Genomic DNA, 144179 nt, shown 5'->3' with positions numbered 1-144179 from the left:
GGCCCAAACATCAGACACCATCTTTCTCGCAGCTTCCCTCCAGTATGGATTTAGAGATAAGCTCCCCATCTTGGAAAGCCAAGGGGACCAATGAGTTATAGATTGTGAAAGTACCTTGCCAGTTCTCCTCACTCCAAAGATTCCACTGCTCTATTGCATTTTCGAGCGAGCTCGCCTGTTGCCCCCCCCGAGCTTTAGCCAAGCCCATCGAGGGGCCAACATTTTGTCGTGTACCTCGAGTCCATTCCGTCGATCACCTTGCAAGTATATCTTGGACTTGTCCATCATGGCGTGGGTCATCACAACCCAAGATTGGTCATGCTCTGTGAGTGCAGTCACAAACTCACACTAGACCTCGGCATGGATACTAGGATCAAGAATCCCAAGACCACCTTGATCAAGAGGTCTCGAAACTCTTTCCCAGCTAGCCCACTACCACGGTTTTTGTATTGTTCTTCCAAAAAAATCTTTTCACCTGTTTAAGGAACTCTTTCCAATTACTTTTGGCAAGCTTGAGTAGCGGACCATTGAAAGCTATGTATGGGAGTAGGAATGAGTTGATCACTTTCACTCTACTCGAGAAGGGAAGGAGGACCTACTCCCATCTACGCATCTTGCTTCTTATCTTCTCCATGACCCATGTGAATTTTTTCTTGTGTGTTACGTCTATTCCCATTGGGGCTCCCAAGTGACGGAAGATTTTCCATTTCGATACAAATTCCCTAGACCACATAGAGGGGAATGAGTCACACTCTGTAAGAGAGATCAATCTTGATTTTTCAATATTGCACTTCGACCCTGATTCTATTGCATACATATGCACTATCTCCAAATCCTTTCTAATAACCAAAGGGAAAGCTTTAAGAAAGAGTAATGAGTCATCCGCAAACTGCTCAGCAAGAAGTTAGTTGTTTTCAGGTAGAGAGAGTCCTTGATTCTCCCCTCTCATAGCACTATCCTCAAGCATTGTCACCAAGGGATGAGACCCCTCGGCGAACATCAGAGGGGCAAGAGGGAACCCTTGTTTGATGGACCTCTTGACCTCAAACTCTCCCACGATTCTTTCATTGAAGAGGAGGTCCGAATGACTACGTGCACCTAGAGTGCTCATTAGCCGACACATCCAAGGCCCAAAGCCTAGAGATTTCATGACATCTTCAATGAATGACCGCATAATCCGATTGTGGGCTTTTTCAAGATCTAGTTGGAGCAAGAAACACTCTTGCTTGGTGAAATCATCTTACTCAATGCCAACCATTGCTACCAAAATAATGTCTTATATTGACCTTCCCTTGATAAATCCATGCTGGTGGGGAGTGACCACTTGGTCCAGGACGGGAGAGAGCCTGATGGCAACTATTTTTTCAATGATCTTGTAGGCCACCAACATCATGGTTATGGGGCACCAATGTGTCAATTGAGAGCAACACACTTGCTTTGGGATAGGTTTGATGAGGCCCCTTTTAATGCTTGAGTCTAACACACCCTCAACGAGGTCTTGGTTAGCCATGAATTTGATTGAAGATTTTAAGTCATCCAAGTATTCTTTAAAGAACTTAGCCATCATCCCATCGCACCCAGGGACACATGTTCAAATGATCCTCCACATGTGTCCCTCATGATGTGTTTGAATGCTATTGGATAGGTTTTAAAGGGGTCCAATGAGAATTTAGATACATGAAGATAAATAATTAAGTTCTTTCTCTCAAAGAGGAAAAAGAGGACACATGTCCAAATGAAATAATAAAATAATACAAGAGAGAGAGAGAGGTGTGGACCAAGCATGAGAGGGGGGTATTCTCTCCCACACACACACACACACATTCTCTCATTGTGTAGAGTGCAAAGTGCAAGAGCTCCATCTCCTTCTCCAAGATTGTTGAGAAGTGGAGAGCCTACACCAACACTCTTGGCTGTGGAATGCAAATCCAACCAAGAGTCATGCTTCAATGCTTAAGCTTGTCATCTTCTTCATCTTCATTACTATGCTATTATGATATGCTAAGTAAAAAGAGTGATGATAAGTGAGGAACTATTTATTTCTCCTATGAATGATTCTTCTTCCTCTTCCCTACCCTCATTCCCCGCTAGCTCACTCCACCTTCGAAGGTGTTTGAGGCCTTGGGACTGAGACTTGGGATAGTTAATGCTTTTTACAAATTTTATGTTAAGCTCGTGATGCATGAAGCTTTCCATCTTCATAGCATCACCAAGTGTTGAGATGTAAAGCTCTACATCTTGAGCTGGCATCCACTACGGGTTTTGGCTGCTTACGACATTTACTCACTGGCGCGTTAGGTGACCGACACGGAGGATCTCTGCCAGTGATTCTACAGTTGGACTACACTTATAGTGCCAGCCTAGTATGCTTCTAGTGAGTTCACACTTAGTGACCGCATGTACATATGTGCTACTTTTCAGTTTTAGCACTAAGTCATTTTGTACTCTCTTTTATGTGAGAAGAAGAAGAACCTTTCCATCTCTGTGTGGTGTGTGCTTGTTTTGTGTAGCTCTCTTGCATCCTCGTTATTTACATGGTATCAGAGCCTGGTGCAGGCAAGAGAAGCTAAGAGATCAAGAGCATCACAATCCCTTCATTTGCAATGCACGACCAGATATCGAAGGCGCCCCGTGTAGCGAAAAAAATTTTAGGGGTTTTTCTTACAAGTTTCTGAACAGGTCTCCAAAGTGCAGTACACAGAGATTTACTGTACAAGTACAGTGGTTGTATGTACGCTTGATTGTGGACACTCGTTGAGTGTAGAAAGCGTTACAGGTACCACGATAGCAGGTTCAACAGATTTGCAGGTTTTTGCAGATTGCAGCTATTTTGTCTTAGTGCTTCAAGATGTCTAACAGTTTCAGTCAGATTGTTACTAAGAAGCTTGAGAAAAATAACTACCCTACATGGAAGTTCAGAATAACAAATTTCCTAAAAGGAAAAGGTTATTGGGACTATGTAGAAGGAGACAATGAAAGGAACCAGAGATTCCCGAGGCAAATGCTACAGCAGAACAAAGGAAAGCTTTGAGGGACTGGCAACAAGGCTAGAGCAAAGTGATGTATTGGCTTTCTATGAGCATCACAGATGGCATGATGGGCTATCTACAGGATGCTGAAACCCCCGCCATTGCATGGAAAAACTTAGGCAGAGTGTTCGATGTGAACACCAAGGCCAGGAAGCTTCAACTAAAGTCGGAGCTAAATCAGGTTAAGAGGAACAACCTCTCCATCAATGATTATGCTTTGAAGATCAAGAGTATCATTGAGGCTCTTGGATCTATTAAAGTCTCAGTGGAAGACGATGACATTGTCCGTGCATGCTTGGATGGTCTAGGAGATGAGTATGTACATTTCAGGTCTTCCATGAATACAAGAGATGACATCCCCGTGTTCCAAGATTTGATTTCTATGCTTATTCTTGAGGAGAAGAACCTTGACACATCTTCTTCTCATGGCAGAAATAATTCTGAACAGGCCTTCTATTCTAACTCCAACAAAGGTAGAGGTAGAGGTCGTGGTCGAGGCCCAAGGGGTTGCAGGGGCCAATTTCAAGAAGGTCAATCAAATCAAAAAAATACAGGTGGCAGGGGAAACCAGTCTCAAGGCAGGGGGAGTCAAAGAGGTCGTGGTGCAGGATCAAGCAGGCAGCAACATACTGCAGATAACAGAGAATGTTGGACTTGTGGTGAAAGAGGTCACATGTCACGTGACTGTCCAAAGGGAAAAGCAAGTGGAAAGAGAGAACAGGGCAACTATGCATCTACTAGCAGAGATGCAGATGACAGCAAAAACGAGCGCATGTTTGTTATGCAGCATGTAATGAATACAATGACTACAGAGAATTCCACCCAAGATGATGTTTGGTATGTGGATTCGGGCGCCTCTAATCACATGACGTCTCGTGGAAAGTGGTTTAGAGATATGCGCAAACCAGATGTGTCAGGCTATGTGCAGACAAGAGATGACACATCTCACCCCATTGCTCATGTAGGGGACATACCTCTAAATACGAAGAGTGGCAAATCAAAGTACTTAGGAGATGTACTTCATGTCCCAAACATTACAAAAAATCTTGTTTCTGTTGGACAAATGGTTGAGCAAGGTTTGCAAGTTCGCTTCAATCCAAATGGCTGTTATGTAGAAGATTTCCAGAATGGCTGTAAGCTGATCACAGAGGGCAAATGTGTGGGCAGAATGTTTAAGCTGAATGTAGACATGCCTGAGGTAAAAGCTGCATTATTTGCATAGGGCACAGGTGTTGTGGCTGATGTTGACATTTGGCACAAACGCATTGGCCATGTCAATGAGCAGAGATTGTGCAGCATGCAATCAAAACAGATTGTAAAAAGTTTGCCCAAATTCAAGGTGGATGGTATGCATAAAGTGTGTGCAGCATGCCAGTTTGGAAAACAGTCAAAGGGCTCATTTCCACATGAGCGCAATGTATGTAAAAATCCACTTGAGGTGGTGCACAGAGATGTTTGGGGTCCAACCGATACTGCAAGTATACATGGTTGCAGGTATTATGTCTCTTTCATTGATGACCATACAAGGAAAGTATGGGTCTACTTCATGCGTAATAAAAGTGAAGTGTTTGGTCACTTTCAAGACTTTAAAGTCATGATTGAGAAGGACACAGATATGCAAATCAAGACATTGAGGTCAGATGGAGGGGGAGAGTACTTCTCCAATGATTTTTCAGATTTTCTGCCAATGCATGGTATACGCAGGCAGTTTACATGCAGATATACTCCACAGAAAAATGGGGTCGCAGAAAGGAAAAACGGGCACATTGCTGAGGTTGCACGTGCATTGATGAATGAGAATAACATGCCTCATCATTTCTGGGATGAAGCTGTAAATACAGTTGTGTACATTATGAACAGGACACCTACAGCTGCGGTGCATGATGTAACACCTGAGGAAAAGTTTACAGGTACAAAGCCTGATTTGGCACACTTGAAAGTGTTTGGCTGCATAGCTTACGTGCATGTACCAGATGAGTTGCGTAGGAAATTGGATCCTAAAGGAAAGAAATGTATTCTTGTGGGATATTCCCTTGAACAAAAGGGGTACATGTGCTACAATCCTACTACACGAGAATTACGAGTGAGCAGAGATGTAGTCTTTGATGAGATGAGCACCTGGTACAGTAATGCACATGGAACTATTGGGGCTAATGTAAAAGATGATGTGGTTGTACAAAATGTGAGGCCACAGTCACAGGTTTTGAGTGGACCACAAGAGTCGTCTTCTCGTGGCTCTGTTGAGAAGCCATGGAATGGTAGACTACGTACGCAGGTTACTCCGCCAACCGGTACAAGGAATGTATCACGAAAAGGAAAGGAAAAGGTTGATGAACCTCCCTTTATGGCTGATGCATCATCAGGGTTTTCACATGTAGACATGGATTCAGATGGTTCTGAACAAAGTCTTGATGAGGAATTTCGAATTCCGGCCATCATGACACCTGGTGTAAGGAAAGTACAAGAAGATGCTAGAGGGCAAAGGAGTGACCTAGGACCGCGGAGATCTAACAGAGTCACAAATCCAGTTCAGAAATTGACTTATGATGGGTATCTAGCTCATCACCAAGACTACATGGCTAAGGTGATACAGGATGTGGAGCCCACATGTTTTGAGGATGCAGTTGGAAATGTGCATTGGGATGATGCAATGAATGAATGGTTGCATTGGAAGCAAACGACACATGGGACTTGGTGCCATTGCCAAGTGGCAAGAAAGCTATTGGCTGTAAATGGGTGTATAAAACCAAGCATAAGGATGATGGTAACATTGAGCGTCACGAGGCAAGGTTGGTCTCAAAGGGTTATGCACAGACATATGGCATAGACTATGAGGAGACATTTGCTCCAGTGGCAAAGATGATGACTGTGAGAGCTGTCATAGCAGTGGCTGCATCTAGAGGGTGGATTATGCATCAAATGGATGTAAAGAATGCCTTCTTGAATAGTGAGTTGCAAGAGGAAGTGTATATGGATCAGCCACCTGGTTATGTCGATCCAGGTTACCCAGATTATGTATGCAAACTTGTCAAAGCTTTGTATGGTTTGAAGTAGGGATCTAGAGCATGGTATGACAGGATTTCCAAGTATCTTGTCAGTATTGGGTTTAGGAGATCTCATGCTGATCATTCACTCTATGTACGTGAGAGTGATGTGGGGATTGTGGTCATTACCATATATGTAGATGACCTTATTATTGTGGGTGACAATGCTATGGAGATTGACCATGTGAGGGGTCTTCTCAAACAGGAGTTTGAACTGAAAGATTTGGGCGAGTTGCGCTACTTTCTTGGCATTGAGGTGATCAGGACTCCAGAGGGTGTATGGCTGTCACAGAGACAGTATGCTTTAGACATGTTGTCAAAGTATGGTATGGCTGATTATAAGCCAATTTCTATTCCCTTGGATGTGAATGCAAAGATGAGTGCAGAGAAGAGTGATGTTGTTGAGGATGTCAAGATGTACAGGAAGATTGTGGGTAGTCTAATCTACTTGACTATCACGAGGCCAGACTTGAGCTACACAGTAGGCTTGGAGAGTCAGTTCATGCAACTTCCAAGGAAGCCACATTTGGATGGAGTACGACGCACACTTCGTTATGTGCAAGGGACTCTTGACTACGCATTGTTCTATGCAATAGATGCGCCATTAGCATTGTATGGGTATACAGATGCAGATTGGGTAGGTAGCATTGTTGATAGGAGATCTATGAGTGGCTTCATGTTCTCTTTTGGGAGTGCTACTGTTACTTGGAGCAGCAAAAAGCAGCCTACGGTTGCTTTATCGAGCACAGAGGTCGAGTACAGAGGTGCAGCAGTTGCGGCGTGCGAGGTAGCTTGGCTACGCACATTTCTTGAGGACTTGGGAGTGCAGGTGGACCAACAGATTGTCATCCATTGTGACAACCTCAGCAGCATGCAGTTGGCTAGGAACCCAGTGTTCCATGCTAGGACCAAGCACATAGAGGTCCATTACCACTACGTTCGAGAGCGAGTGTTGGCGGGCGACATCGACTTGGTCTACATCAACACAAAGGAGCAGATAGCGGATATCTTTACCAAGGCCCTCGGAGCTGAGAAGCTTCGATGTTTCCGGACTATGCTTGGACTCTACAACATACAGAGCTCGAGGGGGAGTGTTGAGATGTCGAACTCTACATCTTGAGCTGGCATCCACTACGGGTCTTGGCCGCTTACAACATTTACTCACTGGCGCGTTAGGTGACTGACACGGAGGATCTCTGCCAGTGATTCTACAGCTGGCCAGCCTAGTACGCTTCTAGCGAGTTCACACTTAGTGACCGCATGTACATATGTGCTACTTTTCAGTTTTAGCACTAAGTCATTTTGTACTCTCTTTTCTGTGAGAAGAAGAAGAAGCTTTCCATCTCTGTGTGGTGTGTGCTTGTCTTGTGTAGCTCTCTTGCATCCTCTTTCTTTACACCAAGGTCACAAGGAACACAAAGATTGTATTGCAACAAGTCTCTCTTGATGGGAGAATCTATAATACAAACGCCTTTTGGAGGGGGACCAGCTCCAAGAAAATCCGGTCCTCAACTATTGTCACGTTCTCTAATACTCTCTCTCTCTCTCTCTCTCTCTCTCTCTCTCTCTCTCTCTCTCTCTTGCTTGCAAAAGTGTTTTTCATGCCAAGTGAATTAAGTACTATGTTCATGTTGCTACCATCAAGTAAGTTCACCCTTCGATGTTCTCAAAGTAATGCTTAAGCTTGCCATCTTCTTTTTCTTCATTACTATATGTTATTATGCTATGCTAAGCAAGAAGAGTGATGATAAGTGAGGAACTATTTCTTTCTCCTATGGATGATTCTTCTTCCTCTTCTCTACCCTCATTCCCCGCTAGCTCTCTCCACCTTCGAAGGTGTTTGAGGCCTTGGGACTGAAGCTTGGGATAGATAATGCTTTTTGCAAAGTTTATATTAAGCTCGTGATGCATGAAGCTTTCCATCTTCATAGCATCACCAAGGTCACAAGGAACACAAAGATTGTGTTGTAACAAGTCTTTGTTGATGGGAGAATCTATAATACAAACGCCTTTTGGAGGGGGGAACGGCTCCAAGTAAATCCGGTCCTCAACTATTGTCATGTTCTCTAGTACTCGCTCTCTTGCAAAAGTATTATTCATGCCATGTTAATTAAGTACTATGTTCATGTTGCTACCATCAATTAAGTTCACCCTCTATGCTCTCAAAGTAATCTCACAAAAATGCTCACTCTTAATTCCGCTATTCTCAAAGTTTATAGGCCATTTCCATTACAAGATGAAATCCCTACCTTTCCTAACTTCCTCCCGGAATAAACAGATCTTCTTTTGAGTCTTGAGCCCTTTCACATTCCAAGATTGGAGAACAAACTCTTCCATTATTATTGCGAGAGGGGTACAAATTCCTCAACATCCGACGCCCGCCCAGGCTCCGCGACTCTGGATCCATGAGAATCTAGCGGATCATCAAAGTCTATTGCCTTTTTTTGCAGCAGCACTTCAAAGGGGTTACAAAGAGGAATGCCAGGGGTCCCTCCCTTTAGTGGGGCAGGGGGTGAGGAAGTGCCTTTCCCTTTCAAGGAACTAGTACCTCCTAGCGTCGTGGATTCTCTTGCCACCACCTTTACCCTCTTAACCCTTTTTAGCCCTGGAACTTGTACAACCGACAAAGTTGTGAATGTTAGTAGATTAGGTTTAGGAGATGGAAATACAAAAAAAAAATCATTTCTTGGGCTCTCAGGAATGCGCAATACTACACTCTACTTCTCCACAATATTCTCCTGCTTTTGCCTAGCTTCTTTGTTACCCAACCTGGCCTCTTTTTCTCCCCACTTGCTCCAGTCTCATCCTTTTTCTCTGTCTATTTCTCACTCTCTTTCATAGTTGCTTCTCCACCACAAACTTGATTACCATCCCCCATAACAACATCTTGCATTTCAGGATTAATGCTAGCTTTAGCCTTCATGGGACAATCCTTGGCAAAGTGACCAAATTTGTTACACTCCGAGCATGCCCCAAAATAGGTTCCAAAATTGAGAGGGATTGTTATAAGCCCATCTCCCACATTGATCACCATGCTCTTCGGTGGTTTCCTAGCAACATTCTAGCCTATGCACACCCGGTTGGAGGTCCTATCAATACCCCTCTTGTTAGGGATAAACAACGAGGTTCTCAGTTGATTGGCTAGCATCCTGATGTTATCTAGTAGCCAACATGGTGAATCCCTTGGAGAGACTCCACCGAGTCAAAGATCGGCTCCCATGACACCATACATACAGTTGTCCTGTTAAAACTAAGGGGGCCTGTCTCCAGGACCTTTGATGCATCGGAGTTCTCCTCGAATCTTACTGAGAATAAGCCCTTTGCGAGATAAGTCGTATTTTTTATAGTCCCTCCATGCTTAAGAACTTGTGATCCCTGAATCCATTGAGTCAACTCATATCTGTTTGGGACTTGCCCACTAAATCCAAATACAAGCGTGAGAACATTGATAGCCTCTGATACCTCCACATGTTACGTGAGAGATTTCTTAAGCGCATTGTAGGCACGATCTGCGAGCCCTTCTTCAAACACCTCATTGCATTCGGCCTGTGAGCTAGATCTTTTGTTACCATTTAAACCTATCTCCATCTGTCTGATTACCTCTTTCAGCTCTTGTTCGAGACGAACCTTTTTATTCTTGAGTGTCTCATGTCCCCCTTCACTTGGCATCTTAGTTGTTGTGACTTGAGCAGAGCTCTTCGAGCAGGGACCCTTCACTATACTAGCGAATAAATGCCTGGTTTAAGAGCCGAGGTGCCGTATGTTTCTTTGCTTGCATTTGTACATATCGCCCCTTGAGGCACACCTGCTTTCAAGGTCTTTACCTTAAACTTGAAGCTTTGAGATTTTTCTTTGTCTTTTCCACCATAAGAGTTGTCAATCGACAAGGTTTTAACTTTACTTTGATTCCTTGTCCAAGTTTCGCTCGAGGCTTGGATTGCCGCCGACAGGAGGTGAGGACGATCTTGCACCCTCGTCCATTTGCACGTCTTCCTTTGATAGCTGGTTTTCAAACATCTTGATGTCCTCCGCCATGGGGACGATCCCAAGCTCCATGCCAAGGTTCTAAAAGGCAGAGATGACCAACGCTTAAGATTCTCAAACAATCCCGCAAAAACATGCTTAGCGTAGTGCAAAACAGCTCTTAATAAGTCAAACACAAAAGGTGGCAAAGTTGGGACCTGCGAGCACGCGAAGGGTGAGACCTAAGGAAACCAAACGGTGGAAAACGCACCGAGTTGACGCCGACGCAAGCAGGGAAAAAAAGCGCTCTCTCAGAAGCGATCGAGACCAAGAACACAGAGGACGATGGGGCGGACGGTTGAGAGGGCCACAGCCAGCCGCCCTATGTCCAAGCTCCAGGTTGGTGAATACCTTCAAGCCTGAGGACCCGATCTTCGCTCCCGTATAAGCACAAGAAGAACTTGCCATCTCACCTCACACCACCTGCTGTGCACACCCGCCTCACATACTGCGCGCTTGGGCTATAGTTGAAAAAGCATCTTAAGCCTCAAATTTGTAGGAGAAGAGAGTTAAGCGGACAACTGAAATTTTATTGGCTTTCTACGCAGGCCTTTGAGAAAGAGAGACTAAGGTGTACATTTACGAGAGCCTTACACAATTACATGCTTTTTCCCTATAAAATTGCAACTTTTGTGGTTAAAAATTGGAATTCAAATACATTTGGAGTCCGGCCTTGAGACTTGTTCGTTGTGTGCAATGCGTTGTGTGGATGCGTTGGGCTCACATGGTGGCTTAAAGCTCGCACGAGGACTCAAGTCCTGATGGGGTTGATGGCAGATGCTCCGAGGGCCCATGATGTGTGGTCTAAATGAGGTGCAAGATTGTGTTATGGCAATTGAAAAGCTACTATCTATGTATTGTGTGCCAACTGATGGTAAGCAACTAAAGAGAAAGAAAGAAGTTGATCACAACAAATTCACAAGAAGATTTAGAAATATTCTCATGTAGGAAAACGGAGTCTTTTTCAATGTTTTTCATACAATGCATAACATCATGAGCTTTTGTGAGAGAGGCACCGCATACCTAGCTAGGTACGATTGCGGGCAGGGACCGCCAGTCACAATGTGGGAATTATTGTGAGAATGTGTCCAAAACTTCCGGTGAAAGGGCTTAAACACGTGCAATGCAAAATGCATGGCATATATGTGTGCGTAGGAATGTGTGAAAGATAAGACGTTTCCTTTTCTTGTGCATGGCATCGGTCATGTTTGTGGGGAAGTATTGGAAGCCACTAGAAGGTTTCTCTTCTCTTGGCTTATAGTAGTTGGGTTTGGAAATATGAGCTATGTTTGTACATGGAGCACGAGGGTGGATATAGGCAGTTGAGCGGGCCCCTTTGCTAGACTAACCTATAGTATAAGAAAATTTCAAGTATTAGCTTTAACCACATCCATGGATGTTGGACGATCTCATAAACAAATGGCAATTGTTAACAAGTGGTTAGCGAGTTTGAGGCTTAGAGATGTGGCATGGCCTCAAAAACCTTGAAATGGTCAACTAAGTTAGGTGTGACAAAGTTCTTGCATCCTTGAACAAAATCTAGTCATAAAGACCCCTCGTATCTACATCTCCATCTTCCGTCGAGGTCGGGAATCGGCGGGTTGAGTATCTCAGGCATCCATCCCCACTCCATTCCCTGTCTTAATAATCTGGATGCACACCAGATCAGTAGTCATAATTCAGCTGCAATCATCCAATCACAACAGCGTGCAAATTCATGCTACTTCTGACGTGTCAGCACACGAAATAAGCAAACAAAACTCTGGGTCAGCACACGGAATGGTTGAGAGAAATTGGTGCATGTGCGACAAGCCTCCACATCAGCCCTCGAAATGGTTGAGAGCAACTAGCGCATGCGCGACAAGCCTCGACATCAACTCTCGGAATGGTTGATGGCGACCTCTGAATGTGCAGAGGATCTCCACGTAGCCTGCAATCAAAGTATAGTGCAATGATCAGTTGAACCACTGTAGCCCCCTTCGCCCGTGCACAGACCTCGTCTGTGCGTCATCTACTCTCAGTGGACTTGGAATATTTCATTGTGGGCCCCCCTTCCCCCAACACTTGACAATCAGGAATGGTCCGTTAGTGACCATTCCCTCCGTAATTTGTGCTCCCCCCATTGGCTCCCAGCCTCCACTGGTCATGAAAGGGTCTCACAAATTACGAGGAATGGTCACTGACGAACCATTCCCTAGCCCATAATATAAAATTTAGTTAATAAAACCTTGTATGCTCCCCTTCGGTAGAACCACACACCTCTAAGTGTTAGGAAAGAAAAGAGTTTTCGAGAGCTCCACTGTTTTCGGTTGAGCAAGAGGCGCATCACGCATGAGCAAGACGCTCCGGGGCGGGTTCTGCGCTCCACTCAGACTAGCGCGGGCGAGTTGCTGATCCTGGCGGAAGATGGTCCTACGGCATGGGGGATCTTCCGGGGGTGGGGGGCGCCTTGCTACCTCTCCTCTTTTTCCTGCAGCATCCGTGCTCGACCCTGATTTTTGGGCTCAGGGAGGTAGTCACATGCTCCCTCCCTTCTTGGCAAGGGGAAGCGGTGGTCTATGCTTTGCCTGTGGACTATGGCGTAGTCAGGAGCTCGTAGCAGGGGCTGTTGCGCATGGTGGCACTACAGTCGTACAGAGGTGGGGTGGGCTCCCCTCAAGCCCGGGACTGTTTGGCGGTGATGGTGTTTCCTTGGGATGGTTGGTTTTCTTTTGGTGGAGGCTCCTGAGTGGCCGGTGATGGAGCGATGGGCTCCCCCCGTGATGCGGCCTATAGAGTTGTTTTTGATGCATCGTCTCGATAAAAGCTCCTTCGCGCTAGCAACAAACAGTGATGACAAGCAATTGGGATTCTATCCCCACCGTGCGTGCGAATGCACCCATAGACACCTCTCTCTCAGCTCTTTGAAATTAACCCTATGTTACATCAGCCACTAATCCTAGTAAGCCAATCCCTCTTTGAAAGGCTCTCTATGTTGCATTAGCATTTGACCCAATCGGCCACTCCCTTTAAAATTATAGCTTGCATCTAGTATACGTGATTCCTCACCTTGTTATTTCTAGCACTGATTGGACCGACCTTTTCATGTGAACGATTGGAATCTCCTTTTGTTTAGTTTTTCAATGGGTCTTTTCACGTCACAGCTTTAGATTGTGAATAATTAAAATACTTTTTTGTTTAGTTTCTATTACATTTAATTCTCATATCATTTGGTCTATATATTTCCAAGCCTTCTTCTTGTATATGATGGCGATAATGCGGCATTTTTTCTAAGATGTTTAAAGTTTACATTCACACAAACTGTAGCTACTATTACTCATTCTTGTCAACTGCAACAGGGTAGGGGGCCTTGCCGTGCATCGTGTGCGAGTCACAAAGGTTACACGCACACAATTTGTTGCAGACAAGCTTAACAAGTGTGGACGATGTGTCACTCACCTCTCTGTGTTATCATCAAAGAGGGAGTCTTGTGTTGCAAAGAAGAAAGAGCTCGCCTCTATTGATGAACTACCTTGCCATTGCCATATCGCCGTTGATGCTCGATTGCACACCCTCTCTCTCTCTCTCTCTCTCTCTCTCTCTCTCTCTCTCTCTCTCTCTCTCTCTCTCTCTCTCTCTCTGTCTCTCTCTCTCACACACACACACACATATGCACGTGTACACATACTCTCTCTCTCTCTCTCTCTCTCTCTCTCTCTCTCTCTCTCTCTCTCACACACACACACACACACACACACACACACAACAAGAGGATAAGGGGAGAGATAAGGAGAGTACAAGAACTTTCATTAGTACCATTGAGAATGACCCACAAACTGGCCTTACAATGGCTTTTATGTGGGTCATTCTCTTCACATATGGGCACCCACACTTAGTTAGTCAAAATACTAAATCCTTATCTGCTAAAGTCTATGGTGCACCTCTCATCGGAGATTACCCAATTAATGATCATGCACATACAGGGCCAACAATCCTAGCCCTCGCCCAACCCATGACTAGAAATACTAAAAATAATAAGAATGACATCATGGGTTAACATGCCCCCCCTTCCTGATGTAGATTCCATCCTCAAAATCTATGAGTAGGCAAATTGGAGTAGGTACCGAGGATGGTAAGCGACAATAAACATCTTGATGAGAGTAGTGTCCCATGGACGTGCTCACAATCTAGATGTTTAAGTTGAACGACAATGCACCCATCCTCTGCAATATTGCGACTCCTCAACTTTACTTGGACACTGCAAAATCAATAAGAAAATGACACAATAACTACATTCACATAGGAACATGGCTAATCAAAAACTATATACAGTGAATAAGCTTAAAGAGTAATCAATGATAAAATATTAAACAAATGTATTTGAGAATTACACATTAAAACGCGACATAATTAAACTCACTTGCACTTTTAGAGGTCAACCAATCAAGCACTCTAACTTCACTAGTTTTACTGTCAATAGGGCAATAAAGGTCAATTGTTAATCCCATAGTCAATCCTCCTATTTCTTCATAGTCAATTTAGAGTTGTTTAATCGCAATAGCAAATTGTTTCACGTCCTAGGGCTGTCTAGAGGCTATACCTAGAAGATCCTCAAGTTAAGATACGATAACTAAAATCACACATAGATTCATCGCCTACATAAATTCCCTTTGGTTGATCCCCCAAAGTATCTTCGCTATAGACTTTGTTTCCATGTAGAGCATTAAGTGACTTTTGGACTTGTTTTTTCCTTTTTCTTTGTTCTTTAATTTTTGAGTGAGCTTGCTGCTTGTTGATTTATAGTTGTGCATCATTGGGGGATCATCTGACATTGCTACCCTCCTTGTTATCCTCCTTGGGCTCATTACAATAGGAAAACCCCTTTATAATACTTAAGCTAAAGGGCAAGAGAGATTGAGCTCATTAGAAAGCACTAACATACTGTGCACACGTCGCTTCATAATATCATATTAAGAGCCTAAAGTAACTACTAAGAATTATGAAATCATCTTCCTAGATTATTAAACAAAGATATCTAACACTCTACCTTGTTTAAACTAGCTAAGCCAGGATCCTTGATTGATAAACCTACACAAGGGACTATGAGGTAAAATTATATTATTAGTCTAAAGAAGAATACTAGGCAAGTATGGTAGATATCAAGAATGTATGTTAAATACTTTTGTTATCGATTACTCTTGAAACATGCAAGCATGAATGCTTGAAAAAACAACAAAGCAACAAGAATGGACAAGAAACACCTATTTTGTCCTAGCATCCTCCTCAATGTGTTTAGATGTGGACATGACAAGGACCTCATGGTACTAAAGAGTCAAGTTACTGCAATGTCATCATATATACATTACCAAATAATGCAATATAGCTACATGAGACACATCAGTGGGATAAGGCACCAACCAATTATTGAACACGATTAAAACAAAATATAGAAGCATAACCTATCTATCTCCAAGACACTACATGATCAAGGTAAGAGGATATTATATAGATTAGCTAACAGTTCTAAGGCTAAGTCCCTATCCTCCTTATCTAGGTAAACAAAATCATCCTCAGTGTGAGACCGTAGGCTTTCTCACTGTCATCTATTGATTCTTCTTCATCTTCTTGTACATATATGCTAATCAAGAATGTCACCATGCATGGATAGTCATTTTTTGCAAAGGGGTAAGCATGTGCAAGTATCCCCTATTGTATAGGGATCACTCATGGTCAATCACCCTAGGTTGGTAATAATATCCCACTCAATGAATAGAAGAGGAAAACACAGTCATCATACTTGACAAAAGTCAAGAGGATATCTCTCACCAAGTGTAGAAGTTGATGACTCTTGTGAATCAGCCATATTCGTGAGCACAAATAGATTTTGATTAGGTTCCTCATAACTCTAGGGTTGTTCAATGTGCATGATGTGACATTGTGAGTCTTGTGGATTTTTTATGTCTTGCTTTGTTGCTAGATGGCTCTCGCTTTTTTTGCGAGTCTAAGTATAAGGATATATATATATATATACATTCCTTTAGATTTGGAGGTTAAAAGTTTAGGGAAGGAATGTTGAGAGGGAATTCATAGAAAAGTATATGCATAGTTGCATTCCCTCCCAGATGTCATTACCCTTTGAAACTAGTTATTCTAGTCAGTAATAGGTAAGGACATTAGCCAATAGTTTTTGACCATCTAAGGTGCCTCATTGAGTTTCAAGGGTAGTAAGGTACTCTCCCATGAATGAAATTGAAGTGTTTCATCAGGCAATAACTTTGCAATGAGAGGCATAGACTCTTTTGTATCTTTGTGGGGATTGGTAGTGGTAGGTGGAGGTTGTGTGGAAGATTCTACATTGATGGATGAATTACACGAAGAGCTAGAAGTTGCATGTGACTCCCTCCTTCCTGAGCTAGGTGGAATAAAGGAATCTCGCCTAGGAACCCAAAATATCTCCATAATAGGTGGGGAGTACTTTGTGGTTTTCCCCTTTCCACGATCTGCAATCAACTTTGAAGTTACAAGATTTGACTTAGATGGCTTTGTAGATGATAAGAAAGAACAAAACTTATGTTTAGGTACCTAGACTTTGATCATTTCTATCATAGTAGCCTTGAGCTTCTAATAGTTGTTTAGGAACCCAATGCAATGCAACCTTGCATTTCTTAGGTTGGGTGGACAATTTCCTACAAAGTTTCTTTCTTGAATGAGATTGTAGAGTAGGAGGGGTTGCTATTAATGCCTTTGCGACCCATTGCTAAGTACCTTTTTTCAAATCAAGTTAAGACCGTGGTGTAATGCTATCTATCTTAGCCATGGAAGTTGAATCCTTAGAGGGTTGTGCCACAAGAAAGGATGTTTTAACTTCTTTGGATATGTGATGCTTCATTGTCTTGCATTTCCTCAAGGTGATAGCTCAGGTGTTGTTGCTTAAGTAGTAGGACTAAGAGTTGATTTCTATGTTGTGATACCCCCTTCATGATTCACGGTGGAGTAAATTGATCTCACCTAGGAGCCCAAACTAGCTCTAGAATAGGTGGGAAAAACTTCATGATCTTTCCCTTTCCATGGCATTCAATCGACTTTGGAGCTATAGGATTTGAATTAGATGGTTTTGTAGGTGACATGAAAGAACAAAACTTACATTTAGGTACCCAAATTTAATCATTTATGTCATAGTAGCCTTGGGCTTCTAATAGGTGTTTAGGAACCCAATGCAACGTAACCTTTCATTTCTTAGGTCGGGTGGAAAATTTCCTATGGGGTATCTTTTTTGAATGAGATTACAGAGTAGGAGGGATACTATAGAGGCCTTTAGGACCCATTGATATGTACCCTTTTTCAAATCATGCTGAGTCCTTGGTGTAATATTGTGTGTCTTAGCCAGAGAAGTTAAAGCCTTAGAGGTTGTGCCACAGGAAAGGATGTTTTAACTTCTCAAATCTACAATGTTTTGTTATCTTGCGTTTCCTCAAGAGGTGATAGCTCAAGTGTAATTTCTTGAGTGGTAGGGTTGAGAGTTTGTTTCTATTTTGTGATACTCTTAGTTCCCCAATCGATAGTACAATTAGTTGTAGATATCCATTTGCACCCTAGGTTTATGTTACCCTCCGTAGTGCCAATAGGCAAGACCACAAATCTTTGAACCATGGAATATTGTCATAGATGACAAGAGTGTGAAAGATCTCAAAGACAATAGTTTTCTTCTTATTAATACCATGGATAAGGGTGTCTTTCCTAGCTGACACCACACTCCATAGGATAGCAACTTATGTTGAGCTCTTGTGTCTAATAATGCATTATATACTACTTTCCCATATAGGAGCTATTTAACTCAAATGGGTATAATAGAGACGCGGTTAGTGTCTATAGAATTTTTATCTGTTTCAACTTAGAATGCATGGGTAACTTGAATATTAGCCTCTTGTCGGTGCCTAATACGTTGTTGTTGGTCTTCGATTTGGGCTTGTATATTTTTCAACTCTGCTTGTGCCATGGCTACCTTATTTTAATGGATGTTACATAGATCTTCTTGGCTTAACATATTGTAATATCTTTTGAATTTTCTCCCATCAAAGAATCCAAATGTTTCAACCCCATTAAGAGTTTCCACACAAATGGTACCTTGTTAGGTAATTTCACATACTCTATATGGTCTTTTTTTTCAACTTTTTTTTTTGTTACACACTCATACATAAGGACTTTATCGCCAACTTTGATATCCTTCTTCTTTAAATGGTGGTTACACCACTTCTTTCTCCAATCCTTCTCCACAAGGGCATTCTAACAGCCAATTTCCTCTCTTCTTCTAGCCTCTCAAGGATATATAAACACTTGACTAATGATTTACCATCACAACCTTCTTGAGAAGCTACTTGAATACTAGTAATGAAAAACTCTCATGGCATAACTACTTGTTGTATATACCATCTTAAACCGTGTGCAATTAATAGCCACTTTACAAGCAATTCAACAAGCCCATAGAGTTGATGTATGCTTCCAATCCCAATCTATAGAGTAAGTCTCTACCATCTTAGTCAAAATAGAAATTAAAATCTTGTTGGTACTCTCTGCTTGGCCATTTTCTTGTGGATAATAAGGTGTAGACTTGTGGTGGGATATCATGAAATTTGATGTGAGTTCTCTTTTACTTAGTTGTAAGGTTGGTGATGATGCCTAGTCTAGGTGTGCAGTACCCAAGTAAGATCAAAATCAGCGAGATCAATTGAGGAGGTCGGTATTTGAGAAAATTGATTTTATTTTGTGTATGACCTCTTTTGTCCCAGTAGTAGATGAAAATCAACAGAAGGGTTTGTAACCATTTTTAGGTTGAGAAGGTCACTATTTGAGAAAATTTGATTTTTTTATGTGTGACCTCCCTTGTCCTAGTATTATAAGGAAATCGACAGAAGGGTTTGTAGCCATTGTAGAATCTGAAAATTCTATTGTTGATGCAAAATGGGCTTTTAGTGCACAGTGTCAATGTGATCCTACTATCCAGGATGCAGGCATGACTGAGGCTACAAATTCACATATCTGGTATTTTGTAGTGGTGCTACAAAGCACATTACATCTCATTGTGACTTGTTCACTTCTCTTTATGTTGTCCCCAATGAGAATGTTCTCACTTGTGCCAACAATGCCTCTTATTCAGTTTAGGGAGTTGAAAATATTTTAATTAATATAGTTAATGGCAATTCCTTCACAATTTGTGGTATAAGTTTTGTGTGCGGAATCAAGAAGAATTTGCTATATGTTTTTGCATTAGCAAGAGTAGGCCTTGTTGTAAAGTTTGTGGATGACAGATCATGCAATGTTCATGATCTTAGCTAAGATGAGACTATTGTGGCATCATGTACCTTGTTTCATGGGCTATACAAGCTCAATTATTATGAAAAGTGTGTGGAAAACTTTGCAAATAGTTACAGATTCTAAAGGTATTTCAGATGCTAAACTATGTCATACACATTTTGGGCATTTGAATTTTTCTCGTTTGGTGTCTTTGCAAGAAATGATATGGTTTTCTCATTGTCCCCCTTTGGAAACACCATCTAAGCAAAAGGTCTGCGATTAGGGAGTATGGTAGCGAGAAGGATTCATGGCGGGATGGCATGAACAGAGAGAGAGAGAGAGAGAGAGAGAGAGAGAGAGAGAGAGAGAGAGAGAGAGAGAGAGATATATCTTGATACAAAAATAGATAATGATTGTTATGATTATTCAAAGCCTTTACAATATATAAAGTGAAAGTTTCCATGCAAGCTCCATGCAAAACTGGAGGCATACTACATGCTATAGGGGAATATTCCCACGGGTACCATTTGGGCTTGAAAACCCAACAATCCTCCCCTCAAGCCCAAACTAGATTAACCATTCTCATGAAATAAGAGTTTACGTTTATCCAAGACCATGAGTTTTAGGTATACTCATAAACAATGAGTTTTAAGTGTGCTCACAACCAAGGGTTTTATAACCTAGTGCTACGACAATGAACCCCCCTCAAACACATAGGGTGTAGGTCAAAATAGCTACCATCATATGGAGTTTTTGGTTTATTGCCAAACCTTGGGTTTAGGTTTACCCAATTGCCTCATGAGAGGTGGTTTACAACAAGGACTTGAACCAAACAGATGGGAGGTCTTACCACTTTGTATGTGGTAGTGTATATAGCCCATACAATTTATGTCAATTACTGACAATTTATAGGCTAAAACAAAGCTTTGACAGAAAATACGTAATTATGTTGACAATAGACAAACCCATAAATCTATGACACTGAATAAGGAAAAAACTAATTTTTTGAAGTCTTGTATTATGTTCTTGAAAAAAGTCATTGTGCATGATAGCCAGTGCTCCATATAGAAAAACATGGCTCCAGAATCTCCTCTTCTTCATGTGCCTCAAGCACAACTCATGTATGTAAACCAATGAATTTCTAGAACAACCTTTAGTACACACAAGGCATGTTGTTTTTGCCAATCTTTGAAATCTTTCGGGATATTTGGAATCCCCAAATCCTCCTTTACATCCATGCCATAGCAAATTTTTGAGATGCCAAAGGTAATTGGTAGAACTTGTGAGGTGGTACACATAAGCTTCTTGAGGAAATGGTCCTCTATTGCTTGCCTTTTGAGATGATTGAAAATACTTACTTTGCTACACCTCCAAGAGGGTGTTCTGAAATGCACCCTTGATAGCTCAACCATTTATAGCTGCCTTTTGATATACTACCTAAAAAGAAACTCTTTCTACATTGGCGTTTTGATATGCTAGTCAAAGAGACGCTTGCCTATACTACTTTTTTGGTTGGTCGTGGGATAAAAAACCACTGTAAAATGGATTATACACCACAACAAAATGGTATTTCGAATAGGAAAAATAATTCACTTATGGAGATGGCACGATGTATGGTCACAAGCCAAGCTTTATGTATTTTTAACGCCTATGTCTATGCAATGTTGAGACCCATGAGATTTTGATATTTTGGATATTTTTTGTAGGTAGCCATCATAATGACCCATGCAAGTAGCCAAAAAAACGGAAGAGAGTACCTATTTCAAGTTCCAAACCCAAGTCAAAGAGGGCTATGAAAGCTCAAAGAAAGAGGCTCAGGTTGAGGAAGTGGCACCTACGGAGTTGGAAGGTGATACCCAAGTCCACGAACTTGAACAGGGAGATGGTGATACTAAAGTACAAAATTTGGAGTATGACATGGAGCAAGAAATGGATGAACTTGTGCATGCTATCATTGATAAAGCCTAGCCAATTCTGGAGATACATTTGTGTTGTTGTTATAATAACACAAGGGTCTGAGATTTGAGACTAGACATCTCCAATTTGAAGAGGGATTTCACTCCATGAAGGGCATGTTTGCATTAAAGGTTTTTTCATTCTATATTTACATCTTTGTGTTGAGGCACAACTAAACCCATGGATGCTGACATTATGCCCACATATGGAACAAGCATTGGCTTTCTGTCAATGAGGAGTTTGAGAAAGATCCGATTTGTTCTTGTTTACATGGAAAGATGTTCTTCGTTTGGGAAGGAAGTCACAGAATGGCATCTTGGATGGAAGTTACAAAATAAGTATGGTCTAGAGATAAAGGAAGGTCATAAAGTTTGGTATCCTCTTACATAATCCTTGACTACTTGAATGGTGTTTTTGGTGAGTATCTTGACTTGGTCTAGTGTTCTTATAACCTCAATTGATTTCATCTTATTCTATTGATACATGTTTCTAGAATTTTAGGCAAGCTACAAAAAGAGCGTGGAGGAAGAGGAAAGGAAGATCCCAAGTGGACTGCCAAAAGAAGAGCTAGAGCACAAGCTAGTGTTGATTAGAAAGGTTGTGACCAAACATTTGTGCAAAAGATTCATAGAGAAAAATTATAGAAGTTATTTTCAATTCTAGCATGATTGACATTTGTAATATGATATTAATAATTAAAATTACACATGTCTAGTTGCAGATGTTGTGTATTATCAATCCAAGCTTGGGATAGTCTTGGTTTGATGTTTTTTGGGGTTTTCCAATGTTCACATTGGATAAATTGAACCTGTTGGAAATAGGATTGCAAGGAAACACACACAACTGGGAGAAGATAAATAAGCTCAAGGCACACAACAAAGATTCAATATCTTAGTGCACAAATAAAAGATAAGTTAGCCCTAGAATGATGGGTGTATATACAATGCACGGGGAAAAAACTCCTATTGAGGGGAAAAATGCCCTGGTAGTCCTAAGTATGTTCACACACATCACTACCACATATGTATGGTAACAAATCCCCCCTGGGAGTGATGTGATGAATGAGGGATGGCACCTAGTGTAAAGGGACATTTCATGCCCACGGGACGTGATCAATCCACATAAGGCAGTTATCCCAAATCTGTGCAGAAAGCTTCAAATTTCTCTTGTGAAAAGATTTTCAAGGTTGTCCTCGATCAACACATATGCCAAGTTTCTCTCTCCTATTGAGAGTCTCTCTCTGACATAGTGGTAATGCACTTCAATGTGCTTTATGCGAGCATAAAAATCTAGGTTCCTTGCAACTTCCAATGCTCTCTGACTGTCGGTGTAGATGATGTTGGCAGTGTCGTATCCAACACCCAAATCAACCGTAAGGACTTTGAGCCATACTCACTCAACCATAGCTGTGAAGACTGCCATGTACTCAGCCTCACAACTAGAAGTGGCCACAGTAAAGTTTCTTCTTGCTCAACCATGATATGCATGAGTTGTCGAGCATGAAACAAAAACCACTCGTGGACACTCATGTGTCATAACAATGAGCCCAATTTGAGTCTCAAAAAGCATGTAAATTTGGCATTCCCCTTGGGATAAACAACCCAAGATGCCACTCAAGTAGCAAAAGATCCCCTTGATTGTCAAAGTTGATGATGCAGAAGCGTAGAGACCAGGGGGAGTGAGAAAAAACGAGAGAGAGAACGAGAGAGAGAGAGAGAGAGAGAGAGAGAGAGAGTCTCCTGAACCAAGCAACCTTGGCAATGAATAATTAAATTATGTATACAATGGAGGCAAGGGGTTGCTTATATAGAAAACTCAATAAATTGCCCTACCCAAGACTTTGACAAATAAGTAAAATAAATACCTAAAAGACAAACTAAATAATGGGATCACATTGGGCAATTCAGTTGAGATGCCAAAACTCTTAACACCCTCTTTGCAACTCATAGTGGACATCAATAGTGAGACCGAGTCAATGTAGAAGCTACCATGGACACCCTAGCACCGGTCAAGATACTGGATACACCTCGATTTTTCTACCCTCAACTTTGTACCTGAAAATAATGCCATCTTGAGCATCGGTTGCCGTTGTAGAAACTTTGAACAGTAGACCACACTACGTCCAATAATCCCCATTCGTAAACTTTGAACACATCGCATCCAAAATATATAACTCCAAGATAATGAACTATTGGTACACATCCTGTCCATAATCTGACCAACAACAATGAACTAGCTAGCCCATCTATAGTGTTTTTAGATGTGTGATTGGTTCCCTGCCAGATGCATGTGCATTGAACTCCCACCTACGGGTCCAAACAACAATAACTTGAATTCCAACACAAGGGTCCAAATTAATTATAGGGAGCATCACTTGCCCCTCTCTGGTTAAAGCTAGTGGTGACACCTGTCATTTGACTAGAAATCTAACATCTAGGCCACTATGGCCGCCGCCACGTGTGCCATGCTGATCCTCTATCAAATCTTTATTACCATAATCTATGTCTAGCTTGCCTTTATCCTCGTCTATCTGTGAGTTCCTGCTTTTGCCTTTGGTTTCAAACTCCCGAGCCAAACAAAGTGTCAAATCACATTCATGACAATTGTGATTGTACCTCGTGGGTACCAAGGCAGCTAACTGAGCACTGGTATTGCCATCCTTGTCCAACTGACCTTTGACGATGTCCTCTAGCGAACAATTCTTCGGGTTCATTGTTGAGAACTATATTGGTGCATAGGCCGCTAAATGGATGGTTGACGATCTGTTATCCATAGCTTTTGGTTGGTTTTGGTTGATGTCGTCGGCAGCGTTCAAGCAAGGGGAGTCCATTTTGAAGTTGCAAACAAAGCGGGCTTCTTGCACTCCAATGGGCCGCACAAGCACCAAATTGATCCGCCAAACAAAGCACTTGATTCTCCACCACAACTCCACAAAGTGTGTCAAAATCCCGCTCCAAAGCTCCATCCCAGCCTCTCTCCAAGATTCCTTTGAAGCGCCTTTGAGCTGATGTCCAAGATCATTGTTGTGCTGGCAACTCAACTATACACTCCTCAAACCCGTGTGATCAATCTCTCCACCAAGCTCCTCCAAAGGCTTGCCCTTGAATCCCCTTGGAGACTCCTAATCTCCCCAAGAGCTGCTGACTGTTGCCCACCAAGGCCAACTTGAACTGTGGAATTACCCTCTCTACCACCCCAAGCTTGCCCTTCGCCAAACAAACTCCCTATACTTGGCAGTATTTCAAAACGCTGGCCAAGGAGGGCTTCAAGTTGTCTCCAAAGGGGGGAAGGGGGATCGTTTCAAAACCAAAAGGCAGGAGAGGCTTCTCTCTCACAGTAGGCAATGAAAAGCCCCCTCTCAAAACGCTATCGAGGAGGGGGGTCGGATCCAGGCTCTCTGGCAACAGACAGTACGGATAGCATTTTGAAATGCTGTCGCGAGGGAGAGAGAGAGGTGGGCAACAGATATGGGACAAGCAAGGCACCAGTAGGTAGCCCCTCTTAAAACGCAAGGGAAAGGGGTTGTTTCCTCTGCACCAAGGGCAGTGATAGCGGTGGGAGAGGATGACAACGACGAGATGGGATGTGTTCAATTGCTCACCGTCATAGCTCTGGTACCATGTCAAAGTAGACGATGCGGAAGCGTAGAGACTAGGGAGAGTGAGCACGGAGAGAGAGAGAGAGAGAGAGAGAGAGAGAGAGAGAGAGAGAGAGAGAGAGAGAGAGAGAGAGAGAGAGAGAGAGAGAGAGAGAGTCTCTTGAACCAATCAACCTTGGCAATGAATAACTGAATTGTGTATACAATGGAAGCAAGGGGTTGCTTATATAGAAACCTCAATAAATTGCCCTACCCAAGACATTGACAAATAAGTAAAATAAACTAATTAATGGGATCACATTGGGCAATTCACTTGAGATGCCAAAACTCTAACATGACATCCTACTTATGCTTAGACCCTAGGCTATGCATAAATCTAATGACTTGTGAGAGTGCAAATTGAATATCTGGCCTCATATTGCATACATAAATAAGGCATCCAATAGTAATCTGAAGACTCAATTTCCATGGGAGTAGCAAAAGGTTTGCAGTCCTCAAGTCCAAACTTACATTAAAGTGTCTCTATGTAGCTTGTTTGACACAAGGCAATACCACCATCACACTACTTAAATTGTATGCCCAAGTAATAATTCAACATCCCCAAGTCTTTCATCTTGAAATTAGCATTCAAATCAGCCTTAAATTCAGCAATATGTATCTCATTTGGGCCAGTAATCAGTAAATCATCTACATATAGAACAACGATGAGAAGTATATCACGCTCACGCTTTACATACAAAGTGCTTTTTGCTGGGCTATTATGAAAGTTTTGTTTAACCAAATGAGTGTCAGATTTCTCATACCAAGCACGAGGAGACAGCTTCAACCCATACAAAGCTTTCTTACGTTTTCACACTTTATCTTCTTGTCCTTCTATGACAAAACAGAGAGGCTACGTTACATAAACTTCCTCAATTATATCATCGTCCAAGAACGTAGTAACAATGTCTAAATTGATGTACATCCCATCCAAAATGATATGCCAACGCACATAGAAAAAAAACAGTAGTCATACAGCAAGTGGGAGCAAAAGTCTCTTCATAATCATGCCTTTCTACTATGCATAACCTTTTGCAACAAGTTAAGCCTTAAAGTGATCAATCTCCCCATCTAACTTACACTTCAACTTGTAAACCCACTTCGTACCAATGACCTTTTTGCTGGGACGAAAATCACATAAAGTCCATCTATCATTTTCTATAACTGCATTATATTTTGATTGCATGGCAGCCATCCAATTTTTGGAATTCTCTGATGCTTCATCAAAAGAAAGAGTTTCCTCCATATCACATAAACTAGAAACAGCCAAAGCATAAAAATCTAGCGTATAAGATGCATGGAAAGAGCCTGAACAAGTACGGCTATACAAAGGTGCATCCAATTTACTATCATGCAAAGTATGCACCAGCCATTTTGGCAAACCTCTAGCCTCCTCATTCTCATCCCTTTCCACGTCAAGTACATCATGTATATTTACATCAGTAATAGGTTGATCCGTAGCATTTTTAGAAACTTCCATAGGTTGTACATTTGTCTCATTGGAATTTACATTCAAGTTTCCACCAGTAAAAAGAGGCAACAGACTGTCATAAATGTCATGTGAGCTTACATTATTGTCTCCAGTACATGACAATAAAGACTGAACAGAATCTTCCACAAACACAACATCTCGTGAAAAGAAGATACATATTTTCTTACAAATGGTATAACCTGTAACCCTTGCTTTCAGTATTGTAGCCAACAAAAATGCATTCAACAACCTTATCATCCAATTTTCTACGCTACATTTGTAGCACCAAAGCATAAGCTAAACAACCAAAAACGCACATGTGATCAATAGATGACTTCTTATCATGCCATGCTTCATAAGGAGTCATAGACTCCAAAGCTTTTGCTTTTGGGTCTCGTTTGGGCTTCTGCACTACAGTTTTTCTATCTTGAATAGTGTACTTTTTGTAGTGGGAAGGTGCATCAAACTTATCATCGTTTGATTCATCATCATTTTCCAACTTTGTTGTCCAAACTTCATTCAAAGTTTGTTTCAATTCATTGTATTTGTGTTTGCGCTCAATTTTGGATAACTTTGTTGCCTTTTCATAAATACTTTCCATATGTGGCTTTTGTTTGTTCTTCTTCTTCAAGTTTGTTTTGGTTGAGTTTGGGTTCATATACCTCTTCAATATCCCATCTTTAAGGCAATCAATTGCTTCAACCAGCCTTAAATACTACATTTTGTCAATTAATAGAGGTACTGAATATTCTTTTGTTTTGTTTTGTTTCGTTTGTTCATGCGTTTCTTCATATATCTACGTTGTCTTCGAGGATTTTGGTTTGGAAAATCATAGTAGATCACCTGTCGATTCTCCCATTTGATGTCCTGATATGAACTATTAGAAAGCTCGTCATCCGCGTTGTCTTCTAAAGGAAATTCCGTGGAGTCCTCGAATGTTTCCTCATCAGTTTGGTCAAGGTCCAATATTGAGACCTCATCCACTATGCGTCGGCAATCTACAACCCCTTCCCTGTAAGGGACTTCCAATTTTGATTTTGGACTTAGGCAAGCACTCATCATCTGGAATGGAATGATATCATATCCTTCCTCATCACAGAATTTGGTCAGGGTTACCTTATTCACGCACACATCAAGAGTGTCCAGTATCTGTTCCCATCCAAAAGGTTCGAACATCTCTTTCAAAAAAATCTCTAATATGCCTCGTCTTGTATTGACCTATCATGAATGCAATCCTCTTTTTTCAAACTACCACCCTTAGAAGCTCCACATGTCCAATTGTGAGCTTTGTTTTTCAGCCAAGCAGGTATTTCTCCTTCTTGGTCAGTTGTGGAGTTTAAATCCTCTCCAAGGGTTTGTTCCACATCTCTATAACTATGGTTTATGACACTGATCTTTGTAGCGACATCCTTGTGTCTTAGGTAGATATAGTCATAACCCCAATCTTGTACCATTTTGAGCTGACGCATAAACGGTCTACCCAATATGATATCAAAATTGCTGCTCTCATTGAAATTCATAATAGCGAATGTGTGTTCATATGCAATTTCACAAGAGGTTACTACAATTTTCTCCAAAATGTCAATAGGTCTCTCCGGGTACCCATCCGCTAATTGAAGTTTCATTCTAGTTTTCCTTAGAGCAGACTTTTCCCATTTTTTCCACATTGCTTTGGCGGCTATGGAAATTCTAATTCCACCATCCAATATCGCTATTGTTTTTACTTCTTTGTACTCCACAAGCAAGGTCGTGTTTCCTTCTTCTCCTTCACAATAGTCTCCTACCTTGTTCATTGGAACTGGATCATGTTTAATTTGTTTTGAGGTTTGGTTATTCATTTTTTTTTGAGAAACAATTGGTGGCCGAATTAGCAGCCCTATTTTCTCCAAAAAAATCCCCACCTCTTCTCCAAGATGAGGTCCTATTTGCAATAACTCATATAGAGTTAGCGTACAACGGATAGAGGACGACATCAACTCATGAAGAGTTTTGGTATCCATCATCTTAGGATTAGCCTTCCATTGAGATGGTACTTTTTTTACTTCTAATGTGATTTCATGGTTGCCAATGAATGAAGGTAACTTCTTCAACGATTGAGGTTTGTTGTCTTCCGACATTTTTGTACATGCATCACCATACAATGATCGGATATCATTTGGGTAGAGCTCCTGTTCGAGGTGGATCTTAGTGATAGGAGTTGTTTGAAGTGTTACACTTTCATCTTTTTTGCTTCGAATATCCTCCCACAGATCTTGTGGCCATTGTTCTTCCACTTCAGGAATTGGCATAGGTGCTTGTGAATACATTCCATCTATTGTATCGGCTGCCATCCTCGTATCCAAAGGCGTTCCATTTCCCGAATCTTTTTGGTCTCTGTCTTCGATCCCTCGCTCCTTTAACTCTTGAATTTTTTTGTGGATTAACACCTTAGTCCTTAGAGCAGTCGGAACTGGTGGTTCCATAAGAGCTTGAGCAACCTGGATGAGCTCTTTGCACATCTTTAACCTCTCTTTTTTATACCCCGGGTGAGGGTACGTTAGCCACCTATCCTCCTGGGTTTGGTTGGGCTTTAACCTAGCTTCATAAGCTTTCAAGATCGCATCCAAGGGTTCAAAGACCTTGTCCACCAAGACAGATCCTCCCGACTATATTGCTCATGGTTTTGTTACATCACCCTTTTCCTTAAGGTCTCTTTCCATTCTCAATTGTTCCTCTGTTTGTAGTAATTTGGTTTTCAAAGCCATTTTTTCTTTCTCTCTTTTGGCTTTTATCTTGCCTCTTTTGGCCTTCCAGGATTTCCTGGGGGTTCTAATAGACAAATTTCTATCTCAGTTTGGCTGGCTAGGGCGTTCCTTGCAGCTTCATGTGCTTGGGCTCTTGTTACTACATTTATTGGAATGGTTGGTTCTGTTTCTAATCCACTTGAGCTTGGTACAATTCCAATTTTGTTCATGGTTGCTTTCCCTTTGTTATCAAGGTCTTTTGGACAATGTGGAATGAGATGGTCATTTGTACACCCCTCACAGTACCCAAAGAGTTTGATACGCTCTCCTTTATGTGGACAACTTCTTGCCCAATGATCACCGCCGCATTCATAACATGGTCCTACTAATGGTGGAGAAGCTTATGGAGCCCCCATCGGTTGTCATGTTCTAGGAGGATATCCCCTAGGTTTGTAGTTCTAGGTTTCCATGAACATAAGCATATTTTTATAGACCAAGTAATGGTTTTTTGTTGGTTGTGCTATGTATGATGATTTTGTTGGTTATGCTATGTATGATGATTATGGCATATCCTCAGAAACCATCCATGGAATTTGTCCCTCCGAAGCATATGCATTTCCGTCAAACCCTCTCTCATAGGTACTGTCTAAATCTTCTTGATATGAAACTACCTGGACCATACTCTGATGAGAAGGTGCTTCTATAGGTTGTGAAATCCTTACCATGGCCATATTTTCCTGGGGTAAAGGAGGTTGATGCCCCAACACAGGTTGAGGTTTTTTCTACCCTTTGGACTGTGTTATTTTGTCCTACTTGGTATCTTGGAGGGGGTGGTAACTGTTTCCCTCCATGTGGCCCGTATTGTCTTTCTCTAACATAGTTTCTATTATAGAAACATTCCTACTTTGGACTGCATTATTTTGTCCTACTTGGTATCTTGGAGGGGGTGGTAACTATTGCCCTCCATGTGGCCCGTATTGTCTTTCTCTAACACAGTTTCTATTATAGAAACATTTGTGGGTCTCATGGTTTGTCCATTTTTTTCAGTAGCATGCCACTTCAGTACATGCAATACGTTTACTCCTGGCCTCTGTTGGAGGTTGCACCATTAAGTTGGATAATCTCCTCCACAAATGTCACATTTTTTGGTGGGCTGTTGTCATGTGTTTGGGTTCGTCCTGTTTCCTTGGTTCATCCTTTTGATTACTTCCTCAATCATTTGATCAACGTCCGGCACAGTTGGGTTTTGCCCGCCCAGTTTCATTGTGGATTCACTAGTGGTTGAAGAGGTGCTACTCATCCCTTGGTCTGTGTCCTCCGTCACCTCTCCATATGTCTTGCAATAGTCTGCCAAATACAACACCTCTTTTGTGACTTGCTCAAAAGTAACACGTGCCTTTAAGTGCGTCTTTTTTTAGGGTTTCATTTCGCAATCCTTCTATGAAAAGGACTGACAATCTCTCATCCTGAGGTAGTTCTCTAGCAGGGCATCTTTCTATGTATTGCTTAAATAGAAGCGAGGCTTCCTTCACCTTTTTCTTCTCCTTTTGTCTAAATGCATAGATCTGGGAGACAGTATTATGCTTAATTCCTCTCTTTGAGAATTCTTCAGTAAATTCTTGGAGAGGTTGCTTGATACTTGGGAATTCCAGACTGTTTAAAGGTTGAAACCAAGTCAAGGCCGTTCCTTCTAGAGTCAACCCAAATCCTTCATATTGAGTATGGAAATCGGTTACCTGTTTCGCTTTCAACACTTGATTGAAGATTGAAACATGAGCATACGGATCTCCCTTCCACTATACTTTTTGGGTACACACTTTGCCACTTGAGACGGTCGCATGCATCTGGACTCCGCAACCATCCTCACCATCCCTGGTCCTCCTGGTATGGCCTCTCTAGCTTCATATTCCCCCCTTGGCACTATAATTGGTATCCTATCTGCCATACATTCATCAAGTCGGTCTGTTCGATCTCGTGTAATAGCCGGAGGAATTCTAGTTGTGTAAGTCAAATCAGGTGTTGCACTACCCCTTTGTGTGTTCATGGAAGCCCTAGACCCTGTTGACCCCATAGGCCCTGTGTTCAAGAATCATTGATGTCCAAGAGAATCTTCCACTCTGGTTCTTACTTGACTTACATTCCCATTTTCTGGTTTCGTATGAGTAGTTGTGGTTTTAACTTCTTCTGCATTTACATAGTATTGGTGGAAAGGTACCCCAAAATATGTATATCTCTCTAGCTCCTTACGGTCCATAGGAGAATATTTTTTACCATGCTTATCCATTATGACCACTTGGATACTTCTCCCCTCTGTGTAAGTAAAAACGTATAGTTTTTTGCGGTCAGTCAGTGCCTTGATGTGGGGTTCATCGCATCTATAATAGAGCGTTTGTTCTCCATTATTGAATTTATATAGCCCCACATAAGTGTTGTCTGTATTAAGCCGCTCTGTCTCGTTAGTGCATCTGAGCACCGTGTTTTTCTTGTCCATTTTGGGTGGTTCATCTGCTAGCTCTTCATCTACCTTGTCCTTGGTGCCAGTCATTCCCCATTTGTCCACAATAAAGGGGTTGTGAACCACTAGGTACATTATTCCCTCTCAATCAAAGTATATGTCTCCGTCATAATCCACATCTATAAGGTCCTTGAACTCACTTGGCTTATTTTCCAACTTAACACAGTAGCGATCCATTCCATCCTTATAGATTTTGGCCTTAAGCACATTTTCAAATTGAAACTTTAAAGACAAAAATTTTACGTCAAATGCACGTTGTGAAGGACCTGTCCCCATGGAAGTTACTTCCTTAGGGTTCAGCTTGTTCGATTCCTCAGTCATTAGGGTGTATGATCCTTCTGACGAGGTGTCAGAAAAGCTTTCCTCTACAATGGCTTCTAAAGGATGCAATGGTCTTTGATTCACACTACCTTCAGTTGAGTGATTGCTCACTCGGTTTATGATACTGGAATTCCTATTCTGGTATAGTCTTCTTGATTGCAAATACAATTGATATTGCAAAATCCAAACCCTCAAATCAATGTATTTATCTCACAAACAAAATGTCACGAAGAACCACAGCAGAATTGAGAATGATTACACTTAGATTGAAGAGAAAGAGACAAGGAACACAATGTGCTATTCGGAATCGAATTCTGATTACCAGATAAGGAGAAAGATTGATTACAGCTTGTAGCAGCAAGGCAGCTCTCAGTCGACGTCCAAATACTTCCAAAGATAATGATAGTGTTTATTACAAAACTAAGGGTTTGACTTAAGAGCTTGGGACTCTTTCCCACGGCCATTCGGCCACTTACATGGTTTGTAAGCTCAGAGAAACTAAGAGGGAATAATAGAGTATATTACAATTTGAGAATCCTCATTAGCTAGAACTACGCCGCTTCTTTTGAAAAAATGATTGAGTGCAACAAAGTTTGGTGTATATCCGCCTTTTAAGTGACATTTCGTTGTGTCCACCAAAAAGGAGGCAACGTATCTGCGATCTCTGGGAAGTTCAGGGCTTCCATCTCTCCTTTTAATTTCATTGCACCCAAACCATAGGCTTTGCCTTCTATCTCTGGAGTGGAAAAGGAGCCCAGCCATATTTTTCCTTTTTGGGCTCCCTTATTTCTTAGACCCAATTTCCAGAGCTTATGTGCCTTACTCATTTATACATTGTGTGCGTTCTATTAGGGCCAAGCTAAGGTGGCCAAATATTTCCTAGCAGAGTCTGCCTCTTCTTGAGTTCTAGTATACTCTCATGACTCAGGGGCATGTTGCTGATGAAAGTACACACCTATTCTTGAACTTCATGTATAGGTAATTTCATATGATGTTCATGTTGAGGTTATGTTCATCGCTATAGAACTTTGTCTCTACCTTCGAAAAATTAATTGTGCGAAGAAGGAAAGGCATGAGAGGAGGATATCTTAGAAATAACCGCTTCATAGGTAGCATTCTTCCTCAACTGGGTCTCATGGTGAGACTCACTGTCTGCATCTCAATAACAACTCACTATTTAACACAATTCTTTTTGCACTGAGAAATTGGAAGCATCCAATGTGGGTAGATCTCTTTGCAATTCATTGAAGGGAACCATCCCACCACACGAGAACTGATGGATGCATGCACTCTCCTCTTGAAGATAGTTGTCACCATTCCAATGCCAAATCGGTAGAGACGAATGCTTTGAGTCGCATTGGTGACACAATTACCAATTGGTACCTCACACAAGGGTCCATAAGGTGATTGGGAATGGTTTGATTGAGGATGTTGAGTGTTCTTATTGAGCCAACTAGTGGCAACACATGCGTTGGGTTTGAAATGGCTCAAGTGTAAGTGTAGGTGTAAGACTCTTGCACATACCCAAGGTATATTGAGTGATAGTGTTGGGTATCATGTGGAGGGTTAAGTTGTATGGACACACATAGATACTAATGATGTGCTCAACGATCTTCATGTTGAGGGCTAAGGGACAACTAGTTATTGATGTGTGCTCAACAATCTTCATCTTGCATCATGCAAAGGAAATAAAGCAGTCTGCTAGTAAAAGGCATGCATCACGTCATACTGCTATCCCCACACCATAGCAAAGTGCACTAGTTAAACTAACTCACTCTCTCTCTCTCTCTCTCTCTCTCTCTCTCTCTCTCTCTCTCTCTCTCTCTCTGTGACACACACACACACACACACACAACCATGTTCTGCAATAGTTCTATGTACTTGACATGTTTGTGATGAAGAAGGTCTTCAATACATTCAGGGTCCTCTGAAAGAAAGGGGATCTGAAAGATTGTAAATAATCTTTCCAGTTGGAGACTCCCAAGTTGCAACTTGGAGAGTGTACATGTAAAATGCCATATTTCACTTGCAATCACCTCGTTTGATAATTTGGCTCCAATCTTTCACGCTCTACAAGAGCCAACAGGATGGAGAATAAGAGGTTGCAATTCAGCTATCAAGGAGATAGAGTTCACAGAAGAGATGGACACTCTTGGCAAGGTTTAGCTGTTCATTATGTGTGCACCTTGTTATGGGTAGGCCTCGTGAATTCCTCACTTTTCTCTACGGCTAGAATAAAAGTTTTTGGTGAGCTTTCTCCACAAGGATATAGGTGTCTACCAATAATAAATTATTTTCTTGGCCTCACTCATCTCATATGTCCACTTATAGGTAGGCCTCGTGATTTTATCACTTTGTTTACCTACGAAGAATTATGTGAAAGATAAGGGATAGTCCATCCACTGGATATTTTTTGGACTAAGGTTGGCCCAAGAGCGAGAAACAAACTTTGAGCTTGCTATCATTTTAACGTCGTAGGAAACTATCCCAAGAGACCTTAAAGATCTATCCGACGAGGAGAGTTAAACTGAAGACCTGTTATTCAAGAGGGAAATGACATAACCAATCTACCACACTTGGGTGATAGAAAGGTTATACCATTTCCCTCTTTTTATTAGCGCGCGCGCGTGCACACACACACACATACCCGAGAAGAAAAGTATTTTAACGTCGTAGGAAACTATCCCAAGAGACCTTAAAGATCTATCCGACGAGGAGAGTTGAACGAGAGAGAGAGAGAGAGAGAGAGAGAGAGAGAGAGAGTGTTATCATTGTCTAATAGAGGCCAAGGTCAACTTATGAGACAAATCATAGATCGTGAAAGTTTCTTATCAAAGTAAAAGTAAACAATACAAAAATGGATTTGAACATTCTTTCTAAATATAGTACTCATGTACAATAATGACAGAGACAAGGGGAAGAAAAACTTGGTTGATGCATCAACTAGATGCTTGAACCGTCATATGTATGATTTACTTAATCAAGTGTTTTTTTAGTTAATACAGTATATACAAGAGATAATCTCCACTTTTAGTGCATAGTGTACACAAGATATAATTTAAAAAAACTAGAATGCATTGCTAGGTATATATGCAATGTAATGGTATTGAGCACATTAGGAGTGAATTCAGGTGGCACAATTTTGTACTCATGTGACGATAATAATAAGTGGGTGGAAGTTTAACAATAAGGTGTCCACCTTTTTAGCAATCTCAGCATTGATTTAAGAACATGTCTACTGGATTGTGATTGTGATTGTGATTGTATTCAAAGTCACAAAAAATCAAGCACAATCTTTTGCTGCATGGGATTCCTTTTGATATTCTATGTTTTGTGGAATTGTCACTTTTAAAGGCGGAGTAAAAATTTCATTGCATTCATTCCTTGCATTGTCAAAGAAACATTATACCTTACTTTGCAACACCATATCAACACCAAAATTGGCTAGCTCGACCAAGGAAATTCTTTTCATGTGGTTGTTCCAAGAGACAAGGAGACTTTGGTATCCACCTACATAACAGGTTTAATAATAGTAAAGTAGGGACCGGGCGGGGGGGGGGGGGGGGATTCAAGATACTAGGAATACATGTTGAGCAACGTAAAACAGGAAAAGCAAAAACAAGTAAAAAAGATTCAACAAGCTCATTGATCCTAGAAGATGTTAGACAAATACTATAGGATAAATGTTTTTTTATCCTCAAAGATGTGAGACAAGAACAATTGCTTCCTCAAGTATGCCCTGATGCAACCTAACAAAAGATTTTAAGTTATACAATCTCTTCTACAAATGTACAAGTTGAAATTCCAAGCCGGAAACGGTTCAGCTGCGGGACCGTAACATCCTTCTGAGCTTTTCATACTACACAACTCCTGTCGGCAATCGCATGACAGACTTCCCTTCGATGACACTGCCCAGAATTTTCACCCATCAGCATCACAAAATAATCAAAAGTAAGCCTCAAAACAACATTCAAACTTAACCTTACCTTTTTACATAATAATAGCAAAAGTCCGCCAGGATAAAAGTCTGTACAATTTCTGAGAGTAACACCAAGGCAGGCCATGCTCCTCGTCCTAAAGCAACAAGAAGTAGGCCGCGGGTATCTATAACCTACAAATTTGAACAAGAAATCAAATTGTGAGAAATAGAACCCACTGAGACCACACCGATTTCACAAAATTCTTGAAACATCTAACACTACCTATACGTAAACGGATACTTACAAGTACAAAATGTAACTAAAAGTAAAAAGCAAGCTCGAGAATTGAAACAAATCAAAAAATAATGTGCCATGTGGGTGTGTTCACTGTTGAGAGTGCTCAAAGCGAAAAACAGGTGTAATGTTTCTTGTGTGACCAAATTTATATAATTATTTTAGATACCTGTAAGATCGGGGATCTTACACCAGATTTGGCTTAATTATGGTGTAGACAAATGAAGATGAGTAACACCATTCGTAGATTTGTGAGCACAATACTTACCAATGTAAGTGTATACATTAAGAAGCCGTCACAACACGACAATAATGGTTGGATAGAACCTCACCTGGAAAATCCAATGGAGACAGCTCAAAAACCTCGCCACTCCCAATGCAAAAACGTAGTGGGCAGTAAAAGGTTCAATAACCTGCATCATTTTGATTTGAATACCTTGATAAAAAAATCTGGACAAGAAAGAAAAAAGAACATGTTATTCTGCAAGATGTGACTCACCTTCGTGTTCTGCATCACTCGAAGCTGAGGCAGAACTGAAACAGCCTCCAGATAGACACAAAAGGCCCAGAGAATCCTATTGACCAAGTAATGCCTTGTACCAGGATGAATGAACAAAGCAAATACAGCACATGGTATCACCTGCAAAAAAATCTCTCTCTCTCTCTCTCTCTCTCTCTCTCTCTCTCTCTCTCTCTCTCTCTCTCTCTCTCTCTCTCTCTCTCTCTCTCTCTGTTTTTTTTTTTTTTTGGTAAAAATCAGCGCTGTATATTACTGAGTACAATATAATCCCCAGCGGATGCCAAAATAGCCTATCACGTGGGGTGTACAAGTTGAATGTAAGGGTGAGAGCCACTATAGTGACAACTCGACTAGAACAATCTCATGGTGGTCTGTGTGATGAGTGGAGGAGAAACCACTGAGGGGGAGCATAATGCCATGTAATCTGGCCACCTGTTAGTGTGAAGAAGAGTGGTGATCGGGCCCAACGCCGAAGGAAGGCAAATAGACGAGCCTCGGCTGCTCTAGATGTACCTGAGGAAGAATCCCACTGCCAAATCAGGGTGTGAATGATGTCCAGCCAAATGGCAGTGAGGGTATCCTGAAGGAGCTGTGGTGCTGTACTGAGAATGTGAAGACAACGAGCTCTCCAAACATTCCATAGTGTAATGCTAGTGATCACTGAAAAAACTTCATCACGTGTCTGAGGATCCCCCTGCCAAGCGATCTGTGGTAACATAGCCAAAGTCCCTCGCCGATAACCAGTCGATGTAAGCATAAGAGCTGGATCTGTGTCTGAGCCCTCGTAGAAAAGATGCGGTCCGGGCATCGGCATCAACCATGAGACAGATCCCCAAGTGAGAAATCCATCCTGAACACCTGCTCTGCTAAGTAAAAAGCAAACTGGTAGCCACACTATATGAGAAGAGGAGCATGACCAAAGACAGTGTGCAGGTGACTCATGTAGTCACGAAGGACATCGAGCGCATAACGGATCATGACCCATAGTAGCTAGCCAAGTCCCAACTGGAAGTCCTGCAGGTGCAATCATCCACATGAAAAAAGAAATACGACGAGCCGCATGTAAATCCCAGATGGCTGACCAAAACTGCTGTAGATAGGCATCGGAGAGACCTGAATGTAACCAGAAACATCGGAGAGACCTGACGAGTGGGCTGCTCTGGGTGCTGTCTCATCAATGCTAATCTTCCAATTCTGACAGTGTACTCAAAGAATGATACAGGTGCACCGGTGGGGTTAGAGTGAGGCCAATGCCACTCTCCTGGGTCCCAATAAAGCTGAGATAGTGCACGACCCTCCCACACCCAAAGCCTCCAAAGGGCGGCATCAGCGGAAGCGAAACGGGGGTCAACACAACGACGCTTCCCGCGGGAGCCAACTACTCGTATGGCCTCCCATCGAGCGCCGGGGTAGACAAGGCGCGGAGAGGTGGTAGCATATGTCAATCTAGCATGAATCCCTTGAGAGTAGTCTGTATCAACTGTGAACAGCATGTTGTCTAAACAAACTAATAAGAGAGTGCTCTGAGCAAAGAGACCTTCCCAGCCACTATGTGGAGGCATCTGAACCGTGCCTCGCATGACTGCGTCCCACTGCGAAGGAACGGCGGAGTCAATCTCAAGCAGTCTGTCTGTCACCCCGCGACCAATGTCATAAGGTTCTGCCACAAAATCTGCATCCAGCATACGTGTCTCATGAAACAACCGCATAGAGGCAGCAGGGCCAGTGTCCCAAGCAGCCCAATCAATGTGAGTCCTCTCTCCAAGCTGACGGGGTGGATTAACCGAAGAATCAAGAACTGCATCATTCCAAATGAGAGGCTGGCGCTCAATCTCCTCACGACATTAGGGAGGTGAGCGTATGATACCCCTTCGCATGGAAACCCAAATCTGAAGGAGTGATCGGATGAAGGGTGAGAGAGTGCTGGTGAACAAGGGGGCATCCGTAAAGAGAAAACGATACCCTGTATGCCAAGTATGACCATCTCTAGTGCCGAGGCATGGAGTCGCTGTGCGAAGAGCGGCCTGAAGAAGCATCTTCCAAGGTTCTTGGCCGGAAAAAGACCCCGAACAATAAGCTTGGTAAGAAGGGCGCGACTCTGTAATTCTGGATCAATAATGCCAAGACCTCCCTCTGACCTAGGACGAATAATCGTGGACCAGCGAACTCGAGCACGAGTATCAGTAGTCCCATCTGTGCCACTCCATAAAGTTCTGCACTAGTCTGCGGAGCTGAGCTATCACTCCAAAATGTAGCATCCAACAAGAGGCCGTATACCATACTGTAGCCAGAATGACCTGGTTGGCGACCAATGCACGGCCAGCCAACGACAGATGACGAGAAGACCAATGGCATAGCTTCCTGCGAATAGACTGTAGTACGGGTGCAAACTGCTGCTGTGAGGAAACGTCAAATCCAACCTGAAAGCCCAGATATCTGCATGTCTGACCCGGCTGCACCCATGTGAAACCATCAGCTACCCCCCAAGTAGGTATGTCGTCACTGCCAACCAGTAACCCATAGGATTTATGCCAGTTAATGCGTGCACCACTGGCAATGCAGAAAACCTCCAGGGCCTCCCGCATGGCATCAAGAGCTGCTAGCAAATAGCGCAACATCAGCATAGTGTCATCAGCAAACTCCTGATTGATAAGGTCCGGAGCTGAAGGTACAGGCATGGTCAAGCCACGAAATGCATGACTCTGAGCACGAAGAAAATCAGACATAGTCTCTCCGACAAACAGATACAGATATGCTGCTAAAGGACATCCCTGACGGACAGATCGAGAAAGCTCAAAACTACGACTGACACGACCACCAATAGTAATAGCACTGCTGGCAGTCCTGAAGAGAGCGGAAATGCCTGTGATCCATCTCGAAGGGAAACCCATCCGGGCTAATGATCCTTCGAGAAAGTCCCACTCAACACGATCATATGCTTTCTCGAAGTCGAGGATGAAAAAAGCGAGAGGTTCAGAAGATGATCTGGCCCACTCTACTGCCTCATAAAAAGTGAAGATATTATCAAGTATGCATCGATCCATGACAAAGCCTGTCTGAGAAGTATGAATAATATCTGGTAAGAACGGTCGCAAGCGATGGCTGATCAGTAACGCTAGTATCTTATAGACTGAAGGGAGTAGGGTAATAGGTCTCCACTGGTGGAGCTGAGTGGTGTCACTCCCTTTCGGAATAAGAGATATGAAACCTGAGCAAAGATCCGGATGCATATATCCTGATGCAAAGATGTCCTGACAACCGCGAAGCAGTGGTATATGCAATACATCCCAATAAGTAAAAAAGAAAGCTCTAGTGAGGCCATCCTCTCCTAGACAGGAGGCTGGATCTAGACTCTCGATAGCATCATGAAGCTCTGCAAGTGTGAAGGGTGCCAACAAGATCTCGGCCATAGTGTCTGTACAACGGCGTCGGGTGTGATGCCAAATCCAAGTAAAACCTCAGTAGTGCATACATCAGCAGTGAACAATGCCTCAAAATAATCTGCAGACATATCAAGAATAACATCAGGATGCATATGAAGTGTCCCCTGAGCATCGCACAAAGTCCGAAGGGTGGTGCCAGGAGGGCGCTCTTTATGCGGAGCGAAGAAGGCTTTATTCATTCGATCAGCTTTAGCTATCCAATGAGATACTGAAGCATGATAAGTGAACTCAGACCTAGCCTCCTGTACGCGACGAATTTCCTCTGTGAGCTCTGTCTGTCTAGTGGCGAGATAAGCATCCTGAGGCCATTCTTCAAGCAAGCGCTGTGTGGAACCAAGAGGAATGTGAAGATCAGACTCGCGTACTCTCAACTGACGATGAATAATAGCAGTCTGATCACGGCAGTAAATACTAGACTGAGTAATGCAATGAGCAAGGAACTCTCCATGGGGACCACAATAAGAAGCACCCGTGGACCATAAGTCACAAATCTGTTGCTGCAAAACTTCAGTGGTGAGAACACTGTCAGGGATGCGGCAGCCTCGTCTCTGTGCAGAGGATCTAGTGAAGGAGATAAACAATGAGATGGGTAAATGATCTGAGAGGTTGGTCCCTCTCCAAATAGTAGTAAATCCACCTAGAGCTGCTGCCCAAGGGCCAATGTAAAAACGATCAAGTCTCTGCTGTCTCTAAAACCCCCACGAGTAATGAAGTGTAGCAGGGTGGTGACCAAAAGAGGGAATGTGCTAGGCGTCAACACCTTGAATAGCTAGAAGAAATCGATCCCAAGCTGGCTGCTCATCGCGGGAAATGGATGAAAGAACTGGAGGTGTGATGGATCGCCAATCAGAATCGCTCTCGACGTTGTTGAAGTCGCCTCCAACAACCCAAGAGTCTACAGCAGGTAGAACAGCAACCAAGGAGGACCAAAAAGTCGCCCTCTCCCGAGGAGTAGTGGGTGCATAGACTGACATAAAACCAATGATAGAGTCTCGAATCCGAATAGGAACATAAACTGCTCTGCCAGCGACAAGGGTGCAATGCTGCTGAACTGAGGCCAAGTAGCGTGGCCCCACTAAAATGCATACACCGCAACTCTGTCCATGAATGCCTAGAGCAAGCTCCCAAAAAGTGTGAGCGCCCGAGGGCATGAGATTACCAAAGGGAGTGGCAATCTTATGCTCCTGGACTAGTAATATATCCACAGTGCCTACTACATGAGCGTGTAAATCTCTGCGAAGTAAAAGCTTACGGGAACCTCTTACCCGAGAAGTCTGTAAACCATTAGCATTCGAAGAAACTACATGTAAATCCATAGTCTGCATGAAAGTATTGGTAAAGCATCTGACTAACTGCGCATCTTCTTGGAGGCAGTTGGGCCATCCAAGGGGTGAGCTTCGGGCGGTAGGAAAGCAACCCGCAAGCCCTCTCTAAAATATGGTGTTTCATTGCACCAACTGCGGACCTCAACTTGTTTACATTACATTACCGATGCTGCAGCTTTGACACCCCAAATGCGCATAGACATAGGAAGCACCACATCTGAGGATACATGAATGACCATAGGCAATGAATAGCAAGCATAAACATCACTCCATTCCATAGCACCAATGCAGAAAGGAAAATGTGGAGACAATACATCCAGAGCGGAAGTAGACAACCATAAATGAAGCTGAGCCATAGATTGGGCATGCACAAAATGTAGAACCTGATCCTCAGACCATTCCTGAGCTGCGTGGAATGGAAGGAAAAAAGAATGGGTGGGCTGAGAGCGACTGCCTACTAAAGAGGGAACACAACCTAGCTTGTGATGCATAAGGTAGAGTTGCACCCACAATGGTCCTTCTGAGTCACCGCACATTTCAGCCCGATGAGTGCCCCAGGAAAGAGGGCAGGAGCTGAGAAAACAGCGTGGGACGTAGGTATGAGCGGCTGATGGAGGGGGAGGACCAGAAGGTGGAGGGGGGGGAGTAAGGGCGAGAGGGAGAGGAGGAAAAGGGGGAGGTAATAGCGGGGAATGATCCATCTGCATGGGAATAGGGACCTCGGGAAGAGGGGAAGGAGCGGGCGGGGGAACGGCAAGTGAAGGAGGAGCTGGTAGCAGAGGTAAGTGATCCTGTGCTGAAGAAGAAGAATGGCGAGGAGAAGCAAGGGGTAAGGGGGTGGTGGAAACTTGAGAGGGAGCAGGAGAGGTAACAATGGGGACTGCATGCGTTGTAGATTGCTGACGAGGACGGAAGGAATGGTTACGACCCACTGTCTGCCAAGCAGTCTCAGTAGGAGCTGAAGCGGGGGGAGGAACATGGAGGGTCGAAGCTCGAGGAGCACCTGCAGGCTACTGAGGTGCTCGAGTAGTAGTAGGAGGAACCGGTTGTTGACGCTGACCACGTGGCTGAGCATGAGTGCCACGAGCCGGCTGCTGTTGTCGCCGATGGCGTGGCAGGGTGGGGCAATCTCGTGCCAAGTGTCCCATCTCGTGACACAGTAACTGTATCTGGTAATGAAGTATCCCCAAACACCAGGACCTGAATGCGAGGTGGACCAGATGAGAAGATGCAGGATCCTGGAAGTACTGTGCCAAAATGAGCAGCAATCATCTGAAGGAGATGCTCATCAATAAAATGGAGAGGCATATCCGGGAAGGAGAGCGTAAGAGGGAATCTGGGAATAACGTGTCGACTGTCAAACTCCTCAGTAGTAAACTCGGGATACCACCTCGTCAAGTATATCATCCTGCGATCAGAGAGTATCGGAGAGCGAGCCAGGAGAGCCGAGGCAGTGGCGGGATCTGAAAGACGTACCATGAATATGCCCCTGCCAAGGAATGTAAGCTCCGAGACCCGTCCCTGAGTAGTGCCCAATGCAGTCTGACACCAATCACGTATAGAAGAGCGAGGTGGAGACTGTCCAATCATCCGGCCAACCAAGGCATGCTGTGCCAAGTGTTGTATTTTGGAGTCAATGCGTGTCAACAGGTCGCCAGTACAGTCCACGCGACAGGCAAGTGGTGATGGAGCGCCATGTGTAGCACTCGAGACCGGCAAAGCCGCCATGAACAGTGGGCGAGACTGGCAAACGGGAAAAGCAAGACCCGAAAGGAAGCTTGGATTCGTTCTCTCTCTCTCTCTCTCTTTCTCTCTTTCTCTCTTTCTCTTGCAGGCGGCAGAGAGATGCGCACAGTAAGGGTTGGGATAGTTAGGGTTTACGAGATTAGAGTTTCACGGAATTAGGGTTTACGGGATTAGGGTTTTCAGATGTGGGCTGTTATTGCTACAGGCAGGTCGCGCGGCAGGCAAGGCTAGGGTTCGCACAAGCAGCAGGGCCGAGTTGCGCGCGCAGCAGGGCAGGGGTTTCGCGCGCAGACAGGCCAGCAGCAGATTGCGCGCAGGCAGGCCAGCAGCAGCAGATCGCGGCAGTGCAGCAGCAGAGGTCGCGCAGTTAGGGTTTCGCGGCAGTGCAGCAGCAGAGCTCTCTCTCTCTCTCTCTCTCTCTCTCTCTCTCTCTCTCTCTCTCTCTCTCTCTCTCTCTCTCTCTCTCTCTCTCTCTCTCTCTCTCTCTCTCTCTCTCTCGCGAAATGTGTAATCGTATTGATTACCAAAAAAAGATGTACATGGTCAAATGACCAATCAAACAACAATGTACAAAGGCCAGAAGTCCAATATTGGACATGAACATGAAAAGCCCATAGCCAAGGTGAATAGAGAATCAAGCATTTACCCCTCTCTCTCTCTCTCTCTCTCTCTCTCTCTCTCTCTCTCTCTCTCTCTCTCTCTCTCTCTCTCTCTCTCTCTCTCTCTCTCTCTCTCTCTCTCTCTCTCGCGAAATGTGTAATCGTATTGATTACCAAAAAAAGATGTACATGGTCAAATGACCAATCAAACAACAATGTACAAAGGCCAGAAGTCCAATATTGGACATGAACATGAAAAGCCCATAGCCAAGGTGACTAGAGAATCAAGCATTTACCTCTCTCTCTCTCTCTCTCTCTCTCTCTCTCTCTCTCTCTCTCTCTCTCTCTCTCTCTCTCTCTCTCTCTCTCTCTCTCTCTCTCTCTCTCTCTCTCTCTCTCTCTCTCTCTCTCTCTCTCTCTCTCAAAATAAAAGTGGGGCTTTGACCCTTTGCATCGCATTGAATTTACCATGGTCCATATACAAGAAATATGGGAAAAACCCTGCAAGATATACAATGAGATCATGGGGGAAAATCTCAAATCAAACCTCTAGGGATAAAGATACTCTAATCAAGTGGTGAAATATAGCTTTTTGGATTCTGATCAAGTCTCAAAAATCTACTCAAAGCTCTGTCCACCTCAAGCGATGTAAAATGCTGGGTACCTGATTGACATAAAGCATCCATTGTAAGCACCTCATGTAGCAGCTCACAAAAGCCAAGGGACTGTGAAACCCTTGGGCTGTGCCTCCAAATCCTCCAATCCACTCTAATATTTTTTGATGATGTACCCCAAAAAAAGATGCAGATCCACGGCACAACCATACTGTAAGAGAGGCAGGAGGCACCCACTTGTCGTCCACCTCAAAAGCCAAGGGGTATGCACATCTCTCTATGTCACAAGACGGGCACCACGTGCCAATAGAAAAGAACAGACTGAACAACTTTCGCACTTCAATAACAACTGAACTGAGAGAGAGAGAGAGAGAGAGAGAGAGAGAGAGAGAGAGAGAGAGAAATGAAATGAAATGTTATATTAACGTCTTCAAAAGGCCATAATGACCTATGAGACCAGAAAGTTACAAGGTGGTGGATCTGATACAAAGTCAGAGTAACAAAATAACCTAACAACAGTACAAAACAAAACAAAGAAATGAAATGTTATATTAACGTCTTCAAAAGGCCATAATGACCTATGAGACCAGAAAGTTACAAGGTGGTGGATCTGATACAAAGTCAGAGTAACAAAATAACCTAACAACAGTACAAAACAAAACAAAGATATATTCTATGGGATCTTGGATTGGTCATTGTGATCTAAGCAAAAAACTAAGCCAAAATGGGCGGCTTGTTGGGATAACTGAATCACAAAAGATCTAGCATCGATCGTTGGCGAATCTCATCAATTTCCTCCATGGTTAGTAGTCTGACCGAGCGTCGTGCATGCCTGGCCAGCGTGCTCCGAATCTTTTGTTGTAGCCTTCGTCGATGCTGTGTAGTCTTTCGCAGTCGTGGGCGCCTGGATTTCCCCAGTTCAATCGCTCGGTCGATCAGTGTGCCTCTAGTGTGAGACGAGGGGGAGCTCTGCTGTGGGAGTGGCTCTTGCGGCTGTCCCGTGTCTGCTCTGAAGAAGTTTGTGATCCGTCTTTGAGACTGGCTAGCCTCGCCATTCAGCAAGCTCTCTCTGTGTCTGCGCAGCTCGAGCAAGAACAAACCCAGGCATCTCTGATCTTCGTATCCCATTATTCTTGAGAGTGGTCCAAAACCCTCTCTGAACAAGCAATGGAAGCGGCCTCGTATCTCGTAGTAGACGGGGCAGTGGCATGTATAATGCAGCTCTGTCTCACGTTCCAGGTCACACAAGGGGCATGTCCTGGCCTCTGCCGGTACTCCGTTGTATCTCCCAGTTTCAATCCGTAGCTGGTGAGACGATGTGCGTAACTGGCCAATAGCACATCGTATCCCATGAGACAAGTGGGTATCCATGTACCTTGGTCTCGTCACAAAACCATCTTCCGTGAGCTGGAGAAGGTGGTCTCTGTAGAAAGCCATCTTCGTGCCCGATTCTTGTGCTGGTTGTATCCATGTCCTCCTGGTGTCTAGCTGGGTCAGGTCTTGGCGGATGAGCTTGGTGATCTACGACTGTGTAAGATTGAGAGATGGTGCATCCAATGAGTACTGGAATGGTGGCAGCCTGTCTATGCTGAACCCATGCGCCTGAAACCATGATGTCATCTCCCCATACCAGCATGTTGTATCTCCTTGTATGGCTAATTGTCGAGAGGACTCAAGTGCTATGCGAGCATATCTGTCTCTGGGAAGTTCCCATGTGCGGTTTATGAAGGAGACTGATCTGGTGAGCGCCTCCACCACCAGTGGGGGGGCCGCTAGCTCTGCTCGGATAATGGCCCGTGGTACTGATGCCTTGGCTCTAATGAGCCGCGAGATCATAGAGACGAGAGGTTTCTCCATGTTCCCCCATCCGTCTGTGCGGCCCGGCCTCCCGTGGTGATCCAATGAAGGTCCCCATATCTCAGCCCCATAGAGCAATGCTGAAGCCACCAAGGTGTCAAAGAGCCAGAGCTTCGTCCGGGGCTCCTGAAACTGGACCTGCGAACACATCCTCTCCAATCGTGGACTCTAGTCAGTCTGGTCTCTGCTGCTCTTCTGAGTGAGAATGTGGGTCCGCTAAAAACCACTCCAAGGTAAGTGTAAGCGTCTGTGTACTCCACAGTCTCCTGGCCGTATGTGAATGTAGGTGCTGACCTCCTGATCCACTGTGGGGTGGTATTAAACACCATAACCTTGGTTTTACCAAGGTTGACAGACAAACCACTTTCGTGGGCAAACATATGCAAAGCATCCAATTGATGTTGCATTCCCTCTGGGGGTTCGGAGATCAACACAATATCGTCAACATATAACAAAAGTGGAATCCATGTCCCTGCCAGCTGTGCACCTTTATCCCCATCGCTATCAATGTAGTCAGAAACCTCATCCACATACATACCGAAAAGAGTAGGAGAGAGCGAGCAGCCCTGCTTCACCCCAATAGTGGAGTGAACCGGTGTAGAAAGTCCCTCCGGGGTGCGTACATGCCCTACTACTGATCTGTACAATGCCATGATCCCCCAAATGAGCTCTGTGGGTACTCCCATTTCCTGTAATCTGCGCATCAATCTGGCTCTGGGTACTGTGTCAAAAGCTTTGCGGAAGTCCACAAAGCTACAATAGATCCGTCTCCCATGAGATCTGCCTTCCTCGATGATGGCCCTGAGTGTCAACAAGAGTAGAGAAGCCTCTCCTGAACCCTGCCTGCCCATTTGCACGCATTCCTTCCTTCTCTGCCTATCTACTCAGTTGTTGCTCAAGAATGGACGCATACAACCGTGCCAGAGTGTGCCCAATCATAATAGTGCGATAATTCCCAGGCTCCATGGGGTCTCCTGTCTTGAAGATAGGTACGATCGTAGATAGGCTCCAAGTGTCCGGTAGGCCCTCACACATGGCACGGTTAAACATAACTGCTAGAAGCTCTGCTAGTAGGTCTTTGGCATGCATGAAATGCTCAGCGACTAAACCATCATGATCATATGCTCTCCCAGTCCTCATCCTGTCAATAGCTTTCTTCACCATCTCAGCGGAGAGAGAGAGAGAGAGAGAGAGAGAGAGAGAGAGAGAGAGAGAGACGACACGCGACACGGAGTGGCAGAATTCCACCCCAAAGAGTATTGGCCCCAAACCTTGGCATCCCTTTCGGGTATTTCTTTATATTGCATCAACACAATACAAGCCAGTACTCCAGACTTTGCACCTTCTCCAGGAAGCATGCCAGAGAATGAGCCCTAACCTCATATTTAAAGGCCCTTGGCCTAAAAAGCAATTACAGTGAAAAGCCTTCAAAACACAAAAGCTCCTGGTCCAAAAAGCAATGCCAAAAGCTGCCAGCGCAATTTACGAAAATCCGTACAGCCTGCCACGTCATCAGCTAGCGCAAAACGCGGAAATCCGTACAGCCTACCATCTCATCATGTCAGCGCAATTTTCGAAAATGCCACGTCATCAGTTTTTGTGTGTGCGGGTCCTGCTTTATTTTAATCCCTTTATGTCATTGGGGCCCCATCGGACGGGGTCCCCATAAGTGGGTAGGACTTCTTCTTCTATTACTTGTTCTTCTTAGGGTTTAGGCCCCTCGGCCAACATCTGCAAGTTGACTCCATTCTTTAGGGTTTTGCCACGTCAGCAGTTTGTTACATCTCCCCTTCTTGAACGAGAGTAATCGTCCGCGATTACAGCATATCTGCGAAACAACTCAAGTTAGCTCAAAAAAAAATTCCGAGGGACATTCCAAGGGACAATCAGTTTGCTCTTTTTATTAAGGAGTTAGCTTCTCCTTTCTGCTCTTTCGATCAAGGAGTTAGCTTCTCCTTTCGGCTGTTTTGATCAAGGAGTTAGCTTCTCCTTTCTGCTCTTTTGATCAAGGAGTTAGCTTCTCCTTTCGTCCAGATCGGAACTCTTGATATTCCGGCGTAGTGAAATTAGCCATCACACCCAGACCGTACTGATCTTCCACGGGTGTCTTGATGCACTAAAAAAATTACATACCCAAGCAATCTCATCCAATTAGAAATATTCAGTAATTGGCACATCACAATGCAACACAAATGCTCATGTTACAAGACACAACAAACAGCGCCGCTGAGCACTCCCCCGAGACAAACAGTCTGCGGTATGAAGCTACTCAACGACTACCTCATCACTCCCCCCGCAAATAACCAAAAAAGGTCCAGGCCATGAGCTCAGCGGACTGTACAACCAAACGCTCCCCAGACCGCAGTCTGTGTCGCTTGGAGGTTCAAGCATACAACCCAACGCTCCCCAGGCATTGGCCTACGTCGTTCGGATGTTTTTCTAGCATATAACGGAACGCTCCCCAAGCATCGGCCTGCGTCGTTCCGAGGTTCAAACAATACCAAAACAATATTTCTCACTTCTCCACCCGGGAGTAAAATAACCAATCAATGAAACGAGTATTAAAACCAAAGTCAAACATTTCAAATCGGCACCAAAATAGGTTCAAAACAGATACCATCCATTTCAAACAAATTCCAAACAGGATCACCAAACAAGCTCAAACAGAACTCAAACTTAAAAAGCAATCTCGACATCAGTCGAGCTCGAAAAGTCAACTCACTTTCCATCCTGAAACCTGCACCAAAAATTAGGGTTAGGTTCTTTCCATGAGGTCGTAGCCGAGCACAGCATGGTCCATCAACTCTTGGACAGAGAGTGTTTTCTTTGGCGGCGATGGTAGTCCAAAAAGATAGCAATCACACTAGATCTCCAAGGTCATTTGCTCATGAAGAGACATCTATTAGGAGATGTCGAGAAACTTCAAGTTATAATCTGCTAGGGTTTCCATGGCAAGCATTTCAAGATACCCCACTCTACCAGAAGTTGCACTTCGAAGGAAGATGTCAGAAACCATATAACTTCGGGCAAATTTTTATTTTTTTTTCCTTGAAAGCTTGCCAAGTACTTCGAGTATGTTGCTTGGTAGCTATAGACATCAACATCTGCATGGCACTGCCTTTGAGAAAAACAGTGACTCGAAACAAACCTTGGATCCTTCACTTGCAAGTGATCTTAATGGCTTATGCCCTGTCAGACATGAGCGATGAAGACGGGAGTGCACCCGATGCGCGATGAAGTAAGGGTGGAAGTGGCTAATAAGTCCGGGTTGGAGGGCGAAGATACCTCAAATAAAAAATTCCAATAGCTTTGTCTGCTCTTTTGTGGGACCGGTATGCTTTCAGAAAAGCACACGCCTGATGCTATGATACCACTATCACAAGACGGGCACCACGTGCCAATAGAAAAGAACAGATTGAACAACTTTAGCACTTCAATAACAACTAAACATAGAGAGAGAGAGAGAGAGAGACGACATGCCACACGGAGTGGCGGAATTCCACCCCAAAGACTCTGCACCTTCTCCCGGAAGCATGACAGAGAATGAGCCCTAACCAAGGCCCTTGGCCTAAGCAATTACAATGAAAACCCTTCATAACTCAAAAGCTCCTAGTCCAAAAAGCAATGCCAAAAGCTACCAGCGCAATTTACGGAAATCCGTACAACCTACCACGTCATCGGCCAGCGCAAAACGTGGAAATCCGTACAGCCTGCCACGCCATCATGTTAGCGATCTGCCACGTCATCAATTTTTGTGTGCGGGTCTTGCTTTATTTTAATCCCTTTATGTCACTGGAGCCCCATCGGACGGGGTCCCATACGTGGGTAGGACTTCTTCTTCTTCTGTTACTTGTTCTTCTTAGGGTTTAGTCCCCTCGGCCAACATCTGCAAGTTGACTCCATTCTTTAGGGTTTTGCCACATTAGCAGTTTGTTACACTCTAACCAGACCAACTTCCACAAGGCCTCACTAAACTGACTCTCAAACAAATCAAATTGTCTAATATCCATAAAGTAGTGGGTTTCAACTATTGTCTGCTCCTATATGGTATTGTAAATCAACAACCTCCCTTGTCCAAAAGGAGACCTCATGTAAATTTCAAAACTATGGTATCGTAAATAAACAACCTCCCTTGTCCAGAAGGAGTCCTCGTGTAAATATCAAAACATGCACTCTAAATCTGATCATGGGAGCTTTCTCTGGACCGAGCAGAATGTGACATGTTCTTGACAACTGCAGGAAGAACATGTCGACACATAGTGGTCCACTCCTCAAAGAGACATCTCGAAATCTCCATGGATGTAAAATAGTTGGACACCCCAAGCCAAAGATCAAGAGCACCATACGAACAAAAACTGTAAATAACTTGACTGAACTTGGTGTGTGTGTGTGTGTGTGTGTGTGTGTGTGTGTGTGTGTGTGTGTGTGAGAGAGAGAGAGAGAGAACGGCGGAGTTCTACCCCAGATGCACTAGCCCCATACACTAACGCCCCTTTCGTTATTTGTTTATTATTGCTTCGCAAAGGTGTAACTCCCCGAGGGTTCAGCCCTCCAAGACTCTGCATCCAAATGCCCCCAAAATAGTGGCCCTCAGGGCACTTATAAAAAAAATACAAAGAATGCCCCAAAAAAAAGCTTCTCATCCAAAAGCACATGATCCAAAAGCTTGGAAAAATTGGTGCCCAAAACTAATACCCAACACTAATGCCATGTCATCCCAGCTCTGCGTTTTCCAACCATCCTGCCACGTCATCACTTTTGCGCAAATTTCGTTGACGGGCTGATTTTACACTAACCTTCGGAGGTCTGATTCTTTAGGGTTTTAGGCCCCTCTGCCAATGGTTCTTCTCGGTTAGAGTTTTAAAACTCTAACCCGTTTTCCTATTGGCCAGTTCTTTAAGTTGTAATCCAGAACTTTCACAAAGACATCATCACTGATCAATCATATTTCTGTGGAGAGTCCCAAATACAAATCATGATCATTGTAACATACTTACAATCACATCCAGACCACTGTCTTTTCTCAGATGTCTTGATCCACTAAATCTTGTCACTATCAGATTCATATCCTTTCTCACATTTCAAGCAAACTATGCCCATGACCATCACCAGAAGACAGTACATTCACAGAGCATGCAGTTCACAAATCAAACACTTAGTTCACACTAAACACTAAAGTGCAAATAATCAATCTAGTCATCTCATCTAGCCCAAAACTCTTGATGCACCTAGATCTATGTGTAGCCATCTCATCCTTCCGGAACTCTTGATGCACTAACATCAATATCCAGTCATCTCGCCCAGATAGAAATCTTGATGCACTAGAATCACATTCACTCAGCCATCACATCCACATCTCGCTAATCTCTAGCGGATGTCTAGATGCGCTAAGTTCAAATCATTCATCGGACAAAATGCTGCAGACATTTCATCTTTCTTTTTTACATTACTCTATCAAAACACACATGAAAGAGCACATGTAATCACAATGTACATATTTTCATAAAGACATTCCGCAGAATCTTGTCACACCATCAATATCCATAAAATCTCAAAGAGAAATTAGTAACTTTGTTCCATCTAGGAAACCTATGACAAGGGAGTGGGTGGTCTCTTGTGCAACACACATTGCACGATTTCCAGAAGATCCTACCCTTGACAAAATTATAGATGGACCTAGCTTACCTTTCCTGATTTATTTCTTGTGCCTTCGGAACTTTTGGTTGTTGTGCTGGCCAATGACACATCAATCTGAATCTTCAGAATTCTTTGATGAATTATCAGCTGATTCTCTTGGTTCTTCGAAACTCTCTGATGAACTATCAGCTGGTTCCCTTGGTTCTTCCTTAGGACATACCCAAAAGACATGTCCCTGTTCACCACACCTATAACACTGCTCTTGGACTGCCATCGACTATTGATCCCCATGCTCTATCCTTATGTCCAGCTACTTTGGGGCCTCCTCTCAATCCTGATCTAGTAACCTCTCCTCGAGGTCTGTCTAACGGCTGCTCCGCCTGAACCAACCTCTATCTCGCTACCCATCTATAAACAATGATAGGATATGCTTGTACCAGTCTGCCTGCATGTCTTTGTCTCTGTCTCTGTCTCTGTCTCTGTCTCTGTCTCTGTCTCTGTCTCTGTCTCTGTCTCTGTCTCTGTCTCTGTCTCTGTCTCTGTCTCTGTGTATCATCAACATTGTGCTGTTGTTGAGCACTCTGTTGCTGCTGACTCTAAACCCTTTGATCTCTATCATGTTGTTGCGCAAGGTCCTACTGTCTCTGTTGTCGCCCTCTGGAACATCCTTCACCCATGACATGTAAAGTATCCTGTAAAAATAGTTTTTTTAGAGTTGCTTGCACAGTTTTGGTTGCCTGACATGTTGAGTAAGATGGGTTCTATCTTTGGCACACCATTTATGTGTTTAGTATAGATCCAAACATCTGTGCTATCTATGAAGGTGGCTACCCTCCCTTTTACAGCTTTTCCAGATACCATCACTTTTGAGTGGAAGGGGGTGTTACACTCGAAGAGGATTGTGGTTACGGGGAGACTGAACTAGTGCAGACCTGACATTTGTCCTCAAAAGCAACTAAGGTAAAATCCTCATACCACGATGCAAAAAAACCAATCTATCCTTGAAGCCGAGAGAAGTGCGACTAACAACCCTAGAGGCAAGCGACAAAATAGAAATGAAAGTACCTCCCACAAGCAAGATGATGTCCTCCACTTTGCCTTCATCTGAACCAACTAGAGTGCACATGGGCCAGACCCGGACGTTGACACGAGCATAGGAACATCCAACTAAGCAGCCAACAGCTCGAAAGACGGTGGCATCATACCCCAAGGAGAGGGTAGCAAATAAAACCTTTGACCACATAGTGACTCTGACCTCTCTCTCTCTCTCTCTCTCTCTCTCTCTCTCTCTCTCTCTCTCTCTCTCTCTCTCTCTCTCTCTCTCTCTCTCTCTCTCTCTCTCTCTTTTTTTTTTTTTAATCAGGGCTGTATATTACTGAGTACAATATAATCCCCAACGGATGCCAAAATAGCCTGTCACGTGGGGTGTACAAGCTGAATGTTAGGATGAGAGCCACTATAGTGACAACTCGACTAGTACAATCTCATGGTGGTCTGTGTGATGAGTGGAGGAGAAACCACTGAGGGGGGGCATAATGCCATATAATCTGACCACCTGTAAGTGTGAAAAAGAGTGGAGCTCGGGCCCAACGCCGAAGAAAGGCAAATCGTCGAGCCTCGGCTGCTCTAGATGTACCTGAGGAAGAATCCCACTGCCAAATCAGGGTGTGAATGATGTCCAACCAAATGGCAGTAAGGGTATCCTGAAGGAGCTGTGGAGACGCACTGAGAATGTGAAGACAACGAGCTCTCCAAATATTCCATAGTGTAATGCTAGTGATGACTGAAAAAACTTCATCACATGTCTGAGGATCCCTCTGCCATGCGATCTGTGGTAACATAGCCAAAGTTCCTCGCCGATAACCAGTCGAGGTACGCATAAGAGCTTCTGTGGTAACATAGCCAAAGTTCCTCGCCGATAACCAGTCGAGGTAAGCATAAGAGTTGGATCTGTGTCTGAGCCCTCGTAGAAAAGATGCAGTTCGGGTATCGGCATCAACCATGAGACAGATCCCCAAGTGAGAAATCCATCCTGAACACCTGCTCTGCTAAGTAAAAAGCAAACTGGTAGCCACACTATATGAGAAGAGGAGCATGACCAAAGACAGTGTGCAGGTGACTCATGTAGTCGCGAAGGACATCGAGCGCATAACGGATCATGACCCATAGTAGCTAGCCAAGTCCCAACTGGAAGTCCTGCATGTGCAATCATCCACATGAAAAAAGAAATACGACGAGCCGCATGTAAATCCCAGATGGCTGACCAAAACTGCTGTAGATAGGCATGGGCGAGACCTGAATGTAACCAGAAACGCATACGAGTGGGCTGCTCTGGGTGTTGTCTCATCAATGCGAATCTTCCAATTCTGACAGTGTACTCAAAAAATGATACATGTGCACCGGTGGGGTTAGAGTGAGGCCAATGCCACTCTCCTGGGTCCCAATAAACCTGAGATAAGGCACGACCCTCCCACACCCAAAGCCTCCAAAGGGCGGCATCAACGGATGCGAAACGGGGGTCAACACAACGACGCTTCCCGCGGGAGCCAACTACTCGTATGGCCTCCCATCGAGCGCCGGGGTAGACAAGGTGCGGAGAGGTGGTAGCATATGTCAATCTAGCATGAATCCCCTGAGAGGAGTCTGAATCAACTGTGAACAGCATGGTGTCTAAACGAACTAATAAGAGAGTGCTCTGAGCAAAGAAACCTTCCCAGCCACTTTGTGGAGGCATCTGAACCGTGCCTCGCATGACTGCATCCCGCTGTGAAGGAACGGCGGAGTCAATCTCAAGAAGCCTGTATGTCACCCCGCGACCAATGTCATAATGTTCTGCTATAAAATCCGCATCCAGCAAACACGTCTCATGAAACAACCGCATAGAGGCAGCAGGGCCAGTGTCCTAAGCAGCCCAGTCAATGTGAGTCCTCTCTCCAAGCTAACGGGGTGGGTTAACCGAAGAATCAACAACTGCATCATTCCAAATGAGAGGCTGGCGCTCAATCTCCTCACGACATGAGGGAGGTGAGCGTATGAGAGCTCGTCGCATGGAAACCCAAATCTGAAGCAGTGATCGGATGAAGGGTGAGAGAGTGCGGGTGGACAAGGGGGCATCCGTAAAGAGAAAACGATACCCTGTATGCCAAGTATGACCATCTCTAGTGCCGAGGCGTGGAGTTGCTATGCAAAGAGCGGCCTGAAGAAGCATCTTCCAAGGTTCTTGGCCGGGCAAAAGACCCCGAACAATAAGCTTGGTAAGAAGGGCGCGACTCTATAATTCTGGATCAATAATGCCAAGGCCTCCCTCTGACCTAGGTCGAATAATCGTGGACCAGCGAACTCGAGCACGAGTATCAGTAGTCCCATCTGTGCTACTCCATAAAATGTTCCGCACTAGTGTGCGGAGCTGAGCTATCACTCCAGAATGTAGCATCCAACAAGAGGCGGTATACCATACTGTAGCCAGAATGACCTGGTTGACGACCAATGCACGGCCAGCCAACGACAGATGACGTGAAGACCAATGACATAGCTTCCTGCGAATAGACTGTAGTACGGGTGCAAACTGTTGCTGTAAGGAAACATCAAATCCAACCTGAAAGCCCAGATATCTGCATGTCTGACCCGGCTGCACCCATGTGAAACCATCAGCTACCCCCCAAGTAGGTATGTCATCACTGCCAACCAGTAACCCATAGGATTTATGCCAGTTAATACGTGCACCACTGGCGATGCAAAAAACCCCCAAGGCCTCCCGCATGGCATCAAGAGCTGCTAGCAAATAGCGCAACATCAGCATAGTGTCATCAGCAAACTCCTGATCGATAAGGTCCGGGGCTGAAGGTACTGGCATGGTCAAGCAACGAAATGCATGACTCTGAGCACGAAGAAAATCTGACATAGTCTCTCCAACAAACAGATACAGATATGCTGCTAAAGGACATCCCTGTCGTACGGATAAAGAGAGCTCAAAACTACGACTGACACGACCACCAATAGTAATAGCACTGCTGGCAGTCCTGAAGAGAGCGGAAATGCCTGCGATCCATCGCGAGGGGAAACCCATCCTGGCTAATGATCCTTCGAGAAAGTCCCACTCAACACGATCGTATGCTTTCTCGAAGTCAAGAATGAAAAAAGCGAGAGGTTCAGAAGATGATATGGCCCACTCTGCTGCCTCATAAAAAGTGAAGATATTATCCAGTATGCACCGATCCATGACAAAGCCTGTCTAAGAAGTATGAATAATATATGATAAGAACGGTCGCAAACGATGGCTGATCAGTAACGCTAATATCTTATAGACCGAAGGGAGTAGGGTAACGGGTCTCCACTGGCGGAGCTGAGTGGTGTCACCCCCTTTCGGAATAAGTGATATTAGACCTGAACAAAGATCCGGATGCATATATCCTCATGCAAAGATGTCCTGACAACCGCGAAGCAGTGGTATATGCAATACATCCCAATAAGTCAAAAAGAAAGCTCTAGTGAGGCCATCCTCTCCTGGACAGGAGGATGGATCGAGACTCTCGATAGCAGCATGAAGCTCTGCAAGTGTGAAGGGTGCCAACAAGATCTCGGCCATAGTATTTGTACAACGGCGTCGGGTGTGATGCCAGATCTGCTCACGGGCAAGTAAAACCTCAGTAGTGCATACATCAGCAGTGAACAATGCCTCAAAATAATCTGCAGACATATCAAGAATAACATCAGGATGCATATGAAGTGTCCCCTGAGCATCGCACAAAGTTCGAAGGGTGGTGCCAGGAGGGCGCTCTTTATGCGGGGTGAAGAAGGCTTTATTCATTCGATCAGCTTTAGCTATCCAATGAGATACCGAAGCATGATGAGTGAACTCAGACCTAGAATCCTGTACGCGACGAATTTCCTCTGTGAGCTCTGTCTGTCTAGCAGCGAGATAAGCATCCTGAGGCCACTCCTCAAGCAAGCGTTGTGTGGAACCAAGAGGAATGTGAAGATCAGACTCGCGTACTCTCAACTGTCGATGAATAATAGCAGTCTGATCACGGCAGTAAATACTAGACTGAGTAATGCAATGAGCAAGGAACTTGCCAGGAGGACCACAATAAGAAGCACCCGTCGACCATAAGTCACGAATCTGTTGCTGCAAAACTTCAGTGGTGAGAACACTGTCAGGGATGCGGCAGCCCCGTCTCTGTGCAGAGGATATACTGAAGGAGATAAACAATGAGATGGGTAAGTGATCTAAGAGGCTGGTCCATCTCCAAATAGTAGTAAATCCACCTAGAGCAGTTGCCCAAGGGCCAATGTACAAACGATCAAGTCGCTCTAATAATCTCCCCTGCTGTCTCTGAAACCCCCACGAGTAATGAAGTGTAGAAGGGTGATGACCAAAAGAGGGTATGTGCCATGCATCAACACATTGAATAGCTAGAAGAAATCGATCCCAAGCTGACTACTCATCGGGAGAAATGGATGATAGAACAGGAGGTGTGATGGATCGCCAATCAGAGTCGCTTTCGACATTGTTGAAGTCGCCTCCAACAACCCAAGAGTCTACGGCAGGTAGAACAGTAGCCAAGGAGGTCCAATAAGTAGCCCTCTCCCGAGGAGTAGTTGGTGCGTAGACTGACATAAAACCAATGATAGAGTCCTGAATCCGAAGAGACACATAGACTGCTCTGCCAGCGACAAGGGTGCCATGCTGCTGAACTGAGGCCAAGTAGCGTGGCCCCACTGAAATGCATACACCGCAACTCTGTCCATGAATGCCCAAAGCAGGCTCCCAGAAAGTGTGAGCGCCGTAGGGCATGAGATTACCAAAGGGAGTGGCAATCTTATGCTCCTGTACTAGTAATATATCCACAGTGCCTACTACATGACCGTGTAAATCTCTGCGAAGTAAAAGCTTGTGGGAACCTCTTACTCGAGAAGTCTGTAAACCATTAGCATTCCAAGAAACTACATGTAAATCCATAGTCTGCATGAAAGTATTGGTAAAGCATCTGACTAACTACGCATCTTCTTGGAGGCAGTTGGGCCATCCAAGGGGTGACCTTCGGGCGGTAGGAAAGCAACCCGCAAGCCCTCTCTAAAATATGGCGTCTCATTGCACCAACTGCGGACCTCAGCTTGTTTACATTGCATTACCGATGCTGCAGCTTTGACACCCCAAATGCGCATAGACATAGGAAGCACCACATCTGAGGATACATGAATGACCATAGGCAATGAATAGCAAGCATAAACATCACTCCATTCCATAGCACCAATACAGGAAGGGAAGTGTGGAGACAATACATCCGGAGCGGAAGTAGACAACCATGAATGAAGCTGAGCCATAGATTGGGCATGCACAAATGTAGAACCTAATCCTCAGACCATTCCTGAGCTAGCGTGGAATGGAAGGAAAAAGGAATGGGTGGGCTGAGAGCGACTGCCTATTAAAGAGGGAACACAACGTGGCTTGTGATGCATAAGGTAGAGCTGCACCCGCAGTGGTCCTTTTGAGTCACCGCACATTTCAGCCCAATGAGTGCCCCAGGAAAGAGGGCAAGAGCTGAGAAAACTGCGTGGGACGTAAGTATGAGCGGCTGAGGGAGGGGGAGGACCAGAAGGTGGGGGGGGGGAGGAGGAAAAGGGAGAGGTAATAGCGAGGGATGGTCCATCTGCATGGGAATAGGGATCTCGGGAAGAGGGGAAGGAGCGGGCGGGAGAACGGCAAGAGAAGGAGGAGCTGGTAGCAGAGGTAAGTGATCCTGTGCTGATGAAGAAGAATGACGAGGAGAAGCAGGGGGTAATGGGGTGGTGGAAACTTGAGAGGGAGCAGGAGAGGTAACACTGGGGACTGCATGCGGTGGAGGTTGTTGACGAGGACGGAATGAATGGTTACGACCCACTGTCTGCCATGCAATCTCAGTAGGAACTGAAGTGGAGGGAGGGACATGGAGGGTCGAAGCTCGAGGAGCACCTGCAGGCTGTCAAGGTGCTCGAGTAGTAGTAGGAGGAACCGGTTGTTGACGCTGACCACGTGGCTGAGCATGAGTGCCAGGAGCCAACTGTTGTTGTCGCCGATGGCGTGGCAGGGTGGGGCAATCTCGTGCCAAGTGTCCCATCTCGTGACAACGTAAGCACTACCCCGAGCGGCCGGTGACTACCATTCGGCAAGAGTAGTCTCGATCGCGCACACAGCCACAGTAACTATATCTGGTAATGAAGTATCCCCAAACACCAGGACCTGAATGCGAGGTGGGCCATAGGAGAAGACACAGGATCCTGGAACTACTGTGCCAAAATGAGCAGCAATCATCTGAAGGAGATGCTCATCAATAAAATGGAGAGGCATATCCGGGAAGGAGAGCGTCAGAGGGAATCTGGGAATAAGGTGTCGACTGTCAAACTCCTCAGTAGTAAACTCGGGATACCACCTCGTCAAGTATATCATCCTGCAATCAGAGAGTATCGGAGACCGAGCCAGGAGAGCTGAGGCAGTGGCGGGGTCTGAAAGACGTACCATGAATATGCCCCTGCCAAGGAATGTAAGCTCCGAGACCCGTCCCTGAGTAGTGCCCAATGCAGTCTGACACCAATCACGTATATAAGAGCGAGGTGGAGAGTGTCCAATCATCCAGCCAACCAAGGCATGCTGTGCCAAGTGTTGTATTTTGGAGTCAATGCGTGTCAATAGGTCGCCAGTACAGTCCACGTGACAGGCAAGTGGTGATGGAGCGCCGTGCATAGCACTCGAGACCGGCAAAGCCGCCATGAAGAATGGGCTAGACTGGCGAACGGGAAAAGAAAGACCTGAAAGGAATCTTGGACGCTTTCTCTCTCTCTCTCTCTCTTTCTCTTGCAGGCGGTAGAAGAATGCGCACAGCCAGAGTTTGGGGCTGAGGCAGTTAGGGTTTACGGGATTAGGGTCTCAGGGAATTAGGGTTAACGGGATTAGGGTTTCGAGGAATTAGGGTTTGCAGGGGAATTAGTGTTTGCAGAGGCAATTAGGGTATATGGGATTAGGGTTTGTAGAGCGGCTGGCAGTTCGCAAGGCAGGCAGTGCAGGGCGCGCACAGGCAACAACAAGCCAGCAGCAGTTTTGCGCACAGCAAGTCATTAGCAGATTTGCGTGCGAAATCTGACACGCAGCAGAGCGCGTGAGTTGATGGCTGGTGTTGCGCGCGCAGACAGGGCAGCAGCAGACGCGGCAGGTCAGCAGTAGCTCTCGCGCGACAGGCAGTGCAGGTTTTGCGCGGCAGGCAGCAGGTCATGCTCTCTCTCTCTCTCTCTCTCTCTCTCTCTCTCTCTCTCTCTCTGAAAAGTAGTGGTTTTGGAAAAACGCACAACATGACGGTGCGAGACATATGGGACCACACTCCGGATGGCGGCATGGAATTGTAATGGATCATATAGGCTGGATGTGGGTGCCTTTGAGGATAGCTTCAGAGATAGAGACATTGTCTTTTACTCAGAGACACGTCAAAAATCTGGACAGTTGATGCCAAGTGTGACTGGTTATTTATGGGAGACAGCTTGTCGGCCAGACGCTAGATCCCAACATGGGAGTCGAGGTTCAGGAGGGGTAGCAGTCTTATTCAAGGAGGAGTTGCAGCCGCTATTACAGATTGTCCGGAGAGATGACCAGGCAAGATACATGTGGGTGAGACTGAGAGCTGAGACAGGTAGATTCTTATACATTGCTATATGTTACTTTCCCCCTAGCACATCAGTCTATACCTCACCTAGAGGGCAATCCCCTTTCTCTATACTTGATGATGACATATGGGAGTTCTCTAGAGATGGAGATATCATTCTCTTGGGAGACTTTAATGCCAGGACGGCCAACTCCCAAACGGTATTTTATGATACCTCGGAGGAGATGCTTAGAGAGATGGATATATCGGAGATGGGGCTTGGCAGACACTCATAGGATAGAGAGCACACAGAGTATGGGAGATATCTCATAGAGATGGCAACTACGCATGGTCTGGCCATACTTAATGGTCTAGAGATTTTTCCTTCATCTGGGGGATTCACATGCTTTCCACACAGACATGGGGCCAGTACAGTAGACTATGTCATGACTTCACCGAGCTTCATCTCTAATATTCAGGATTTCAGTGTGGGCCCTAGGCCTGTTGGCGTAGCAGTGGACCATGCATGCTCTCCTGACTTTTTCAGTCTCTTTCCAGTATAGTGTCTCTCAGACACCACGAAGGATTGCACACACACGGTATACTTTTACACCAGAGACGGATTCAGTTTATGTGGAAGAGATTTACAGACGGATGTGGGCAGCCAAGCCTGTATATACAGTGGAGGAGATCACCACTTTATTGACGGAGATCTTGCATGGGGCAGCAGCAGAGGCATACCCACACACTCAACCAGATCAGAGAAGACGTTCTGGGAACATGCCTCAGAATAGTTGGTATGATGAGGAATGCAGAGAGATGAGAGTTCAGATTCAGAGCGAGCTTATACTTGGAGTCATTACCTATCGACAGTCTCGGATTGCTCTTTGGCGTTTAGTGCGACAGAAGAAGCGGGCCTTTTTAGCCCAGATGGAACGTGATTTGTATCAGCTCTTTTTGAGTCAAGATTCAGGTGAGGCCTGGCGTCTCTTCCGTGAGCACTCACCTCCTCCAGTGATTACCTCTCCCGAGACTTGGGGTCAGTATGCAGCATCATTATATACAGTACCCGGGCAACCACCATTACCAGACCCTCTAGAGCCATGTCCAGCCACTAGTACCTTCTTTACCACCACTGAGATGGTGAAAAACGCCATTGACAGGATGAGGACTAGGAGAGCATATGATCATGATGGTTTGGTGGCAGAGCACTTGATACATGCTAGAGATTTATTGTCAGAGGTTCTTGCACGGTTATTTAACCGTGTCATGTGTGAGGGACTACCCGAGTCCTGGAGATTATCTACTATTGTACCTCTCTTCAAGGCAGGGGACCCCACAGTGCCAGGGAACTACCATACTATTATGATAGGGCACACATTGGCACGGTTGTATGCATCCATTCTTGAACAGCAACCGAGTAAATGGGCAGAAAATGAGGGCATACGAGCAGCAGGACAGGCTGGATTCAGGAGGGGTTTCTCCACTTTGGACCATATTCTTACACTCAGAGCCATTATTGAGGAGGGTCGGGCTCATGGGAGACGGATGTATTGCTGCTTTGTGGACTTCCGCAAAGCATTTGACACAGTGCCGAGGGCCAGATTGATGCACAGGCTACTGAAGTTGGGAGTACCCACAGAGATCATATGGGGGATCATGGCTTTATACGGCTCAGTGACTGGCCAGGTACGCACTCCTGAGGGGATTTCTGACATTGTTCATTCCACTATTGGAGTGAAACAGGGGTGTCCTTCGTCCCCTACACTTTTTGGTATGTATGTAGATGAGGTCTCTGACTACATTGACAGAGAGGGTGATAGAGGCGCTCAGCTAGCAGGGACATGGATCCCTTTATTATTATATGTTGATGATATTGTGTTGATATCAGAGTCACCAGAGGGCATGCAGAGACATTTGGATGCATTGGACAACTTTGCAGAGGATAGTGGACTGTCTGTGAACCTTGGTAAAACCAAGGTTATGGTGTTTAACACCACACCACAGTGGGTCAAGAGATCGGCACCTGCATTCGTATATGGTCAAGACACTGTGGAGTACACAGATGAATATACATATCTGGGTGTGGTATTCACGGGACCAAGGTTTACTCTGAGGAGAGCAACAGAGACTAGACTGTCCAGAGCCTATGCGGCATTGGGAGGGCTAGCGAGGATGTGTTCGCAGGTTCAGTTTCAAGAACCACGAACAAAGTTATGGCTCTTTGATACTTTGGTTGCTTCAGCTATGCTTTATGGGGTCCAAGTGTGGGGACCATCGGTGAATCATGACAGTTGGAGGAACATGGAGAGACCCTTGGTATTTATGATATCCCGGATGATTAGAGCCAAGGCCTCCGTACCACATGCGATTAATCGAGCAGAGGTAGCCGCCCCTCCTATAGAGATTGAGGCTCTTACCAGATCAGTGTCCTTTATGCACAGTCTATGGGATACACAGAGGCAGATATACCAGATTGGCTCTTGAGTCCTCTAGACAGTTAGCGATGCAGGGAGATGCATCATGTTGGTATGCGCAGATGACCTCATGGTTTCAGAGGCATGGTCTCAGCATGGATACATTGCCTCCCTTTCAGTATTCCCTGGATACACCCTCCCTACCAGTCACACGGACGGAGATCACTAGACTCATTCGGCAAGATCTTATACAGTTGGACACCAGAAGGACATGGGTAGAGCTGATGCAAGAGTTGGGCACCAAGATGGCTTTCTACAAAGAGAACCTTCTCCAACTTTCGGGAGATGGGTTTGTGACTCGTCCAAGCTACATGGACACTCATTTGTCTCATGGTCTGCGATGTGCTATTGGTCAGATTCGCACATCCTCACACCAGCTGGAGAGGGTATCTATTGTGGATTCGCCATACAAATTGTTGTCGCATGTTTGTGTGTGTGTTTGCAGGTACTTCATCGCGAAGGAGAAGCGAGAAGGCTTCAGCCCTACGCTTGGGAATTCCGAGAACGGAATTCGGAAATTGTCTGCAAAGTCTCGACTCTGAGTACAGACGGAAAAAGGATTGAGAGCTCGTCTCTCGGATTTCCCTTACGGGAAGGAACGACCATTGAGTCAAAGATTTAGAACGGAGGGGTTTTTCTCCAGTTCTTGTGCTTGTAAAAAGATTCTCCCTAATAAAGGATTCTCTTTAAGGGGGGGGACCAGCCCATCTTCTGGTCCCAAATACTGTGTCGAACTTCTCCCTCAACTTTGTTTAGTTGAAAGATTATTTATTTTCATCTTGTTGATTATTCGTGTGCGCTCCCGTTTGCGACAGTGGTATCAGAGCTCGGATTCCTCTCTTTCTCTGCAAAGAAGGACAATTCCGGGAAGGAACAGGAAGAACCATGACAAGCCACGGAAGAACCGTTGAAGACGAACTTCAGCAAGTGCGAGCCCAACTCGCGGAATTGCAACAACTCATTTCGTTGCCGGCTGTCCAAAAGGCTATCGACGGAATCAAGAAGCCACAAGGAACGGATGCCGATGGGCGTCAGGAAAATCCTGTTAATGGAAGCAACCAACAGGTGGATGGTGCGGAAAAAGGTGCCGAAACGCACAAGGGATCTGCGGATCAGGACAAACGGCCTTCTAAGAGCAAGGGCCAGGAAAAAGAACTCTCTTTGCTTAATGAAAGCAAGGATATCTCTATCTCTTCTCCATCATACTCTCCTGATTATACTACTACATCTACTTCTCATACAGTATCTAAATCTTCTCCCAAGAAGAAAACTCCTACTACTTCCCTACATGCTACTAAAGAGAAGTAGCAGTTCAAGAGGGATAACCGCAGACGTCACCGCAAGATGCGGATTTTCAAATCCGGTGACAAGGATGTGAAGTTTGAAAACTACACAGGACGGAGAGATATCTCCAAGGCACTGTCTTTCATCAGGCAGTTTGAAGTTGCTTTTGCCAACGGAAACTTCACAGAAAAATCCAAGTTGCGTCATGTTGGGATGCATCTCAAGGAGACTGCAAGCAACTGGTGGCTAGCCAAAATTCTGGAAGGTACTCAAGCCAAAACCTGGGCTCAATTTAAAGCTGAATTCTATGAACAATTTCTTCCACCGGATTTCGAGAAGGACATTCGGAAGGAATGGGACTGGCTCGCCCAGAAGGAACAAGAGAAAGTCACGGCTTATGTTGACAAGTTTTGGTTGGTTCTTCTAAAAGTTACGCCTTTTATGAAGATTTCCGACGAAGAGAAGATGCGAAAGTTTGAAGCGGGTCTTCAACCACCACTTCGGAAGAGCATGAAGGTGTACCCACATGACACCCTTCAGCGGATGATGGAGTCGGCAATCATTGCCGAGGATTTACATTCCACTGGTACCCCCAGACGGATGGAACATAGCACATACCGTGCAAGGCAAAGAGCGGTCTATGATGACCATGGCAACCAAGGCAAAAAGCGTTCCCCAGAGGATCTGGATGAGCCTAAGAAGCCAGAGGGTACTGGAAAACGGCTTAAGTATCTCACACCAAACCAAGTACAAACCTTCAAAGAGCAAGGAAGGTGCTTCTACTGTGGTGAAAAAGGACATATGAAGCCCGACTGCCCTGTTCGGCAGCAACGGCAGGAACAAGCATCTTCGAAGAGGGAACAATCGAAGAAGGAACCCGCTCCACCGAGCTTGAATTCCATTCCTAATGTGCAAGGGAATACAGAAACCGAGAAAGGGAAGCACCAGCTCCTTAAAGGCTGGGGATCTGTGAATAACCAACGGGTGTTGATCCTCTACGACCCTGGATCGACGGACAACTTCATTTCACTGGAAACTGCAAAACGTTTGGGCCTTACACCGGCTCAGCTTGGAACTCCAGTCACTTCCGGATCGGCATTTGAGGGGTTGACCACCAATGCAACTTCCGTGCAAGGACAACTCAATCTCCGGATTGGTGAATACGACCGCGAATGCTTTTTGATGGCACCTATCGAGGGATGTGATGTCATCTTGGGTATGCCATGGCATTACCATATGCAACCGGTCCCAGATTATGTAGAAAAGACCCTCGCTTTTGAGCATGAGGGCAAGAAAATTAAAATTTTTGCTGATGCAGGGGATTGGCTATTAGTCTTGCTCAGCAAGAGGAAATTTTGAAGCAAGTCAACGAGCTTCTGGAAAAAGGTCTAGTACGACCAAGTACTTCGCCTTACTGCTCTCCAGTTCTACTGGTGCAGAAGAAAGACGGCACGTTTCGAATGTGCATAGATTATCGATCTCTAAACAACATCACTATCAAGAATCGCTTTCCAATACCCCGGATTGATGATATTCTCGATAAGCTGCAGGGAGCAAGCATCTTTAGTCGCATTGACTTAAAAAGCGGGTATCATCAGATACGCATAGCCCCTGAAGATGTCCATAAGACTGCCTTTCGCACCACTTTTGGACTTTATGACTTTTTGGTAATGCCGTTTGGCTTGACCAATGCTCCTGCCACATTCAATCGAATGATGGACCGAATTTTCAGCCCACACCGAGCTTTCACAGGAGTGTTCTTTGATGACATACTCGTCTTTTCAAAGACCGAGGAGGAACATCGGAAGCACTTGGATATAGTGTTTCAGGAATTGCGAAAGCATGAGTTGCATGTGAATGCAAAGAAGAGTGAGTTCTTCCTCACTGAGATACACTATCTCGGCCATATAGTCTCACACAACCAAGTGAAAATGGATCCCGCAAAGATCCAAGTCATGCAAGATTGGCCAACTCCCACCACGGTACATGATGTACGAAGTTTTCTGGGATTGTGTTCTTACTATCGGAGGTTTATCCGAGGCTTTTCTCAAGTAGCAGGACCACTTCATGACCTAACAAGGAAAAAGATCCCTTTCAGGTGGGGATCGAGACAACAAGGTGCCTTTGGTAGGCTAAAGTACCTATTAAGCCATGGACCTATTTTGATAGTGCCAGACTTAAGGAAACCATTTGAGGTTCACTGCGATGCTTCAGGTGATTGCATCGGTGCAGTGCTTAACCAAGAAGCCCATGCAGTGGCTTATGAAAGTAGACGACTTAAGGATGCAAAATTGCATGCCTCGATCTACGAGAAGGAACTTATGGCTGTGATCCACGCCTTGTCTACCTGGAAGCATTATCTTCTAGGAGCGGATTTTGTGATCAAAACCGATCACCAGAGTTTGCGGTATTTTCTTACGCAACGGAAATTATCTGAGAAGCAAATGAGATGGGCCAACTTTTTGTCCATGTTTCACTTCCAAATCCTCCATACGGCTAGGAGTAAGAATGTGGCTGCAGACGCATTGTCTAGACGGCCTAGGGTGAACGCAGTTACTTCTGTGTATCACCAAGAATTGGAATCACTTCCAGAGTTGTATCTAAATGACCCAGACTTCTCCTCCACTTGGAATAAATTACAGAACGGAGAGGATGAATATCCCTATTCTATTCGGGATGGTTACCTCTATCACCACCAAGCAATTTGCGTGGCAGAACCATTGAGAAAGAAAATCATGGAAGAAGCACATGCTTCACCATATGCAGGTCATCGGGGAATTCTCCCTACGACCTTAGCATTGGAAAGATATTTCTTTTGGCCGAGCCTTAAAGCAGACATTGATCAATATGTCAAGGAATGCTTAGTTTGCCAAAAAGTAAAGTATGATCGGCATAAGACGCCTGGGTTACTCCAACCTTTACCTGTGCCTGATAAACCCTGGGAGAGTATTGCCATGGATTTTATTATGGATCTCCCAAAGACTCAAACTGGAAATGATGCAATCTGGACTATCGTGGACAGATTTAGCAAGCAAGCTCACTTTATTCCAGTTAAGAAAACAATCAAAGCAGACCATATGGCTAGAATTTTTCTAGCACAGATCTTTAAGCATCATGGGCTGCCCAAGTCTATTGTGAGTGATCGAGATCCTCGCATGAGAGGCAACTTTTGGCGTGCCTTGTTTGATAACCTTGGCACAAAGTTGAATTTTTCTTCTGCATATCATCCTCAAACGGATGGGCAGAGTGAGATCGCTAATTCCACAGTATTGGATATGCTGAAATCTTATGTGTCAGAAAGACAGTCTTACTGGGAGAAGTATTTGCCCCTTGTTGAGTACGCGTATAACAATACCGTACATTTGTCTACGGGGAAAGCACCTTTTGAGATTCTTTATGGTAAGCCTTTGCTTCCACCGATCCTTGTCACGAAGGATAAGATTTTCGCAGCAGATGAGTTTGTCCGAGATTTGGACACGGACTACGGGCAAGTTAAGAGAGCAATTTTACGCTCTCAGGAAAAACATAAGAAAGCTGCGGACAAGCACAGAAGGAATCTGGACTTAACAGTTGGTCAATTAGTCTTACTCAAGTTTGAGAAGGCAAGACTAAAGAAACAAGCGACTCATAAAGGGAAAGTAGTAAAACTTTCCAATCGCTATTATGGGCCGTTTAAGATAATTGACCAAGTGAACAATGTGACGTTCCGATTAGACTTACCATCTAATTGGAAGATCCACGATGCTTTCCATGTTAGTTTACTCCGGCCATATGTCGGACCGCCTCCAAGTCAGCCTATTGTTGAGGAACCTCCTGAGGTTGAGGAAACGGAAGAAATACTCCAACCGGAATAGATCATTCATCATCAGGAGCGGCCACTTAAGTCCGGGAAGATTACACGGAAGTATTTGGTAAAGCTTAAGAATTATTCAACTCTAGATGCTCAGTGGATGACCGAGCAGGAATTAGCACCCTATCCTGAGGTTCTGGAAGGATATGTACAAGCACTACAGTTGAGGACAACTGTTTAGAAGCCAGAGGGATGTTGCTAAATAGACTATTTTCTTATTTTCTCGAGTAATTTCTTTTTATTGAAATTAGGATATTTAGAGATGTGCACTTGAACCGTAAGGTTAGGAACTGTAGATCTACTGGAATTATTAAAAGCCATCAGGAACGGAAAACTCTGATGCGTCATATGATGGGTGACATTAAGCATCGCGAAGGGGTTTTACTGTTAGTTCTGTGGGAGAGACCGGGAAACGAATATTCCTGATGCGTCACGTGATGGGGTGACGAGAGCATCAGAAAGGGAATATCTCGTGGGTCTGGCAGGAAACCCGAACTGGAAAGAGGAATACGCGTAAAGACGCAAGCACAAGAATAAAGATGAGTTCAAAGAAGCTTTTCTTAAAAAGCGGAATATTTTAACGAGTTTTCCGGGAAGAGCAGACGCTTTCCCGCAAGGAATCTATGTTTGCATTGCATTCGTGCATGTGGTTGCATCCAGGAACGCCTGGGAAATGTTGTGCAAGGCATTGTTTTTAACTTATAAGGTTTTATTGAGTTTTTGAACAGGTTCAGACCAATTTTAAAAATATGCCGGCCGTCCACTTAATAAGTGGGCAGCCACTTAGAAAATAAAGCAACAAAACCAACCAGCGAATTCTCTCTCCCTATTTCGGGTAAAGCAGCGCCAAAAAAAAAAAAAAACGGCTACGATCTCTACGCGAGCAGCTATTCGTGCCGTGGCCAAGGAGCTATAAAAGCACCACATGCCCTCACTGAAAGGGAGGTTACCAACGTCAGCAAGAGAAGACTCTACCGCAAGAGATCGCGAGACTACGAAGCACGGAAGTCGCTTTTCCCGTGTAAGAGCGACAGGTATCTATTGTGGATTCGCCATACAAATTGTTATCGTGTGTTTGTGTGTGTGTTTGCAGGTACTTCATCGCGAAGGAGAAGCGAGAAGGCTTCGGCCCTACGCTTGGGAATTCCGGGAACGGAATTCGGAAATTGTCTGCGGAGTCTCGACTCCGAGTACAAACGGAAAAAGGATTGAGAGCTCGTCTCTGGGATTTCCCTTACGGGAAGGAACGACCATTGAGTCAGAGATTTAGAACGGAGGGGTTTTTCTCCGGTTCTTGTGCTTGTAAAAAGATTCTCCCTAATAAAGGATTCTCTTTAAGGAGGGGGACCAGCCCATCTTCTGGTCCCAAATACTGTGTCGAACTTCTCCCTCAACTTTGTTTAGTTGAAAGATTATTTATTTTCATCTTGTTGATTATTCGTATGCGCTCCCGTTTGTGACAGCGACAGTTTCGCAGAGACAGATCACAGACTTCTTTGGATCGAGGGAGCCAAGAGACCAACCACCAGCACAGGGTTGTACCTGCATTCATACGAGAGGCACCCTCATTGACAGGGAGACTGAGCTCGGGAGATCGAGACGACCACGAGCGAGACACAGGAGCACACTACATCGACGGAGACTCCAGCATAGGATCAGAGGCATTCTAGCATGACACCCAGATTGTCATTGAGGGCGTATTCTACATTTTCAGATTTCACATTTCACACTTCATTTTCAGTTTTCATTTTTACTTTCAGTACTTTTTGTACTTGTACTTTTTTGTACTTGTACTTCACTGTCACAAAACGGGAGCGTACACAAGCACTTGAAAATCTGAAAATTAAAATACTTTGCAAACGTGAGAGAAGGGAGAAGATTGACACAGTATTGGGGACCAGAAGATGGGTTGGTCCCCCCCCCCGTTAAGAGTATTCTTTTATTCAGAGAGAATTCGTATACAAGCACGAGAACCAGAGGAAACCCCTCCGTTCTGTAATCTTAGACCCGAAGGTTGTGCTTTCCCGTAAAGGGCTTCGGCACAAGGCCGTTCCTTCCCGTAAGGGACTTAGGCGCGAAGCCGTACTTTCCCATAAGGGACTTAGTCGTGAAGCCGTACCTTCCCGTGAAGGGCCTTCCCGTAAGACGGGAGATTCCTGCAAAACAAACCACACAAACACGCAACAACAATTCGTATGACGAATCCACAATAGATACCTGTCGCTCTTGCGCGGGAAAAGCGACTTCCGTGCTCGCGATCTCTTGCAGCAGAGTCTTCTCTTGCTGATGTTGGTACCTCCCGTGAGTGAGGGCATGTGGTGCTTTTATAGCTCCCTGGCCACGGCACGAATAACTGCTCGCGTAGAGATCGCGGCCGTTTTTTTTTTTTTTTTTTTTTTTTTGCTGTTCTACCTGAAATAGGGAGAGAGAATTCGCTGGCTGGTTTTGTTGCTTTATCTGCTAAGTGGCTAAGCCGCCCACTTATTAAGTGGGCGGCCGGCATATTTTAAAATTGGTCTGAACCTGCCCAAAAACTCAATAAAACCTTATAAGTTAAAACCAATGCATTTAACAACACTTCCCAGGCGTCCCTGGATGCAACCACATGCACGAATGCAATGCAAGCATAGATTCCTCGCAGGAAAGCGTCTGCCTTCCCGCGATTGTTCCTGCTTTTCGTAAAAAGCTTCATTGAACCCATCTTTATTCTTGTGCTTGCGTTCTTACACGTATTTTCTTACTCAGTTCGGATTTCCTCCTTAGACCCTTAGTGTGTCCCCTTACCGATGAACCTGTCACCCATCTTGTGACTCATCAGGGACCACCATTACCTGGTCTTCTCCCACCGAACTAACAGGCCAACTCCTTCACGGTGCTTCTTGTCACCCATCATATGACACACCAGAGTTGTCTGTTTCCTGATGGTTTTTCTTACAGATCTGTGATTCCTTAACTTATTAGTTAACTTGTGCACATTTCTTATTAAAGTCCTAATTCTAGAAAATAGAAATTAGAAACAAAATAGTCAAATTAGTGTAATCCCTCTCACTTATAAACAGTTGTCCTCAACTGTAGAGGTCCAACTGAACTGCCGGGGAGAAACCGGAAAGATTCCAAATCTTACTCAATGGTGAGTTGAGCTAGTCCTTTCTCAAAAGAGAGCTTAAAAATTAATTTAAATAAAATTCAAGAATTCAATACTTACCTTACCGGTTCATGTCCTTCCTCTAGTACCTCGAGGATATCCTTCACCATTCATCAAACTTACGAGCCATGTAAGAACTCGTCATTCGCGTCTTTCCAACAAATTGGAAGTTTCCTTATCCGAGAATCTGTTAACTCAATTCCACCTTCTCAATCCCGAGAAGAATAATCCTCCTAGAAATCAATCTAGGCATCTGTCCTTGCACATAATCCTGCGCTGTTAGTCCAGAGGGTATTAAACCTCTTGTGTCCTCCCACATAGGGAATGCTCAAATCATAAGAGTATTAATTTCGATATCTTCCTTCACAAACAAGGTCTTCGATCACCTTAAAGAAGGTTCTTGTTTCGGGCCGTCGCTCAACGTAGGTGAGCGGTTCCAATCCGAAGATTCCTTGTGCACGGCGGCACTTCCTTCCAATCTTTTCCTCCTGTAAGTTATTACCACTAGCAGTGTTCTCGTGACGCCTACTAGCATCTCTTCCTTGCAGAGGCCATCCTTGCAAGCATCTAGGATTCCTCGCAAAATCTTAGGCATATAAAATTCTAGCCATACCATTCTCTGAACATAAGTTCAAACGTGGCCCACTTAAGGGTGAACCCGCTTTGGCTCTCAAGGTCCCATATGTGGTTAAGATAATTCTTACCATTTTAAAATGGTTGGCAAATTTTACTCTTACGAACATAATAGTTCGAATTTATTCCAGCAGCGTGTAAATGCTACTTGACCTGCTCATGGAGAAACATATACCGCAACCAAAAGTTGCTACTGTAATAATAAAAGCACATAGCGTACTCAATAATCAACGACCATCAGAAAACCTCTTCTCTGTAGAGAATCCTTCTACCGAACACATCTAATTCTCGTGTCGGAATATCCTTGCGCATAAAAAGGCGCTCAAGAGAGTATAACAAACTCTCGTCCAGTTCCTTGGCATAGGTCTGCATCTTCGTGTGTTATCCATGTACCCAAAGGTGTACATAATTCTTAAGCTGTGTTAGAGTTTTGGTGAACCTGGGAAATTACCTTCCCTTCGTAAGATCCTTAGAGCGAAGACGCTCAACTTGACGATCCCTTGGCTCGATCTTAGAGCAAAACCCGCTCATTAAATAACTAGGATTTCAATCCTTGGATTCCTCGAGCACAGGCCGTAGTCGTCGCTTGTTCCTTCTCTCATAAAGAGAGTGTTCATTCATTTGTGCGAAAAGCACTACCATGTCCTCCCTGACCGGGTAGGGGGTGTGGGCTTAAAGAGTATTCAAGCTTAATGAAAGCTTTTCTTTGCTTGGAATCTCGGAATGGTTCCTTCCTTTCTGCCGTCCTACTCAGGGCATGGCATCCCTGCAACGCTTTTCCGACTCTGTTTCCAGAGTCCTGTTCCTGCAGAGTAACTCCGCTTTCTTGGACACGAAGTCCTTTCCTTAGGAATTTCAACTTCCGGATCACATCTTGAGAGTCTACCTCTCTTCAATCCGTGGATCTGCTTCCCGAACTTGGGTACGAAACCCTTGGGCTGATCTGGCTCTAGTTCCTCATAGCACTTTTATCCTGTAGAGGCTCATGCCTTCCTCTGCTCCTACTCCCTCACGAAGAGGAAGTACACCTGCAATCAAATACTTAGAGATCATAACATAAAAATCGTACCTTCAAAGTCACGACGCTCGTAACGCAACTCGGTTCTCGAAAAAGCAACTCCCCGGAAGAGATCTCTGCATAGAAAATCCTCTCTTCCAATCCTACACACAAAAGAGGTGTGTTCTCGGGTTCCTTCTCGTAAATCAGCCCCGTCTACGACGTTTATGGGCTGAAAACAGAGAAAAAAAGCAGCTTGTTGCGATGAAAACACGCTCCGTAGGCACTTCTTCGCGAGGGAACTCGCGCACTGGGTCTTGACGACATCTGGTACACTTGGGGCAGCCATGGGCATCACCGGCAACGTCTTCTTTACAACTGAAATCTGCAGCAGCATCTCTTCCTTGCAAAGATTGGTCTTCCCTTACCGGGTAGGGAGTGTTGGTTTGTAAGGTACTTAAGCTTGATAAAAGTTGTTCTTTGCTTGAAAGCTCAGAATGGTTCCTTCATAATTTCCTACCCGCACTAGCAGGCAATTTGTTGGAGAACTACCGGATACCAGATCAATCATGGGCCTTCCGGATGGTTAAGCAAAGCAGTTCATCGTATAAAACAATGTTCTGACTCAACACTCGAGAGTGATTGTCCTGGTTAGACACGTGCATATGTCGTGCATAAAAGCAATACGCATTTTATGAGTTCCTCAAAGATTTAACTTTGATCAAAGATCTACCCTCTCACTTAAAGTTTGAGGGTCAAAAATTCAGGAGTTCGATTGAGTTCTGTTACTCCAAACTTTCTCCGGATAGCAATGTATCCTTCGAGGAGAGGTAACAAAAATTCGTTGTTTCTGTGTTCAATGGTTCTCGTCCCACTGCGGGGATTGTATTTTATGTACATCAAGGTGTACACTTTCAGCTTTTATTGCTGACTCCACCATCTGCTGCAAAGTATCTTGCAGATGGGTTTACAAAATTCAGGCAAAAGTCCTTCGTTAAATTTGTTCATCTTTCCTTCCTCAGAGAGGATCAAGAATGGACCTACCTTGGCAAGAGTGAACCACTACTTGCTTTGACTCGCTCGTGTTCCTATTGGGCAAACCAATCCCAATCTTCTTGAATGCCCTCCTCAAAGCGTAGAGGAAAAAAAATTTGTCGGAGAATTCAGCCTTGAATTGTTGTTGTAAGTTCCTTACAGAGCTTTGGTATACCACCAAGTACTTGCAATCCCCTGGAGGTGTTTGGTCACATGCCTCACCTTCGACACTTCTCAGAAATTGCCGTTTGCAAAGGCAACTTCAAACTGTCGAATAAAAGCAGTAGCTTTCAGGACATCTTCCCTTCCGTCAAAAGTATCAAGCTTGACTGGAGTGTTCCTAGGTCTAGAGACCTTCTTCATATCCTTCCCGAAATGACAGGATTTCTTGGCTATGGTTCTCGATTGATGTTCATGGATATCTTCTGGGTTCTGAAGTATCTTGAGCATTCCGCTTCTCAGATTCTCTAGTTTCTTGAGCATCATGCTCTTGTCGCCTTCTCAGAGAATCCCAAGTCTTGTGTCGCCTTCTTGCAGAGAGAAAAAAAATTTCCATCTCTGCGAGCTTTTCCTGCAGGACTTAGGTTTCCGCCTGCTTACTTCTCTCTTGGCTTGTCATGGCTTCTTCCCGTATCTTCCCAGAGTCGTCCTCCTTTACAGAGAAAGAGACGAGACCATGCTTTGATACCACTGTCACAAAACGGGAGCGTACACGAGCACTTGAAAATCTGAAAATTAAAATACTTTGCAAACGTGAGAGAAGGGAGAAGATCGACACAGTATTGGAGACCATAAGATGGGCTGGTCCCCCCCGTTAAGAGTATTCTTTATTCAGGGAGAATTCGTATACAAGCACGAGAACCTGAGGAAACCCCTCCGTTCTGTAGTCTTAGACCCGAAGGTCGTGCTTTCACGTAAAGGGCTTAGGCACAAGGCCGTTCCTTCCCGTAAGGGACTTAGGCGCGAAGCCGTACTTTCCCATAAGGGACTTAGGCGTGAAGCCGTACCTTCCCGTGAAGGGCCTTCCCGTAAGACGGGATATTCTTGCAAAACAAACCACACAAACACGTGACAACAATTCGTATGGCGAATCCACAATAGATACCTGTCGCTCTTGCGCGGGAAAAGCGACTTCCGTGCTTCGTAGTCTCGCGATCTCTTGCGGCAGAGTCTTCTCTTGCTGATGTTGGTACCTCCCGTGAGTGAGGGCATGTGGTGCTTTTATAGCTCCCTCGCCACAGCACGAATAACTGCTCGCGTAGAGATCGCGGCGGGGGTTTTTTTTTTTTTTTTTTTTTTTTTTTTTTGTTGTTCTACCCGAAATAGGGAGAGAGAATTCGCTAGCTGGTTTTGTTGCTTTATCTTCTAAGTGGCTAAGCCGCCCACTTAGCAAGTGGGCGACCGGCATATTTTAAAATTGGTATGAACCTGCCCAAAAACTCAATAAAACCTTATAAGTTAAAACCAATGCATTTAACAACATTTCCCAGGCGTCCCTGGATGCAACCACATGCACAAATGCAATGCAAACATAGATTCCTCGCAGGAAAGCGTCTGCCTTCCCGTGATTGTTCCTGCTTTTCGTAAAAAGCTTCATTGAACCCATCTTTATTCTTGTGCTTGCGTTCTTACGCGTATTTTCTTACTCAGTTCGGATTTCCTCCTTAGACCCTTAGTGTGTCCCCTTACCGATGAACCTGTCACCCATCTTGTGACTCATCAGGGACCACCATTACCTGGTCTTCTCCCACCGAACTAACAGGCCAACTCCTTCACGGTGCTTCTTGTCACCCATCATATGATACACCAGAGTTGTCTGTTTCCTGATGGTTTTTCTTACAGATCTGTGATTCCTTAACTTATTAGTTAACTTGTGCACATTTCTTATTAAAGTCCTAATTCTAGAAAATAGAAATTAGAAACAAAATAGTCAAATTAGTTTCATTCAAACATTGTATTAGATTCACCACTTTGTATCTGATGGTCTCATAGGTCATTTTGGCCTTTTGAAGACGTTAATATATCATTTCATCTCTCTCTCTCTCTCTCTCTCTCTCTCTCTCTCTCTCTCTCTCTCTCTCTCCCTCTCCCTCCTCTACAGCCCATGGCCCAGCGTTGCTATACCTCCATTCAGCTCCTGCATTACACATGGCTGCAAATCACTGAATAGTGGTAAAACAGCCCACTGCGTAGCAAACCAGCCAGCCCCCCGCCATTGTATGGCCACATAGCTCTCTCTCTTTCTCCCCCATCGACCATGGCAACCCCCCCTCCATCCGCAAGAAAAGTGGCAGGGGGCTCATGACGACCCCCCTTGCCCGGTACCGCCGCCGTAACAAAGTCTCAAAGGAGCTACTTGCCTCAATCCGCCGGGAAATGGAAGGGATGCTCCAAGCGGAGATCTTGCAGGCCACCGGAGTGATGCACCAATACATCACCGATTTGCGAAAGGAGAATGAATCTCTTAGGGGGGAGACCAAGAAGGAGATAGAGCTTCTACGAGCCTCGATCATTGTGGCCCGGGAAGATGGATAGATCTCACACGTGGAGACTATTAAAGAAGACTTGAAGAAGGAGCTGCACACCGAGATGGAGGCTACCCAGGGGAAATGGGTGGAGGTGGTCCGCAAGACCATCAAGCAGGAGGTCAAGGAGGATGCCGTACGTGAGGAGCACATCAGAGTCCAGGACACCCTGGACGAGGAGAGGTTGAGGCAGGCTCGACGCCTCAACATCCGTGTGACCAGCCTGGCAAAGGGACCTTTACCAGAGAGAGATGCCGAGGAGCTGTGCAAACGGCTCGGCTTTGGAGAGACTATGCCCTTCACCCGTGCATGGAGAGCAGGATGGGACTCCTCGAGAGCACGGGCTTTGGTGCTGCAGATGCGGTCCCCGCAAGAGTGAGTCGCTTTCTTCCGAAAGCGAGTCCTGATCCAAACGCTTCCAGGCAGCCCCATCTACATTGACGAGGATCTGACGAGGATGCAAGTCGAGCACCGCCGTACCTGCATGCCTCAGATATTACAGGCGAGGAGAGAGGGCCGAAAGGCCTTCTACAGAGATGGTCGTATTTTCGTGGATGGGCGCCCCATGAAATAGGGGCACACGGCCTATGGGACGCCGTTGCGACCGGAGATACTTCTCAGAGGAGCAGTGTGGAACTGCAATGGGTCATTGTGGACTCGCCCCGACAGACTAGAGGAGCTTATAGAGGACCACGACTTCATTTGCATCACTGAGACCCATGAGAGCCCTGAAAGGGGGCTACCAGCCATTGCAGGCTTCAGATGGGAGTCAGTCTTTCGAGCTACCACTCGCCACGGCACTTCACGAGGATCCGGTGGGGTGGCACATCAGCAGTCATATACAGATTGTGAGCCGAGATGAGGAGGCACGTTTTCTATGGGTACGCCTGGAGATAGACCACGAGCATTGGGTCTATATCGCCATTTGCTACTTTCCACCACGAGGCTCCTCATATGCGAGCACCGATGGGCATGCACGAGAGGGGGATTCCCCTTATACACCACTCTCAGATGACATACTCCGCTACTCAGCACTCGGAGAGGTCTTCCTTATGGGAGACTTCAACGGGCGCACCCAGACCAGGCAGTGCGAGCTCTATGATATGGACCACCCAGAGATTATGAGCAGTTTAGACCCAGAGGAGATGGGGATTAGCAAACTGTCAGCAGACTCAGGGCAGGATACCACCGGGTACGGCAGTCACCTATTGGAGCTTGGTAGCCGACATCATCTCGTTATTTATAACGGGATGCAGAGGTGGCCAGTTTCGAGCGGGCTCACTTGCTTCCCTCACAGGGGGGGGGGAGAGTATTGTCGACTACATTCTTGGGAGTCTTCTGGGGGGCCAGCTTCTCCGATCTTTCAGTGTCGGGAGACATCCTATCGGCGCAGACCACACTTTCCTCACTTTCACACTCACCTCCCATTTGTCACACACACCCACCCCACTCACACAGCCACATACCACTATTCATTTAACATACGAGCTCTCTCATGTCTATGCTCACCATCTCCGCACACATCTCCTATCTCTCGACCCACATGCCCCCCTAGAATCACTCACATCAGATCTTACCTCCATGATTCACACATCTGCCATTCAGAGCTTCCCTCACCACACACACACACACACACACATGCACCCCGCACAGGTTCCATGCCACGGAACAGCTGGTATGACGATGATTGCAAAGCATTACGACGTCAGCTCAGACAGGATGAGGCCCGCGGGGTACTCACACACCGCCAGGCTCAGCGCCAAATGCAGTCTCTCACCCGCCGTAAAAAGCGGGAATGGGAGGAGCAGCAATACTGGGACTTATATCACTTGCTCATGAGCCGAGATAGTGCAGAGGCATGGTGCCGCATCCGCGAGCGCAGGCCACCGACATCGATCGAGGACCCGGACACATGGTACCGCTATGCAAAGGACCTTTACCAGATACCAGGACAGCCACCGATACCCCTGCCACAGGGACCACGGCCCACCACTTCGTCCTTCTTTACATCAGAGATGGTAGCTCGAGCCATCCGGCATCTACAACATGGTAGAGCTCGAGACCAGACCGAGCTACAGGCCGAGCATCTGATTTATGGGAGAGAGACCTTGGCACCTTTCATAGCTCATCTCTTTAACCGCGCACTTGTGGAGGGATTTCCAGACTCGTGGACACAGCACATCATTGTACCTATACACAAGTCTGGAGACACCATGGATCCCAACACATACAGGACTATTATGATTGGCGCGGTTTTAGAGGAGGAGCTTAGCACCAGAGCAGAGGCAGCAGGCATCCGAGCTGCAGGACAGGCTGGGTTCCGCCGCACATACTCTACCATCAATCATATCTTCACGCTACGCTGCTTGATCGACCAGGCACGAGTGAGAAGAGGAGGCTTTACTGTTGCTTTGTGGACTTTCACAAAGCATTTGATACGGTGCCACGTGAGCGACTCTTCAGGCGACTACTCTCACTTGGGCTTGAGGAGGACATGATATGGGGCATATATACACTTTATGAGCAGGTATGTGGGCGAGTACGATGTCCAGGAGGCACTACAGAGACCTTGTTTAGCACCATTGGTGTGAAACAAGGATGTCCACTCTCCCCTACACTCTTTGGGCTCTACATTGATGAGATAGTGGATTTTATTCAGCATAGAGGAGGTGATGGGGTGGAGATGGGTGGCACCACAGTCCACATACTATTATATGCCGATGATATTGTACTCATATCAGAGTCAGCAGAGGGGCTGCGTCAGCATCTACTTGGGCTTGATGACTTTTGTGCGCAGCGAGGGCTCTCAGTGAACCTTGGGAAAACCAAGGTTCTCATCTTTCATACATCAGCACGGATCAGACGAGAGAGCTCTTTCACAACAGCAGGGGGCAGTATCGAGGTTGTAGGCTCATATGTCTACTTGGGGGTGACTTTTACCGCGGCATCAGGGACCTTTTCCATGACACAGGCAGCCAAAGACAAACTGACCAGGGGGTACTCCGCACTCGCACAGATGGAGAGACAGTGCCACCAGGGACACTTTCAAGAGCCCCGTACGCAGGGGTGGTTTTTTGACACTTTGGTTACACCAGCTCTTATGTATGGGGCAGCCATATGGGGACCTGGCTTGGCAGACTCGATCTGGCCTTTGATAGAGCGCCCACAAGTACTGATGATCTCCAGGATGATCCGCAGCAAGCCGTCCGTTCCACATGATATAGTCAGAGCAGAGCTAGCAGTCCCACCTATGCTAGTAGAGGCAATGTTTCAGACGGTTTGCTTGTTACATAGATTACAGAGTATGGATAGGGACCGCATTGCCTATCGAGCACTACAGGCATCACAGTCTATAGCACTGGCGGGAGATGCCTCTTCTTGGTATGCACAGACTAGCGAGTGGTTCACTAGACATGGGCTTGATATAGATCGACTACCACCCCTCCAGTATGACATCCATGCACCTACTTATACTCTCACTCATCAGGAGAGGAATAGGATCATCAGGCACGAGATTTCGCATATCTACATTGAGAGGACATGGATCAGCCCTAGGCAGCCACTACCGACGAAAATGCTCCACTACCATGAGCATTTTCTCCAGATATCAGATCAGGGCTTCATAGACACCCCTCAGTATATGCAGCAGTACATGCCACATCACCTACGGGTAGCCATCGGCCAGCTCCGAGTCTCATCACACCAGCTTGAGATTGAGCGGGGCAGAGCCAGAGGCATACCACAAGAGAACCGGACTTGCCCAGTGTGTCAGACAGAGGTGGAGACGGAGGAGCACTTCATGCTACGATGCCCAGCTTACTCAGAGCTTAGACAGAGATTTGGGATTGAGGGCACTCTCCAGACATGCATGAGGAGGAGAGACCAGACTCATGTGGGCCATTTCATCACAGGAGCACTCCACATACGTGAGGAGTCTACACGACCACGACCACATAACATTGGAGGTGTTCAGCAAACGATCACTCAGTTTTTCCAGAGAATGACTTCAGGGGATCCCACACCGCCGACGACGACTGGGCTGACACTCGAGCAGGCAGAGGCACAACGAGCACGACGCCGACCCCGGGAGTCAGGATACCGACGGCCCCGTCTATACCAACAGGATATATTGAGGATCCGTACACTTCATGAGCAGCAGCTGGAGAGGGCCCGCTCCACCACACATTGGAGCACCCACTTACATCGGGTTTTTCAGTCCCTCCCCCCCATGTACCACTTTTTATACCCATCACCCATTACACACTACTAGCCAGCTCTGATACGGCTATGCCCTCACACTTTTACTTTCACTCAGCACGAGGTAGTCATTTTCTGTTGTGACAGAGCTACATCCACAGCCATATATTCATATGGTCAGTATCTGCGGTGCCAGAGCCATATATACCCATACCACCACACATTACCATCATATCACCACACTGCACATCCCGGTTCTAGATTAGCTTTCATTTCAGCATTTTATTTTCAGTATTTTCTTTTCCAGACACCCGGACTACCACTAGATGTACATTGATTTGTCTCATAGGCCGACTTCGGCCTTTAGAAGACGTAAATAAAGCTTTCTTTCTTTCTTCTCTCTCTCTCTCTCTCTCTCTCTCTCTCTCTCTCTCTCTCTCTCTCTCTCTCTCTCTCAGACAGAGGGGCAGACCACTCAACAGAGCCCAGATATCACCCACACCAAAGGTACGTTGACTGATTGAGCAAATGATACGGAAGCCCACGATTGGAGGATACCTCACAGCATCAACGGAGACTATGACAGAGGATACGGATCACTTTAGCTCGACATGCAAGACGCCCAGTACAAGTACTTACCATGGCAGGTATCGACGATATTCTACAACGACCGATGCAGTACATCCTCGGACAGCGCCCGATGTCGAACATCCTTGAACATTGATGTTCATACACTGAGATTGTACTACCGACTGTTTCACCATCACACACTTTATAGTACTACACAGCTCTGAGCTGCTTAGATTCATGACAATAGCCATTTAGTCTTTACTTTATTTCACTTCATTTTAATTTGTACCTTGACATTGTATCAGATTCATCAGGATTGTATCAATTTGGTCTCATAGGTTTAAAGACGTTTAATATGACATTTCATTTTCATCTCTCTCTCTCTCTCTCTCTCTCTCTCTCTCTCTCTCTCTCTCTCTCTCTCTCTCTCTCTCTCTCTCTCTCTCTCTCTCTCTCTCTCTCTCTCTCTCTCTCTCTCATTCATAAAGAGGCACGCCCACCATAATAAGAGAATGCCACAAACATACCACCAAATAGTTGGAGAAGTTATCATGGTCCGACAGGTGTGTAGACTTCAAATTATATCGTATCATATAGATCACCCAGCAGGTTGTCGCAAATGTTGCCGTGTCTAAAAGAGTATGAATGTCGTACTCCATGACGAAACTACAGTATAGCCGGACTGCCAAGAACAGTGCTGTCAATTCCTGTGATTTCAAAGATAATCCTGCAAAACATACACAAGTATACTAAACATTTTGGATATGACAATATAGAGCAAGGAAAAAGAAAAACAGTCACAGCACTTGTTTCACTGTAAACAAACCATTTTAATTCAATAACTAACCTCCTTAAATGTAAGGAGGAAACCTTAAGAGCAGAATGGGAGAGGGCACAGGCACAAATCAGTGAGTCAATCTAAAACAAGTGTAAAAACGTCACTGGGAGGAATCCTGAGAGTTGAAGGCTATTGTTACTTTGCCATTCAAATTAAAGTGTGAGCGGTTTGTCCCTTCCTGATTCAGAATGCTTGATATGGCTGGCAATGACCATGTGTCATCAGGCTGATGTGGCAGAGATGACGTTATCAGCTTTACCCATGCAGATGCTTTTTCCCATTGCAGTTGCTTTTAGCTGATTTTAGCATTATGCTTATATAGGAACTCAACTTGCTTTTCGTAAGTTTCTTTTAGAAACTCAAGCTGTATAAGTTGCCCTGGTGCTAGTTTGACATAGATTGTTAGACAAAGTTGAATCAGGATTCTCTCGAGCACAAAGAGCCATTGAAACTTTTAACAGCAAGGTGTTTGGGTCCTAGAGAGTTTGCAGCTGTAAAAACAGCATGCTATGTGTAGCGCATTTTTGATCTGCCATGACGTGTAGTATGACCTTGAGGAGCTTTGTAGCTGCATTAACCTGCAAAATTTGCAAACTGGGCCCTTAAATCAGCCATAAAAGCTTATTTGAGTCCGCTTCTTACTTCCTACATGTTGACTTAAAAGCCAAGTAACTTTCCTCCTGCCACATGTCCTATTTCCAGTTTAAAAAAAGCCTCTTACTCTTTCACAAGTGATTATAAAATGTCGCAAACATTCCTAGACAATGAACCAATCCATTGTTGTTGGTCCATAATCCGGCCAACAACAACGGATTGATGCAGAGAGGAATATTGGGAGAGAATTGAGTGGAAATACGTTGAGACTGCTCGCTGCTGCTGCACGCTCCCCCCCCCCCCTTGCGCCATCGCTGCCCCTCACCCCCCCTCTCTCTCTCGCCCTCGCGCTGCCCCCAGCCCCCCCCACGCTGCTCCTCCTCGCCCTCGCGCTGCCTCCCCCTGCCCCCTCTCGCCCTCGCGCTGTTTCCCTCACCCAGCCCAGCCCGCCACCACTGCCCCCTGCTGCCCGCCGCCCTCACCCCTAGCTGCCCCCTAGCCCACCCGCCCCCCCCCCCCCATTCCCTGGCTGTTTTCTCCCTCCCCACCCCCCCCCCCCCCCCGCAGCCTTTGTAGCCTCGCTCGCCTCTTTATCCTTCCCTCCATCCCCCCCCGTTCCTCATTGTCCCCGAAGGTTTTCTGCACCTGGCTCTGCAACATTTTTTCTTCGGACAAGTGTTCGGCGTACTCGGTTGCAGTTTTTCTTCACCGTCCGCTTCTTCGACTCAGCAGTAGACACAGATGGAGGCTCCAGCTCCGCCACACATGGACTCGCCTGAAGCCCCCTCGCCCGACCCCGCTGAGCACACCATTCGACTTGCTCTTTCGCCGACAGAGCAAGCGAGCCTTGCCGCAGAGGTAGAGCGCTTGCAGGCGACTTCTGTCATCTACAAGGTTCTCGGCACCCGTCCTAGCAGAGGAGAGCTGCGAGACCTTCTCCAGGCCCGCCTTCTCGCAGAGGTGGGCAAGATTTTGGATGTCCACATCCTTGGACGGGGGTACTACCAGATCGAGTTCGAGACTTCCGAGATGGCCTCCAAGGTCATAGCTATGAGTCCACTGGCCATCCGAGCATCACGCGCCCACTTTCGACAGTGGCGACATGGTTTCGACCCGACTTCGGATGTGCTAGTAGAGGAGGCAGACATCCCCATCTCAGTCTGCTTTCCGGGTTTACGGAGGGAGTACCTTCCACTTCTCTCCAGGATTGGCTCCGCCATCGGGACTATCCTGGAGACACCTCGTACGGCAGCATCAGTAGCTGCCAAGGCGGCTGGCATCCCTTCAGTTCGAGTTTTGGTCAGAGATACCACACGCTCCCGAAGATCATCCTTCTGCCTCGGGTGAGTGGGGGTTGGTTTAGACAGAGTGTGGAGTACTCGGGTCTCCCGAACCAGTGCTTCATTTGCAGATGCCAGACAGATGGGCCACCTAGCGAAGGCCTGTCCACAGAGGAGGCCTCGACCTGCACCTCAAACTCAGCCCCAGCCTGCCAAGGCTGGGCCGCAGCCACAGCCAGCAGCACAGCGCACAGATTCTGAGCCACCCTCTGAGCCTAGGGCTGTAGCGGAGGAGGGGTGGCAGCAGGCCCGTGGCCGTCGACGCCAGGGGCCACAGCGACAGCCTGGCACTAAGAGTGGCCCTCAGGTGCCTACTCAGTAGCAGTGGGTTCCCACGGGGAACCGCTTTGGTCCTCTTGAGCAGGAGGAGCCCCCTACGCCAGCCTCCACTTCCGCTTCACCCTCGCCAGCCACCCCACCTCCAGATTTCCCCTCTTCCTCCTCATCCCCTCCCCCGCCCTCTGCTCCCGCCCACTCCCCACCTCGCCCCCCTGTCTCTGTCGCCCCACCCCGCTTCTCTTCTCCTCCGCCCCCCCCCCCCCCTTGCTCCTTCTCCCCCTCCTCCTGCTTCAGTACCACCGTCGACTCAGGAGACTGGTCCCTCGCCGGCGGCTAGGAGATCTCTTGGCAGCGCCTTTGCCACGAGTCGCCTAGCGAGAGAGGGTCAGCCATTCTTGCGGCCCCCTCTGCAGATTCAGACATCTTCCCTTGCAGCTATCCCTCGTGGTCTGACGAGCATTGACCTCCGACGCCGCTGGGATTTCTTCGATTACGGATTCACTCGCTTTCTCGGCGATTCCGCAACAGACCACGAGGCAGCCTGCTTCAGGGTCCACGCTCTGTTCCTCGCCGCTAGGGGGACGGAGGCCTTGGACTCGGCAGTTGGTTTCTCCTTTCCCCTCTGTGGTAGGACCGAGACAGAGTGGTCCCTCGACTCAGTGGTGGGATGGTTGCATACACAGGTTCTCGAGTTCTCTCACCACATGGGAGAACTTGGAGTTACAGATTTGCTGCAGACTTTGTGGCCACTCGCCAAGTTTGCAGTGACACCCCCAGACTCAGCAGGATGTAGGCACATTGTGGTGTACTTTTTTGCTGATACGCAGTGTTTGCCTTGCTATGTATACATTCATGAGGACTCCTGGTCAGAGGAGGTTGCTTTACGCACGGCTCGCTCTGCTTGGGCTTGGGCCAGGCACTCACTACAGGCTCGCCTATCTAGAGGACGCTCGGATGCGGATTACTCCCCATCCAAGCCTGCCTCGAAGATAGCCCGTCTTGCTGCTGCGGCAGCATCTGTTCTCTCTCGCTCCCCATGAGGATCGTCTCGTGGAACGTGCAAGGATTAGGTGGGCCCCAGTTTCAGCGACAGCGGGGCCGATTGCGTCAAGAGCTTCAACGTTGCCTTGTGGGAGGAGAGATTGATCTCCTTATGCTTCAAGAGCACTATTTGTCTGAGAGCTGCATTCGGTGATGTGGTCAGATTTTGCGTGGACGTTATGATACCTTTTGGTCAGCTGCTTTTGGACCTGGAGGCATCCAGGGTGGGGTATGTATGACTATTGCGGACTCATTGCAACAGGCCATTGTAGGCAGAGAGATTATTGTGCCAGGCAGGGCTTAGTGGATTACTTTGCAGGTTGAGGGTGGCCTTGTGGGCTTCCTGAACATCTATGCGCCCAATGTGGCGAGTGCTCGTACAGAGTTTTGGTCACAGATTGTTGAGTCTTTGCCACAGGTTGACCATTGGTGTGTAGGAGGGGACTTCAACATGTTGGAGGACCCTTCTGACAGGATCGGAGGCAGCCATGCTACTGTGCATGGAGTCGAGTTAGCAGCTTGGGAGAGGTTGTGTATGACTCTGAGGGTCTCGGATACATGGCAGCATTCTGGCTTCGTGAGGCCTCCAGAGAGTCTTGCCTTCTCTAGACCGAACCGCAGAGTGGGAGGAGTGAATCTATCGCGGATAGATCGCTTCTACACTAGTGACCACTTCAGTGACTTGGGGGGATCAGTGGGCATCCTGGCAAGGACATCCTTCTCGAACCATGCACCAGTGATCCTCACAGTGGCAGAGAGGCAGAGGAGTGGGAGCACGATGCTTCGCATCCCAGAGCGGGTCTTGTTGGACTCAGCACTCAGAGAGAGAGTAGAGGCTCTCTGCACAGAGGGCATGGACAGCCAGGCTCTACCTGCAGACAGAGTGGCCTTAGGCCTAGCTCAGCTTAGCCACTTTTTTCTCCAGGAGTCTCTGGCTCGACGGGCTGCAGTGAGAGAGGAGGAGCAACGTCTCAGACGAGGCATTGCTTCACTACAGAGGATGCAGGAGCAGCATCCAGACAGTCCCTGGTTGGAGGAGCCGTTACAGCAGGCTCGACAGGAGCTTGCTTGCACAGAGGAGAGGCGCCATGTGTTTGCCTTTCACCGACAGGCATCTCAGTGGACTCAGGTGGGTGACAGAGTGACAGGTTCCTTTTTTGAGGCAGTGGGACCTCGGCACTCGCATGCCAAGGTCAATCAGCTGAGGAGACCCGATGGGTCAGTTGTTTGTGAGCCTGAGGATATGTGTGCAGTTGCTATTGACTTTTACCGTGAGCTATTGTCGGCTGAGCCCCAGTCAGAGAGACAGGATGCATGCAGGGAGCAGGTTTGGGCGCAGATGCCTTGTCTTGTGACTGAGTAGATGCGCCAAAGGCTAGAGATACCTCTTCAGCTTGAGGAGCTGCACACGGCTCTTAGGGCCCTCCCGCGTGGTAGCTGTCCAGGTGAGGATGGGTTGACTCCCAGCTTTTTCTTGGAGTACTGGGACCTGCTTGGCCCAGATCTGTGTAGTGCCTTTCAGTACATTCTACACACAGGAGTGATGCCGGATAGCATGAGTGAGGGCCTGATTTACCTCGTCCCAAAGGAGGGTGGCTCCTTGGATGAGATTCGACAGTGGCACCCCATCACCATCCTCAACTCAGCCTACAAAATTCTTGCCAAGGCTCTGAGTTTGAGGATTCGGCCACTTTTGGAGAGCCTTATACATGGGACTCAGACAGGTTTTGTCAAGGAACGCAGTATCCTTGACAACATCTTCACTTTCTGGGAGGCTTTTGCCCTGGCACGTCTCCGTGGGGAGGACCTTGTGATTCTTCTTCTCGATTTTGAGAAGGCATACGATAGAGTTGACTGGGACTTTCTAGAGGGCACGCTTCGCAGGATGGGCTTCTCAGATGCTTGGATCAGAGGGGTGTCATCCTTGTACAGACAAGCTCACAGTCAGGTGCTTTTGGCAGGAGGTAGAGGTGAGCGCTTCATGCTCACACGATCGGTCAGACAGCGTTGTCCTCTTGCCCCCTTTCTCTTTCTGTTCTACGCGGAGGCGATGAGCAGATTTTTGCTGTCACAGCAGGTTGGTTTGAGGGGCTTAGCACTCCCTATACGGGGAGATGAGCTTCTGGACGCTGAGTTTGCCGACGACTCAGCCTTGTACTTAGAGGGCCAGGAGGCCAATTTACACAGATGTGGGCAGGCTTTGGAGACCTTCTGCTGTGCATCGGGCGCACTGATCAACTGGAGAAAGACAGTGGCTTTCTCGGTTGGCAATGCTCCTGTGCCAGATTGGATGCCAGGAGAGGGTTTCAGGTGGATTCCTCCAGGGACTGCACTTCGGTACTTGGGTTGTCAGGTTGGTTTGGATTTGTCCCCCGAGCAGCAGATTGCTCCTCTTCTCCTGTCCATCAGGAGAAAGCTGTTACATTGGAGCTCAGCACGACTTTCGCTGGCAAGTAGAGTAGTAGTTGCCAACCAGGTGTTGTTGGCGACTATGTGGTACATCACTTCTTGCTGGATCTTCTCGAGTTCTTGTATCAGCCAGGTAGAGAGGCTGATCAGGAACTTCCTTTGGTCAGGTCGCGACACTCAGATTGCCCGAGCCAACGTGGCTTGGTCGGTCATCACACTTCCTTGTTCTCAAGGAGGGCTTGGGATCATTGATCCAGCACAACAGAGCAGAGCCCTTCTTGGGAAGTTTGTCGTCAGAGGACTTCTTCCAGGCGAGGAGCCCTGGAAGGAGTTCTTGCTGCAGAGGCTTCGTGCCAGGGTGCCTCAGTCAGGAGGCCCTTGGCAACCTTCGACCAGATGGATATTTACAGAGTTGCGCCGAGTTGGTTTGAGCAGGAGACTGGAGGACCGATTCGGCATGGCCTAGAGTAGAGACAGCCGACGTGCACGGAGGAGCGCCTACGGCAGCCCCTCGTCTGGAACCCCATGGTTAGCACTCAGAGAGGCCACATGGTTGGGAGTAAGCCTCATGTTTCTTGGGGTCCCATGGCAGCAGGTCCAGCGCGCTCTCTAGGTCACTGGCTAGAGTTCACAGGTTTGTCAGAGGAGGTGCAGGCTGTCCAGCTACAGGGCATGAGAGGGGTTCAGAGCATGTGTCAGGACATCTCAGAGTCAGTTCCAACTGAGTGGCTCACGCCTCTCGAGCCAGTAGCACCCCGGTGGATGGGAGCCTTCACATGACTGGAGGTTCTCATTTCAGTCAGGGCTTGCTCAGAGACTGTCCTAGCCCTGTTCTTCGAGCCTCAGGGTGGGGGACGATTACAGCGAGTTGCAGTAGAGGCCCCGCAGGTAGCAGAGTGCTGTTTCCAGAGGATCCGAGTTGTGGGCATCTGTGGGAGGACTTGCGTCATAGACCCTGACCCAGCAGCTCTTGAGACTGGACACTGGAGGCTATGGGCTTGGGAGTGTTGTCCATTGGCACGAGTACAGTGGGATCCTGGTGAGTGGCTATGGAGGGACCCCTTCTCTTCTGCAGACCGCCCAAGAGTCCCTTTCTTTCAGTACACTGTTCGGCTTGGACGTCATATACTTGCAGCACAGAGAGAGGCCCGCCCCGCTGCAGCACGTCATTGGCAGGAGGAGGGCCTCACAGTCGAGTTCTTGGCAGCTTTTTGGCAGAGGCTGTGGGACTCCAGACAGCCGAGGCGCGTCACTTTGTTCTAGTGGTTGGTTGCACACAGAGCCACAGCAGTAGGGAGCTGGCTTGTGCATAGTGGTCTCTCGGCCGCATGTACAGCCTGTGACCAGTTGGTGGAGAGTCAGCGTCACTGTCTTTGGGACTGTCCCTTGGCCCAGCAGGTGTGGCTACGAGTTCTTCGGCTGATGTCTGCCCTCTCCACGGCTCGGCAGTACACTTGGGGGGCAGCGGCTTGGTCCACCCTCACGGGCCCGGCACTTCAGTTTGAGCTATCTTCCACCAACAGGATGATAGTGATACAGGGAGGGCAACCTACACTCCAGCCTGCTACAGATCTTACTCCACAGGAGTGGTGCAGTGAGAGAGAGGAGTGTTGGGAGCTCATCAGCGGCCTAGCTCTCTAGTTCATCTGGCGGGCCCGCTGTTTCCGCATCTTTGAGGCTCGCCCTGTGCCACCAGCACGGACTGTTCGTGACTTTTGGCTAGAGCTGATCCATACTCTCAGAGGACAGCTTGAGGGACTACAGGGCAGCTCCGACCGCATGCGGGAGCGCCACGAGGCTTTCCTTCGACTCTGGCGCCCTGGGCCTTTCTACACCATGGTCCAAGGGGTGCTCAGATGGCACTACTGTCCACCTGTGTGGCTCTTCCCTCCTCCCATCTCTTGATTTAGCCCCATTGTATATATGCTGTTTTTTCATTGGGAGAGTCTCCCCACCATGCTTGTTGTAGCCCTCTCCTGCAGAGGTGGATGTAGCCCTATGGGCAGTTTTCATTAACTAATAGAAGGATCTTTTTCTCGGAAAAAAAAAAAACAACGGATTGATGCACGCATCCATAGTGTTTTTATACGTCGCGTTGGTTCCTTGCCAGATGCATATGCCTTGTACTCCGACCCACGAGTTCAAACACCAATAACTTGAACTCCAATACATGGGAGCTTCGTTTGCCCCCTTTTGCCACTCACAAGCCTCTCCCTAGCTGAAGCTAGTTGCGGCAACCGCCAACTAACTAGAAATCTGGCGGCGTGGTCACTGTGGCCGCCACCACGTGTGCCATGCCAATCTCCTTTGTCAAATCTTTATCACCGTTATCTCTGTCCAAGTTGCCTTTTCCTTTGTCCTCTTGTGATTTCTTGCTTTTGCCATTTTGCTTCGCATTCCCTAGCCAAACAAATCGTCTTAACATTTATAACAACGGCTCTCGGACCTCGTGGATACCGAGGAAGCTAGCTGAGCACTGGTCCTATCGTCCTCATCAAGCGTCAAGCGTGCCTTGGACTTTGTTCAAGGCAAGGTTCAAATCTCGCAAAACATCCTCAACTTTGACATGGTATCAAAGCAGTGGCGAGAATACACAAAAGAGAGAGAAAAATGAAATGAAATGTTATATTAAAATCTTCAAAAGGCCAGAGTGACCTATGAGACCAGAACATTATAGTGGTGGATCTAATACAAAGTCAGAGTAACAAAATGACAAAATGACAAAATAAAAATACTATGGAATCCTAAACTGGTAGGTGTGAACTAAGCAGCTAGGTGGGATAGCGAAATCACAAAAGATCCAGCATCGGTCGCTGGCGGATCTCATCAATCTCCTGCATGATCAACAGTCTGACCGAGCGTTGTGCATGTCGGGCCAAAGTGATCCAAATCCTCTGATGTAGCCTCCGTCGATGTTGTGTAGTCCTCCGCAGTCGTGGGCGTATGGATCTCCCTAGCTCAGTCGCCTCAGTCGATCAGTGTGCCGTTGGTGTGAGGCAACAAGCTCTGCTATGGTAGTAGCTCCTCCGGGTGTCCAGTGTGTGCTCTAAAGAAGTCTGTGATGTGTCTTTGAAACTAGCTAGTCTCTCCTCTCATCAGGCTCTCTCTGTGTCTGCGCAGCTCGAGCAGAAACAAACCCAGGAATCTCTGATTCTCGTACCTCATGACTTTGGAGAGTGGTCCAAAGCCATCTCTGAACAAGCAATAGAAGCCGCCTCGTATCTCGTAGTAGACGGAGCAGTGGAATACGTAGTGTAACTCTGTCTCAGGATCCATGTCACACGGGGCATGTCCTGGCCTCTGTTGGTACTCCGCTGTATCTCCCTCGATCCGCAGCTGGTGTGAAGATGTGCGTATCTAGCCAATTGCTTCTCTCTGTAGAAAGCCATCTGCGTGCCCAACTCCTGTGCTGGCTGTATCCATGTCTACTTGGTGTCTAGCTGAGTCAGGTCCTGGAAAATGAGACTGGTGATCTCGGACTCTGTAAGAGTCAGAGAGGGTGCATCTAGTGAGTACTGGAAGGGGGGCAATCTGTCTATGCTGAACCCATGCGCCTGAAACCATGATGTCATCTTCCCATACCAACATGTTGTATCTCCCTACATGGCTAACTGTCGAAAGGACTCAAGTGGGCATATCCGTCTCTAGGAAGTTCCCACATGCGGTGTATAAAGGAGACAAATCTAGTGAGCCCCTCAACCACTAGTGGGGGAGAAGCTAGCTCTGCTCGGATAATGGCACGTGGCACTGAAGCCTTGGCTCTAATGAGCCACGAGATCATAGAGACCAGAGGCTTCTCCGTGTCCCCCCATCCATCAGTGCAACCTGTCCTCCCGTGATGATCCAATCCAGGCCCCCATATCTCAGCTCCATAGAGCAATGCAGAAGCCACAAGAGTGTCAAAGAGCCAGAGCTTCGTCCGAGGCTCCTGAAACTGAACCTGTGAACATATCCTCTCCAATCTACCCAATGCCGAATGGGCGCTAGTCAATCTAGTCTCTGTTGCTCTCCTCAATGGTCCACTAAAAACCACTCCAAGGTAAGTGTAAGCATCTGTATACTCCACTGTCTCCTGACCGTATGTGAATGCGGGCGCTGACCTCCTGATCTACTGTGGGTGGTATTAAATACCATGACCTTGGTTTTACCAAGGTTGACAGACAAACCACTTTCATGGGAAAACCTATGCAAAGCATCCAAGTGTCGTTGCATCCCCTCCGGAGAGTCGGAGATCAACACAATATCATCAGCATATAACAATAGCGGAATCCATGTCCTTGCCGGCAGTGCACCTCTATCACCATCTCTCTCAATGTAGTCAGAAACCTCATCCACATACATACCAAATAGAGTAGGAGAGAGCGGGCAGCCCTGCTTCACCCCAATAGTGGAGTGAACCGGTGTAGATAGACCCTCGGAGGTGCGTACATGCCCTACTACTGATCCATATGAGCTCTGTGGGTACTCCCATCTCCTGTAATCTGCGGATCAATCTTGCTCTTGGTACTGTGTCAAAAGCTTTGCAAAAGTCCACAAAGCTACAATAGATCCGTCTCCCATGGGATATGCCCTCCTCAATGATGGCCCTGAGTGTCAAGATATGGTCAAGAGTAGAAAAACCTCTCCTGAACCTTGCCTGCACAGCTGCATGCATTCCCTCCCTCTCTGTCCATCTACTCAATTGCTGCTCAAGAATGGACGCGTACAACCGTGCCAATGTGTGTCCAATCATGATAGTGCGATAATTCCCAGGCTCCTAGGATCTCCTGACTTGAAGATAGGTACACTCGTAGATAGGCTCCAAGTATAAGGCAAGCCCTCACACATGGCACGGCTAAACATAACTGCTAAAAGCTTTGCTAGTACATCTCTGGCATGCATGAAATGCTCAACCACTAAGCCATCATGATCATATGCTCTCCCAATCCTCATCCTGTCAATGGCCTTCTTCTGTCACGTGCACATCTAACCCTATGTGCATGTGGTCAAGCTACTTCATGACAAGGGTTCAATTAGCCTAGCTTAGGAAGTGTTCCGGCACTTTTGTGAGTTTGTTCGCAGACCGTGCATGCCCAGGCACTTAGAGCAGATGCATATCCTCTGGTTGCACACAGCATCATCATCAGCATTACCATCGGAATCCATCAGGAGCATTTCCCAGTGCACAGAACCTATTTTCCCTATTTTAGCCATTTTTCACTTATTATTTTTAAGTGACTTTTGTTGGGAACTGGGTAGGGCAATTGAACTAAGCAAGTATAAAAGATAACCTAGCGCTAGTGCAATCTGGCAGAAGAGCAGAAAGTGCACAGGCAAGTAACCTTGCAACAGGCATCCCTCCCTCTCTCTCTCAAGCAAGGACTCTACAGAACCAGCGATGAACCACCAGCGTTTTCAGCTTTGAAGCCTGGCGTTTTCAGCCGTAAACCTCAGCGTTTTCATCCTTGAGGTCCTGGAGTTTTCAGCCCTAAACATCAGCGATTTCAACAAGCAAGACCAGCATTTTGAAGCCAGCCTCTCAGTGTTTTTGAAGCCAAGAAGACCAGCGTTTTGAAGCCCGTCTTTCAGCGTTTTTGAAGCCCTCAAAACAGCATTTTTGCAACCCTCAGATCAGCGTTTTCCAGGACAGCAAATTCGGCGTTTCGACAGCAGCAGATCGCGCACTTCCCGCAGTTAGCATTTCAGCCTCGTCACCGCCGTAGTTGACAACCTTGATACACATTGCATCAGCATCTTGTACCGGTTTTTGTGCAATCAATAGCATAGACTTCTCTCGCCATCGTGACAAGGGCCTTCGGAGGAGGGTTTGACAACTTGTCTGGTGTCGTATTCTTCTCTCTCTATCTCTCAGTCTCAGCACCTTCATTCACAGTGTTCACCACTTTGTTTGTGTCCATTGCACTCTCTCACTAAAGGAATGAAAGGCTCTCCCTTCCGTAAGCAAAAGGAACCTTGAGCACAGTTCGGAGCACTCATCTTGACCAAAGTTTCAACATTCACTTTTGTTGCACCTTACATTGGTATCAGAGCTTTGGCAGTGTTCTGTATCACTCAAGGAAAGAACCACAGAATTTTTTTTACTTGTTGCGGTCGCACGTAACCCAAGTCCTCTTGGGCGTATCGATTCCTAATCGTGTTTTTGAAGAGTGACAAGAAACCCAAGAAAGAAGGGCTTGTCCAGCCTCCCCTTGGGCCTCTTTGCACTCATTGAGAGCGGTCCGTGCACGTAGTGGCCGGCCAATCAACGTGAGGTGGGAAAAAGCAACCTTGGTGTGAGCGCAAGGCCGCCAAGGGGTGAGCCCGCGGAAAAGATCAGAACTCGGGTGAAGAGAAGATCCTTCTCTAACACAGATTGCATGCAATAGAAGACCCTCAAGAACCTCAAGACTCCAGAACCTCAAGAACCTCAAGACTCAAGAACTCAAGAACCAAGACCCACAAGAACCCAAGTTCCTCATGAACTTAAGAACCCAAGACTTCATTGTATGGTCATCACCCGAAGCGGAACGGATACTTTGCATGAAGGTGATGAGCATGAAGAAGGTGAAGAAGAATTTTGCGCACCAAGAGGTTTTTCTGACCCTCCCCCTTGCCCATCTACGCCACGGTTTGCACCAAATCCGATGGAGGCTTTGATCAAGTCATTGATGGATATGATGGTACAACAACAACAAGAGGGCTTGGCGGCCGACGACAGAAGGATAGCCATGGAGCGTGAGCATGAGCAAGACCGCATAGTGGCCGAAGAAAGACGGAAGGCGATGAGAGAAGAACGCATGCAAGCGTTGGTCTTGCACATTCTCACCTCGAAGTCCGAGCCACCCAATGTCACGCGACACATCCAACCCTATGTGTCCGTGGACAAGCTACAGCACGACAAGGGTTCAATCAGTCCACTCAGTCTAGATTAGAGGTGATATGGCACTTTTGTGAGTCTATTTGTAGACCGTGCATGCCCAGTCACTTAGTGTAGATGCATATCCTCTGGTTGCACACAGCATGATCATAAGCATTCCTATCAGAATCCATTAGAATCAGTTAGGGGATTTTTACAGTGCATTTAGCCTATTTTACCTATTTTTGACATTTTTCACTTATTGATTTAAGTGACTTTGGTTGGAAAGTAGGTAGGGGAAATTGGGTAAGAAAAGATATAAGCAAACCAAGGTTAGCACTAAACAGCAGATGAGCAAGGAGAACAGCAGGCCATTGGCGACAGGTTCCCCCCTCTCTTAGCAAGACTCTCCAAGAACCCTTGGCAATTTCCCTCACCTTTGCCCTAGCGTTTTGCATCATCGCCAGCCCCTTTGCCTTGGCGTTTTTCAGCAGATACCGGACAGCATCCCCTTTGCATCTAGCGTTTTCACCATCGCCAGCAGGGCTGTCCTCTCAGCGTTTTTCAGCCTTGACCCGCAGCAGATAAACCTGCGTTTTCAGCACCAAAACGCAGCAGTGACATCAACGTTTTTAGCAGGCAATTCAGCATTTTTCAGCAGCACAAAAACAGCCCCAAAATTCAGCAATTCATTCGCAGCAGATTTCAGCATTGGGCGGTTTTGGACAGCTGTTAGAAACCTTCAGTTTTCAGCCCTATTGTCAGCCTCGCCATCCCGGTTGTCATCGTCGACATAGTCTAGACCTGCATCAGTTTCATGCATCATCATTGTACCCGTTTGTGCAATCAATCGTAGACCACTCTCGCCAACGAGAGTGGGGCCTTCGGAGGAGGGTTTTACCAAGTCTCTGGTGTCGTATCTCTCTTCTCTCTCTATCTCTCAATCTCATACACTTGCACGCACAATGTCCACTCACTTTGTTCGTGATCATAGCACTCCCCATTAAGAACGGAAGGCTCTCCCTTCCATAAGAACTAAAAGGAACCTTGAGCAAAATATGGAACACTCACCTTGAGAAGAACAACATTCATTCCGCTGCACCTTACACCCAAGGACGTGGGCGAATCATCAGGTCACGAAAGTCGAGAAGCGGATTCAAACTAAGAAGCTGACATTTAGTAATTATGACAGTAAGATGGATGCTTATTTTGCGACAACTAAGAAGACAGGGAATAGCAAAGTTTTGACGGCAGCCATGTATCTTGCCGGTGATGCCATAAATTGGTATCAAGCGTGGCAAGAGGAGTAATTGGCCGCGCACCTAGAGGAAGCCGAGGTTGGCGTGCCTCTTTCTTTCCGTTGGGCGGACTTCCAAGACAAGCTCAAGGCACGGTTCTTGCCCCCTGAGTACCTAGCGCGGTTAAAGGAAGATTGGCGCAATCTCAAGCAAAATGGTATGCCAGTCATGTCTTTTTCTAACCGTGTTTTGCAGCTTGGCACCCAATTACGCAAATGGGATGCAGGCTTTCATTTTCGGATTGGACGACTATATCAGATTTGATGTGGAAGTCTTCGATCCCATGGATCTCAACAAGGCAGTAGCGATTGCTCTCGCACAAGAGATGAAGCACAACAAGGGAAAGCCTAAGGAGAACAAGTCGTCTCAAAGTACCTCTCAGACTTCTCAGAACGGTAAGAATGGTAAGAATGGTAACTCTTCTAGCCCATCTTCCTCTAATCCTTCGGAAAATAACTCTCAAAATGAATCTAAGGGTAAAGCTAAAGCACCTGCAAAACCTAAGCTAACCCCGGATGAAAAAGCCGCACAAGGAATTGTAGGAGGATACATAACGGCTGAAGAACAAGTGACTTATGCTAAAAAAGGTAGATGTTATCAATGTCACGTCAAGGGTCACATTAAGAAGGCTTGTCCTAAAACAGCCCCACCTAAAGAACCCACAAGCACTTTAATGAACCAAGCTGAATCTTCTCATGTCTCTGACACACACATTGATGAGTCTCCCATGAAGTGTTATGGTCATGTAAAGGGTCAACGTTTTATCATATTGTTTGATCCACGCGGTATGCATGATGTGATTAGTGCCTCTCTTGTTGAGAGGGCCCGCCTAGAGGTTAGTCAGAAATCTCCTCTCAAGATGTCCGGCTTCGCTCCCGGTATGGACTCTCTCATCACGAAAGAGTGTCTTGATGTGTTGTTTACAATTCAACAAGCTGCTTTCCGTAGGAAATTTCTCGTGTCTCCTCTTTCAGGATGTGATATGCTTTTAGGTATTAGATGGTTTCGTGAGCATAACCCTCTCATTGATTGGGAGGCCAACACTCACATTAAATGCCAAAACTAACTCTCCCATGATCATTCGTGTTGAGCAGGGTCTGCATTGTTTGCCTCTCATTTCTCAGCGTGAATTAAGACGACGAGCACAAGCGGCATACGTCTATGCTGCTCCAGTTTCCCAGAGCATTCAGGCTCCAGACAGGTATTCGAATTTGTTTACCAAGTTTAAGCATCTCTTTTTGCAGGATGATCTTCCACCCTGTCTCCCACCCGAGCGGCCGGAGGACCATCGAATCGAGCTTATGGAGGGGGCACAGCCTGTCAGTAAGGCTCCCTACCGTTTGAACAAGACAGAGGAGGAAGAGTTAGAGCGGCAACTCACGGAGGTGCTGGCCAAAGGATTCATACGTCCTAGTGTAAGTCCTTTTGCTGCTCTTATTTTGTTTGTCCGAAAGAAAGATGGTTCGTCTCGTTTGTGTGTTGATTAAGGCATTGAACAAGATGACCGTCAAGAACAAGTTTCCGATGCCTCGCATTGAGTATATCCTTGATAGACTCAATGGTGCAAAGGTTTTTAGTAAGGTCGATCTCAAGAGTAGATACCATCAGATACGGATATTCAAAGGCGACATCTTCAAAACCGCTTTTTGCACAGAGCGAGGGTAGTGGAAGTATGTTGTTATGCCTTTTGGATTAACAAGTGTCGTGGGTACATTTAACCGTCTCATGGTAGGCCATTTCAACGATATGGTTGGTGTATATGTGTTCATCTTTCTTGATGATATTCTCATTTTTTCTGCATCGTCGGAACAACATGAAAGGGATGTGGAAAGGGTATTGACCCGTTTGGATGAGTGTCAGTTGTACATTGCAGCTAAGAAATCTAAGTTTTTTCTCAATGAAGTTACTTATCTAAGTTATATCATTTCTACAGAAGGTGTCAAGCTAGATCCCACGAAGGTGGAACAGGTACGTAATTGGGATTTGTCCAAAACTGCATATGATGTGCGTTCTTTTCTTGGTTTATGTCAATATAGTTCGCACATAGAGAATTTTGCACGCATTGCCGCACCTATGACTGATGTTTTGAAAGAGGTAAAAACTCGCCGTCAGCGCGTAGACTTGCCAGAAGCAGCCATTGAAACTTTCGCAGCTCTCAAGGTTGCGGTGACAGAAGCACCGTGTCTTATCCTTGCCTCTTGGGATGACCCCTTTGAGGTATGGACGGATGCAAGCAATGTCGCCATAGGCGCTATGCTTCAGCAGCATGGTCATCCAGTACCTTTCCTTAGCCGGAAGCTCAATAGTGCAGAAAAGAACTATTCAGTTTATGATAAAGAACTTTTGAATGTCCTTCGCTCCAGTGTGACATGAAACGTTTCGTGGTTTTGATTGTTTCGGGATTTCAAGGTTTTAAAACGTTTCGTTTCATAGCGTCAAAAACATGAAACATGTTTCATAAACGACATTAAATTATTTATTAATAAAATATGATAAATATGTATACAATGTAGCACACATGACTCTAGACTTTAATGTCCACAAGAGAGAGAGAGAGAGAGAGAGAGAGACGTGCTCACTGCTCAGTGCTCACTGCTTAGAAGCGACTTCAAGCGAGCACAATCAAAGAGATGTTCAGTATTGATGAGAGTTAAAACACAGCCACTAGTTTCATGAATCATAACTGATGCATCATTGATTCATTTAGCAAAGTACTTCTATTGAACAAAATTTCTGGAAAAAAAGCCCCAATTTTAAACATTTCATAAAAAATGTATGTCCGTTTCATGCGTTTCGGCAAAACGTTTCATAGGTTTCGGGGTTTCGGGGTTTCATCTCAATGAAACACGTTTTTATGTCAAACTGATTCGCTCTCTTAAGCATTGGAAGCATTTTCTTTATGGTAGAGAGTTCACAATTCGCACAAATCATCATGCCCTCAAGTGGCTCCAGTCTATGCCTAGTGCACATTGGAGTGATCGCCAAGCACGGTGGTCACAATTTTTTGAGCAATTTGGAGGTTTGATTGAGTATGTACCTGGAAAAGCTAGCCCTGTTACACATGCGTTAAGTCGCAAAGGACAGATTTTGGCTCTTGAGTCAAGATCCACAGTTTCCATTCAGGGTGTGTCTTTCGACAGCATGAAGAACCAGTATGCGGATTCCGAGTTTGGTAAGCAATGGTTGCAAGCTCTTGCTTCCCAAGAACCAAGCAACTATCTCATTCGTGATGGGTTGTTGTATTTTCGTCAACGGCTATGTGTGTTTCCCTCTCTCATGCCAACCATATTGCATGATGCACATGATTCTCTCACGGCTGGGCACAGGGGAATGAACACCACTTTAGAAAAAATAGAAAGATTCTTTTATTGGCCTAAAATGCGGAAAGATGTGTTTTGTTATGTCACATAGTGCACTATATGTCAAAAGGTAAAAGTTCCTCGGGGTAAGCAGCAAGGCCTCTTGCTTCCGCTGTCCATTCCCGATGGACCTTTTCAAGATATTTCCATGGATTTTGTGACTAACCTTCCACCTAGTTTACATTCAATGTTTGACAATTGTTGTCACGTGACACATCCAACCCTATGTGTCCGTGGACAAGCTACACCATAACAAGGTTTCCGTCAGTCTAATCAGTCTAGATGAGAAGTGATCTGGCACTTTTGTGAGTCTATTCGTAGACCGTGCATGCCCAATCACTTAGTATAGATGCATATCCTCTGGTTGCACACAGCATGATCATCAGTATTTCATCAGAATCCGTCATATTTCATCAAGGAAATTTTCCAGTGCATTTAGCCTATTTTCCCTAATTTTGACATTTTTCACTTATTAATTTAAGTGACTTCCCAATAAAAGTAGGTAGGGCAATTTGGGTAAGAAAATATATAAGCAAACCAAAGTTAGCACTGAATGGCAAAAGAGGCAGCAGGAGCTCCACGCTCAACAGGCACCTTCTCAGCAAGAAACCTCCAGCACCCATTGCCTAGCGTTTTCCCTCACCCAAGACCTAGCGTTTTGCATCATCGCCAGCAGCACCTCCCTTGCCTTTGTGTTTTCAACCAGATCTAGACCGCATTGCCTCCCTTGCATCTAGCGTTTCCATCACCATCAGAGGCTGCCAATTACCAGCGTTTTCAGCCCTAACGATAGCAGGTAAACCAGCATTTTCAGCAACAGGCAAATCTGCGTTTTCAGCCCTAAAACACTGCAAACAGCAGCGTTTTTGTCAAGCAGTTCAGCCCCCAAAAATGCAGCCAAACCTGCGTTTTTCAGCAGCCCAAAACAGCCCAAAAAGTCAGCAATTTATTTGAACCAGATTTCAGCAGATAGCATTTTCTGGACAGCCGTTAAAAGCTTGCAGATTTCAGCCCTTAGGTCAGTGTCACCATTCCCGTCGTCATCACCGACATAGCCTCGAGTTGCATCAGTCCATGCATCATCATTGTACCCATTTGTGCAATCATAAGTAGACCACTCTCGCCGACGAGTGGGGCCTTCGGAAGAGGGTTTTACAACGTCTCTGGTGTCTTATCTCTATCTCTCAGTCCACTCACTTTGTTCGTAATCACAACACTCTCCATTAAGAACGGAAGGCTCTCCCTTCCATAAGAACTAAAAGGAACCTTGAGCAAATATGGATCACTCATCTTGAGAAAGAACAACATTCATTCCGTTGCACCTTACATTGGTATCAGAGCTTTGGTAGTGTTCTGTATCACTCAAGGAAAGAACCACAAGAATCACAAGATTTTCTTTTTTTGCTTGTTGCGGTCGCACAAACCCAAGTTCGCTTGGGCGTGTCGATTCCTAATCGTGTTTTTGAAGAGTGACAGGAATCCCAGGAAAGAAGGGTTTGTCCAGCCTCCCCTTGTGTCTCTTTTCACTCATTGAGAGCAGACCGTGCACTTAGTGGCCGGCCAATCGACGTGAGGTGGGAAAAAGCAACCTTGGTGTGAGCACAAGGCCGCCAAGGGGTGCGTCCGCGGAAAGGAGTAGAACTCGGGTGAAGAGAAGATCCTTCTCAAACACGGTTTGCAAGCGAAAGAAAACCTCAAGAACCTCAAGACCCCCAAGAACCCAAGTTCCTCATGAACTTAAGAACCAAAGATCCTAGTGCATGGACGTCACCCGAAGCGGAATGGATACTTCGCATACAGGTGATGAGCATGAGAGAGGCAACCAAGAGTTCTCCCCACCAAGAGATTTTTCCAACCCTCCCCCTTCGCCATCTACGCCACGATTTGGACCAACTTCTATGGAGGCGATGGTCAAGTCGATGTTGGACATGATGGCACAACAACAAGAAACGAATCGAGTTGCGTTGGCACAATTAGCAAGCAAAGTAGAACAACAGGAAGCTAAGGACCGCGAGCAAGAAGCAAATCGCATTGCTTTAGAACGCGAGCGGGACGCACGAAAAGAGCGAAAAGAACTAAGAAAGGAGGAAGCGGCAGAACGAAGCGCGGCCTTGGAGATTGAGCGAGAGGCTTAAAGAGAACTACGCACTCAAGAGGTAGTTCGACAAGTACGTGCCTCGAAGTCCGAACCAACCAAAAATCGTGGGAGTTCCTCAAGTGGCGCAAGCCACGATGCGGATTCCAACAACCTAGTCACAAAGAAGTTGACTTTCAGTAAGTATGATGGTAAGATGGATGCTACGGTTATTCATTCTTGGTTGCATCAATTTAATGCTTATTTTGCGACAACTAAGAAGATAGGAAATAGCAAGGTTTTGACGGCAGCTATGTACCTGACTGGTGATGCCATCAATTGGTACCACGTGTTAGGTGCAGCGGAATGAATGTTTGCGCTTTGCTCAAGATGAGTGCTCCGAACTGTGCTCAACGTTCCTTTTGTTTTTATAGAAGGGAGAGCCTTCCGTTCTTAATGAGAGAATGCTATGATCACAAACAAAGTGAATGGACACTCTGCGTGCAAGTGTACGAGACTGAGAGATAGAGAGAGGAGAGAGATACGACACCAGAGACGTAAAACCCTCCTCCGAAGGCCCCACTCTCCTCGGCGAGAGTGGTCTACTTATGATTGCACAAACTGGTACAAACGATATGCATGTGACTGATGCAAGTCTAAGCTATGTCGGTGATGACGACGGTGACGACGAGATCGACCTAAGGGCTGAAATCTGCAATCTTGCTACTGCTGTCCAAAAACGCTATGGACTGAAATCTGCGGCAGGTCCAAAAACACTGATTTTGGGGGCTGTTTCTGTGGGTCTTTGTCGCTGAAATTCCGCAAGTTTAGGGCTAAAAACTGAGGTTTCTTTAGGCTGAAAAGTGATGGTCTTTCCGGGCTCAATCTACTACTCTTCTAGGGTTGAATCTGCAACTACTTCATTGCTGAAAAACGCTGCTCATACCTGCTGAACACGCTAGGCCAAAACTGATGTCGATGATGGCTTTTACTAACGCTAGGGCTGAGTTATTCCGGCGGTGAAGATCTGATGCAAAAACGCCAGGATGGGACTTGCTTGGCGATGGTTGCTGATGCAAAACGCTAGGATCTTGGAGGTATGGCAATGACCTTCTGATGGAGAAACGCCAAGGTGCTGAGTCCTTTGCTTGGAGGGGAGACCACCAAGTTCTTGTTGAGAAGTTGCCTGCTGAGCTTAGCTCCTGTTGCCTCTTCTGCCAAATAGTGCTAGCTCTAGTTTGCTTATATACAAACTTAGCAAAATTGCCCTACCTACTTTTGTTGGAAAGTCGCTTAAATTAATAAGTGAAAATGTCAAAAATAGGAAAAATAGGCTAAATGCAGTGGAAAATTCCCCTGATGGAATCTGATGGATTCTGGTAGGCAACTGATGGTCATGCTGTGTGCAACCAAAGGATATGCATCTACACTAAGTGACTCGGCATGCACGGTCTACGAATAGACTCACAAAAGTGCCAGATCACTGCTAAATCTAAACTGATGGGACTGATTGAACCCTTGTCGTGCTGTAGCTTGTCCACGGACACATAGGGTTGGATGTGTCACGTGACATCCCCTCCTTTTCAAAGTGAGGTACTGATAGCGAACTGTATGGCGTGGAGGGAGATCGCCAATAGCATCCGGAATCCTGGAAAGGACTCTTCGTCGGCCCACTCTGATGTGTGGGTCGTGCGGTACTTGAACTTCATAAAGGTTTGCAACGCTTGCTTCTTTGGGCCGCGCCGAAAGCGACACAAAGTCTTGTGTGGCTCCTTCAATGCTTCAACTTCGTCGAGTGTCATGCTTCTTTTTTCTTCAAGAATCTCCATGGCTGAAAATCCCTGAAACCATTTCCAACACAAAACCATGAACATATCTATTCCATGTAAAGTGAATGGAAAAAATCTTGTCTTCTCTAAAGACTGTGCATGCAATGTAGAGGAACAAATAGACGGAGTGCTAAACCGTTCACCACACACACGCAAACAATGAGATCGAATCTTGTCATTCTGATCCAAATCAATCAACTCTGGCAATTCACAACGGAAATGCCCATGCTTGGTGCTCATACTTTCATGTGCTCTTTCTACAAATGTGTCATGCCAAAGAAGAGACAGGGAATGAAACTTCCTTGAATGCATACTTTTCAGCTTTTCATGAAAAATCCACATACATCCGTGCTCATTCATGAGTGAAACATGCTCAACGTACAATATGTCATGCCTAGTAAAAGGGATCACATAAAGACGCTGACTAAAATACAAGAAACGATCACGAATGAAACACTCGAACAATGCGTGCGTATCAATCATGCGAACACATAATTCTTCCTGTGAGGGTGCTTTGGACCTAGGCTCGAGAGCCAAGATCGGTTCTTCCTGAATGATCGAATCGTCCTGTGGGGGTTCTTTGGACCTCGACTCGAAAGCCAAGATCGTTTCTTCGTGATTGATCGAATCTACAACGAGGTTAGCTTCGCTAGAAAAAGCATCCACTAACACATCATCCTTGTGAACAATCACATCATCTTCATGCAACTCATCATGCTTGTGGAAATCACATCTGGATCATGCAAATCATCATGCTTCTGAGAAATCACATCTTGATCATGCAAATCAGCATGCTTGTCTTTATCATCCAAATCATCATGCAAATCATTGTCATTCAAATCATCATGCTTATCATCATCATTCAATTCATCATGCAAATCATTGTCAATCAAATCATCATCATACTTAACACAATCATGCAAATCCTGTGTGTCATGCTTGGGAGAAGAAGAGACTGAGAGAGTCTTCGTCTCCTGAATCTCTTGCATCTGTGCCGTCACTTGAGAAAAGAGTCGCAAGAACTCTTGCATGTGTCGGTCTCTTTGTTCTTGTCTTGCCTTTCTTTCTGCTTCTCTTTCTACTACTCTTGCCTTTCTTTCTGCTTCTCTTTTTGCTTTGTCTTCTGCGTGCCTGCGATTCATTTCTGCTATTCTTGCTGCATTTCTTGCTTCGCGTTCTAAATTTTGTTCCACAAACAATTGCTCCAAAGCCTCCATAGGAGTTAGTGCAATCCTTGACGTAGATGGGGAAGGGGGAGAAAAACCTCCTGGTGGGGAAAATTCTTCGCTTCTCTCATGCTCATCACCTCCAAGCGAAGTATCCATTCCGCTTCGAGTGATGACCATTCTGAAGTCATGGGTTCTTGTGGTCTTGGGTTCTTAAGTTCACGAGGAACTTAGGTTCTTGGGGGTCTTGGGTTCTTGAGGTTCTTGAGGGTCTCGAGGTTCTTGAGGTTCTTGAGGTTTTCTTTCGCTTGCAAACCATGTTTTAGAAGGATCTTCTCTTCACCCGAGTTCTACTCCTTTCTGCGGACGCACCCCTTGGCGGCCTTGCGCTCACACCAAGGTTGCTTTTTCCCACCTCACATCGATTTTCCGGCCGCTAAGTGCACGATCCGCTCTCAATGAGTCAAAAGAAGCACAAGGGGAGGCTGGACAAACCCTTCTTTCTTGGGATTCCTGTCACTCTTCAAAAACACGATTAGGAATCGACACGCCCAAGCGAACTTGGGTTCGTGCGACCGCAACAAGCAAAAAAATTCTTGTGATTCTTGTGATTCTTTCCTTGAGTGATACAGAACACTCCCAAAGCTCTGATACCAATGTAAGGTGCAGCGGAATGAATGTTTGCGCTTTGCTCAAGATGAGTGCTCCAAACTGTGCTCAAGGTTCCTTTTGTTCTTATGGAAGGAAGAGCCTTCCGTTCTTAATGAGAGAATGCTATGATCACAAACAAAGTGAATGGACACTATGCTTGCAAGTGTCTGAGACTGAGAGATAGAGAGGGGAGAGATACGACACCAGAGACGTTGTAAAACCCTCCTCCGAAGGCCCCACTCTCGTCGGCGAGAGTTGTCTACTTATGATTGCACAAACTAGTACAAACGGTATGCATGTGACTGATGCAAGTCTAGGCTATGTCGGTGATGACGACGGTGACGACCAGGTCGACCTAAGGGTTGAAATCTGCAATCTTGCTACAACGCTATGGGCTGAAATCTGCGGCAGGTCCAAAAAAGCTGGTTTTGGGGGCTATTTCTGTGGGTCTTTGTCGCTGAAATTCTGCAGGTTTAGGGTTGAAAACTGAGGTTTCTTTAGGCTGAAAACTGATGGTCTTTCCGGGCTGAATCTGCTACTGAGGTTTCTTTAGGCTGAAAACTGATGGTCTTTCCGGGTTGAATCTGCTACTCTTCTGGGCTGAATCTGCAACTACTTCATTGCTGAAAAACGCTGCTCATACCTGCTGAACACGCTAGGCCAAAACTGATGTCGATGATGGCTTTTACTAACGCTAGGGCTGAGTTATTCCGGCGGTGAAGATCTTATGCAAAAACGCCAGGATGGGACTTGCTTGGCGATGGTTGCTGATGCAAAACGCTAGGATCTGGGAGGTATGGCAATGACCTTCTGATGGAGAAACGCCAAGGTGCTAAGTCCTTTGCTTGGAGGGGAGACCACCAAGTTCTTGTTGAGAAGTTGCCTGCTAAGCTTAGCTCATGTTGCCTCTTCTGCCAAATAGTGCTAGCTCTAGTTTGCTTATATACAAACTTAGCAAAATTGCCCTACCTACTTTTGTTGGAACGTCACTTAAATTAATAAGTGAAAAATATCAAAAATAGGGAAAATAGGCTAAATACACTCGAAAATTCCCCTGATGGATTCTGGTGGGATTACCGATGATCATGCTGTGTGCAACCAGAGGATATGCATCTACACTAAGTGACTGGGCATGCACGGTCTACGAATAGAGTCACAAGAGTGTCAGATCACTTCTAAATCTAGATTGATGGGACTGACTGAACCCTTGTCGTGCTGTAGCTTATCCACGGACACATAGGGTTGCATGTGTCATGTGACACCACGCATGGCAAGAGGCACAGCTAGCCGCGCACCTAGAGAAAGCCAACGAACTCACGCCCCTTTCCTTCAATTGGGTTGATTTCCAAGACAAGCTCGAGGCGCGGTTTATGCCACCTCAGGATTTCGCACGATTGAAGGACGATCTCAAGCAAAATGGTATGCCGGTTATGTCATTTTCTAATCGTGTTTTGCAGCTAGGTACCCAATTACGCAAGTCAGATGATGAACGCAAAGAGGCATTCCTTTATAGATTGGATGAGTATATCAAGTACAATGTTGAGGTGCTCGATCCAATCGATCTTAACAAGGCAGTAGCGATTGCTCTCGCACAAGAAATGAAGCACAACAAGGGAAAGCCTAAGGAGAACAAGACGTCCACAAGTACCTCGCAAACTTCTCAGAACCCTCAGAACGGTAAGAACGGTAAGAATGGTAACTATTCTAACCAATCTTCCAACAGTCTCTCAGAAAAGAATTCTTCCAATGAATCTAAGGGTAAGGCTAACACAATTGCTAAACCTAAGCTTACTCCAGATGCAAAGGTAGCACAAGGAATTATAGGAGGATACATCACGTCGGAAGAGCAAAGCACTTATTCTAAGGAAGGTCGTTGTTTTCATTGTCACATTAAGGGTCACATAAAAAGAACATGTCCTAAGCTTGAATCGAATGAATCTAAAGAATCCACAGAACCCACTTCCTCTGTCCATGCAATTAATGATAACACGAGTGTGCCCCAAGTTTCTCATGACCCTCCCATTGATGATTCTCTCATTAAATCTTATGGTCATATGACGGGGCAACGTTTTGTCATATTCTCTGACCCAGGTAGTATGCATGATGTAATCAGTCCCTCTTGTTGAGAGAGCCCACCTAGAAGTTAGTCAGAAATCTCCTATCGAGGTCTCTGGCTTTGTTCCCGATATGGACACTCTCATCACGGAGGAGTGCCTTGATGTGTTGTTTGCAATTCAAAAAGCTGCCTTCACTAGAAGATTAGTTGTCTCTCCTCTCTCAGGATGTGATATGATTTTGGGCATTCGATGGTTTCATGATGCTAACCCTCTCATTGATTGGGAGGCTAACACTTTCACTCTCAATGCCAAAAGTGATTCTCCCATTGTCATTCATGGAAAGAACATTGTTCATTCTCCATCTCGCATTGCTAATATGCAGGACAAGATTGAACGGATTCATGAGAAGGAGACTCTCTCAGTCTCTTTTTCTCCAAAGAATGACACACGATTTGCATGATTGTGAGCAGCATGATGATTTGATTGACAACGATCAGCATGATGATTTGGATGATAGAGACAAGCAAGGTGATTTGCATGATCAAGATGTGATTTCTCACAAGCATAATGATTTGCATAAAGATGATGTGATTGTTCACAAGGATGATGTGTTAGTTGATGCTTTTTCTAGCGAAGCTAACCTCGTTGCAGATTCGATCAATCACGAAGAAGCAATCTTGGCTCTCGAGCCTAGGTCCAACGAACCCTCACAAGAAGTATTATGTGTTCGCATGATTGATACGCACGCATTGTTCGAGTGTTTCATTCGTGATCGTTTCCTGTATTTTAGTCAGCATCTTTATGTGATCCCTTTTCCTAGGTATGACATATTGTATGTTGAGCACGTTTCTCTCATAGATGCGCACGAATGTATGCGGATTTCTCATGAAAAGCTGAAAAGTATGTAAGGAAGTCACATTCCGTGTCTCTTCCTTGGCATGACACATTCGTAGAACGAGCACATGAAAGTATGTGCACCAAGCATCGCCATTTCCGTGGTGAATTGCCACAGTTGATTGCTTTAGATCAGAAGAGAAAGATTCGATCTCATTGTTTGCGTGTATGTGGTGAATGGGTTGGCATTCCGTCTATTGGTTCATTTACATTGCATGCACAGTCTTTAGAGAAGACAAGATTTTTTCCACTCACTTTACATGGAATAGATATGTTCATGGTTTTGTGTTGGAAATGGTTTCAGGAATTTTCAGCCATGGAGATTCTTGAAGAAGAAAGAAGCATGACTCTCGACGAAGTTAAAGCATTGAAGGAGCCACAAAAGACCTTGTGTCGCTTTCGGTGCGGCCCAAAGAAGCAAGCGTTGCAGACCTTTATGAAGTTCAAGTACCGCACGACCCACACATCATAGTGGGCCGGCGAAGAGTCCCTTCCAAGATTCCGGATGCTATTGACGATCTCCCTCGACGCCATACAGTTCGGTACCAGTACCTCACTTCGAAAAGGAGGGGATGTCACGTGACACATCCAACCCTATGTGTCCATGGACAAGCTACACCATAACAAGGTTTCCGTCAGACCAATCAGTTTAGATTAGAAGTGATCTGGCACTTTTGTGAGTCTATTCGTAGACCGTGCATGCCGAGTCACTTAATATAGATGCATATCCTCTGGTTGCACACAGCATGATCATCAGTATTCCCATCAGAATCCATCAGATTCCATCAAGGAAATTTTCCAGTGCATTAAGCCTATTTTCCCTAAATTTTGACATTTTTCACTTATTAATTTAAGTGACTTCCCAACAAAAGTAAGTAGGGCAATTTGGGTAAGAAAATATATAAGCAAACCAAAGTTAGCACTAAATGGCACGAGAGGCACCAGGAGCTCCACGCTCAACAGGCACCTTCTCAGCAAGAAACCTCCAGCATCCATTGCCTAGCGTTTTCCCTCACCCAAGACCTAGCGTTTTGCATCATCGCCAGCAGCACCTCCCTTGCCTTGGCGTTTTCAGCCAGATCTAGACCGCATTGCCTCCCTTGCATCTAGCGTTTCCATCACCATCCGAGGCTGCCAATTACCAGCGTTTTCAGCCCTAACGATAGCAGGTAAACCAGCATTTTCAGCAACAGGCAAATCTGCATTTTCAGCCCTAAACACTGCAGACAGCAGCGTTTTTGTCAAGCAGTTCAGCCCCCAGAAATGCAACCAAACCTACGTTTTTCAGCAGCCCGAAAAGTCAGCAATTTATTTGTCACGTGACACATCCAACCCTATGTGTCCGTGGACAAGCTACAGCACGACATGAGTTCAGTCAGTCCAGTCAGTCTAGATTAGAAGTGATCTGGCACTTTTGTGAGTCTATTCGTAGACCGTGCATGCCCAGTCACTTAGTGTAGATGCATATCCTCTTGTTGCACACAGCATGATCATAAGCATTCCCATCAGAATCCATCAGAATGAGTCAGGGGAATTTTCCAGTGCATTTAGCCTATTTTCCCTATTGTTGACATTTTTCACTTATTAATTTAAGTGACTTTCCAACAAAAGTAGGTAGGGCAATTTGGGTAAGAAAATATATAAGCAAACCAAAGTTAGCATTGAATGGTAGATGAGCAAGGAGAACAGCAGGCTTCGGCGACAGGTTCCCCCCTCTCTCAGCAAGACTCGCCAGGATCCCCTTGGCATTTTCCCTCAAGACCTAGCGTTTTGCATCCTCGCCAGCAGCCCACTTTTTGCCTTGGCGATTTCAGCAAATGCTTGACCGCAGCCCCCTTTGCACCTAGCGTTTCTACAACAAGGCCATTATCGCCAAGCAGAGTCCCTCACCTAGCATTTTTTATTATCGCCAGCAAAGCATCAGATACACAGCGTTTTCAGCATCAGGTACACACCGTTTTTAGCATCAGATAAGCAGCAAATTCAGCCACAAAAACAGCAACATCTCAACGTTTTGTCAAGCAAATTCAGCCTCCCGAAAACGCAGCCAAATCTGCGTATTTCAGCAATCCCAAACAGTCCCAGATTTTCAGCAGATGCGTTTTTGGACAGCCGTTAAAAGCTTGCAGATTTCAGCCCTTAGGTCAGTGTCGCCATCCCTGTCGTCGTCACCAACATAGCCTAGAATTGCATCAGTCGCATGCATCATCACTGTACCATTTGTGCAATCAATAGTAGACCACTCTCGCCGACGAGAATAGGGCCTTCGGAGGAGGGTTTTACGTCTATGGTGTCGTATCTCTCTTCTCTCTATCTCTTAGTCTCGTACACTTGCACACACGGTCCACTCACTTTGTTCGTGATCATAGCACTCTCCATTAAGAACGGAAGGCTCTCCCTTCCATAAGAACTAAAAAGAACCTTGAGCAAATATGGATCACTCATCTTGAGAAAGAACAACATTCATTTCGTGCACCTAACATTGGTATCAGAGCTTTGGCAGTGTTCTGTATCACTCAAGGAAAGAACCACAAGAATCACAAGAATTTTTTTTTGCTTGTTGCGGTCGCACGAACCCAAGTTCGCTTGGGCGTGCCAATTCCTATTCGTGTTTTTGAAGAGTGACATGAATCCCAGGAAAGAAGGGCTTGTCCAGCCTCCCCTTGAGTCTCTTTTCACTCATTGAGAGCAGACCGTGCACTTAGCGGCCGGCCAATCGACGTGAGGTGGGAAAAAGCAACCTTGGTGTGAGTACAAGGCCGCCAAGGGGTGCGCCCGCGGAAAGGAGTAGAACTCGGGTGAAGAGAAGATCCTTCTCAAACACGGTTTGCAAGAGAAAGAAAACCTCAAGAACCTCAAGACCCTCAAGAACCCAAGTTCCTCGTGGACTTAAGAACCAAACATCATAGTGCATGGTCATCACCCGAAGCGGAATGGATACTTCGCATACAGGTGATGAGCATGAGAGAGGCGACGAAGAATTTTCCCCACTAGGAGATTTTTTCGACCCTTCCCCTTCGCCATCTACGCCACCAAGTGTACCAAACCCTATGGAGGCCGAGCGTGTAGCTCAAAGAGTGGCCTTGGAGGCCGAGCGTAAAGCTCAAAGAGTGGCCTTGGAGATCGAGCGTGAGGCTCAACGAGAACTACACACTCAAGAATTGATTCGACAAGTACTTGCTTCGAAGTCCGAACCAACCAAAGATCGTGGGAGTTCATCAAGTGGCGCAAGCCACGATGCGGATTCTAACCATCCAGTCATAGAGAAGTTGACTTTCAGTAAGTATGATGGTAAGATGCATACTACGGTTATTCATTCTTGGTTACATCAATTTAATGCTTATTTTGCGACAACTAAGAAGACGGGAAATAGCAAAGTTTTGACGGCAACCATGTACCTTGCCGGCGATGTCATCAATTGGTACCACACATGGCAAGAGGCACAGTTAGCCGCGCACCTAGAGGAAGCCGATGAACTCACGCCCCTTTCCTTCAATTGGGCTGATTTCCAAGACAAGCTCAAGGCGCGGTTTATGCCACCTCAGTACCTCGTGTCACAAAGTGATGACGTGGCGGACAACAGAAACCCTAATTTCTGCCAGAAACCCTAAAATTCCTGCAAACCCAATTTTTGCCAAAAACCCTAATTTCCGGAAATCGCGGAGGCTGAAATTTTTTTATTTTTTTATTTTTTTTAAAAAAATTTTGGAAAAATGATGAGCAAAGCGAAGCAAGAAGCAACGCTTTGGAAAGGGCAAGAGAAAGGCAAAGAAGGCTAAATCTCGCCCAGAGACTGACAGTTCTACTGAGGACTCGTCTACAGACAGCTCAGATTCCGATGACGGAAAGTTTTATGCGAACAAGAAGAATTTTTACAAAGCCAACCAGTATGACTTTCTCGAAGATAAAAGCAAGAAAGTCCAAGAGTTTAAGGAAGGTGGCCACTCGATCAAGTTTGATACTTTTCAGGATACTCAGATGCTTCGAAGGCTTTGTCTTTTATACAGCAGTTTGACATCGCTTTCGCGGGAGGACGCTATTCAAAGCACTCCAAGATTCGGAGAGCTGCCTCTTACTTCAAGGGAAATGCTCGTACTTGGTGGTCCACGCTTCTATTAAGCAAGACTGTGCCAGTTACATGGCTGAAATTCAAGAGGCTTTTTATTTCTTCTTGGTTGACTCAAGAGTTTGAGCGAGATATACGAGCTGCTTGGAACCATCTCCGGATGACCAAGAGCGATACAGTGAATTCTTATTGTGAAAGATTCTGGAGCTCTTTTCTACCCGCCTCTTCATTCAAGAAGATCTCGTTCAGAGAACAGATTGAGCGGTTTACCTTGGGTCTACCTACAGAAATCCGAAATGACTGCTTGGAACAGAAGTCAGCTTCTATTCAGGAGTTGATGAGTCATGCGAAGCGGGGCTTTGCCATTCACTCTGGCAGTTTGACCTACCCCACAGATAAGGCCATGACACAATGAGCCGAACACACTTCTGGGAATGAAAGTAGAAAGAAAAAGAGCAAGCCAGAGAAAAAGGATGCACAACCCAAGCTTACTCCTAAGGAGAGAGCTCGCTTCATCAGAGAGGGGAAGTGCTTTGGATGCGGGGAACATGGACATATTTCCGCGAAGTGCCTTGATACGGCACAGAAAGAACATAATGATAAAAACGACGACAAGTCTGAGAGTTCGAGAGCAGCTGAGGAATGTGGCAAAAAAGGCAGATAGAAAAGCAGAACTGGTACCACATGGCATGGGACCTGCACCGAATCTAATGAATGAAAGTACAAACTTTGCCGCTTTCGGGGCAAAGTGAAGGATCGGGAAGCTCTTTTGAAGGAGCCAAGGCCAACTTCTTCACACTTGGAATTGGCGGCTCGATTTGGAACTACGCCCGACAGACTGACGCCCGGATGGGATGTTGCCATTACACCGAGCATTGGCAAACTTTGTTTGCAATGACATGGGTGTTCAGGGCACGCGAGTGACGTTCTACTCGGGATCCCTTGGTACCACAAGAACTACGCCGTGGTTGACTACCGGGCCGAGAAAGCGACTTTGATAAATGAAGGGCTTAGAGATTGTACTTGAAGAACTTCAGTTTTCTTACACATTCTTTTGGGAGAACTGAACGATGGATAAAAGTTGAATATGTTTTGACCTGAAGAAAAGAACGCCAAGATTTTTTTCTCCACGCTCATGCCGATTGCTTTTGAGAGGGCCTGAAGATCATACCATTGATCTGATATCTGGAAGCATGCCACCGAATCGGCCACCTTATCGTGTGAGCCGAGTACAGAATGAAAAGATTATGAACTCAGTGAAAGACCTCTTGGAAAAGGGTCTTGTCCAGCCTAGTACTTCACCGTATTGCTCTCCAGTGTTGTTGGTTTTGAAGAAAGACGGATCTTGGAGAATGTGCATCGATTATAGCACTCTCAACGAAATCACCATCAAGAACAGATTTCCGATTCCTAGGATCAATGATATACTCGACAGGTTACAGAGATCCTCGTGCTTTAGCAGGATTGACTTGAAGAGTGGATATCATCAGATCAAGATAGCGCCAGGAGATGTCTACAAGACAGCTTTTCGGACGACTTTTGGGTTATTTGAGTTTTTGGTGATGCCTTTTGGCTTAACCAATGCTCCTGCGACATTTAACCGGATGATGGATAGGATTTTTCGAGAGTACAGGCTATTTGTTGGCACTTTCTTTGACGACATCATTGTTTTCTCCAAGAATGAGGCAGAACACAGAGATCATCTGCTTCAAGTCTTTCAGGCATTACGAGATCACACATTAGTGATTAATGCTACAAAAAGTGAATTTTTCCTTACAGAGATACATTTTTTGGGACACATTGTGTCAACAGCAGGAGTGCAAATGAACCCGGCCAAGATAGAGACTATCCGTGATTGGCCCGATTTGAGGAATGTCCATGAAGCTAGAAGCTTCTTGGGACTGTGTTCGTACTACATGCGGTTCATACGAAAGTTTGCAGAGGTTGCTTCCCCTTTGCATACCTTGACACAGAAAGGAGTACCTTTTTCGTGGGGACCCACAGAGGTGACTGCCTTTCAGACATTGAAAGAGAAATTCACTACAGGACCAGATTTGACTTTGTCGGACTTGCAGAAGTCATTTGAAGTATTTTGTGATGCTTGTGGTCGTAGTCTGGGTACGGTCTTGATGCAAGAAGGCCATCTCATAGCTTACGAGAGCCGTTTGTTCTCTAGGCCGGAGATGACAGCACAGATCTATGGGAAAGAGCTTTTGGCGGTTATCCACGCTCTTACTCAGTGGCGGCATTACCTACTCGGAGCGGATTTTACTGTCTTTACAGACCATCAGAGTTTGAGCTACTTCTTGTCACAGAAGCAGCTTTCGGAAAAGCAGATGCGGTGGGCGAACATCTTGTCACAGTTCCACTTCCAGATTGTCCATGTGCAGGGATAGAAGAATGTGGTGGCAGATGCTTTGTCTCGAAAACCGTTGGTTATGGCTATTTCCGCGATACATCATAGGAGTTTCGAGGATATGGTCGATCAGTGTGCCACAGATACAGATTTTGCAGATATTTTCACACGGATACGGGATGGGGAGACAGTAGCTGGATACTCCCTTCGGAAAGGCTACTTGATGAAAAAGACTATGTTGTGCGTTACACAGCCGTTGAGGGAAAAGGTTATGACTGATTATGATACTGATTTGTTCTTGACTTCTTGTGAGTGCAGGAACCGATAGCCGAAATGACTGCAGCATTTTGGTTTGATTGATCTCGAATAGACATGGTTGCAATAGGGGTTAGTCAATCGGACATCGATGAGGTCCCGATTGGACCTAGATGTGATTGCTAGCTACATTGCCGATAAATCATGGTCTAAGATCCGAATGAATGTTGAATGTCATGTGATGTCCTGTGATGTCTGGTGATGTCCTGTGATGTCGTGTGATGTGACTGTCGATTTTGTACATGTGCTAGATGTGTGTTCCTAGTATGTAGGTACTAACAGTCAGTGTCTGCTAAGACGGTTTATGGCTTTTGTCGGTTTTGCAGGCGTAATCGCGGTCGATTACAATGCTTTCAAGAGGGGGGTATGTCACAAAGTGATGACGTGGCGGACAACAGAAACCCTAATTTTTGCCAAAAACCCTAAAATTCCTGCAAACCCTAATTTTTGCCAAAAACCCTAATTTCTGGAAATCGCGGAGGCTGAAAATTTTTTATTTTATTTTATTTTAAAATTTTGGAAAATGATGAGCGACGCAAATTTCGCTTTTTCTAAACTTAAATGAGAAAGAGAGAGAGAATGCTTTTGCTTTCATGTTTTGACTCTCTGTGAGAGAGAGAGAGAGAGCAAATGCTTTTGATTTGAAGCTTTTGGGGCTCTGCTTTTGGGCATCCCTTGTAACCTTTAAATTAGTGGTGAGGGCCTCACTTCTCAGAGCATCTGGACGCAGAGTCTGAGAGTGAAACCCTAACTGCTCTCTTGTACTTTGATGATTGATTAATATAAAAAGAAATACCAAAAGGGGCGCCAGTCTTTGGGGCCAATATCTCTAGGCACGGAACTCCGCCGGGCCAGTGCAAATCTATTGTGATCTATGAATTGTTTTGAAGTGGTTATTTGGTGCTGTCGCGGTTGATTCTTGACTTGGAGTGTCCAAGTCTGTTACACCTCGCACGATTGAAGGACGATTGGCACGCTCTCAAGCAAAATGGTATGCCGGTTATGTCTTTTTCTAATCGTGTTTTGCAACTAGGTACCGAATTATGCAAGTCGGATGATGAACGCAAGGAGGCATTCCTTTATGGATTGGACAAGTATATCAAGTACGATGTCGAGGTGCTCAATCCAATCGATCTCAACAAGGCGGTAGCGATTGCTCTCGCACAGGAAATGAAGCACAACAAGGAAAAGCCCAAGGAGAACAAGACGTCCACAAGTACCTCGCAAACTTCTCAGAACCCTCAGAACGGTAAGAACGGTGAGAGTGGTAAGAATGGTAACTCTTCTAACCAATCTTCCAACAGTCTCTCAGAAAAGAATTCTTCCAATGAATCTAAGGGTAAGGCTAACACAATTGCTAAACCTAAGCTTACTCCATATGAAAAGGTAGCACAAGGAATTGTAGGAGGATACATCACGTCGGAAGAGCAAAGCACTTATTCTAAGGAAGGTCGTTGTTTTCATTGTCACATAAAAAGAACATATCCTAAGCTTGAATCGAATGAATCTAAAAAATCCACAGAACCCACTTCCTCTGTACATGCAATTAATGATAACACGAGTGTACCCCAAGTTTCTCATGACCCTCCCATTGATGATTCTCTCATTAAATGTTAGGGTCGTATGACGAGGCAACGTTTTGTCATATTGTTTGACCCGGGTAGTATGCATGATGTGATAAGTCCCTCTCTTGTTAAGAGAGCCCGCCTAGATGTTAGTCAGAGATCTCCTATCGAGGTCTTTGGCTTTGTTCCTGGTATGGACGCTCTCATCACGGAGGAGTGCCTTGATGTGTTGTTTGCAATTCAACAAGCTGCCTTCACTAGAAGATTTGTTGTCTCTCCTCTCTCAGGATGTGATATGATTTTGGGCATTCGATGGTTTCGTGATGCTGACCCTCTCATTGATTGGGAGGCTAACACTTTCACTCTCAATGCTAAAAGTGATTCTCCCATTGTCATTCGTGGAGAGGACATTGTTCGTTCTCCATCTCTCATTGCTAACATGCAGGACAAGATTGAACGGATTAATGAGAAGGAGACTCTCTCACTCTCTTTTTCTCCAAAGCATGACACACAAGATTTGCATGATTGTGAGCAGCATCATGATTTGAATGATAATGCTGAGCATGATGATTGGGATGATAAAGACAAGCATGATGATTTGCATGATCAAGATCTGATTTCTCACAAGAATGATGATTTGCATGATCAAGATGTGATTTCTCACAAGCATGATGAGTTGCATAAAGAAGATGTGATTATTCACAAGGATGATGTATTAGTTGATGCTTTTTCTAGCGAAGCTAACCTCGTTGCAGATTCAATCAATCACAAAGGATCGATCTTGGCTCTCGAGCCTAGGTCCAAAGAACCCTCACAGGAAGTATTATATGTTCGCATGATTGATACGCACGCATTGTTCGAGTGTTTCATTCGTGATCGTTTCCTGTATTTTAGTCAGTGTCTTTATGTGATCACTTTTGTTATGCATGACATATTGTACGTTGAGCACGTTTCACTCATGAATGAGCACGAATGTATGCGGGGGTTGGGCTTATCGTTCTGCTTCCTCATGTTTGGTTGCTACCAAAACTGAGAGGAGTTTTGCAGCAAAAGGAGACCACACTACACGCACAAGTGCTTCCACATTATGCATACATGTTCTCCTACATTAAGCATACATGGCGTACATTTTCTGCAATTTCTGCAAATTACAACAAATGTCCGCTTTCTGCAATTTCTGAGAAAAAGATTGAAGTTTGAATTTTTTGCAATTTCTTGCGATTTTCTTGATTCCTGTCTGCTGATTTCTGAGAAAAAGGCTGAAAAAGACTGAAAATTGAATTTTCTGCTGCAATTTTTCCGATATCTGCTAACTTTTGTTGTACCTGCAGGGGGGGGGGGGGGGGGGGGGGGGGGGGGGGGGGGGGGGGGGGGGGGGGGGGGGCGCGCGCGAGAGAGAGAGAGAGAGAGAGAGAGAGAGAGAGAGAGAGAGAGAGAGAGAGAGAAAGAGAGAGAGAGACTCCTGAACCAACCAACTTGGGCAATGAATTAGTGATTATAGAATGGGGACAAGGTGGTGCTTGTATACTAACCTAGGGCCCCTTAAGTACCCCCATAAAAAATTGCCCTACCCAAGATTTTACAAATAAGTAAAATAAATACCTAAAGCCAAAATAAATATTGGGATCACATTGGGCTATGCACTTAAGATGCTATAACTTTAACAAAGATGGCATGCAGAACCAATGTGCGTGTAGCATTTGACCTTGCTGAGCTAGGACTGTCGATAACTACACCAGCATTAAATTTCAATTTTGCACGTCCATAACTCCAAGATTAGCTCCAAAGAAAGTCACTGCTTGTGGGCTCTGTGGCACATGGGTTCCTTTCCGTGTTCAATAAACAAGTGTTATCGTACTGGCGCTGCAAAAATGTTCTACCTAGTAGAAGCGGTCTCCTACCATTAACTTCATCAATTGACCAACGGCAGCCGATGATCGCTACTTGTGGACATGGTACATATATAAGTGGATCCTCTCCATCTTCCTCGAGTATGTTTCAGAGCCAGTAAATGTGTCCTTTCTGATATAACATTCAGAGCCTTCTAATCTTAAATATTACTAGTCCCCCTACATGTTCACAAGGAGGTCTCATTTGTAATCACCCAATCACGTAACATATGGGTTGTCTTATGGATATGTAGCAGTGCAGTCTTGTCCTTATTGTGGTAATTGATATTAAGATTTACCTTTAATCTTCTATAAAACATATGTGCCTCTGCCTGTGCGTTGCACAGATAGACAGACACATACATGAAATGCATACATATGACTGCTACATAGTGCAAGCACATTATATGCATAACAGTGACAAACTTATCATAAAAACTATTGCATATATGCCCTATACGTTGCACTCTCTCCGATTAGAGCCAGACAGGATGGGTTGCTATGTGCACAAAAGAACATGGGCAACGGTAGCTTGATCACAACAAACAAATCAAATTTGAAGCAGGAGAGATGAGCTAACCTGCACAGGTCTTTTCACTAGCAAGTTTGCGGATGAGGACGGCAATACCCACTGCGTGAACGAGCTCTGCAGCGACAAACAGATTGTCGTGGTTTTGAATCAAGACTCTGATGAGCACCATGGCAAACAAGGCAGTAGCGACGCAGATGAAAGCTTTGATTTTGGAAGGCTGGCGTTGGAACCATATCATGAGAGAGCGAATCAGATTGCGCGATTTGCGAGTAAGAGACGCCATCGCTGTCCAAGCTTCCGAATTCAGCACATTCAGGGTCCCCTCGTGCGATCTCTCTCGTTGTGGACGTCTGAAGTTTGAACTCTGAAAGCACTACAAAGTCGGCCACGTGAGAAAAGTGGACGCCGTCATTAATGGAAAGCAAAATAGTTTTGGTAAAAATAACGTTTTTGGCTTTCTAAAGGAAGCCCTAGTGTTTGAGTTGGGTTAGGCATATTGTTTTCGGGCCATGATAAAGACTTACCTTAAATGTTATTTCCATTTTAAAATACATGGCTTGACATTACTTGCATTCTATTGTTTTAGAATGCTAAAATGAAGCTTCACCTTGCATAATTTTAATAAATTTTATACATATACATACATACATATATTTATTTATTTTACACACACATATATATACCCACACACTAAATGAGCAAACCATGGTAAAAGGAAGAAAAAAAAGAGATATTCTTGAACAATGCTTTACCTTATATAATTTTAGTTAAACTCAACTTAATGATTTTATCATTTTCTTGTTATTTTAGAAAGCCACCGTGGTCCTTTCACTTGTTTTGGCCATGGAAAGTATACTTTCCTTTCAACTGTCCACTTGGACAGCCAAGATTTGTAAAAAAGCATAAGGCTTGTGCCAGACATCGGCGCCTATCGTGTCACACATAGGTGGACAAGTAGTAAATTTTAAACTTTTTTTACTAGATCAGCACAAATGAAGTTTATAGCTGAGTCGCACAGAGTGCAAGTAGGGGGAAGGGAGGTGTTTGGCATGAACAAGGTCGCACCCAGGGGCAGCACAGTGGAAAGCTCGTCTTTTCTACGAGTAGGGAGCTTCCATAACGCCCTCTCATTGGCGAGATGCTGTCAAGAAACAGGGAGATGATCTCCTCTACTAAAAAATAGATTAGCCCCTACCTTTTTCATTGTGCTAGTGAAACTACAGCAGGGTTTCTACATTTCAAGTGCAGAATCAGGATTCTCTAAAGATGGCAAAGCTCTTCACCCCACTCGTACGAGGTGCAAGTGGGGGGAGTGTGAGCTGAGTCGCACGAGGTGCGACTCTGCTCTTAGTGGGTAATAGATGCACCTTGACGTGAGCGTAAAGACAACGGATCGAGACCTGATGTTGCAGTTCGCACGCAATCTTTTGCTCATGTCTGCACTTTCGTGATGATGGGCAAAGGGATCCTGCCAGGTAGATTTGCGAGCTTTGACGGACATCGTTCCCATCCACTCTTCTTTTGCCACGTCATTTGCACACATATCTGAGCAGACGCGTGTGACAGAGGCCTAAGATTTTGCAGCGCATTCAATGAATTCTTAAAAAAGGGGGTCGATTACTCTCTCTCTCTCTCTCTCTCTCTCTCTCTCTCTCTCTCTCTCTCTCTCTGCACTAACATGACCTAGGAGAAATCTAAAAGGGTTCACGCTTCATACAGTACACCACATATGTTGCTCCCAACTACAAAACCATCTTCTTCTTTGAACGAGGAATCTCACCCACCCTTAAGTGTTCCAACCCATCCCCTTTAAGTGCAATCCACCAGCCATCTTAGATGTTTTAACCTTTCTTATGCTTCTTTGACATAAACATTGGGATCCCCAGTTTTGATTGCAAATCAAATTTTGAAAGAGAGAGTATATTGTGATGTGGTACATCATAGATCCGACCACCCAATGTGGGAGGCTAGAGTTCTTGATATGTAGTCTTCTTGGGGTCTTCTTGGTATGTAGCCTCTCAAGGTAATCTTAAGAGGTGCTTGCTCCAAAGCAAGAGAAGACTCATTCCGGTCTAGACTCATGCACACCACACTGGTGGAGTTGAAGGGTTGGATTTAGTGAATCACCTTTTGTTCATTTTCTTGGGTCTTTGATCATCCCCCTAGACAATGGTGTTGGCGGATACGCCGCGAGCGGACGCTAGCATAGCGAGAACAAGACCAACAACTCTATGTCAACCAAGGACGAAGCTCAACCCATAGGCGCATGGAAACAAGGAGATGGGTGGCAATGACCTACTCGACCTTCTAAGACAATTCTACTCAAGGAAACCAAATCTAGACGTCATATGCACTCGTGAATGCAACTCAACCTACAGTGTTCATGCTATCCGAAACTAGACCAAACGCACTCGAAAAGTCACGAAACTCATAGGAAATACTCTTCTCATCGAGAGGTCATTACCCTATGGACTCTGACTTGATATCCTACCTAGAACCGCCCCATGCGACAATCGCTATGAAGACAGACAGCAAAATGCAGGTCACCACTTTTCGGTTTGTATGATTCTAATATGCAGCTCTACTTGCTTTGAACCCACAGGTATAAAGAAATCACCAATCGGACATACGGTTTGCGAGAAAACTCACCCGCAAGCTCGTAGGATCTCGCTTCACCGACGACACCGAAATCGTGCAAGCTTGGCGTTGGATTAAATACGCACTCGAAAGGTCACGAAACTCATAGGAAATACTCTTCTCATCGAGAGGTCATTACCCTATGGACTCTGACTTGATATCCTGCCTAGAACCGCCCCATGCGACAATCGCTATGAAGACAGACAACAAAATGCAGGTCACCACTTTTCGGTTTGTATGATCCTAATATGCAGCTCTACTTGCCGTGAACCCGCAGGTATAAAGAAATCACCAATCGGACATACGGTTTGCGAGAAAACTCACCCGCAAGCTCGTAGGATCTCGCTTCACCGATGACACCGAAATCGTGCAAGCTTGGCGTTGGATTAAATCCCTAGCTGTTGCTCACATATTGGTGGTGTCGCTTTCGTAATGGAAGCTATGTAGAGTGTGTAGGGAACAGAAGAAGCCTCTCTCTCTCTCTCTCTCTCTCTCTCTCTCTCTCTCTCTCTCTCTCTCTCTCTAAGCCATCATCCAGGAGTTTCGAAATCCCAAATCGACTCTCCCCACAGTTGACCCCCCCTAGGTATCTATTTTCTATTTTCTTTTCTCATTTTCCTATCGGACCCTCAGTCCTTAACTGATATGTATCGTCATCTTTTTGCTTAATGCACAACCGTTGTTATGTCTATTAGGTCATATCTGACCTCCATGGACGATAATTCTCTCTCTCTCTCTCTCTCTCTCTCTCTCTCTCTCTCTCTCTCTCTCTCTCTCTCTCTCTCTCTCTCTCTCTCTCTCTCTCTCTCACACACACACACACACACACACACACAAATACAGCACAGAGTAAAACGTGAGATTAGATTGATTCAAAAGTGTCTTAGGGTTACAAAAATTGGTTTATATACAATCCTCCTTAGAGGTTCATTCTCACAAAGACTATTCGCCACTTAACCCATTACAAAATGTCATGTTGCTTCTAAAAAATAAGTGATACAAAAAAGTTGGGAAAGGCTTCTTTTGTGCTTTGTGCATATATCCTTGTAACTCGTTTTTCCGGGTGTCATGCTCTCTGGTTAAATTTGCTTCTCTTGTGTGGAGCATACTATTTTCTTCTGCTAGAGTGAGGGTTCGGGTTCGAACTCTATTAAAGATTGGGTGTGCTGCTCGCACATCATCTTCATTTTCAGCCACTATGCTCCTTGTTGTGGACTCTTGCAGAGGTCTGACCAAAGGGATTTGGTGGCCCATGCTCAGCAAGACACCTGTTGTGGCGGGGGTCACCATGGCCTTTCAAGTGCTCTCCCTTGAGATACTACTAGAGTCGGTCTCCATTCAGGGACTCCTGGCAGCAAGAGATCTAATTCCTGTATTCTTGTAAGGGCAACTTGGGCCTAAAATCTCTCATCCATCATTTCTTCTTTCTTTGTTCCTGATGGGATTGGTGTGCCATATGCTACTTGGGAGACTTCTACAGGGATGTAGCCCACTTCAAGGAGATCCTTGTAGATTTTTTCTCTTCCCTCTTCCGTCAATGGCAGGCATTCAGATGTTTTTTCAAGCTGAGATGTAGAGGGGTCAGGGCTTTGTGTAGTTTTCGTGGTGGTAGGAGGAGACAGTGGTGGCACTTCTGTCTTTTCTTCTGTTTTAGTCTCCTCTGTCTTCTCCTCTTTCTCTTTGTGATCCTCTTTCACTTCTGGCAATTCTTTTACTTTCTTCTTGATGTTTTGTATTTCTTCAGCAGTAAAGGGTTCTAGACTTTGTTGCTCAATTACCTATTCGGATTCTTCGAAATCCCGGATATAGTGATCCAATTGGTCCTCAAGTAGCATTGAGGAGTTGCCTCCTCCGATCTTGGCTGGCACATAGTATTCTTCGAAATTGCCTTTTAGCGCTCGCTCAGCCTTGAATTGCTCGATTAGTCTTTCAATGCAAGCCACTTTTTGACTGTTAGTCTCCTTTGGCTTTTCTTCCTTTGTCATCTTCGTTTTACCTTTCTTCTTTGGCGGCTCTTGTTCAGTGTCTTCTGGAACCATCTCGAGCTTTTGCCTTAGTCGAGTTGTAATTGCAGGGGCTGCAGCCGCAGGGAGCTCCTCTTTTGCATCTTCTTTCAATCTTAACCATTCATTTTGAGATGGTGGTTTTGGCCATCTTCCACGTGCACCAATGACTTCGTATGCAATCTTTGTCAGAATTTCTCCACCTCCAATGTACTTCAGGTTTCCGGTCCCCATTCCGACCACTTGTTCATGCAGATACTGAGTGTAGTTCACTTCTTTGGGTACACTACTCTTCAATGCCCAGGTGATGGTGGTGGCTACTGCATGTGGCGGAGTGGTGTACTTTTGAGGCCACTTACTGCACATGAAAGTATTGATTGTAGAGTCTGTGGATCTTAGTTTCTCTTGGATTAGCTAAGTTCTCAAAAGTCTTATTAATCTTGTTTTGAGAATAAACTTTGACTTCGTCTCTTCTTTCTCTCACTGAGCTGCCTTCATTTTGTAGCCCCAGAGCATTGGCAATGATTTGAGGGGTAATGACCACCTCTGTCTTCTGTCCATCAAGAGCTATAATCACAGCTTTGTCGTCTTTCTCGATGGAACTGGCTATTTCATATACTCTTTGAGTATCCACTCCTATTGGAGGATCCGTGAAGAATTTGTATAGATTAGCTCTTTCCAGGTGGTTGAGGATGTCCTCCTTGCTGGCGTATTCATTAAGTTCTCTAGGGATCATGGGCACATTAACTGTATTTCCTTGAGGATCTCTAAAAGTGCCTTGATATAATCTGATCCCTTCTGCTTCCAGTGTGCCATCATCCATCCACACCTTAGTGGGCTTTATGGTTTCTGGTGGAATGGTGAATTGCTCTGATGCAACTATGATGTCCTTAAGGACAGGCCTCTTCTTCTTTGCTAGAGATTTGCTGGTATCCATTGATCTTGAGTGCACTCCCAATTCAAAGTTATTGTCCTTAACACCATTTTAGATAATTTGGGAAAATCCCGTTTCCCAAATTCTAAATGTGTATGCTAGGATTGTGTTATTTAATGATTTCAAGCTCTAGTTGCCTTTAATTTAGATAAATTATCATGATTGTATGAGTCTATTTTAATTTCTCTACTATAAAATTTAAGAATAAATCTCCAATATAGTTTTTGGAAAGAGGATTTGTATGACATCAGTGCTTTTTAAAATTCAACAAATGCTTCTAGAAGTAGCTTCTCAAAAAATGAGGTGTCAAAAAAACCAATTGATATGATTTTAAAGCAGCATATAGATTGATTACAACAATTAAAAAAGATAATATGTAAAGGCAAATACTATTAAACACTCTTATCATAATTTGGTGACCTTAATTCATGTATAACAAAATACCTGGTCATGGTTTTGTAGCATGCTATCAAGTTTTAAATACACGATAATTTAAACAACGTCATTCAAACTAATATTTCACACTTAAAAAGTCAAAACAATACTATATAGTATCCTATGGCTATAAGACCATGAGATGCCATCTATTGCACCTATAGCCTTAAGGCCATATGGTGCTCTTTGTAGACATGTCTATGACTTTAATGTGTCTCTTTATGACCTCACGGCCATAGGGTTAGGATTGTTAGCTGGTCCCAACGTATAAAGAGATCCAGTCCTTCAAAGCCATATGGGACTTTATTTATGTGCCACCCAATGTCCCTAAGACTGTAGGTTGTCTTAGGGCCACCAGATGTTGTTTATGCCAATAAAAAACCCTTTTATGCTCTATGTTGGCACTCTATGTCCCCAAGCGCACAAGGTGTGCCTCGTATGCTAGTTAGAAACCATTTATTCTATATGTTGTCGCCATATGGCCTTAGACCATAAGGGTGCCCTCTGTGCTAGTAAGAAATCCTCTATACTCTGTGTTTGCACCCTATGGACCTAGGGCCACAAAGTACCCTCTATGCTAGTAAGAAATCCTCTACGCTCAATATTGAGACCATGTGGCCCCAAAGCCATAGGATATCCTCTATGGTAGTGAGAAAAACCCTCTATGATCTATGTTTACAAACAATTAAAAATTTAAACAATACTAAAGAATATCCTATGGCCCTAAGACCATAAGATGTCATCTATTGCACCTATAATTCCATTTGGTATTTTATTTAACTATACAAAGTTAGATGAGGCACTTACTTAGATAAACTATCATAATTCTAACTTTGAAATTATTTCTTAACATAAAACTACAATATAAAAACTCCTAATATAAGTTTGTGCCAAAGAATCAATGTTAAGATGAAGATTTTTTACATCAAGTACATGCTTTAAAACTTCACTCAAAGGTTTTAGAGATGGTGTCTCAAAAAAAGGAGGTGTTTAAAAACACCATTTGATGTGAATAATACGAATTGTATACATTGATTATGTCAAAATAGTATAAAGTATAAACATAAAGATTACCACCAACTTGACAGTTTCATAAAAATGATGGTCTTCATCGCATGTACAATAAAGTACTAACTAGAAAGAGTATAATATCTCCAAGATTGAGGGTGTTCAAAAACACCGTTTTGTAACACTACCAAATGTCAAGAACATTCTGATTGTTTGGATCACTTAATAAAGACAATTAATAAGAAAAAAAAGTTAACAAACCATAGAAGCATCAAACAATGAAACCAAAGAACTTGAATGAGAGAAGTCTCCTCACAATAGGATGCACTTCATTAAAAAAACAGTTTAAAGATGTTTCAAGATATCCCACAACATTCCATCAAGTTTAAATTTTGAAAAGTACACATTGCCAAATACTTAGTAGATGCTATTTCGAATACTTAACTAGTACACTTAAAATGGCCTCCTTCTCTTGATATTTTGAGTCCTTTGAGACATATAACATTGCATTACATAGTGAGTCTCAGGATCAGGATGGAACATTACAAAATTTCTTATGGTATAGTCTCTCTTGTCTTTAGCATACAACCATCCACATAACCATGGAACAATTTCATCTTTTGAAAAACTTTGAAGCAATTGAGTAGGTTGGTTCCAAAACTTTGGAAAAATCATATAAGTTCCTTGCATATTCCACATCACTCGATATGGACTATCATCAAATATTATAGTGTTGCCCCCATCTAAATAATCAAATAGCTTCCATATGGTCGAAAGATTTTTATGATAGGCTCTTTTGTAATCGATCATGAAATTTGAATTTTGGCAGCATCGGTTGTCCATAATCATCTTGAATTTGTGACTTTGTGTAGGAAAACAGGTCTTGATTATGTGTTGAGATTTTTGTAAACGATGGCAGCTCCAAATCCAAACCTCAAAGAACTCAAAGCAAAATCTTAAGAAATACTCTGCATCTGGACGCACCGCATACACCTCATTGTTATCTTCTACAATGCACATGTACTTGGTCCAAGTTGGCCTTGATTGAAGCTTAAATGTTGCAAGAAGCACACCCTCTAAATCCAAGATAAGCGTTCTTTTGTTCTGTTTGAAAGATGTTGGTAGATAATGAAACCATTGCTCTTGGTTTGAATGTGATATTTGATGTAATATGAAAGGGAGCTCCTCTATTTTGTGATAATCTAATAGCAAAATATTTTTTCTTAGAAGCCCTGAAATGATTAAAAAAAAAGTTAATATAGAGATCTTAAGTGTGTTGAAGACCTTAGGGACATAGGGTGCTAATTTGTGGTTACACTTAGTAAGTCCTATGCAAGAACACATGCCAAACTATGACCCTATGGCCTTAGATTCATAGGTTGTTGAGACCATAAAGTGAAATTCCCCAAGGTTATAGAGCAAGATTTGACCTTATGAGCATGTAGATTGTCCTTGATGGCACAGTGAACTCAAATTTCAAAGCAAACAACTATAAAAGCTTTTTAAAAAAAGAGCATTTGGCACATGAAACTCAGAAGTTACTTATAGTATTGAAAGACAATTTAAAAAACTATTAATCATTTACATCTTCATATAACAAAATCTCTGAGTACATAAAGATCTTTGTAAATGACAAATGTTACAAAACATTGCTCCATCATTTCTTGATATAGGGCTATTTGAGATCATACTTAATTTTTAGATGCTTTATATAATTCCTGGCTTCATGTACTTTGATCACAGGCTCCTTGTATCCCAAATTTTGGGCAAGTATGATTTCTTCTGTACCTTTCAAGGCTGATAATGATTTGATATTCTTTAAGACCCTTACTTTTTCTCGATCACGTGCTGAAAGTTTCTTGTCTTGACTTCGAGTGGACATTCCACTAGTGCTAGATGTTGTAACTTTCTCATCGTGAAGAGGACGAGAAACTTCTGGTAGCCTTCCCGTGTAGTAGTTTTTCCTAGAAAAATTAGATTTCTCTCCTCCCACTCTGCAACAACCTTGTGTATATGGTTATAAAGCTCATGACCTTGAGCAATGGGTGCTTGTCCATATAAATGAGACCCTGTAACTGTGCGAATGTCATTAACATGATTGAGAGCTTTGATATATGGTAGCAGCTCCCCAAGGAGGATATTATCCTCCTCATCATCAACATTAAATGATGGTGGAAAAATACAATTCAATGAAGGATTCACACATCCCTTTAATGGTTCATCATCTACAAGAAGCAATCTTCTTGCATCAAGCCCAAATTTTGATGATGCAATAGCCAACGGTTTGAAAAGTGCTTCTACTCCTGGATTATCTAAGCGAGTGATCCTTGATTCTACGCATGGTTGACATTGGCTTTGCCCCCAGATCATAAAGAATGGAAATTTTTCTTTAGCTTCCTTTTCTAAAATCTTGATGATGTCCACAACATGCATGTCATTAGCAGCTGACTATATCCCTACATTGAAATTGCTAAATAGAGCCTTTAAAAACTCAATGCATCCTGGACGAAGAACAATATGCTCATGTCCAAACTTTAAGCTCTTCATTTTCTTGGACTTTTGCCAGCATCTCCTCAGGAACAATCCACACAAGCTCACTATTATAGTCAACATTGGTTTGTTGGTGGATGGAAGGTCTGACACACCATGCACTTCGATTTCCAAATCCTGGGGTGCTAAAATATTTGTGTTGGATTCTCCTTCTGGCGTTTGCACATGTTCTGGAACTTCCATTGCCTTCTACTTCCATTGTGGTGTCATGCAATCCAATTCCCAACTCTTGGGCTACTAGAATATTTTCATTGGATTCTTCTTCTTCCCTTGCACATGTTCTGGAACTTTCACTGTCTTCTTCCTTACTCTTTAAATTTATCTCCAGTCGTTGTAGTAGTTGACCTTCAAAGACTTGTAGATTCTTGTCATCTTCGTCAGAAACTCTTTGGTTGACATGGAGATTGATAGAATCTTTCTCAGTAGGGTCAATGGCATTAGCATCCTCTATACCAACAATCTCGAGTAAAACTTTGTCAGCCGCAATATCTTGTTGAAGGACTGCAAGTTTAAAGAACACCTAATTTTAGATTCCAAAGTATCTACATTTTGATAACTCTTTTTTGTCACACTCTTAGAAAAAACTAATCGCAAGTAGCAAATTTACTAACTGACAACACATCTACAATGAATTTATTTTTATGCTCCTTATTGTCTAGAGATTCCTAATCTTTATCTAGCTACATTAGTTCTTTGTCCATGATGGTGGCGCCTAGAAGTATACTTAGAGAAACATTTATGCCTTTAAGCTCTAGAGCAGAAGTCTCATTTTCTATTGCCATGATCTTCTTGCATTGGATGATTTCCTTGACTAAGTTTCTTATGGCCTTCAGGCCATACGGTTCTCTTTGTAGATATCTCTACGACTTTAAGATAATCCAAAATATGTCTCTTTATGGCCTCAAGGCCATAGGGTTAGGATTGTTGGGAGGTCTCAACATATAAATAGATATATGACTTCAAAGCCATATGGTACTTTATTTATGTGTCACCCTATGGCCCTAAGGCCATGGGTTGTCATAGGGCCACAAGATGCCCTCTATGAGCACTAGTAAAAAACCATATATGCTTTATGTTGGCACCCTATGACCCGAGGGCCACAAGGTCTGCCTTTTATGCTAGTAAGAAACCCTTTATGCTACATGTTATCACTCTATGGCGTTTGGGCCATAGGGTGCCCTCTGTGCTAGTAACAAATCCTCTATGCTCTATGTTTGCACTCTATGGACCTAGGGCCACAAGGTACCCTCTATGATAGTAAGAAATCCTCTATTCTCTATGTTTGCACCCTAGGGCCACAAGGTAGCCTCTATGCTAGTAAGAAATCCTTTATGCTCAATATTGAAACCCTATGGCCTTGAGGCCATAGGATGTCCTCTATGCTAGTAAGAAAAACCCTCTACGCTCTATGTTGGCACCCTATGTAGACTTGAGGGCCACAAGGTACCCTTTATAATGCTACTAAGAAACCTTGTATGCTCTAGGGGAGCACCAAATAGCCCCTAGGCCACAAGGTTCCCTCTATGCTAGAAAGAAAACCTCTACGGTCTACATTGGCAACCTACAGCCCTCGGGCCATAGGGTGCATCAAATGGCTCCTAGGCCACATGGTGCCCTCTATGCTAGAAAGGAAACCTCTGCGCTCTACATTGACACTCTATGGCCCCAAGGCCATAGGGTGCTCCGTACGCCTAGTATGAAACCATTGAAACTCTATATTAGCATCTAAAGACCGTAGGCCACAAGGTGAGCTCTATGTTAGTAAGAAACCATCTAAACTCTATGTTGGTAGCCAAAGGCCATAGGATAGCCAAGGAACCCTTTAGGAGCATTCCCCACAAAGACCACCTTATGGCCCCATGGTGATTTAGTGGCCTAGGTGCCCTTCTTAAGACTCTTTTATTTTTGTATCATATGGCCCCAAGGAAATAAGCTATCCTCTATGCTATCAAAAAACCGTTTATGCTCTTTGTTGGAATCATATGGCCCCAAGGCCATAGAGTGCTCTCTATGCTAGCAAGAAACCCTCCATGCTATATGTTTGCACCCTATGGCACCAAGGACACAGGGTGTCCTCCATGATAGTAAGAAACCCTCTATGCCCTAAGTTTACACCCCATTTGACTACGTTGACACCCTATGGCCCTGGGGCCATAGGGTGCTCCTTAGGGCCACAAGGTGCCCTTCAACTTAGGAAGAGACCCTTTATGCCCTAAATTGGTACTTTTTGGCCTCAGGGTCATAGGGTGCCTTCTATGCTAGTAGGATACATTATATGGTCTATGTTTCCACTCTATTGCGTAGGGCTAAAAGGTTTGCTCTACGAAGAAACCATGTATACTATATGTTGGCAGTGTATGGACCTATGGATAGAAGGAAACCCTACGGGTATAGGGTGTCCTCTATGCTACTATCATATGGTCCAAGGGCCAGATAGTGACCAAGATATCATGTGTGTGAGAATTCTCAACTATATATACAAAAACCACTTTATGGCACTATGGCGTCCCAAGGGCAACAAGGTGCTAATAAAAAGCCCTCTATGCTCTATGTTGGCACCCTATGGCCCCAAGGCCATAGGGCGGTCTTTATGCTAGTAAAATTCCCTCTATGCACTATGTTTACCTGTATACTTATACGAAGCCATTTATGCACTATGTTGGCGTCTTATAACCCTAGATCCATAAGATGTCCTCTATGGTAAAAGAGAAATTGTACATGGGATAGGATGGAATCCTATGGTCCTAGGGCCATAGGGTGTCTTCTATGCTAGCAAAATCTGTAAGTTAATACTCCGAAATTGAAAGAGCTTTTCAGAAAAAAAAAGAAAAAAAAACTTCTACTTCCATTGTGGTGTCATGCAATCCAATTCCCAACTCTTGGGCTACTAGAATATTTCCATTAGATTCTTCTTCTTCCCTTGCACATGTTCTGGAACTTTCACTGTCTTCTTCCATTGGATTACTCTTTAAATTTATCTCCAGTCGTTGTAGTAGTTGACCTTCAGAGACTTGTAGATATTTGTCATCTTCGTCAGAAACTCTTTGGTTGACATGGAGATTGATAGAATCTTTCTCAGTAGGGTCAATGGCATTAGCATCGTCTATACCAACAATCTCGAGTAAAACTTTGTCAGCCGCAATATCTTGTTGATGGATTGCAAGTTTAAAGACACCTAATTTTAGATTCCAAAGTATCTACATTTTGATAGCTCTTTTTTGTCACTCTTAGAAAAAACTAATCGCAAGTAGCAAATTTACTAACTGACAACACATCTACAATGAATTTATTTTTATGCTCCTTATTGTCTAGAGATTCCTAATCTTTATCTAGCTACATTAGTTCTTTGTCCATGATGGTGGCGCCTAGAAGTATACTTGGAGAAACATTTATGCCTTTAAGCTCTAGAGCAGAAGTCTCATTTTCTATTGCCATGATCTTCTTGCATTGGATGATTTCCTTGACTAAGTTTCTTATGGCCTTCAGGCCATACGGTTCTCTTTGTAGATATCTCTATGACTTTAAGATAATCCAAAATATGTTTCTTTATGGCCTAAAGGACATAATGTTAGGATTGTTGGGAGGTCTCAACATATAAATAGATATATGGCTTCAAAGCCATATGGTACTTTATTTATGTGTCACCCTATGGCCCTAAGGCCATGGGTTGTCATAGGGCCACAAGATGCCCTCTATGAGCACTAGTAAGAAACCATATATGCTTTATGTTGGCACCCTATGACCTGAGGGCCACAAGGTCTGCCACTTATGCTAGTAAGAGACCCTTTATGCTACATGTTGTCACTCTATGGCCTTTGGGCCATAGGGTGCCCTCTGTGCTAGTAACAAATCCTCTATGCTCTATGTTTGCACCCTATGGACCTAGGGCCACAAGGTACCCTGAATGATAGTAAGAAATCCTCTATTCTCTATGTTTGCACCCTATGGACCTAGGGCCACAAGGTAGCCTCTATGCCAGTAAGAAATCCTCTATGCTCAATATTGAAACCCTATGGCCCCAAGGCCATAGGATGTCCTCTATGCTAGTAAGAAAAACCCTCTACGCTCTATGTTGGCACCCTATGGAGACTTGAGGGCCACAAGGTACCCTTTATAATGCTACTAAGAAATCTTGTCTACATTGGCAACTTACAACCCTCAGGCCATAGGGTGCATCAAATGGCTCCTAGGCCACATGGTGCCCTCTATGCTAGAAAGGAAACCTCTGCGCTTTACATTGACACTCTATGGCCCCAAGGCCATAGAGTGCCCCTTACGCCTAGTATGAAACCATTGAAACTCTATATTAGAATCTAAAGACCGTATGCCACAAGGTGAGCTCTATGTTAGTAAGAAACCATCTAAACTCTATGTTGGTAGCCAAAGGCCATAGGATAGCCAAGGAACCCTTTAGGAGCATTCCCCACAAAGACTACCTTATGGCCCCATGGTGATTTAGTGGCCTAGGTGCCCTTCTTAAGACTCTTTTATTTTTGTATCATATGGCCCCAAGGAAATAAGCTATCCTCTATGCTATCAAAAAAACGTTTACGCTCTTTGTTGGAATCATATGGCCCCAAGGCCATAGAGTGCTCTCTATGCTAGCAAGAAACCCTCCATGCTATATGTTTGCACCCTATGGCACCAAGGACACAGGGTGTCCTCCATGATAGTAAGAAACCCTCTATGCCCTAAGTTTACACCCCATTTGACTATGTTGACACCCTATGGCCCTGGGGCCATAGGGTGCTCCTTAGGGCCACAAGGTGCCCTTCAACTTAGGAAGAGACCCTTTATGCCCTAAATTGGTACTTTTTGGCCTCAGGGTCATAGGGTGCCTTCTATGCTAGTAGGATACATTATATGGTCTAGGTTTTCACTCTATAGTGTAGGGCTAAAAGGTTTGCTCTACGAAGAAACCATGTATACTATATGTTGGCAGCGTATGGCCCTAGGGATAGAAGGAAACCCTAGGGCTATAGGGTGTCCTCTATGCTACTATCATATGGTCCAAGGGCTAGATAGTGACCAAGGTATCATGTGTGTGAGAATTCTCTACTATATATACAAAAACCACTTTATGGCACTATGGCGTCCCAAGGGCAACAAGGTGCTAATAAAAAGCCCTCTATGCTCTATGTTGGCACCCTATGGTCCCAAGGCCATAGGGCGGTCTTTATGCTAGTAAAATTCCCTCTATGCACTATGTTTACGTGTATACTTATAAGAAGCCATTTATGCACTATGTTGGCGTCTTATGACCCTAGATCCATAAGATGTCCTCTATGGTAAAAGAGAAATTGTGCATGGGATATGGTGGCATCCTATGGTCCTAGGGCCATAGGGTGTCCTCTATGCTAGCAAAATGTGTAAGTTAATACTGCGATAAATATGTAATCCAATATACAAAATTGAATCATTATCATACATCATACATTTGTTGCTTTGCCACACAGTTGAAGGGGTCTTTGCCTTCAAATATCATCATAACATTCAAACATTTAAATCAAATTTGCAAGTACTTTAATTCACAAATGCATTGATCTGTTGGTGGATGGAAGGTTCGGCTCACCATGCACTTTGATTTACAAATCTTGAGGGGCAAAAGTATTTGTGCTGGATTCTCCTTATGGCATTGCACATGTTTTGGAACTTGCATTGCCTTCTACTTCCAATTTACAAACTTAATAAATGGTTATACATTATACAATCATTTCTTTGCAATAAACCTTGATACAATGTTCCGATTGCTACATGACAAGCTAAAAAATACTACTAGTCCTAGCTTCCCTCTATTGAAAAAAATTCAAGATATAAATTTCAATTCTCTGCATCATCTAGAAGAGAAACAAAATCATAGTTTGGAACAAAATACTTGCACTTTATATCTTCGAATAAAATCCTGTTACAATCAAAGAATTAGATCTTCACATAATCCAAAGGACAAATGCTTCAATAACCATTTATACTCGATGTTTACTATTTAAGCAAATAATTGGCATTTACAACAAATGTTGAATATATGTTTAATCTAGTTAGTTGCAATACAAAGATAATTATTTCAAAGCGAATATGTTTAATCTAGTTAGTTGCAATACAAAGATAATTATTTCAAACGCTTACACCATCAATTCATAATAGAAGAACTTACACCCAACAAAAAATGATCATACATCAATTGTTCAAGCTCTCATTTTGGAATTTTGAGGACTAAATACTTTTTAGTTTTTTCTAGCTTATTTCATTCTCAATAGAATATTAAACATTAATCACAAGATAAGAAATATATGTCCCTAATGTATATGGACACAAGATATAAGGCCAAAGAAAAATGTTCTTGAAACACTTAAAGAGTCTTTAGGTGACATAGACTAACCAACCTATGGTCTAAAGGCCATAGGGTGTCATGTGATGTTTTATAAGATGTGTCCATAAGAGCTAGGTGATTTGCATCCATGGGGTGATTTAAGTGCCCCTATGGAGATTCTATGTCACCACCCTATGGCCCTAAGGCCTTAGGGTATCCCAAATTCTCTTGGATAACTTATGTTTCCTTCTAGAATATCCCAAATACTCATGTGCTCGTTTAGAGACTTTATGTAATCTCTCTATATACATAAGATTGTAGGATAGCTATGTTGACACCCTATGGCCTTAAGGCTGTAGACTAGCCCAAATGCTTATGTGCCCTTTTAAAGACTCTATGTAATCACCCTATATCCGTAAGATTGTAGGGTAGCCAAATGCTTTTGGGGGATTCTATGTTGACACCCTATGGGCCTGAGGCTATAGAGTAACCTAGATGCTTATGTGCCCTTTTAGAGACTCGGTGTAATCACCCTACATCTGTAAGGTTGTAGGGTATCCCATTTTCTTTTGGGGGATTCTATGGCCCTAGGGCCATAAGGTGTCATGTCTACAAAGAACTCTATGATCCTCAAGTCATAGTGTATTCTTCCCAAACCTCATATGATCAATTAACTTTAAAGTATTACATAATATATATCTTATGACCATATATAAATGTAGAATTCTATTTACCAAAACATGTCCATATAATATCATACACTTAAGTCTAATTCATTTATTGTGAAAAAACGCAAACTCACAAGTTCACATTTTTTCAAAGAAAATAAATTGAAAAAAATAACGAGCCAAACATCAATGTTTTTAACATCATGGGCAGATTTGAGATGGGACAAATAAAATAAAATGACAACAATAATAATCTAAATATCAGTAATGTAATATCATGGGTGGCTAGCTTAACCTGTTTCCTGTAGAATTTTTAGAATTGCCTCAGCACTTGCATCCAATGGTTCTTCAATTTCTTCTTCCTCTGAATCCTTGGCATTGACTTTCTCTATGTTATCCACACCTGCCCACCTTCTAAGATCAAGGTCTTCTTCCACTATGGAGTCATTTGATCACTACTACATGCAACTGATATCACCTTTCTCTATTGTTGTAGTGCCTCTTTAGTCCCATAGCGTAATGAGAAGATATCTATCACTTGATCATCTTCTTTGAGACATATGCATTTGATTGCACGACGTACAAAAAAGGATTTGGCCGTGGTCACAGCATCATACTCGTCGTCATTGATGCAGAGAGTATGCATTGGCTCCAACAATGACTCTTTAACACTAGAGTAGTTGGCGTACTGCTCTCCTTCACTGAAAAATGCCCAAACCCCAAAAATTACTTCGCGAAGTGCACATGTTTGGATGGTCTCTGATCCCATTAAGGAGCTTAAAGGTAGAACGTGCATTTCATACCATTTAGCTTTTTGAGAAATTGCCTTCTCTAGGGAAGCAGCATGCTGATACTTGACTAAGTCGGCAATTAAAAACTCTGATGGTTGATGTGCTACCCCACATACTCCATCAATTACTTTACCAAATTGGGCAACACTCCAACCACTAGATGTAAGACTTTTGTGTGTTGTGTCTATGATGCAAACACCAACACGAATTTTAGAGCTTTTCTCACTGCAGAGAAACTCAATGCCTTCCAAATTCTTTCCAACACACTTGATTGTCCATGGTAAAATGAATTGCAAACTAGAAGTGCCATTCTTTTGTGCAATGATCCACTGCACATATCCCCTAGTGATCTCAGGAATTGGCTCTTTCTCCTTTCCTTTTTGTAGTAGGAGATTTAGCCATTGCGTACAACTCGTGAAGAGAGATTTGTAAATCTCATCTGTAATGTTATAATGAGACTTACATTTATCCCATGAAGTAAATGCTATTGCTGATGGATCTATCTCTTTAAATGCCATCAACATTTGAGGCTCAAAAACCCTGGTCTTCTTTAAGACCGTTGCACGTGTAGTGAGGTCGAGCATGCCCGCTTGACGTGGTTGCTTCACTAAGCAGATCTTCTCATCTGCCAGCTCTTGTTGTAGTAGCTTGAAATCATTATCTTCTAAACCATTTAGGCATCTAAAGGTTGTTATGCTTGGTTGTCGCCCACGAACAGTTGATGTCTGATGCTTCTCCAAGATGTGTATCCACTGATCATAGATTTCATCATCGTACATGACCAGGTGTGCTTCTTTGTTGGCAAATGATTTATGGTTGAACACGATGTTCGCCACATTTACAAAGGCCTTCAAAATAAAGAAAAGAAAATTAACTTTATTTCAAGACATATTTGTAACAAAAACAAGCATAGGGAAGTGGAACTTACATCCCAACCTGCTCGACTCGGACCGACACGAACACCTGCCTTGGGTTTTGTTGGTTTAGAATATGCAAGCCATTGACTACGGCCATGCTTCAAGAACTCCACATAAGGCTGGTGTTTCATTGTTGTTATTCTCTCCATGTTCTCCATTTTGGAAATTCGAACAGCAACCTCTTTCGGAGCGTCTACCACTATCCTTGCAGTTCTAAACTTGTAGAACTCTTTTCTCAAAGCATACTTAGTGCTGTTGTTACACAAAAAAGCTCTAGCCGCTATGATGGAATGCTGACCAGCTAGAATCCAGTAGTGGCATGTTGATAGCTTGTCTCCATGCACTTTAGCTGTTTGTAAAGGCATTTTTGTAATTGGGTTATACGGCATCAAGTCTGCTGCACTGGAGACTGGCCTAGAGTGCCTTGCAAATTGCTTCAAGAGATATTTCACATATACATCTGACAATGGTGTGCATCTATAGCCATCTGGTGCAAGGTTGCATTGCTCAACTGGGATCAATTGGGTAAATTGTGTAACATTTAATGGTCTAAAAACTTATGTGTAGCGGAAATTAACATGAACATAGTGGATATTTCATTAGAATAGATTCCTAATGAGAATTACAAGAGTCCTTGGGTGGAGAGAGCAACAAAAAGCATAACACCTAGTTAGATAGCATCAACAATACTTTCAAAAGAGAGAGAAATTAATCAATTGACAACAGTTGAGTACCGGATTTGCATGGAGCCGGTCCCCCCTCCAAAAGGCTTTGTATTATGGTTTCTCCCATCAAGAGAGACATTGTACAATACAATTCTTTGTGTTCCTTCAAGACTAGCTAGTGCAATGAAGATGAAAGCTTCATGCACTAAGCAAAACACTTAGCAAACACAACTTTAATTATCCCCGTTCTCAGACCCAAGACCTCACACACCTTCGAAGATGGTGAGAGCTAGCAGGGTATGGGAGTAGATTCAGAGGAAGAAGGGGTATCTTATGAGAAAGATGTACATCTCCTCACATAATCACTCATATTAGCATAGCTTAGCTTAGTAATTAGCTTGGTAGAGGAGATGAGCATGCATTAAAGCTTGGCTCTTGGTTGGATTTGCATCCACATGCCAAGAGTGTGTCGATGTAGGCTTCTATCTCACAAGCTTGGAGTAGGTGATGAGCTCTCCATTAAAGCTTGGGAAGAGATAGTCTTCTTTACTTCTCACATAGGCTGTGTGAGAGTGTGTGTGTGATAATGCCTTGCAAAAATCAGCTCCCTCTCTCTCTCTCTCTCTCTCTCTCTCTCTCTCTCTCTCTCTCTCTCTCTATTGGGCGAGCCCTCTTGCTATTTGCTCTTGCTTTTCCCCCATTGGACCTCCCCAAGTCAAGCCAATGGCTATTAAGCAGCATAAGTGATAGCCTTCTGACATGTGTCCCCCTTTCCCCTTTTGTGAGAGCTTTAGGTAATTTAATAATTAAACTAAACTCTCATTGGACCCCTTTGCCTCCTGGCCAATAGGAATCAGGCAAGCCATTGGGCTCTTGAATGCTCATTGGACCCCTTGGGAGATTGTCCAATAGTCTTCTAGGAGACTTAATTCTCATTGGTTCTTTTATTAAGTGTTTTTAAATTAATTAAACTAGATTTACTCTAGCCTAATCCTCATTGGTCCACCTCCAAGGCCATCCAATAGGAATTGGGCACACCTTGTGGGCATCTGGGCTAGGGAGTTGACATGTGTCCCTAATTCCCTTTGTGTAAATGGAGCCTGTGTGTGTGTGTGTGTGTGTGTGTGTGACTTTCTCTCTCATCCCCTACTTGCTAGGCTCGTCCCCTCCTATGTAGGGATATGCAAGACTTTTTTGGTCACACACAAAGCATCCAATTTCCCCTAGGGTTGACCTTTGGACAAAACCTTTGAATTTTGGAACCTTAGCATTTTGGAAGTCTTAATGGGCTGAACCTTAGGGTCTTTTTAGCCCATTGTTGCACATGGCTCTTTTGCAGATGGCCCCCCCTTTGGATCCCTCCTGTGGCCGGTCTGCTAGCTTAACCAATATTCTAGCTTTTTCTCCTCTGGCCTTCCCCACATTAAATGATCAGTTTAATATGAGAAAATCATTTAGGAGAATTAGATATTGATTATTATGACATTACCTCTCTCTTGAAATCATAGTCGTCCTCGACTATGGTGTAGAGAAGATAAAGCATATTCATGAGTTCTTTTCTTAGCGGGTAGAGGATCCCTATGTTACCCTACGACATCATTCCACAATGGATGACTAGTCCATTTGGCGCTTGAGAGCCTGAGGCTGCCGCAAGCATGTCTGCACATTAGTCCTATCAATCTTCCATAGTAGAGTGACAAGCTCTACTTGGTGTTTGGGAGACATCGTCTCCACAAACTTGATCTAAGCATGCATACTACTTCATTTTTGTGCACAATAAAGAAAAAGAGAGTCTTATAAGACAAAAAATTTTGTTCATTTTTAACATTTTGTACATTTGCTTACTCTTGGGAAGCATTGTAAGCATTGACAAGGTTTAGGTTATCCTTTAATTGTATGCCTTGCATCCATCTAGCATCTTCAAAAGGATAATTCTTAAACTTAATAAGATATCTCCGGATAGTCTTACCGCCTCTTAATACCTTGTCTTCATGTCGGAGAATGGACTCGGGCTGCAGCACCTCCTCTTGGTCCTCGATCTCCGGTGGGTCTTCAATAGTTGGTTCTTGAGGTGGCTCTCCTTTGTAAGGCTTTAATAGGCTCACATCGAAAGCATTGTGTATGAGCCAATGATTGGGCAACTTGAGTTGATAGGCCATCTCATTGATTGGCCTAAGAATCTGGAAGGGACCATAGTACCTTTTTGCTAGTTTAGCATAGTACTTTTGGTGGCCCGTAGGATTCTTGCCCGTCGTGTGCCTTAATTGAGACTTGGGAAACTTTAATAAGACCCAATCATTTTCTTTAAAGGCTTGGGCTCTTCTGTGCTTGTCATCAGCAACCTTTTGCCTTTGCTGTGAGATAGAGATAGCATCCTTAATCTTTTGAAAATATTCTTGTAGGTCTCGGCTATACTCATCTGCATCAAAGATCTTCCCATTTACCTTAAGTAGCAAGGGACTTTTTGATCTTCCCTCAATTACCTCGAAAGGTGCTTTTCCCGTGGAAGTATGTACAGTGTTATTGTAAGCATACTCCACTAAGGGTAAGTACTTCTCCCATTGGGATCTTTGATCTACTTCCATTACATAGGCTTTTAGTAGATCGAGAATGGCTAGGTTAGCTATTTCACTTTGGCCATCCGTTTGTGGATGATAGGCCGAAGAGAAGTTTAGCCTTGTTCCTAGATTCTCAAAGAGACCCTTCCAGAAATTACTGGTCATTCTAGGATCTCTATCCACACTATGGACATTGGCAAGCCATGGTACTTGAAAATTTGTGAAATGAAGAGGGTTGCCATTTGATGGGCTTTGATAGTCTTTTTGACAGGTATAAAATGAGCTTGTTTACTGAACCTGTCTACTATCGTCCATATTCCCGTATTCCCATGGATAGACTTAGGCAATCCAAAGATAAAATCCATGGAGATGCTCTCCCATGGTGAATTAGGGATTGGCAAGGGTTGAAGCCATCCAAGTTGCCTCCCTCTATCAAATTTTGTCTTTTGGCATGCCACACATTTAGAAACATACTCTTGTATGTTCACTTTCATGGTAGGCCAATAGAAATATGTTTCAATTCCCTTTAAGGTAGATTGAATCCCTCTATGCCCCGCATAAGGTGGAGCATGAGATTCATACATTACTTTCTCACATAGTGAGTTAGTAACACATAGTCTATTTCCGTAGAGAAGATAACCATCTTGTAAAGTAAATGGTTCTTCTTTCTTCCCTAATGCAAGGGCTGAAATCACATCTCTAAAATCGGGATCAATAGCGTACTCATCTATCATTGAAGATAGATCATTGTGAGTGGCTATGGAAACCGCATTCACTCTCGGCCATCTTGAGAGTGCATCAGCTACTTGATTATGCTTGCCAGCAATGTGAGCAATATGAAAATGAAATTGCGAAAGGAAATTTGCCCACCTCATTTGTTTGTCGAAGAGCTTGGTTTGCGTCATGAAGTACTTAAGACTTTGGTGATCCGTTTGCAGAATGAAAGGAGTCCCAAATAAATAGTGCTTCCATGAGTCTAAGGCATGTAGAACTGCAAGGAGTTCCTTTTTGTATATGCCTAGAGCTTGCTCAACAGGGTCGAGGCTTCAACTCTCATAGCCTATGGCGTGCCCTTCTTGGAGCAAAACAGCTCCAAGGCAATCACCACAAGCATCACATTGGACCTCAAATGGTTTTGAGAGATCCGGTAGTGTAAGCACAAGTTGAGAGATAAGATTTTCTTTAAGCTTTTCGAAAGCATTGTTCTCCTTAGAAGACCATGTATACCTAACGCTTTTCTTTGTTAGGTCATGTAATGGTCCTGCAATTTGTGAGAACTTTTCTTATGAAGCATCTAGAGTATGCACACATACCTATAAAGCTTCTTAGTTCATGAAGATTCCTTGGTTTAGGCCATCCTTTTATTACCTCTAACTTTGATGGATCCATTTGGATGCCATCTTGAGAGATAATGTGACCTAAATACTGAATCTCTTGCAAGAAAAATTCACTTTTCTTTCGATTAACATAAAGTTTATTCTCTCTTAAAACTTGAAATATTACCTGGAGGTGTTGCTTGTGTTCGTCTAATGAATTAGAGTAGATGATAATATCATCAAAGAACACTCCAGTGAAGGTTCGATGAGGCCTGAACAGCTTCTCCATCAAGCGATTGAATGTGGCTGGTGCATTGGTCAAGCCAAAAGGCATGACAATGTACTCGTAAAGACCAAATGTGGTGCGAAATGCGGTCTTTACAATGTCTTGATCAACTATCCTTATTTGATGATAGCCACTTTTTAGGTCAATCCTACTGAAGTAGGTCGATCCTTGTAGCTTATCAAATAGGTCTTCTACCCGTGGAACGGGAAACCTATTCTTGATAGTGATCCTATTTAGTGCTCTATAGTCGACACACATACGATATGTGCCATCTTTCTTTTGCACTAATAGCACAGGTGAGCAAAATGGAGATGAGCTAGGCCTAACCATGCCCTTCTCAACTAACTCATGCACTTGCCACATAATCTCCTCTTGTTGAGCTTGAGAAACTCTATAAGGAGGATTGTTAGGCGGTGAACTTCCTGGAAGAAGTTCAATTGCATGGTCATCATTACCTCGTTTAGGAGGTAGCTCACAAGGGATGTCGTCAATAAAAACATCTTGAAACCCCTTGAGAAAATTGGATAACTCTAATTCCTTTTGGTTGCTTTTATTTTCTTTTGCTAAAGCTTTAGGTTCATTTTGAGAATCTTTAACAAAAATCATGTACACGGAAATAGAGCTCTTTATTGACTTGTTGAAAGCTGGTGTATGTACAATGGGAATAGTGTTACCCATTTCCTTAGCATCTATATACATGTCTTTTTCCCTGAACTTAAAGGAGATTCTCCTTTCAGGAAATTTAACATCGGAAGCCAGGCGGTCAAACCATGGTGCCCCTAGGATTACATCCTCATGCTTGAGAGGAGAGATAAAGAAGTCCTCTTTGTCCACATAGCCTTGGACATGAAGTCTCAATTTCCCGATTAAGGGAGTGACTGTAGCTTCTTGCCCCTTGAAGGCACTGTCTGCGGGTAGGACATCTCCCATCTTGTAGGATTGTATGCCTAGCTTGGTGGCCAACTCTATAGATATAAAATTGTGAGTAGAACCAGGGTCAAAGAGAATAAAAGCATCATGTTCTCTTAGCTTTCCCCAAGCATGGCATAGAGGAGATCCTTTGTGGTGAGTTTGGTGAGTCTCCTCCTCTTGGATTTCAACCAAGGAAGCTCTAGGAGGATCTTGGCGGTTGTTCTTTTGGGGACAAGCGTGGTACGCATGCCCTTGTTCTCCGCACTTGAAACACCGGTTATCCTTGCGATAACGCTCAAGCTCTTCAGGAGAGAGTTTGTTCTTACCTTTGTAAACTCCCTTCTCTTTAGCTTTGTTGGAGTTGCCCTTAGGAGACTTTTGGACATTGTCCTTCCCCTTAGGCTCATTGGAACCCTTGTTTTCCGTGGGCTTATTATTTCTTTTAGCCCCCGTTTGGAAATTGATTTGAGAGGCCACCATAGTATGGTGTATTACCGCCGATATGGCACGTGGCCTTTGGGAGGTTGACATACTCCGCCATTTCTTCGGTTAAGCCCGCACAAAATTGTTGCTTTTGCTCTTCAAAATCCAACTTTTTGAAGACAGTGGCTTTGAGTTGTAGGTCCCAAAACTTGTCTACATATTTGTGGATGGATTCATAGGGAGAGAGCTTTAGGCTTCGCCATTCGATGAGTACTTTGTCTTTGGCATCGGTGGCCAAAAACTGCTTCATAATGGAAGCTCTTAAAGCTTTCCATGTTCGTGGAGCTTCACCGTTGGCTCGTAGGCTAGACCACCATTGCCTGGCGGACTTTTGAAAGTGCATAGCTACATGGCGTAGCTTAGAGGACACCGTGAAGCCCTCATCTCCAAACGCCACATCGAATTGCTGGATAAAGGCCAAGACTTTGTCCATAGCACCAAAGGTGCCATCATAGGTCCCTCTTTGAATTTCTTCAGCTTGGACGACCTCTTCCATGCAGCATAGGATTTCCTATGGCCTCTTCTTTTTGATGGTTCAAAGGTTGCACCATCACTTTCTTTAGAAGGTGAAGAGTTTGAAGAAGGTGGAGAAGAGGGTGACCTCTTTCTCGCCTTTTTCTTGTCTTGATCTTCGTTGTCTTCACCATCACTTTCATAAGAGGAAGAGGATGAAGAAGATGGAGAAGAGGGTGTCCTTTTTCTCGCCTTTTTCTTCTCTTGATTTTTATCATCCCTCTTTGAATTATGGCGTGGAGAAGAGTGTGATGGTCTTCTCCGCTTTGGTGGTGATGGAGAGCGTTTAGCCCGCCGTCTTCGTGGAGCCATCTCGTCCGAGGTGGCGGGAGACTCACTTCTTTCTCGTTCCTTCGGTGGAGGCTCTTGAGTTCTCCTTTGGGAAGGAGATGCATCATCAAGAAGTAAATTCTTGAGCCCTTCGTACGGATTCTCTTCTTCTTCCCGAATCAAAGAGAGACCTCTTTTGGTAGTCTCACAAGGAGGCTTCCTATGTGTTCTCTCGTCATGGTGATGAGCTTGGAGAATCCCGTGAGCACGGAG

General features: G+C 44.7%; 2 protein-coding genes across 2 annotated transcripts; one reads left to right on the top strand and one right to left on the bottom strand.

The window, feature by feature from the left end:
• Positions 1–35664: 35664 nt before the first annotated feature.
• On the bottom strand, positions 35665–119031 carry LOC147431484 (uncharacterized). The gene is made up of 6 exons (XM_086494584.1): positions 118702–119031; positions 81794–81993; positions 36703–36843; positions 36536–36616; positions 35976–36100; positions 35665–35897 (listed from the first exon to the last, which is right to left on the bottom strand). The coding sequence occupies exons 1-6, from the start codon at positions 118934–118936 to the stop codon at positions 35849–35851; spliced, it is 831 nt and encodes a 276-aa protein (XP_086350710.1). The 5' UTR covers positions 118937–119031; the 3' UTR covers positions 35665–35848.
• On the top strand, positions 78981–81099 carry LOC147431485 (uncharacterized). The gene has a single exon (XM_086494583.1). The coding sequence runs from the start codon at positions 78994–78996 to the stop codon at positions 80767–80769; it is 1776 nt and encodes a 591-aa protein (XP_086350709.1). The 5' UTR covers positions 78981–78993; the 3' UTR covers positions 80770–81099.
• Positions 119032–144179: the final 25148 nt, after the last annotated feature.

This window comes from Adiantum capillus-veneris, chromosome 21 (assembly GCF_014529385.1).
Source record: "Adiantum capillus-veneris isolate H3 chromosome 21, ASM1452938v2, whole genome shotgun sequence".
NCBI classification, from domain to species: Eukaryota; Viridiplantae; Streptophyta; class Polypodiopsida; order Polypodiales; family Pteridaceae; genus Adiantum; species Adiantum capillus-veneris.
The sequence above is the reverse complement of the archived record's forward strand: the minus strand, read 5'-3'. Positions and strand labels throughout refer to the sequence as shown.

Coding starts and splice junctions, on each gene's coding strand:
- LOC147431485 (XM_086494583.1), top strand. CDS start 78,994: ATGATATGGGGCATATATACACTTTATGAGCAGGTATGTGGGCGAGTA.
- LOC147431484 (XM_086494584.1), bottom strand. CDS start 118,936: ATGGCGTCTCTTACTCGCAAATCGCGCAATCTGATTCGCTCTCTCATG. Junction 81,994..118,701: donor TAGTGAAAAGACCTGTGCAG/GTTAGCTCATCT, acceptor TATGTTTTGCAG/GATTATCTTTGAAATCACAG. Junction 35,898..35,975: donor TGCTATTATTATGTAAAAAG/GTAAGGTTAAGT, acceptor AATTCTGGGCAG/TGTCATCGAAGGGAAGTCTG.